This window comes from Alexandromys fortis, unplaced genomic scaffold, assembly GCF_014885135.2.
Source record: "Alexandromys fortis isolate MF-2015 unplaced genomic scaffold, M_Fortis_MF-2015_v1.1 scaffold_6, whole genome shotgun sequence".
NCBI lineage: Eukaryota > Metazoa > Chordata > Mammalia > Rodentia > Cricetidae > Alexandromys > Alexandromys fortis.
This window is the reverse complement of record NW_026067902.1, coordinates 24,520,956-24,665,134: the sequence shown is the minus strand read 5'-3', so window position 1 is coordinate 24,665,134 and position 144,179 is coordinate 24,520,956. Positions and strand designations below refer to the sequence as shown.

Below are 144,179 nucleotides of genomic sequence, written 5' to 3'. Positions count from 1 at the left end.
TCCTTCTGGGAAGGTGTCCTTCTTAGCTCAGATCTGGCTTGCTCCACATATTAGCAGTCAAGTCTATTTTTGGAATTTTGGCTTTTCAAGTGTTACCTGGAGCAAGCCTACTTTTCCTGGCTAGCCCAAACATGGCAATGTTCAAGCCTTGAAGCTTCACTGACTTTCTGTTGACAAAAGCAGTCATGGCCATGTATAGCAGGTGAGCTGTGGGCTGAGTTCCTGTTCACCTGCATGACGGAAAGTTCCTCTCTTTCCTGTCAAAGAAGATATACGTCAAACCCAAGACAGTGGTATACCAATAAGGCTAATCACAGAGTTTGTTGAGCACTTCTTAGGGGCTCTGTTTTGAGACTTTCTCTTTGTGTGCATTCAACTGGGTTAAGTTGCAGATGAAGCTCAACAGATTGCCAGTTGCCGGGCTCATTCCATAGGCCTGTTTTTCCTTCTTTCTTTTTTTCCTTCCTTCCTTCCTTCCTTCCTTCCTTCCTTCCTTCCTTCCTTCCTTCTTCCCTCCCTCCCTCCCTCCCTCCCTCCCTCCCTCCCTTCCTTCTTTCCTCCCTCCCCCCCTCCCTCCCTTCCTCCCTCCCTTCCTTCTTTTCTTCAGTAGAGAACTTCTCTTTCTTTTATTAGGAAATTTTTTTAATTAAAATTTCCCATTTAAGTCATTGTGTGTGGCATCTGCTCACGAATGCCTACTATAGTGTAAATATAGAAGTCAGGGGCCCTTTGTAGGTGACAGTTCCCCCATCTCATCATCTGGATTCTGGGGATCAAAGTCAAATTGTAAGGCTTGGTGGTAAGCACTCCATCCATAATTCAGCTTGATGTCACATAGACCTGCTTTTTGATATGATGTCATGAGTATATTGAGGGACTGAGTAAGAAATAGGCCATTCCCTATTGTAAAGACATCGGGATGGATGTTCACCTCAGGGACATGATCTTCTCTACAAACCTTTAGGGGGAATTTCCTGTCCAGCTCTAAGAACAAGAATCATACCACTTAGCAAGCAAAGGAGCTCGCATTGAGTTTATGGCTCCTGAAATAACAGGTGTGGTTCATCTGGTAACACAAACCAGGATAGCTGTGGTCTATTGCACGCAGCCATCCCTGGTGTTCTCTCTTCTTTCTCTTCCACTTTTTACTTCACTGTATTCTCATCTATCTTTGGAAGTTACTATAGATCTTTCCGTGGGGCAAAAAAAAAAAAAAAAGCAGAAATAGATGGGCTAGAAAAGAATGACTTAATGAATACAGTGATGGAAATACTTGAAAATGGAACTAGGCTGCTCATTTAACAAGTCGTCGCAACCGAGCAGATGGCACCTAGTGAAAAGACCCACTGCCCACACACCGCAGTATCTTTTCTTTTCCTCTTTTAACATTCAATACACAAAATAATGGGTTTCGTTGTGGCATTTTCATACACGGTTGGTTTTCCTCTCAATATGGTAAGTATAAAGCTGCTGGTCTAGATTAACCTTCCTCCCATTATAGAAATATTTGCTTATTGCAGCGGATGAGGAAGATTAAAAAGAACAAAATCAAATGACAGTTCTGGGACAATTGTAAAGATCTGTCTTACAACTTCCGTAGAATGAAACGAAGGCTGACATAGAAGCCATTTGGCCTTGCCTTTTGTATCTACGCACAGCTGCTGGGCTGAGAGAGACAGGCAGCCTCCTAGCCTGGTGACTTGGAGAATGCCCACTTGTTCTTCAAAGGGAGATGTGCAATGCCAGGAATGTGCATTAAACGCATTGCTTGCTCCTGCCATTAAAATCTAAATCATCTCTAGCTAACAGCTGAAACCAAAGAATGCAGAAGAGGGAGCAGCGTCTGCCCTTTGGGATTATACCATTTGTATCTCCTTTGTATATTTCAGCTCAGCTGTTGAACTTTTTCAAAATGGCAGTCTGAAAACAATCAATGCTCACAGACAAAACTAAGCTATATATATATATATATGTATATATATATATATATATATGTTCCCAAAGGCTTTGTCTTCCTATGAGGATTCAGAAAGCTGCTATTTTACAGATATTTAAAGACCTGTATTTCTAAACTCTTGGTTAAGAATTTAAATGGCATTTATTTTTATTTATCTCTCTTTCTTTTGCATCTATATTATGTTTTTATTGCAGTTGTTTGTTTCAATATAGGGTCTCACTATGAACCTCTTGTTGAACTGAAACTCACTGTTTAGACCTGGCTGGGAGCTCACAGGGATCTGCTGCTTTTGTCTCCAAAGTGCTAGGATCAAACATGTGCCACTAGGCCCCTGACTTTTACTTACATAATATGACTTCTGGTTTTATGTTTTTATGGCTTTCAGAGTCTCCATTGAGAAGATGGGTCTGCCTTTATATGTTACTTGGCCTTTTTCCTTTGCAGCTCTTAATATTCTTTCCTTATTCTTTAAATTTTGTGTTTTGATTATTATGTGGCAATGGAACTTATTTGGGGTCCAGTCTATTTGGTGTTCTGTAAGCTTCTTGTATCTTCATAGGCATTTCCTTCTTTAGGTTGAGAAGGTTTTCTTCTATATTTTGTTGAATATATTTTATGTGCCTTTAAGCTGTTATTCTTCTCCTCCTTCTATCCCTATTATTCTTAGGTTTGGTCTACTCATGGTGTCCCAGATTTCCTGGACATTATGTGTTATAACTTTGTTGACTTTAATATTTTCAGAGCTAAACAGATAATATCATCAGAAGACTCTCAAATGGCCAAAAGACATTTAAGGAACTGCTCTACATTCTTAATCATCAGGGAAATGTAAATCAAAATGACTCTAAGATATCATCTTATACCTGTCAGAATGACTAATATCAAAAATACTGAGGACAGCTTATGTTGAAGAGGATGTGGAGTCAGGAGAACATTCTTCCATTGCTGGTGGGAGTGCAAACTGTACAGACACTGTGGAGATCAGTATGGCAGTTTCTCAGAAAATTGGGAATCAATCTACCTCAAGACCCAAAGATATCACTCTTGGACATATACTCAAAGTATACTCAATCATGCCACAGCACACGTCCTTAACAATGTTAATAGCAGCATTATTTGTAATAGCTAGAACATGGAAACAAGCTAGATGCCCCTCAACTGAAGAATAGATAAAGAAAATGTGATACGTTTACACAATGGAGTATTATCCAACTGTAAGAAACAAAATGACATCATGAAATTTGCAGACAAATGGATGGAGCTAGAAAAAAACCATCCTGAATGAGGTAACTCAGACTCAGAAAGAAAAACATGGTATGTACTCACTCATACTAGATACAGATATTAGATGTAAAGCAAAGGATAAACAGACTACAATCCACAGCTCCAGAGAAGTCAGGTAACAAGGAGGACCCTAAGAGGGAAATGTGGATCACCCTGGGAAGGGGAATTAGATGAGATCTCCTAAGGTAAACTGGGGGCAAGAGGAGGTGGTAAAGGGGAGGGGGAGGGGGATAAGAATATGAGGGAACAGGATGGTTGAGGGGCTGAGGAATGGAATTGGGCATCAATGAAAGAGATATCTTGATAGAGAGAGCCAGGACGGGGTTAGGGAGAAACCTGGTGCTAGGGAAGTTCCCCAAAATCCACAAGGATGACCCCAGCTAAGGCTACTAACAATAGTGGAGAGGGTGTCTGAACTGGTCTTCCCTTGTAATCAAATTGGTGAATATCCCAACTATCATCATAGAGTCTTCATCCAATAACTAATGGAACCAGATGTAGAGGTCCACAACCAAGCACCAGGCTGAGCTCTGGGAACCCACTTAAAGAGAGGGAGGAAGGAATATATGAGCAAGGGAGTTCCAGATCATGATGGAAAAATCTACAAAGACAGCTGAACTAAGTTTGTAGAAAATCTTGAATCTAGACAGCTGTGGAGCCTCCATGGGACCAGACTAGGTTCTCCATATGTGGAAGACAATGGTGAAGCCTGGGCTATCTGAGGGGCCCCTGGCAGTAGGACCAGGATCTATCGCTGGTGCCTGAGCTAGCTTGTTGGACCTGACTTTGTTGGCTCCCCATGTGAGCCTTTACCTGCTGGGAAGAGTGGATGGGAGGTGGGCTGGTGGGGAGTCAGGGGGTTGGGAGGAAGAACTGTGTTTGGAATGCAAAATGAAATTTAAAAAAAAAAAATCTGATCCCCAAGCTGCTGGCCCACGCTGATAGATGGGGGTGAGGGGCGCTGGTGGAACGCAACAGGTTGTGAATCGAAAACTAAAAATTCTAAGCAAAGAACAAGCACATGCCTGGGATTCCAGCACTTGGAAGTCACCATCTCTGTCTCTTCCCCTAAACTAATGCAGATCACTGGCTTTGGAGGAAGCCTTCATTGTTTTAATGTCTACAATTAGAGGCTGAGCAAGGCATTATGGTGCAGGAGGATCAAGAACTTGAGGCTAGTCTAGACTACATAGGGAGACCCTGTCTTTAAACCAAGCCAAACAGCAAAAAAAAAAAAAAAAAAAAAAAAAAAATTTAAACCAAATATTCTGCGTCTGAAACATAGACAGGTGTTGCCCAAGGACTAGCCTTTGCTTTTATTTGGTAGAGGGGAGTCGTAGGCAAACTGCTCATGAGTAGTCTATGAGGAAGGGAGCCTTGCACCTTCCGGTAGCTCCTGTGTTCTGATACCTTCGAGAAACATCCATAACTAAGACCTAAATCTCAAACTCTGAAGCACTATTCTGTGGTTTATAAAGTCTATTCTCTGATCATTAGCCCTTATCTGACTAAATGTGAAAAGCTAAGCTTTAGGTCTGCCTGCTCTCTCTCAGGGAACGTACATACGTGAACGTGAGAAAATCAGTTGTGGTAAAAGAGCTGTTGGTTCTGCGTCCTACCTTGCCCCATGCATTGACGAGGGTACTCAGAGCCCCTGACTCAGACGCAGCTGCAGAGAAAAGTTTAAGGAACCTGAAGAAAGGCCTTGAATGAACAGAGGTTTCTTTCCAGAGATGTCTGTTTGTTAGGAGAGTCCTATTGTCAGGGCATGTGCTGTTTCAAGAAAGTAATTTTTTTTTTACAACCCTGATCACTTTGAATATTATTTAAATTCTCAGCATCAACTATGAAGATGTCTAAATCTCAGCAGCGAGTTGTAGACAGAGATCTTCAAGTATTTTCTCTGGTGGACTGAAGGATCAATAAAACTCCGTGTCCCAAACCTTCATTTTCTGTCAATAATTTGATAAAGTGTTTCAGATGAATAGAGCACATTTGTTTACATTTATTGGGAGTGCGCGTGTGTTCATGTGCTGCCATTCATGCGTGGCAGTCAGCGGATAGCTCTGTGCTGCCGCCCATGTGTAGCGGTCAAAGGAGAAGTTGAACAAGTTGGCTGTCTCCTTCTACCGTGTGGGTTCTAGGGAGCCAACTCAGGTTATCAGGCTTGGCCGCAAGTGTCTTCACCCAGAGTCCTGTTGCCTGACTAAAAGATGAATAAAGACCTTCACTTGAAAGAACATTCTCAGGACAATCAAAATACAGGTGCTTATCAAGCAAATGTAAACATGTGAACACGACTCAAATCCGATTCTGTGGTGAAGTGATGTACCTTTGAGATCCAGATGTAGTTTGTGCAGTCGATTGAAAGCCAGATGTGGTTAATGCAGTCCACTGACTGGACTGATTCTCAGCACATGGCTTGTCTAGACACAGCATTGCACCGGCTACGGAGGGGGCGCTGGATGAGTGAGACAGAGCATGAACACAGGACAATGCTCCACACAGACAGTACTTAACACGAATGTGTGCCGCACATGTAAAAGAAGCATTAAGCCAAGGGTAGGGGGCTGGGAGATGGGAAAGAGTTTTTCTCATTAGACATTCTAGGAAGGCTTCATAGTCTATATAATTCGAATTATGCCTCTAAAGGCTGGTTGAATAATAGTTCCTTCCCAATTCTAACCCACATCAACTTGGCATAATTTTCCATGGGAGTCAGAGGAGAGGACAAGAGTGCTAATGACCAGACGTTTCAAAGACAAAACACTAGGAGAAAGAATTACTGAGTAAGCTTTATCATGTTATACTGTGTTTATAAAATCATTTTCTACCATAATCGGTTTTTATTTAAAGAACACTAGTTTCTGTAATCAAACCCACAAGATAAGACCGTATTCAGGACAGTGCTTTACTCGTGTACGAATGGAAAAAAAAATTAAGTTTAACATTCCAAGACCAAGACAGCTGTTGATAACATCTACAATGTAGACTCAACCTGATAAATTGGAGAAGTGTTATGCAAAGTTGATAGTACAGCTAAAGTTTCCACAAATTCAAATTATATATGTATACAAACATATTTATATGCAAAAAACAGTATCAATATGTTATATATCATTGCAGCAACAGCTTTTCCAAAGTCCGTGGTCATCTGAACAAAATTGATAAATCATCCACTGCATTCTGATTGGAAAAACAATCAATCAATCATTCCAAAAACAGAAAGCAGCACAGTTCGGGTACTGCTATGGCGCGTTTTTGTGGTGTTCTATTTTGTTTTAATTAGCTTTTGGGGGCTGGAGTGGAATGGCATTTCATTTCATTTTAATAAATAAAGCTTGCCTGAAGATCAGAGAGTAAAACAGCCCCATGGTCAGCCTTACAGACCAGGCAGTGGTAACACACACCTTTAATCCCAGTAGACATACTGGTTGCCATAGAAACCAGGCAGTGCATGCCTTTAATCCCAGTTCTAGAGAGGAATACAAGATGCGAAGAGACAGTTCTCAGACACAGTCTCATTCTGCAAATCGCCATTTTTGCACTGAGGTCGAGGTAAGAGCCAGTGGCTGGCTGTTTTGCTTTTTGGATCTTCAGGTTGAACCCCAATTTCTGTCTCTGAATTTTTATTAACCGAGCTTCATTGGAGAGATGGCTCAGCAGTCAAGGGCAATAGCTGCTCTTCCAGGGACCCGGAATCAATTCCACGACCCATGGAGCAGCTCAACAGCAGTCGGGAGCTCCAGTTCCAGAGGACCCAGCACCCTCACACAGACATACATGTGGGAAAAACACCAACACACATAAAAATGAAAATAAAATTAACTTCCAGTCAGCATCTGGAAAGGAAATGTTCTCAGGTCAGATACAGTGTTGCCCACCACTATGCTTATACAAATAAGTATACGGTACCTTCTGTCCTGCATCTGCACTACAGGGCACGACTGCAAGGCAGTACTTGAGATTTGACTCCACATCTCCAGCAGAGGCTCCCAGGATGCTGGGACAATGCAGGAAGGATTGTGTAGGGCTTCTCCCGAGTAGTGTGGTACTGTGACCACTTTCCATGAACACTAGCTAAAAGCTGTTATTTTTTTAATTCCCTTAACATGAAAGTCTGAGACCACTAGATTCATGCAAAGACCTTCCAGGGGGAGGCAAACAGGACGCAGCTCTGCTAACTCTCCACTAAACCTGACACCATTGACTGGTGAGTGTTCAAGGAAGGAAGCCGGTATCGAGCAATGCTGCAGAGTCTTGGACCAGAGTCAAAATACAGCATCACGAGCAAAGCAGAAGCGTATATGCTACTGTGTCTTAAAGAGATTTGCTTTTTCAGCGGATGCTGGTTGACCAGTGAGACCACATCCCATTCTTCTGAGACGACAGCTCTGAGGCTCCTTGTAGAGTTCAACCTAAGTGTTACTGATAGCTCCACCAAGTGACCCTTACAAATGGAGAGTGTGTGTTTGTATGAGTACATGTGTGCTTATGTGTCTGTATGTGTGTGTTTGTGTGTGTATGTGTGTGCCTGTATGGGTGTGTATGTATATGTGTGTGTATATGTGTATCTGTATATGTGTGTATGTATATGTGTGTATGTATATGTGTGTGTGTCTGTATGTGTGTGTGTATGTGTGTGTATGTGTGTTTGTCTGTATGTGTGTGTATGTATATGTGTGTATGTGTCTGTATGTGTGTCTGTATGTGTGTCTGTATGTGTGTGTAGTGTTTTAGAAGACAGTTGCATCTTATTTTTTACAAATTTCAAAGCCAAACTGAACCTGATCGGAAGTCCTTCCCTACTAACCTGAGTCGTCTGCCATGGCTGATGGAAATTTTCTAGGAAGATTTCAGTATCATGAGTCCATAGAAATCTTTGTCTGCTGGCAGCTGCCTCTGAACTCCAATATGAATAGTTGGTATGGAGGGAAAAGGAGGAAATGACTTTATTTTTCATCTTTTACTGAGACACTGTTTGAATATATTTGCAGGGATGTGTATTCATCTCAGGAACCGAAGAAGGGAGGAAAGCAGTCTGACTTAGGCTCCTCTTGCTGAATGTCAAGCCTTATTTTTGTCTTCTTTACCCAATGTGAAGCCTGCACAAAAACCTCCATGTACTTGAAAAAAGACATCGCCATTCTGAGTGTTGGTTCACATCGTTTCCACCAGTATGGTTATTTTTAAACCTGTTTTCAACTTTCCTCTGTAATTGAACTCCTCTTCAGTTTTTCATGTGCAATAAAATGTCTTTTAGTCAAATCGATTGAATGCTATGTTTCCGGTCAACTGAAAGCTACGTTGGCGGGAGGCTTGAGCCCATCTAGATACTCCCACACAAAACTGCAGAGATAGTTGCATTTGTGCTGCTACTTCAGAAGTTCATTCCAGAATGTTCTGATTTGGAAAAGTGACTCTTGTGATGTGTCAAAGTGTAGATGACAGATTTAGATACTGGGCTGAACACTCTCAGGACAATCAAAATACAGGATTCTACCTGAAACATGATTTATATGAATTCATTGTTGGTATTCACTGGACACCTGCTCTCTGGATGTTTCCCTTTAAGGTTGAGTATAGATCAAAGTTCTGGTTCCAGCCCAGATGGGAGCATCCTCGTCCTCCCAGTGCCGGACCCCAGGGAACAAACACAGGGAGGAATGAAGAAGGTGAACTGTGTAGGAACCTGGGGCTTGGGAACCAACATGCCAGTGAGTTCTGGGGTTGCCTCATATGTCTTGAATTAGCAGCAGGTACAGACAAAATCAGCTCTAAGAGAAGTCAGTTCTCTTAATAAAAAGATCAAGCAAAGGTTGACCCAATGGTGGAAAAGACATTTTGGCAACAGCTGCCCTCTCGTGACAATGCAATGGGAAAACTATGTCTCCATCCATTGCTTCAGTGAGTGTGGGTGTGGGCTCTTCCCGTTTTCTATCTGGAGGCATCGGGTTTTGGTGCTCAGATATCTCTGCCATACCTTGTGGCAGGGGTATTTCATCAGATGCTGATCTCCACTTAAGACAGCATTACTCTTCTCCCACAGAAAAGTGTCAACAGCCTCCAGTCTGAAGCTTCATGCCCTTCTACCATTCACAAGATGCAAATTGCAGGCGGTACTCCACATATATGGGGTCAGCAAGGTCCAAAGGGGTGCTGAGCTTCCGTCAACAAAGAGATACAACAGGAACGAAGCCAAGGGGAACTCTTGACTCCCTATAGCCCTTACCCAGCTTTAGAAAACAGGAGTGTGAAGTGCAGAAACCAGCTGATCCTCTTCTCTCCCCCTGTCTGATTTCAGTAGTGGGGATCTGACCTCATGCCCTCACCTGGAAGCAGCAGAGCCTTATGGGTCAGTCTTCTGTTCCCTGCCTCCCTGTAGACAATGGAGTTAGTTCCCATCAGGGAGCTAAATTTTATCCCCTTTTGAAGAAAATGGGATGGCAGGAGTCAGGACCTAACTTTCCTCGGGCAGGTGTCAGTGAGGTCAAGGGGAGCTGAACTTTCTCCCACCCATTCTCTGCAATGAGATAGTGTGGTTAGGCACTCTACTCCGGCCAAGATAGAGTCAGAAATCTAGACATGAACACTGACCCTTCTCTCTGTAACTCAACTGGAGAATTTCCTGCTAATAAAATAAGGGTGTCATGACGCAATGTCAAGACTGTCAGGATATAATTTTAAAATTCAGCCTAGGATTGGGGATATAGCTCTGTGGTAGAGTGTGTCCATACCATGTATAGACCCTGGATCCAGCCCCTAGCACTACAGTGAAAAATAAAATATAAAGAGAAAAGACAAACAATAGGCAGCCAGCATCAATACAAATCTGATGCTGTAAGTATCAAACAAGAATTTTAAAGATGCTACTTTTTAAAAATATTTCAAAAAGCAATTATAAATTATTTTGAAATAAATTAAATCAATAGAAAATTATAGCAAAGAAATAGCAGCTAAATAGATAAGAGATAGATAGATAGATAGATAGATAGATAGATAGATAGATAGATAGATAGATTTATATGACTATATGTAACAAAATAAAACAGGAGCTAGCTTGGTCAGTGACATGCTTGTAGCACAAACAGGAGGCCCTGAACTTGAGGTCCAAAACCCACAGCAAAAGAAAGCCAAGTATGGTGGCCGTGCCTGTAAAGTCAGTACCAAGACTGCAGGAGTAGGAGGATCCCTGGGGTTTGCTGTCTTGGTGTCCTAGTGCAGAGAGCACCAGGGATCTAGTGAGAGATCTTGTCTCAAAACCTAAAGTGGACATCTCCTAAGGAACATCCGTTGCTAACCTCTGGTCTACACAAGCATGTGCATGGTCTACACATGTGTGCATAGTCTCTACACACATGTGCATGAGCACACATTTGCCAAGAACATGCACATCTACACCCCAACTGGACAGAAACAAACAAACCAGTACCTAAGCATGATCACTCACAATTCTAATCTCAGCAGTCAAGAGGTTGAGGCAGGAGGATTGCCATCATTTCAAGACAGCCTGGACCATGGGATGAGTTTCAGGCTAGTTTAAAGGTTTTATCTCAAATGAACAAACTAATTAAACTATGTGAAAATGAAAAATAGAATCAGTACAATGAAGCACAGATCAGTAGGACTCATGCAATATGAACAGAAAAAAATGCACTAAAAATATAAACAATCCTAGGAACTGTGGCTCAACAAAAAAGCTAACACTTGTCATTATGGCTGAAATTTTCTTACAACCCCGTAAACACAAAGGAACTCTCCTTAAGGCACACCATCATTAAACTTACATCCAAGTGACCTGGAGAACAACAGAGTGAGATCAGCCCTGCAGTTTCTGGCTGGGCATGTCTGGAATAGAAGCATGAGGTGCCCATTTCCCAGAAACTCCCAGACGATTATGGACACTCTGACTCATTTGAAGGCACATGTTTATCGAGATATCATTTCTACCTCCTCTTTTCCCCAGCCACTGTGGCTGATGCAAACATCTGGACAGAGAAAAAGTACAAACCAATGAACAAACTCACGGAGGCCTAAATCTCCTTGTTGCCTCTGTCACTTAGCAACCATATGATTGTAACTAACTCTCACTAAACTTGAATTTCTCCATGAGCAAAAGAAGAAAAACTGCTTTATTTACTAAGAAGGCTGCTGCTATGCCCAATTTTCAAAGTTTATCAGCAATAAATGCATTATCTATATGACGTTAATTTAACCCCAAGTCCCTCTTGTGAAGGATTAGTTCTCCCATTTATAAATGAGAAAGCTGGGGTTCAGACATGTGACTTACCTTTACTTGAAATTGAAACCTGTTAGAGCAGGCTTAGAATTTAGACGCAGTCATCCTGACTCCAAAAGTCACACTGTTAACTACAAAATAATACTAGTACAACAATGAGTAGCTATTTATGGTAACAATCATATTAGGGATTAGAAATGCCCAGGATTCCAAAAATTTCAGAGAGTTTCTTATTTTCAGCATGTCTATGACATAGGATGTCTATCACATGACAAACTGGCAGTTGTGGTCAATGTAAGCTCATCCTCCTAGACCAGATTTCCCCTTGTGTGCTTCCAGCATCCTGAAGTGGGGCCATTCATAACATCTTTACCTCGGCCACAAACCCACAATTTCTTGGAGGACAAAGATCCAAAACCTGAGCTTTTTTTTTTTTTTTTTTTTTTTTGGTTTTTCGAGACAGGGTGAGCCTGTCCTGGAACTAGCTCTGTAGACCAGGCTGGTCTCGAACTCACAGAGATCCGCCTGCCTCTGCCTCCCGAGTACTGGGATTAAAGGCGTGCGCCACCACCGCCCGGCCAAAACCTGAGCTTTGTCTTCTATGATGCTCATGAAATAAGAAAAGCAAGGGCTGCTGCAAGCCAGGTTTCCATAACTCAGGAGGAGAAACTTTGGACCTGCGCAGACACATACAGTTTCCTCCAAGCCTGCAGCTCAGGTCCTTGTTTTGCAGATTTGAAGAATGAAATTCACAGACAGCTGGAAGGCTGTGCTCAATAGGGAGTTTTTTTAAGGTGATAGATGACTCAGTGGGGGCTTACTGCCAAGACCTGGATTTGATCCTCAGTGCCGAGAGGGTAAAGAGAAGTAATTACTATATGCTATTATTCTCTGACCTCCATACAAGTGCAGTGGCATGCACGCATGTGCATGCACACACACGTACACACACGTACACACACACACACACACAGACGCACAGACAAATGTAAACAAAATCAGCAAGAGATTTCCTATTGAGAGAAAGCTAAAAGAAGAAACTTTGAAGATCTATTGCAGAAGGCAGCATTCTGCAAATCAAGCAGAGAGACTGGGGAGGGGACGTAAGAGATGGTGACCATAAAGGTTAGATCACCTCCCATATGGGAAGGGGCCCTGGGCAAGGGAAAACCTACGGAGCCATGCTATTAAAGCTTTTTCCCAAATTTATGGCCAAACCCAGACAAAGACTGAGATAATTTCTATTGAGATTAGTTCATTATCTGAGCTATTGCAAGGTGAGCCACATGAGAGTCCATGCTATCTACCCTTGTCTCCCTGGGCCACGCGGGGAGATGATCATGTACCATTCATGAGCTGCTTGCTTAATTAAGGAAGCTAGGAGAACGGCTGAAAGTTCTCTCTGTCCACCTCTGGCTTCTACTTTGTTAGCTGCTGCCCTTAGCTGTCTGCTGGTCATTAGCGCTGGCCGGTGTTGCTATCTGCTGACTTTGAAGGTGTTACTGGTCACAGAACTAGGCAGGATTGTGTAGCTGTTAATTGGACTCTGCTCTCTTTCTTCTCCTCTCTATGCTTGTAGTTTTACTACGACAGGGTGCTAACACCTTTCACGACTACCAGGACATAGCTGCAGTTTGTCTTGGTAGCTCCTATCTGGCTTCCTGTCTATGGAAGTAGTTTCCTTCCTGGGATAGGTAGATGTCAATTATCCTGTATCTAGATGGGTGGGGGTACCATCAGCTGCTACCCTTAAGTGAGTCACTATTGTCGGTATATGGCTCTGGGGAAAAGAACATCAGTTTTCTTGATGGGTAATGTCTGGTAGGGTGACTGCGCTTCAGTGGATGGCCCCATGCCCGTGAGTTCATGGGCAGTACAAAATGGACTCAGTGGGTTATCAAAATGATCCAAAGTTAAAAGGAGATGTGCAAGGGAGGTCGGATCTGGGAGGCAGTATTGGAGTGAGGGCAAATAGTATTTAAACACATTGTATGCATCTATAAAACTCTCAAAGAACTAGTAAAAATATGATGTTTTAAAATGTTTCAGTTCATATAATTAACTGCAGAGAAAGGCAAGAGCAGGTGAAAGGACAACCATGGTCTGTGACCACTCCACAGGGGGACACTGGCACCTTCTGGTCTGCCAGTACTGGAGATATTCCCATTCCCAATGTCTCCCCTCTTGTGCAGACAGCTTGACTATCTCCTACCCAGCTGCAGGCTCCTTTCCTTGCCATTGCTAGTGTACCTGACCTCATCATAGTAACGTTACCATTCCTTCTAGCTCTACCTGCTTTGACCGTAACCAACATCTTTTGCTATTGCTCTTCCTCTGCTTCTTGTGCTGACCCAGTGCTCCTCTTGTTATCTTTTAGTGAGCTTGTGACCAATTATGTCTAGTGCACCAAGTAAAATTACCTGTGATTTGTAAAGATAGAATTTACCACTTATGTTATTGTAATCATATGAATAAAATAATGTATGGGATATCTGGCTTAAAATGCCTATCATCACAGCCTACGTAGCCTCAAGGACCCAACATGACAAACAAAGTTTCATTTAGAGAAAAACAAAGTTATACATCTGATCTCTTTGTTGTATTCTCTTCCATTAAAAGCCAAACAACTGCAACTTTCTACCACAGATTTTTATTGGCAGAACACAGGTTCATGTAATGAAACTTCATGAAATACTTTTGATTGTATGGCCATTTTCTTGGGATCCCAAGAAAACTAGCAGAAAACAATGTGGCAAAAACCAAACTATAAATAAAACAAAAGATTAAGAATTACCCCCAAATGAAAAAAGATACTCAACCTGGTGGCCAAATTCTACGAACTTAAATGGAGCAAATGCATAGAAAACCAGATGAAACGCATTCTTTGAAGCAGCTGGAAGCGAGAGGAACTCCTAAATGTAGCCAAAGAAAAGGGCATGTCAGCCTCAAGCAGAAAAGGAGCAAATGTCAAAGCCACAGGGAGAAGGGTAACAAGTAGAAGGAAGATTTGGCTGAGTGGGAAGTAAGCTAATGAGTTCAAATGTTCTTGCATTGGCCGGGACATGTGAAAGAATGAACATGTGTTAGTCTATGACAAGTCAGAATAAAAGTTACATTACACTGGGAAGCCATAAGAGTATGAGTACACTTGTAATAAGTCAATAGAAGGGAAGAAATGAAATAATGAACCTACTACTGAATCAAAGATGAGGGTGGTGACTCACACCTACAATCCCAGCTACTCTGGAGACAAAAGCAGAGGGATGTAAATTCGAAGTCAGATTGGATAGACTAAGAAAACTATGTCAAGCCATGAGCCAATCAATAAATCAAAGAAAGTAAGTAAATAAATCTGTCATCTATAATCTAGAAAAGGCTAGACAAGGTTTAAGATGATAAATACATTACTAATACTTCTATGTTTCTTTCAAAAATGCTTAGGGAGAGAAGCATCTTAGGTTTGGATTTTGGGGAGATTGGGAATACTTGCATTCTCCGTATCATCAGTTGAGTACCGTTTAGTTTCAGTTGTACATCAGTACTCAAAATGTATCTCATTTAGCGGCATTTGTAGAATTGAGAGCTTGGGGTGAGGGAGACTCAAAAGCTGCATTATTATAAGTGAAGTAATAATCCAATTGAAAGAGAAAGATGGTCATACTAGATGTGGTGGTTAAAAAAAAATGGCCCCCAAGGGGAGTGGCACTCTTAGGAGGTGTGGCTTTGTTTCCTTGTTGGGGAAAGTGTGCCCCTGTGGGAGTGAGCTTTGGTCTCCTCTCCTGTTCTCGCCTACTCCCAGTGTCAGAGATCCTTTCTTGATGCCTTCTGATCAACATGGAGCCAGCGCCATGTCTGCTTGCACGCCACCATTTCCCACTATGGTGACAATGAACTGAACCTCTGAGTCTGTAAGCGAGCCACCACAATTAAGTGTTTGCCTTTATAAGAGTTGCCGCCGTCATGGTGTGCCTCAAATATCAAGGTACAGAAAATTTGAGAGGGAAATATAAAAAGAGTATGATGTCATAGCGTTATCATTCTGTAGCTGTGAAAGAGTACTGGAGATAAACACATGAGGAAGAGGATCGCTTGGGACCATGGTTTCTGGGACTTCTATTTTACCATTGTTTGGCTGAGTAGCTGTAATAAAGCAATAAGCCACAGTGGAGGAGCTCAGAGTAAAAGAAAGGTATTCACCTCACTACCACTAGAAACAAAAAGAAGCCAAGGGACATGGGTCCGGATATCGAGTTATTACTCTGTGTGCATGTGTGTGTTTGTGTGAATGCTGATTCTAAAATTTCATAGGATCCCAGAGGACTAAGGAAAGCAAAGATCACTTTAAATAATAACACAGTTGGAGTGACAGGTTATTGAAATTTATTATAAAGCTATAAAATGAGGAAAGAATATTGATGCCATATTATTAGACAAATAGAGAATCTAGACAATACTGTGTGTATGTGTGTATAAATATATGTATATATGCAAACATACTTGATCTGAAACACATGTCACCTCAAACAACACTGAGGAAATCATGGCCTTTTAAATAAATGGTTCTGATTCAATTGGATAGCTATTTGGGGGGAAATGAACATTACAGTATTATTATCTACATAAATCTGCTCTAAGTGAATTATAGATAATGACTAAGTTAAAGAGTTAAGCTCCCAGAACGTAACACAGACTAATATATTTAAGCACAGATTTCTTTAACAGAGAATACTCTCCTGACTCAAATGAAAATGACAAACAGAACAATGACACATTGATTCTGAGAGTCACCCAAGAGACCAAAAAGGTGAGTGACATCATGGGGGAGAGTAACTCACAGTGCTATCCATGTAGCAAAGGGACTCCAATCCAGGATAGACAGGGAATGCCTGTCAATCCTTAAGAAACACAGACAAGCCCGCATGAAGAGAGACTGAAGGATTAGGAGAGGCATGGCTCCAGAAACTGTTCACACAGCTGTGAAAAGGGGGTCCTTTCAGCCTTTCCCCCTAAAACACGGATGAAGGACTCTGGGAATGAATGTCCTTGGCTTCCTGCTTCAGGAGGCACCTTACAGAACTAACCCACTGAAATCATCTCTTTTCTTGGGAGAGTGTTAAGTTGAGCTGGGGGCAGAGCTCAATGGTAGAGACCTTGCCTAGAATACATCCTAGCCCAGGGTTTTATCCCTAGCACTACATGGTAAGGGGTAAAGTAAAAATAATAATTAATAATAATCTAACAATAATAATAATAAATTTTACTTAACAACTAAAGATAGAACTGCTAGCTATGACTTAGGATTATGTTTCCCAGTCATTGCCAACACTTGCCAACAGCTTTGCCAATCTCCTAAGGCCATCCCAAATGCCAGGGAACCTGTTGTCAAAATAACTTGCATAGATGAACTCTGTTCTAATCAAATCCCTCAGATTTCCTTTATTCTCCGGACATACCAGGAGCCATCCCAGCCTGTCCACTTGTCTCCTGGGTAGCAATTTTATTATCTGTTTACTACCAAATTAGAAGGTCCCCTGCTGGAGGTCTGTCTACACAGCCAAGGAACACATGAAAAGCTACTCAGTTTCAGAAAATAAGAAAAGTCAAACCTGGATTATAGTTACTATGGACCCGGTATAACGGCCAAAGATTTTAATAGCATTTCCTTCTTCCTTTTTTCCTCCTCCCCTGCATTCTACAGCCAGACCTTGGCTGCAAATATCATCTCTGATTTCCCTTGTCAAATCGTACTTCTCATTTCTTTTTTTTAGTGTCTGGTACTCCTTCCCTTTTAAAACATCTTTCTAACGTTAGACCAGTATGATTCCTTCCTGAGCCATCGTCCCTGGAAGTCACTGCCACCACCCGCTCTCATCTTCCAAGTTCACACACATTAATTACTTTTTCTCTGCACACAGGAGCCATGTGAGGCTCAATCAAGTGACAGTGACACTTTCTTCATGCTTTTACTTTCTCTTAAAATGTTTTTATTTTATTATTTTACATGTGTAGGTGTTTTATCTGCATGTGTGTCTGTTCATCACATGCCTGGCTAGTGACTTCAGCGGCCTGAAGAACGCATTGCAACCCCTGGAACTGGAGTTATAGATGGTCATGAGCCACCATGTTGGTGCTACAGATGGAACTCAGGTCCTCTGAAAGAGCAGCCAGTGCTCTTAACCACTGACTCATCTCCTCAGTCCCTTGCTTATCCTTTCTTGCTGATAGATTTTGAAGAAAGTGGGTTTTCAATGATGTGGGAGTCTCCTCTGTGTGCTATGATTACCATTAATGAATAAAGAAACTGCTTTGGACCTATAGAAAGGCAGAACTTAGGTAGGCAGGTAAAGTTAGGCTGAATGCTGGGAGGAAGAAGGGCAGAGTCAGGGAGACGCAATAGAGCCACCACCAGAGTCAGACATGCCAAAACTTTGCCAGTAAGCCACCGCCACGTGGCGACACACAGATTACTAGAAATGTGATAAATTAAGATGTATGAGTTAGCCAATAAGAAGCTAGAGCTAATGGCCAAGCAGTGATTTAATTAATACAGTTTCTGTGTGGTTATTTCATGGCTGGGCAGCCAGGAACGACCAAGCAGCCTCTATACTACATTTCAATAATTTTACTTTGCCTCTTTTGAAAGGACAGCCTAATCTATATTTTGATTAATAAGAGTGTTTGGCAGAGAAAAAAATATCACAAGTTCATTTGACTTTGCTATTTCTGATTTTGCATTTACAACACGGGCAGTCTTTATAGTCAACCCAAGGCCTAGAAGTATGAGCGGTGAAGCACAGATGCTTTGATGAGCATCTCCAGCTTCAGTTCAGTTACACTAAGAAAGAAGAGTGTAGGGGAAGAAGAGAGATGGCACAGCTTCTGCTGTGGGCTTCAGATGACTGATACACAATGGGAACTGTTTGAGCTCCAGGGGCGGGGGAAGGGGGTGGGAAACCCCAAGGGTATCAGAGACTAGGGTGTACCTGCCACTCTGCCTTGCCTTAGAAGTTAGGGACACACCCTTATCCTTTGATAATTTACGGATTTTTCTCTCGCAGAATCTGAGGTGTGAATATCACCTGCCAGCTGAGTTTTGAGACGTTGGATTTAGTCAATAGCATGGAAGAGAAACAAAAAGCAACCAAAGGTCTTCTCATTACAGTGTCAGCAAGTTCTCAAAGACCATGTCTCCAATTTCACAGAAATGAAAAGGAAAAATCAGATGCCACGATGCCAGAAGAGGAACAGCAGGTTTATAATTAGAAGTACTTCTGGAGATCTGGCCACAGCCATGCGTGACATGATACACTTTCAACACTGCATAATGCTCCAGGAGGCAAGACGTCCTCCTTGCAAGAAGGCCTGAGATCAGGGCATCCTGGGGTATTTAAATTAGGAGTTAGGAAGTCTGTCGGTTTAAAAACAATATTTTGATCAAAGTCAGTTGATCCCTTCTGCTGGCAAGGGCTGGCTGGCCAGTGCCACTACTATTGTTCCAGCATTTAGTTTCAGAAAGCAAAGAGAGAGCATATTGCTCGCTGGCACTGGAGAGCAGGTGACTCCTGGGGAACTTGACAGTGCAGAGATGGGTGAAGCAGAAAGCTGAACTGTGTTTACCAAGTTCCCTTCTGCAGGCCACTAACTGTCGGCTACCCTAGGTTTCTCTGCCGGGAATTCTTGCTCTGTGCAAGCACAGGCACAATTGCCCCAGGAATGTAGAACAGAAAAAGGGATTGTGACAAGCTGGAGAGGTCAGGGAAGGTTTCCCGCAGAGGGTAGTATCTGACCTTGAGGTCTGGGTGGAGTTGACTAGAGGGTAGGAAAGGACGCACCATCCCAAATAAAAAGTGCAGGAAAAGCAAAGCCATGGAGGTGAGGTTTTCACAGGAAACTGAGGAGGGTGCTGTGGCAGAAGCAGAGAATGTTAGACGTGTAGTTTGCGAAATGCATATTCCAGCTCGGCAAGAAGAGACAGGCAGGAGGAAAGGAAGGGGAGACACAGAGAGGCAGGGGAGTTTCTCATAACACACTCCTTTATTGAAAATATATTGAGATATTAAATTATATATAAATATACATAAAATATATAAATTAAATATATATTAAAGCTTTTTTATTATGTATACAGTGTTCTGTCTGCATGTATGCCTGCAGGCCAGAAGAGGGCACCAGATCTCATTACAGATGGTTGTGAGATACCATGTGGTTGCTGGGAATTGAACTCAGGATCTCTTCAAGAGTAACCAGGGCTTTTAATTGCCGAACCATCTCTCCAGCCCCCCAAATGTGTGTGTGTGTGTGTGTGTGTGTGTGTGTGTGTGTGTGTGTGTGTGTGTGTGTGTAGGGGCAGGGCTTGGGAGATGGCTCAGCTGTGAAGATCACTGGTTGCTTTTCCAGAGAACTCAGGTTCAATTCCCAGCCCCCACACGGCAACTCACAACTCTCCACAACTCCAGTTCCAGGGGATGTGTCACACTCTTCTAACTTCCACAGGTACTGCAAACACAGGATGCACAAACATACACGTGAAGAAAACAAGCATATGGCATAAAATAAAATTTTAAAAATGGGGTAGAGAGGGCTTGGTGAAGGCACCCACAGTCAACTTCTGACCTCCACATGCTTGTGAACACTTGTGACTGCACACACGTGTGCCTGTACACACACCTATGCATGAACACGCACACACATATGCATGCACATATACAAAGGAAAGAAGAGTAAGACACAGGAAGGCTTGGCTCGGCTCCAAATGTAACAATCACAGTATTAAACACAATACCCACATGGCTATCAGACCTCACCACCGTCTTCTTCAGTCCTTGGCCTTGGCTGCTGTGCTGAGTTTTCTGAGAACACTTTGTTTGTGGGGTTTATTGTCTCTGTGATATGAATATTTCCTCCGGGGCCAACTTCAAGTCATCACCCGCTTATAGTATTGAACAAACCGTGCCCTACGACCGGTTCCTTCTTTATTTTCCAGACAGTGCTTCTCATGAGTCCCTATTCTTTGGCCTTTGTAAATAAGGATTTGTGTTTCATTATAGGACTCAAGCCTTGAGAATAGGTTGGCAAAACAAAACAAACAAACAAACAAAAGCTAAATGACTCTTATTAGAACTGCAGGGTGCTCAACTGTGTATTTTATCATTTAATGCCTTGGTGCTTGAATTCCATTATCCATAAAGCCAAGTATTCTAGCAGTACTGGGTAACATTATAAACAAATGCGCCTGTCTGGCTCCTTAGAATCGCTTTTATATACTCTCTCTTAGAGACATACACATTTCCAAGCACTTTACACTAGTCCATTGATAAATTTAATATGTATATATAACTATTTGGGTATCCTAATTAGTGAGACAGATAGGGGAAAATGATGTCACGAGTTTGCCTTTTCAACAGGTTCCTAGATGATGATGGTGGTGGTGGTAGTAGTGGTGATGGTGTGTGTGTGTGTGTGTGTGTGTGTGCAATCGTCACACCGGATAATTAGAACAACACTGAGTGTAATCATCAGATTAGATGCTGGCTGGAGGTCATGGCTGCCCACCCCTTGCAGATTCTAAATTCTCTAGCTTTGCAAAAGGTTTGGCATTGCCACTCCAACATCTCTAGAAATTCTACAGAAGCCAGCCATCCAGCCCTTTACCTCTGACGCTATTGCCATAGCTTGGCTAAAATGCATGCCTGTGTCCATTCTGGCAAAGTTAACTTCCATGCTCCTCACCCGGGGCCATCAAAGCATTTCTCCTGCCCACACCTCATTTCCTACAAAACCCCTGTACTCCCCGCTCCTGCCCACCTCCTAGGCTGACTGCCCCTGGGTTCTCAAGCCAGTTTTCACAGTTCCCTTTGCATATCCGCATCTTTAATTGAGTCTATTTCTAGGGTGTCATTTTCCTACTTGTGTTCTCGTGCACATAATAGCTGCTTCCGTCTTTAAGTGTAGCAGTTGTGACTTTTCTCACTCTTTCCCCTGCTCTGAGCCAGGTGTGGAGCCGGCAGAAGTCACCTCAGAAAGACAGCACTCAGGGATCCCAACCCAACTCTTCTGGGTTCTGGCCTCTCTTCCTCTCTAAGTCCTTCCCTGACTGACCAGCCTCTCTCACGCTGCAACCTTTCCTTGTTTGCAGGGTGCCATTGGAGAAGTCAGCAGCTTTGGGTTTTGTAGAGAGAAGTTCAGCCTTGTTCACCATGTAAAGCCCAACAGTCTTAAGAGACCAGAGATGGCCCTCTGCCTCACTTTGAATATCATGCTCACTTACCAGATATGTGTTTTCAGGTAGGATATTTTGCCTTTTGGAAGTGATTTCTTGCTGCCAAACACCTGAAGCACTTTGTAAGATTCAATGAAGTAATTCATAGAAAAAAAACTAATAAGATTTCAATGGTGTCATGCTCAGAGCAAGGCTGTTCATATACAGCTTGAGAGTTGCAGAAGCTCCTCGTGGGTAAACTATGAACAATAGTACCAGGGTACCCACTGCACAGGGCATTTCTGACAACAAGGAGAAAGTGAACTACATACAGGTGTGTTTAAATGCTTGACCCATGGAAACATCTCTTCCCAAGTCTCTCGTCCTCCACTAGGTCAGGACTCCTGAGGTCACAAGAATGTCCCTTGCTCTGGACACTTTCACTTTGTCCACCATCCTCTGCTCCTGTTCCCGTAGGCTTTCTTCCCTTTCCCCCTTCTCCTGATACAGCTCCATTCACTCCATTGATAATGATAGCCTGGATTCTAATTGTTCTTAATAAGAACCTGGAGTCAGATATTAGGGGGTGAAAGCTCAGAGATCAGAGAAGCAAAGCAGCCAGTCACTAGAGAGACCTTTTAAAACCTCTACCAAATCCTCAGACCAAAAGGGCGATCCCGTCCTCAGACTACATGCTCGGATTGCATCCTCAGAATGCACTGTGTTTTTGTCTCTTCCTGTCTTATATTCCTCTCTCTGTACAGTCATATCCCTTCCTGTCTTCACCTCCTTAGTGCTGGGATTAAAGGTGTGTCACTCCCATGTACTGGGATTAAAAGTATAAACCAACAACACTTGGTTCTTTTTCTCTTTGAGACTGGATCAATCCAATGTAGCCCATAGTGGCCTTGAACTCACAGAGAAAGAAATCTCTGCCTCTGTCTCCTGAGTCCTGGTATTGGTTTTTTCATTTCCCATTTTTTACTGTTTTTTTAACTATATATTTTTCCCATTCCCCTCCACCTTCCCCTCTCCCCTACCCCCTATGCTCCCAATTTCCTCAAGAGATCTTGCCTTTTTCTCCTTCCTAAGTGGATCCATGTATGTCTCTCTTAGGGTGCTCTTTGTTATCTAGGTTCTCTGGGGTTGTGGACTGTGTAGGCTGGTTATCCTTTGCTTTATGTCTAATATCCACTTATGAGTGAATACATTTATATTTGTCTTTCTGGGTCTGGCTTACCTCGCTCAGTATGTTTTGTTTTTTGTTTATTAGAGCTAGATGAGGAGTCCTGGGATTAAAGGTCACCATTGCCTGACCTCTAGTGGCTTAGCTTTGTACCCTGATCTTCAGGCAAGTCTTATTTGTTAAAACACAAAGTATCAGTATAGACAATAAGAATGGAGTTTGGACTACCATTCAGCTCCTTTAAATCAGGGCGAAGGGAAAGACTCTGAGTTGACAGGTCTGTGCAGATAAACACACAGACTGATGACCACTTTTACATTAGCTCCTTACTGTTGTTGAAATTACCGTCCATGGAACATGTCAAATTAAAAGACATAGTCACTCTCTGTGCTCACAATCCCATAGTCGTGAAGCTGAAAAGCAAACAAATAGGATCACAAGTGTTTTCTATTTCCATCCATTTGCATGCAAAATTCAAGATGTCATTGTATTTAACAGCTGAGTAGTACTCTAATATGTATATATTCCACACTTTCTTCATCCATTCTTGCATTGAAGGGCATCTAGGTTGTTTCCAGGTTCTGGCTATTACAAATAATGCTGCTATGAACATAGTTGAACAAATGCTTTTGTAATATGATAGGGCATCTCAAAACATATAGTCATCCTCCTGGATATGGGAAGTAGACAAGATTGCCGTGCAAAAATTGGGAACTTGGGGGTGGAATGGGATGGGGGTAAGGGGAAACGGGGAGAGAAAAGTGCGTAGGGGAGGATGGGGGGGAGCTTGGGGGAATGGGATGGTTGGAATAAAGGAAGGGTGGATATGGGAGCAAGGAAGTATATATCCTAATTAAGGGAGCCATCTTAGGGTTGGCAGGAGACTTGACTCTAAAGGGGCTCGCAGGTGTCCAGGGAGATGTCCCCAGTTAGTTCCCCCCCTCTCTCCTCCCCCTCCCCCCACTCCTTTCCCCCTCCCACCAACTTATCAGTGCACCTGCACTCAAACATGTGCATGCATGCACATGCGTGTGTGTGTGTGTGCGCGCGCACACACACACACACACACACACACACACACACACACCACTATATGTGTAGATAGTCATTATGAAAGATGTAATTTTCCTACCCTTCCAGATTCTCAACCAAAATGTCAAATAAAATCACCTGGGAAGATTTTTTTAAAAAGAAAATCTTAACAAAATATAACATCCTCCTCGGTTCAATTAAATCTGCATTTCTGGGCATTCACATTTTTATATACTCCTCAAAGATTCTAAGATGAATTCTGAGTTCAGAGTTACCTGGTGGGAGCAGCAAACATCACCTGTTAGGTAGAAAGGAAGAGTCCAGCTCTGCCAGAGGCCATGTTCTCACTCTTTGTTCTTCTGCCAAGGTCTTCTTTAATTTCCCAACGCACCCTGCCCTCTCACTCCGGAGTCTCACAAAGGCCTTCTACCTAGAACCTCCACCCTCTTCTTTCCTCCATCCAGGTCTAGTTCATCCAAAACACAGTTCAAGGAAAACTCACATATGACTTTTGCTAGGATAATTATGGTGACTGTGCTATTTTAAGTAGATAATAGAATTGGTGTGTGATAATATAATAGTTGATTAGTTGCATAGTTCCATTTTACTTGGTGTCTTGCTAGAAGCAGGGGTTCTCAGTGTGATGCCAAGAACCATAGCAGAAGTATTAGCAGGGAACTTGTCAGTGATGGAAGTTCTTCATTTGCACTGAACAAGATCCTCTAGGGGTGGGCCAGGCATTTCAGGATTTAATCAGCTCTTAGGGCGATTCCAGCAAACACTGAAGTTTGAATGTACCTGTGATGGAGTCTCGGTTCCTAGATGAAAAAATGCCATGTCTTTTTTATTTCCACTGCTGCACGCCTCACGATCCTGTAAGGAATATATACTCTATAAATATTTATCAGATAAATGATAGCATGGTAAAAGAATCTGATCTGGAAAGGAATACGAGGGGCTTAGATGGGATTGTGGAAGGATGGAGGGGAGTACATGGGACATAGATGGGCTGGCAGAAGGAGATCTTATGGGATATTAAGGAGAGCTAGGGCTAAAGCAGAGGCATTAGTCAAACAGATACAATGTCTGGAGGAACAAAAGAACTATGGCATTCTCCTGGAGGCACAGGAAGACTCTGGGAAGGCACCAAAGGTGGTGGTGGTGGTGGTGATGGTGGTGGTGGTGGTGATGGTGATGGTGGTGGTGGTGGTGATGGTGGTGGTGGTGGTGGTGGTGTGTACAAAGGTGCATATGACAGCATTCCTGAGAGAACAATAGAATGGACAAGTACAGCACTGAGATTTGAATGAATGGTGGAGTTGTTTGGGAAGAGGTGTGACTTTGTTGGAGGAGATATGTCGCTGGTGTTGGGATTTGAGGTTTCAAAGGCCCACGCCATTTCCAGTTAGCTCTCTTGCCTCTTGCCTGTGGGTCAGATATAAGCTCTAAGCTACTGCTCCAGCGCCATTCCCGGCAGCCTTCTGCAATGCTTCCTGGTCATGTACTCTAACCCTCTGGAACTGAGAGCCCCCAGTTCAACATTTTCTTCTATAAGTTCTCTTGGTTGTGATGTTTGTCACTGCAATAGGAAAATAACAGAGACAGAAGCTCCTGAAGGAAAATGTACACTGGTCTTAATGAGGTTGTGGCTTATGGTGTTGACTGCTAAGTAGGCATGGACCTATTTAATTTCTCGTCATGAAGACCATTGACTTTCTGATTGTGGGGGCCGTTTTATTTCTAAATGTGAAGAATGAATTTTTACACTTATTCAGTATGTGTGTGTGTGTTTGCATTTGTGTGTGTGCACAAGTGTTTATGTGCCACTGCACACATGTGTAAGTCAGAAGACAACTTCTACCTTTACATAGATTTCTGGGATCCAACTCAGGCCATCAGGCTCAGCAGCAAGCATCCTTAGCCACCGAATCATCTCTGCAGTGCCTGTATGGAGAAGGGTTTATAATAGATAAGAAACAAATAAAACCTCATATCTTTTATCCTATCAATAGGGTATAGTGTCTTGATCTTGATTCTTGAAAGCATATAACCCATATCTGGTAATGGTTCTTATCATCCTAGGATTCTGGTTGGAATTGTATTCTTGACCTGCCACCTCAGGGCCTCCGTTCAATCATTTCCTCACTCTGTGTCTGACAGCAGTCTAGAAACTTGGTTTTACAACCTCTTCTTGGCTCCTATTCTCATACCAAAGTCCCCTTTTTTTGAAGCCAGATCTGCTTCTTGTTGACTGCCAAGGGAAAAACATTTCTTTCCACCTGCAAAGGAGGAGTCCTGCTTTTCTAGAAACGACAGTGTCAGAATGTCAACCCCCTCCATAGTTCAAGGTCACCAGGAGAGACAAGACTCACACAGGACGGATCAATGTTTCATTCGCATAAAGGAGTTACCCAACCAGCTCAGCTTCAGCAGTGGGAGCCCACCCCCACACCAGCAGCTGAGACAAGGTGCTGATCTGTCTGCTTGCACTCCTCCCACACCTCAGGTGAGGAACCCAGTTCCCTGCTGCCAAAAGCTGCTACACTAGTGGGGGTGCCCAAGTACCAATTAAGGTGTGGGCTAAATAGAGTAAAGGAGTATGTAATAAGGCAGAGAATAATGTTCTCACACAAGCCATGAGTCAAACATGTTTGAAAAACTCTTAACACTTGGTAAGAGGAAGTGTTCTGGATCCCAGGCTCATTCGTGTGTGATTACAAAGAGGCCTTGAGAAGTTTAGTGTTGAAGGAAGTCCTTGGGATCATTTTCATTTACTTTTTTTTACCTTTTACTTTAGATTTATTTATTTATCTATTTGTTATTTATCTTACATCCCCACCACAGTTTCTCCTCCCTCCCCTCCTTCCAGTCCTTGCCCCCTGTTCTGTCTATACCACCCCCATCCACTCCTTCTCCATTTCTGTTCAGGAAAGGGCAGGTCTCCCATAGATATCAATCAAACATGGCATATCAAGTTGCAGCAAGAATAAGCACCTTCCGTGTATTAAGATGGGGCAAGGAACCCATTATGAGGAGCAGGTTCCCAGAAGCCAGCAAAACAGTCAGAGTCAGAGCCTACGCACACTGTTAGGAGTCCCGCGAGAAGATCAAGTTATGTAACTTTCCCATACATGCAAAGGGCAATCACATGCAGGCTTCCTGGATGTTGGTTGAGGTTCTGTGAACTCCTATGAGCATCGATTAGCTGGTTCTGTGTGTTTTCTTGTAATGTCCTTGATCTCTCTGGCTCCAACAATCCTTCCTTCCTCTCTTCAACAGGATTTCCCAAGCTTGGTCTCATGTTTGGCCGAGGGTCTCTGCATCTATTTCTATCAGTTACTGGAAGAAGCTTCTCTGATGACAATTGGGCTAGGCACAAATCTATTAGTATAACAGAATATCGTTAGGCATCATTACATTGGCTTTATTTTAGTCGTGTTAGGCTCTATCCTAGATCTCTGGGCCACTCAGCCTCCGGGTTCTGGTGCTCCAGGTGGTGTCTGGAGAGGGCTTACTCTCATGGCATGGCTCTCAGGCTGAAACAGTCATTGGTTGGTCTCTCCTTAGTTGACTTCCCAGGGGAGGCCTTACCCTCTCTGAGGAGCAGATGAGGGGGTAGGGTGGGGGTAGGAGAAGGTGGGGGTTGGGAGGAAAGGAGGGTGGGGAAACTGAGATTGGTATGTAATATATATATATTTGGTTTTTCAAGACAGGGTTTCTCTGTAGCTTTGGTGCCTGTCCCGGAACTAGCTCTTGTAGACCAGGCTGGCCTCGAACTCCCAGAGATCCGCCTGCCTCTGCCTCCTGAGTGCTGGGATTAAAGGCATGCGCCACCACCGCCCGACTAAAAAATAAAATTTAAAAAACAGGTATGCTTAATAGATTATGGTTTTCAGACTCTTCAGAGATCTTCTGGACATGACATTTACAGTGTTTAATGGGAAAAAAAAAATTCTTGTGTTAGCCAGAAATGCCAGCAGGACAGACTGTAGGTTGAAGGTTATTTGGTTTGGTGGTCCAATCCATCTACTTTAAGTCTTGCTTGTTCATGGGAGATGACCAGTTCAGACTATATATGGGCTATTGCAACGAGTCTTAGCTGGGGTCATCCTTGTAGATTCCTGAGTTTCCCTTCCATTCCCTTCTTTCTTCACATCAGTTTGTTCTTTGTCTCATGTATATTTGGCTGAAGAGATCACAATTCATATGCTAACATCTCAGGGAATCCACCCAGTTTTCAGGCAACCCTACATCTGGTCTAAATGGAATTATTATTGCCATAGACTGGGTTTGGATTTGGTTTGTTCTTGTTTTTCTAAATTTTTGACTTGCATCATTAAGCCATACTTTGTACTCTCCTAATTTTTTAGATATATAAATAATCCTCATAGGAAAGCTTTCAGAGTGCCCCCAAGGTTTTATTGCGTTGTGTTTTCATTTTCATTGAGTTCCAGACATTTTATTTCCTCCTTGATTTCTTCTTTGACTCATTCCTTATTTAGCAATGAGATGAATTATTCAATCTCCATGAGTTCGTGTTATTTATTAGAGATTCATTTGCTGTCAATTTTAAGTTTTACTGTATTGTGGTCAGATAAGACACATTCAGTTAGTTTAATATCTCTGAACTTGTAACGATTAGTTTTGTGTTTAGGATGTGGTCTGTTTTAGAAAAACCTCTGTGTGATGCTGAGTAGAATGTGTTTTCTTTGTTGTTTAGGTGAGATAGTCTGTAGACATTGCTAAGTCCATTTGATGTGTGATGTCAATTCATTCTGATGTTTCCCTGTTTGTTTTTTGTCCTGATGACTGGTCTTTTAGAGAAGGGGGGCATTGAAATCACCAACTATGAATGAATTGATGCTAATCTGTGTCTTTAAGTCCAATAGTACAATTTTATGAAAGTGGGTATACTTGAGTTTTGTGTATTTATGCTTAGGATAGTAATGTCTTCTGGCTTAATTGTTCCCTCAATTAAAATTAGAATCCCTTCTCTATCTCTTATTATTTTTAGTTTTAAAGTCTGTTATGCCACATATTAAAATAGTGAGCCCAGCTTGCTTCCTGGCCCCATTGGATTGAAATAACTTTGTCCATCTTTTTATTCTAAGACTGTGCCAAGCTTTAAAGCTAAAATGTATTTCCTATAGACAACAGACAGATAATTTTTTTCCTCGACTCGTTCAGCCAGCCTGTGTCTTATGATTGGAGAATTGAAGTCCATTAATATTTAAAGTTATTATCTCAAACTTTGTGTGTTAGTTGAGGATATTGTACTGTTGGGTTTTGGTGGTTGTTTGTGTTTGTAATGGTACTTAATTATGGCTTTGTATTTCTTTCCAGAATCTCTCTGCTATGCTCATTCCTCTCTTCAGCACAAAATATTGCTTCCTGTATTTTCTTTGGGTTTAGTGTGGTGGATATAAAATTTCCTAGGCTCTTTATATCAGAGAAAATTTTTCTTTTTCCTTTAATTATGGCAGACAGTTTTGTGGGGTAAATTAGATTATTCTTCCTATCCTGATCTTTTAGAACGTGGAATGTATTACTCCAGACTTCTCTTAACTTCCTTTCCATTTCCAAATCAGCTGTTATTCTGGGTTTTTCCTTATATACAGCTGGCATTTTTCTCTTGTAGTTTTATTTGTTATATACACACTTAATGTTTTAACTATGGTATGTCATGGGGAGTTTTTTTTTTCTGGTTTGTCAATTTGGTGTTCTGCATGCTCTTTGTATCTGTATGTCTATTTCTTTTCTAGTTTGGATAAGTTTTCTTCTATGTTCTTGTTGAAGAGTTGGTCTATGCCATTGACTTGGGATTTCTCATGGTATCCTACATTACTTTTATGTTGCTTTGCTGTGTTTTCTTTAATTTCTTTTTATTTCTTGCTTATTTGGTCTAGATCTTTTATATTATCTTCGAGTCCTGATACGCTATCTTCTACTTCACTTATTCTACTTGTCAGGTTTTTCCTTTGAGTTTTCTAGTTGAGTTATTGGATTTTTCAATTCTATTTTTTTTTCCAGCTTGAGTACTCATCGATGTTTCTTTCTCCATTCCTAAGTCTTCACTATTTGCATCAGCCTTTTGTCTGTGTTTTCTTGGGCATCAATCAGCTACTGATTTCCCTCAAATTCTTTCTCTTTTATTTAAATGAGCTATTTCTTTATGTTCTCCTTAAACTCCTTGAATTCTTTGATGAAGTTTATGATTGTTCTTTTAAATTCTGTGCCATGGGATTCATCTAGGTAATTCCCATTGACAAACATTTCTACAGGACTGATAGGTTTTGAAGAAAAGATACTGGTTTGACTTTGATGTTATTTTTACTTTTGCAATGAGATCTGGACATGTGGACTTCTTTTGTTAGCATGAAGTTTGTATGGATAGAGCAGGTTGGGGCAGCAGAGAGGGGCCTAGAGGTTGGAAATAGCTTAGGTAGAGTGAAGTCAGGTGGACAAAGGGTACTGGGCTGATGTCCAGGATGTGCCTCCTGGTCCAAGTCTGGAGTGTGGGAGTAGATCTTGCTGAGTAGAAAAGATGGATGCAGCATGGAAGGGACCTGTGGCTTAGGGAATAGGCAGGGTAGGTTCTCTGAAGCCTAGAAATTGGTTGCAGTGTAGCTAGACTAGAATAATTTGGATTTGGGATCTGGGTTAGATCTTGTGGATTGTGAAGGGTTTGTGGATGAGGAAGGTTAGGGAGACTCACCAGGCTTGATCCTGGAGGAGAGTGTGTGGGAGATCTGGCTTGCTAGAAAGGTTGGGTGCATATTAGAAGGGCCCTGTGTAGGGCAGGTCCTGGTGAACTCCTAGAGGTTATAATGAAATATTCAAGACATTGAAGAAATAAATTGATGAAGACATGAGAAAATGCAAAGAGCTGCATTTTTAAAAACACTGTTTAACCCGAATGGAATCTATGTCAGTATATATCTATTCAGTGGAGAGCATTTGGTAAGGCATAAAGCTATACATCACCTCTTTGTTAGAAGGTTTTGAAAATATGGGATGGATTGAATGGTTTGACTTAGATTACACTGAAGAATACACACTGTCTTAATTCTACTACTATGACCAAGGTCATATAAAACACCATGACCAAGGTGACTTAGAAGAGAAAGAGTTTACTGGGGTTTATAGTTTCCGAGGGATAGAGTTCCTAACCACTATGGCAAAGAGCATGGAAGCAGGCAGACAGGACGGCACTGGAGTAGTAACTGAGAGCTCATATTTTGGATAATCATGAGGGAGGGAGGGAGGGAGGGAGGGAGGGAGGGAGGGAGGGAGAGAGAGAGAGAGAGAGAGAGAGAGAGAGAGAGAGAGAGAGAGAGAATGGTACAGGTCTTTTGAGACCCCAGTGACATACCTCCTCCACAAAGACTTTGCCTCCTAATTGTTCCCAAATAGTTCCACCATAGAGACCAAGTATCCAAACACCTGAGTCTATGAGAGTCTTCTCATTCAAACCACCACACCCAGCTTTGCAAACAAGAAACGGTGGATGTGGGCAAATTGTTTCTGATTCTTCTAACAGTCCTTTGGCTCTTCGGAGGGAATTTCACATCTCGCTTTTCTTCTATTTACTATTATGATAAAAATCTCCCCCATTTAGGTATAAAATAGTTTGAAGTTAAGTTGTTTTGCCATATGATCTTATTTCTGGCATGCTAATTTTGGTAGATATTTTTGGGCTTTTAGTGCTAAAACCTGAAATAATAAAAGCCACCGCCTACACTCTACTACAGTTATAATTTTTAACTTAATGTTGATGCTTTAAGTTGACTCGACATTATTTTAGCAAAATTTTATTTCCTCTTGTCCTATTTATTTTCTCTTCATTGAATCAGATTCTGAAGTTAGTATTAAAAATCAATGCATGAATAGTGAATTCAGAAGCAGAGCAATCAGCCTGTTTTAACAAGAGGGGGAAAATGAACACCGAGACAGGAACTCAAAGCTCATGTTTTGCAAATGTATCTTTCAGCATGCATGCATTCCAAAATGTTCAACTATGCCTTCCTACTAGTGTCATGGTCATTGGTGCGAAGAGAAGATTAAAAAAAAAAGTTACAGTTTATATGCATAGTAGACCACTATGTTAACCACTACAGAGTGAATTTTTTTTTTTTTTTTGCATTGAAAATTTTCTCTCCTTTTGACAGGGAAACTGAGTTCACTAAAAAAATTAAAATCATTATGGGCTGGAGAGATGGCTCAGAGGTTAAAAGCATATAATGCTCCTTCAGAAGACACAAATTCAATTCCCAGCACCCACGGCAGACATTTTAGCACTACCTGTGCCTCTAGCTCCAGGGGAATCCAATGCCTCTGGCCTCTGCAGACACCTGCACTTGCATGCGTTCCTTAGACACGGATACTCACCATACACTTTCTTAAAACCAATAAGAATAAAGAGAAATTAAATAAGTATCTGAATATGATGTAAGAAATTGGGCTTGTGTTCTCAGTAGTCCTCATTGTCCGCTATGTTCAGTGAGTCCGGGTTTATCCCAGGCTTTTTCAGACCTAGGCCTTGGTGAGATCCCAATAGAACATCCCCATTGTCTCAGTGTGTGGGTGCACTGATCCTACTGCACGTACTGGCTTTGTGGGAGCCTAGGTAGTTTGGATGCTCACCTTACTAGACTTGGATGGATGTGGGTGGTCCTTGGACTTCCCACAGGGCAGGGAACCCTGATTGCTCTTTGGGCTGAGGAGGGAGGGGGATTTGATTGGGAGAGGGGGAGGGAAATGGGAGGCAGTGGCGGGGAAGAGACAGAAATCTTTAATAAAAAAAAAAAAAAAAAAAAAGAAATTGGGCTTGCTCATACCAAGCAAGCTGAACTGAAGTTAGGTTTGCTTTCTAAGTCACCTGCATTTTAAAAATGTGTTTTTCATTTCTATTTTTTTCTACTTTGTAGGAAAACATTTTGGTGTTTGTAGTTAAGCCTAGGACCTCAGACATACTCACAAACACAATCTCCGGCACTCACTTTTGCCTTTCATTGATTCCCCAAGACATTCAGCCTTTTTGTCTTAGGATTCTATGAGATGGTTAGATTTTTTTTTTTTTGATTACTTAGCACAACTTCTTTGACTCTTTTAGACTATCCAATCCAATTACAAGTGAGGTATTTTAAAAATTAAACTTAGTTTTTCTCATTTTTTTTCATTTGGGGAGGGATGCCTTATGTTATCCAAAAAGCGCATTTGAAATAAACAAAACAAAAAATAGTAACTAATTGGTTTGTGAATCATTTCTACTTCTTTCAAGGTGTAGTCATCTGGGTGTCTAATACAATGCCCACTAGTGTGCTACCTTTCCTCTCCATCATCTTCCCAACATGCATTGCACATGAAACGTTTTTAATCAGAAGGATTTCAACTGTAGAATACACTATGGACCTGATAAAAGGTATTGGGGGGACCACCACTATGGAATGTGTTTTGTAGGGTTAGAGGATACGTCAGCAGTTGACAGAACTTCATGCTCTTCTAAAGGACCTACGTCTGCTTCTCAGCTGTTTCTGTTCTCCTTGGGAATCTGCACTCGCCTACACATATCCACATGTGACACATAATCAAGAGTAAAATGAACTTTGGGGCTAATGAGATGAGTCTATGATTAAGGACAACTGTTGCAAAAGACCCAGATTCCATTCCAAGAACCCATATGGCAGCTAACTCCAATTATTTGTGACTTCAATTCCAGAGGATATAATCTTCTGGTCTCTGCCAATACTGCATGCTTGTGGTATACAGATATACATTCAGGCAATATACATTCACACCCATAAAAATAAATAAATAAACCTTTGAAAGTGTATGGTGAGATATGTATTGTTGTGGGACAATTGTTTTACCCTGTAAAGACTTTTTTCTTACACTTGCTTAATAAAATGTTGATTGGCTAGTAGTCAGGCAGAAAGTATAGGTGGGGCAACTAGGCAGGAAGTAGAGACAGGACAAGGAGGAATTCTGGGAAGAGAAAAGAGTCAGTCTGCCACCGTCACCCAGACACAGAGGAAGCAAGATGTGACTGCCTCGCCAAAAAAGGTACCAAGCCATGTGGCTAACACAGAGAAGAATTATGGGCCAGTATAAGTTATAAGAGTTAATAAGAAGCCTGAGCTAATAGACCAATCAATTTATAATTAATGTAGACCTCGTGTATTTCTTTGGGATTGAGCGGCTGCAGGACCTGATGGGACAGAAACCTCAGTCAACAATGTATTAGAGAAGTTATGTATGTTATGTATTATACATTATAAAAGTTACATATTAGAGTGTAAATGGAGACTGTGCCTTCACTTTCTGGCTGCCCAGACTCAAATAATACACAGAAACTATATTAATTACAAAACTGCTTGGCCAATGGCTTAGGCATATTCCTACCTAGCTCTTATTTCTTAAATACACCCATTTTGATTATTTTATATTTTACCATGAGGCTCATGGTTTACTGGTAAAGTTCTGGTGCCTTTCTCCCTTGGCAGCTACATGGCATGTCCCTGACTCTGCCTTCTTTCTCCCTGCATTCAGTTTAGTTTTCCCCACCTAGTTCTATTTTGCTCTGCCATAGGCCAAAGCAGCTTCTTTATTAACCAATGATAATAAAACATATTCACAGCATACAGAGGGGAATCCCACATCATTAGAGAATCTAGGATGATGTAGGTGGGTCTTCTTTCTATGTGTTGCTTTCATTGGTTAATTATTAAAGAAACTGCTTGGCCTGATAGGTCAGAACATAGGTGAGTGGAAAAGACAGAAAAGAATTCTGGGAGAAAGAAAGCTGAGTCAAGCAGATTGCTATAGCTCTCCTCTCCAAGATGGATGCAGGCTAAGATCCTTCCTGGTAAGCCACCACCTCGTGGTACTACACTGATTACTAAATAAGGGTTAAAGTAAAATGTGAGAATTAGCCAGTAAGAGGCTACAGATAATGGGCCAGACAGTATTTAAAAGAATACAGTTTCCATGTAATTATTTTGGGTAAAGCTAGCCGTGCTAAAGCCAGGTGGCGGGAAGCGGCCTGCAGCTCCTCACAACACTAGGAAATACATTTTTTTCTCATAAAATACAGAGACATTGTGCAGAATAGTTTTTGTCAACTTGACACAAGTGAAAGTCATCTGAAGTCAATTAAGAAAATGCCTCTGTAAGACTGGTTTGTAGGAAAGACTGTAGGACATTTTCCTAATTATTGATTCATGGGCGAGGGCCCTGCCCACCTGTAGGTAATACTTCCCTGAGCTGGTGGTCCTAAGATCTATAAGAAATCAGGCTAAGCAAGTCATAGTGAGCATCCTTCCATGGTCTCTGCAACAGCTCCTGCCTCCAGGTTACACTATGTTTGAGTTCCTGTCCTGGCCTCTTTGAGTGATGGACTACAATATAGAAATGCAAGCCAAATAAACCCTTTCCTCCCCAAGTTGCTCTTGATCACGGTGTTTCACCACAGCAACAGTAACCCTAAGACAGATATATACAGCATAATTTCTCATCAGCATTCTGACATATACTTCAGTGTGCTTCCCCTCTGACATCTGTGTGGGGAAACCTCTATTACAGTACGGGTATTGCAGCCTCGCATCCCGATTAACACATGCCATCGGCAAAAGCACACCTTTCACATAAGTGATGCGGCTTTCACAGCTTGGGTGCCATTTTCCCTTCTTTAAATACGTATGTGCAAATGAGAAGGTTAGTGTGATGATACCATGGAAAGTTTAAATTTACAGGAAATTCCCAAAGTCGAGAAAGAGCTTCTAAACATCACATGTGCATAAGGTCACTAAGTATAAATAGTAGTTGATTATAACTCGGTTTTCCTTGTCTTCAAAGGCATTTTAGTCATCTCGTAAATTAAACTGGGTCCTTTTTGTGTTGGCTCTTCTAATTTTAATTATTTAGGACCAAAGCTTTCCAAAATGCAATAAACAGGGTAAATATAACATTTTGAGAAGAATTCAACATAGATCCTAACCACAAGAGAAAAATATAAGGCAGAAGATAAAGGATAAACAGGATTAGAAGATGGCATAGCCATCTGTCAGCCTCCCAGAGGACATGTTGGTTTTCACATCAGTGTTTGCTTTCTTTTTCAATGCTTTGCTGGGCAGCATGTTGCTCGGTTAGCATAATTCAGGTCCAGGAATAGGATGTCAACTGATAATAGTTATGCACCTTTAGATATCTCTTTTCTATAGCTTGGCCTATCTACTAACAGGTTTGGGACAATGGGTTTCAAAGAAAGGGTGTTACAATGGGAATCGCAATATAATTAAAAAAAAATAAACGTTTTCCTTTTATAATGTTTATTGTTCAGAAGCAAGGTAAAAGCTTCTGTAGATGAAGTCCCTAGAGGAAATAAAGAGTCTAGTCTAGCAAGCAATATACAGGATGACTTTCAACTTGTCCTTGGTGAAGTACCAGGAAATCCACATCACATAGAGTAATCCACACTCTTTAATATAGTTGATGGCAGTGTCTTCAAGGGACAGCAACCCACAGGTGCTGGAACTAAAGAACAAACTGAGAACCTGCAAAATGTGGGCTACTGATATTTGAGGGCCCAGTCCACAGGACAGTGTCAACCCTGTGCAGGTGATCATGGGTTGTATAAGAAAGCAGACTGAGAAAGTCATGGGGAGCAAGCCAATAAGCTGTGTACCTTTATCATCTCTGTTTTAGTTTTTGCCTTGGCTTCCTCTGCAATTGGTCTGTAGCCTGTAAGTCAAGTAAACTCATTCCTCTGTATGTTGCTTTTGGTCATTTTTTTTTTATCGCAGCCCAAGAAACCTAAGACAGATGGTCTATATCTAGTTAGACAATTTAAGAAAATAGATGGAATAATTTGTAAATAATAGAAGCTTAATTCTCACAGTCCTGGAGAAATGCAAGATCAAACTTGGACCTTGTAGCCTCAATGTCTAGAGAGGTATCAGTCTCTGCTCCATAAACAATGTCCTTTTTTTGCACCCTTTGGGCTAGGATGCTCATTCTCAGTCTTAAAAAAATCAACACAAGTATGAGGGTGGGACCCTTATAACAATGGGATACCTCCCACTGGCCCTCCTCTATACTACTTCACTGGGCATTAAGTTTCGGTATAATTACTTTGGAGGCACACCATTATTCTGACTATAGCAGAGAAGGAAGGGTTTCGCATCCACCTTCAATTAGGCCTAAAAGCATTTCTTATTTCTGGGGGTATTTAAAGATAACAGTGAAGGAATGTTTCTGAAAATGAGAACCCATCTTTCAACTTTAAAGGCAATCAAGGAAAATTTGGTACCAGCCTCACACTCTGCTTCATTACAAAACCATTAGCAACCGATCATTTGTTGAGGGAACGACAGCAGCTACACTGGCTTCATCTTCATGGTGCCGATCACCACTGCCTTTTGTGCCTAGGTTTGGTTGCCTTTTGTCTCTAGGCATCGTATTTTCAAGATTCGCTCTCTTGGTATGTATTCACTTAAATGCTATCTTCGAGCATCACAGCACATTTTACTTGCTGGTAACTCCCTGTCTCCAACAGGTACCTCGCTCTCCTCTTTCTTTGTAGCTGGGAATGTCACATACTTCATTCCATTCTCCAGAGACAAAGAGATGAAAAGGCTTTAACGTCTATTTTCTTTGTAAAATTCTCTCTGTTTGACGAAACTTCTATGTAATACCTTGCTGTTTCCTTAACAATTTCTTTTTAATTGATTTCCTTCCAAAACTGTGGGTTATTACAGATGGTTGGAACCAGTGGAATGCTATGAAGGAAACAGGAGTTTTTCTCTTCCCTTTTTAAAGGTGATTATATTCTAGAAATGGCATCTCTTTTACTTTCCAGATATGAGAAGGAAGGAGAGAGAGAGAGAGAGAGAGAGAGAGAGAGAGAGAAGAAAGAACAGATGAAAACAAACCAACTACTCAAGAGAAGCTAGGGTACCCAAGTATCCTTTTCCCATCTTCAAGAGTTTGATGTGTGTGAGCATTTGGGGATCAGTAGATGATACAGTTGTCACTGAAACTCATGTTGAGCTTGCATCTCTGCTGTGAAGCATCAAGGATTAGGTGTATTGGGGACTGAAGTCATGGCAATATACACACCAGGCAAGGGGTCTACCACTGAGTGACACTCCCAGTCAGCCTCAAGTCTGGCATTTCAAAGGTGATTAATTAGTGTTCTCTTCTTGTCTGGCTTCATCTCTTTGTGGGATGATGGATTAGTCAATTAAGGGGTAAATGAGCTATTATAAGATTGAGATTACTATAAAATCCAGTTTGTATCTGTTTCTTGTATGTGATGCCTCTTTCTACTTTCAGAATCGACAGTGTCCTAACTAGCAAGAAGACCCTCACCAGATGCCTCTGAAAAGTGATTCAGAAAACAGTCCAAGACATTAGGCACCAACTGTCAACTCTGAGCAACACTGAAAAGCTGGAGAACAACATCTGGCAAGTGTCCCCAAATAGGAATATGATGGCTTCTGGTTATGTTAATGGCCCCTGGGGCGATGTTAACTGGGGTCTTGTTTAGGTTCTAAGACTTGCAGAAAAGAAAAGCAGGTGAGAAGGATGAGAGCTGGGAGACGGAAAAGATGCAGAGCATCAGGGCACTGGCACTTCTCCAGTTCTGATCTGCTCCTGTAGGAGGGCTCTAATCAGGCCTGTGTCTGCCTCCCTCCCGAGATGTCCAGAGGCCCATCTCAACAGCCTTCCTGCAGCAGCTCTCTCCCCTCTCCAGGCTGGAGTTCCAGACCAGTGCTCTCTCCTGGGAGATTGCTGGGCCCTCCACAGTTGGTGTAGCTGGATCAGGGGCTGGCATCTGAACAGTGTTTTGGTAACTTGATTATTGGCTATGCCAGGAACTCATCTCTCAAGCAGCAGCTCTTCTCCTATGCCATTCTGGGCTTTGCCCTGTCTGAAGCCATGGGACTGTTCTGTTTTATGAATGCTCTCCTCATCCTCTTCACTGTGAGGCACTGTGGGGTAACCCAGATGTCCCTGCTGCTTTGACTCCATGCCATTCTTAGTGCTGGAGTGTGCTAAGCTTTGCCATTAAATGTATTTTTCTAAAAACAAAACAAACCAACCAAAACAAAACCAACCAAAATGAGAGGGGGGGGGGGAGGAAGGAAGGTGAAAATGAAAAGGCCTTGGGAAGAAGGTCACCATACCAAGCAAATGACCTTGGCTTTTGCGCATTCTATCAGTTCTCTCCACATTTGAGTATCTTTTCCATATGGGTACAGCATGTTTTTCTCTTGGTGGTCAAATGTTGGTTGTATAAGTTATCTTCCAAGAGCTCCAGGCAGAGTTAATCATAGTTGCTCAGGACTAAAAGAGTCCTGAACAGTTTGTCTTGAAGCTGGGTATATTAGTGCATATCCTTAAAGCCAGCAATTGTCAGGGGCAGGTGGGTCTGTGTGTAAGTTCCAGGCCAGTCAGGGCTACACAGGGAGCAGTCAGGGCCTCAGAGACAGTGTTTTTACAACAACCCCCCCCCCCCCGCCCCAAAGTTATGGTTCAGGTCAAGACTGCTGGGATTGACACTCTCCTTGCTCTAAAGCTCCATTGGCCACCTTTTCTGTAACACACCTGAAAGAGCAAACCATTTCAACTGGGAGGGAGAAGAGATGAGAAATGGCAGGTTAGCCCACTCAGGGATAGATGAGCACACAGCTTCATGACGGAGAAAAAGGCCGTTGAAGACAAGGAGGGGCTTGGGACAGGTCCAGGGTGGGCAATAAGAGGCTGAAAACCTCTATGCTCAGGGTGTACACTGAGGACTGGTGATGACTGGCAGAATGGAACCCCCCAAAAGAGGCTGGGTCACAAACCAATAGCAGGAGAGGCGTTTGAGCCATGGGAACCCAGCAACTACCTTCTTAATAGGAGGCAGCCACTGTGCAGATGCCTGCTGTGCCTCCCTCTTGGCTGGTGGCAGTCACAGCTGATTGGCGAGTCATCAGTGCTGGGCAGCCATTCATCCTTTTCTGATGCCAAGTCCCTAGTCATTTTCATAAGAAAACAAAAGCAAAACAAAACCAAAAACAGCCCAAGGAGAAAGTGAGCTTTCTGTCCCTTCAGGACTCACGTGGTGGGTGAAGCCATTGTTTGTTTTACTAATGAAGTGGCCATAGATTCAGTGCATTGTGGGCTGGATGTGCTCAGTTACTGAACAACTGTTGGCCCTCATTGCTGCTGTCACCGGTGATGTCAAAGGGCCACTATGGTTCGCCTGGTGGGAATGGGCAAGACTTTGTCAGCATCCTTTGTTCGCTGAAAATTCGTTCCCAGAAGCCAAATGAGCACTTACACTCATGTAAGAGGCCAGAGTAAGCCAGCTCACCCATAAAAACATGTCTGTGCCTGATGGATTCCCCTCTGTATGCTGTGAATACCATTGGTTAATAAAGAAACTGGCTTGGCCTGGTAGGGTAAAGTAGAGACATGCAGAGAAGACTAAACTGAATGCAGAAATGACTCCAAGATAGCAGGATGTCTCAAATCTCATCCCAGCATGAGTGGAGAATGTAAGCCCTGGACATCTGAACAGCCTCTAAGCAGTTCAACAGGTTCCAGAAAGTCCTTCCTGGAAACTGAGACTGCCGCTCTGTAGTCCTTACTACCTATAAGGCCTAGTGAATATGCTCAGTTTCAGGTACTTTCTGAAACTCTTGAGTTGTTTGTTTGCTGACTTAGCTACCTTCCCTAAAGGTACTGTCCCTTAGAACACTGGTTCTCAACCTGTGGGTCATGACCCCTCTGAGGACTGAACCACCCTTTCATGGGGGGGTCACAGAAAACCATCAGAAAACAGATATTTACGTATGATTCCTCACAGTAGCAAAATAAAGTTATGAAGTGGCAATTAAAATATCTGTATGGCTGGGGGAGTCGGCACGACATGAGGAACTGTAGTAATGGGTTGGGTAACAGAATTAGGAAGGTTGAGATCCACTGCCTTAGAAAACCTTGTGTCTTAACAAGCTTCACTTTAAAGTGGAAGGTTTTATTCTGGAGGAAAGAGCAACACAACAGGGGTCCATGAAAAGCACTGTGAAGCAGGGACGGGTTTAGGAGGCCAGATGTGACAGCAGTCTCACAGAGATGATGCTGACCTTGTAAGCTGAGGAACTTGTCAGGCCAGTGGGAACATATTTTTAGCAAGCCACATGCTAACACATCACCACTTGTACTTGGAGAACAGGGATGTGCTGGCTCATGATGGGCACTCTGAACCATTAAGGTGGGCTAGCACTATTCAGCTGTGCTCCTATGTCACATGTCCTAGCACTTGGTTCATAGCCCTTGGTGTGTATGACACTGCCTTCCCCTCCCTGACCCCATGTTCTATCTGGTTTTGCTCTGACACAATGCCATTTTGCACTGCCTACTAGGATCAACTTGGTACTTTTCCTGGTCCTTCCCTGATGCCTCCACAGTCTGATTCTGTACCTAGGAATAACTAGCTCATCTAACCTTGCTTGAGGTGCAGGACATTGTCTATGTGGTAATGGGTGTTGGTCTCTAGATCGTGGGTCCTTGGCAAAGAAAACAAGAATGGATTGATCTCACTGAACCACTGAACTTCAGCACTCTTATGGAACTATCATTTCAGAATTTGTAAAATGAAATGAATCTTTCATTATATATTCTTTACAAAGGAATTAGGGCTGTCCTGAAATGTTGAAAACACTAGGAATGGGGTGTTGTCTAACTGCGTATGTAACACTCGCTACATGCAGCTATTTTAATGATCTAAAGTTAAGTTCAGATTTGCTCTGACAGTCTCGCCAGCCACATTTGTTACATGTGTGGACATGGGGCAGCACACGCAGAACATTGCCGTCATTGCCGGGTTTTCCCCAGTACGCATACTGCACAGGGAAAGTCATTGAGCATGCTACAGAGAAGAATGGTACCGTCAGGTCTGTGACGTGAATGGCTGACTCCTTTCAAAGCAGAGGATGGTGTTGGGGAGGGAAACATTGGGTCAGCTGACCTTTGCGGAATACTGAAGACGTCACAAGTCTCATTAGCAACTTGGAACATTCAGAGAAAGACTAGATAGACTATGGGATAGATAGGAAAAAGAACACCCCACCAGTTTACATATTTGTCCAGTTCTTTGGCCTTCTCTCTGGCTCTGTCCCCTTGAATACCCTGGGCCAGGACCTCAATGCTGCTTTCCCCTCTTCCGTATTCCGGTTTCTCTCCTTCAAGCGCTCGCTCACCAGAGCCTTCCCTCACCAGCACAGGTGGTTAGGAGGTGGGGGCCAGTGGCTGTCAGAGACGCCAGTCTCCAGGACATGCTTGCACTGGTTAGCTTTTGTCAACTAGATATAAACTAGACCTAGGAAGAAGGAATCTCAGTTGTGCAATTGCTTCCAGTTAGATTGAACTGTGGGCATATTCATTGGGACGTTCTCTTGATTGCCAGTTGATGGAGAAGGTAGTGGAGACGCAGTCGGTAGTGCCACTTCTAGGCAGTTGGGCTAGAGCTGCATGATACAGAGACCTGAATGTGAGCCTGGAGGTCAGTCAGTGAGTACCATTCCCCTGTGGTCTCTGTCTCAGGTCCTGCCTCCTGGTTCCTGTCTTGAGTTCCTGCCTCAGCTTCCCTTCACAGTGGACCAATATATCAAACAAACCCTTTCCTTTCCAAGTTCCTTTTCACCAATGTTTTATCACAGAAATAGAGAAATAAACAAAGGTGATGCCATAGACCCATAGGCAGAATCTGTAGTGATAAGTTTTTACATTATTTTTTTTATGAATTGAGAAAGCTGCCATACTGCTCCAGCCCCCAATAACTAAAAACATTAGGAGGTGACAAAAATGATTTCTGAAATGCATCCAGTAAAGGGGTGACCAGAAAAATTCTTGGTGACTAAGTTACTCAGAAAGTTGAGTAGTTCAAATGTCTCTCCCTCCGCCCTCCGAGTCTGGTGGGAATCGTAATGCTACTGTATAATGTGAAAATTTTCAAATAGAACTAAACCCAGGTCTATAAATACACATGATTAAGGCTTCAAATATAGCACTGCTTTCTTTTCATGGGGGCTATTTCTGTGTGGTGATTGCCTGGCTGATATGCAATTTCAGAATACAAATGGCTTTTCTCCATAACTAATGGGGAAGTTGGCCGGGTGCTGCACACCCAGGTCCTCTCTGAGAAAAAGTCTGTTCAACCGTGCCAAGTGCTCTTCTGGATTATGTAAGCAGAGTGGACAAGAAGCAGTGGTGTGACTACACATCCCATTAGGATGAAATAGTCTCTGTTTGGTTTGTTTCTGGTTCTAGAATACTGGCCCTTCTGGTCATAAATCATACAATGGTCAGCCACAAACAGGAGCCCAGGGCCTATTGCATGCTAAATTGAATAGACTGTAGTGTAAATCAGGCATAAATGCCAACAGGGCTTTTTCTGAGACTAGATTCACAAGCACTTAAAAAAAGATTAAATAAGAATGATGTAAATTCATTTATAAGCAGAGTGATTAAAACAAAAAAGAAGCGGCTTCAATGGAACCACCGACTTTTACGAGCAAAGATGGTCCAAGGAGTTGGTCATCTCATCCCATCCTATACAAAGGGAGGACTGAGGACCATGTGGACCCTCAGTGTCATGGAGCCACCTCTCTAAGGTCATCACAGCCAACAGAACCCCATTCTCGTTCAGTGCTCAGGCCACATTTTATCAGTAGGATGAAATTGTGATGTTGGGTGTGCTTTAGACAGGGGTGGATTCGGTGTCAACGTGCAAATACTAGTTCCCTGTCTCGTTCTGTGACTTTGGCAAATAGCATTTAGAGAAGTTGAGCTTTGAAAAATGCCAACATCCTAGGGTAATTGGAGATAAAGCACTTGAAAGCCCGGCGTCTGATATATAGTACATATTAAATACCAAGTGGGCAGGAGACATTTTCATTTGACTAGAAAGTCGTTCTTCAGTCTCAGTGATATCTGACCTTTCTGGTCTGGCTTCTGAATGCTCTTTTGGGGAGCATTTGGATGGTCTTTCCTGACGGCCCATGTTAGGCTAGAGTTAGACCAGGTGTAGAGAAGCCAGGCAGCAGGGTTGGAACACAACCAGGTGGTGAGACTTTGTGTGAAAGAAACAGATCCGGAGCAGTCGCTCGGTAAGATAAAGAGATAGGTGGGGAAAGAGACAGGAACCAAAAGCACCGCACAAGCCCAAGCCCAGGAAGAGCTGGACAAGCCAATAAAAGTGAAACTTGAAGTCTCTGCTCTAACACAGTCTCCAATTTTATATTAATATTTTTAAATTCTTCCTCTTAAGCATGGTCCCTAAAGTCATGAGCTCTAGACCCTGCCTGGGCTAAGCTGCAGACTGCAAGAGGAACTTGGAGCCCAAGGCCACCCTGGGATTCCACTCCCACCATCTCCCAGTATCTGCCAGGAGCAGCAGACACTACGGAGAAGGATCTGTTTGCAGATGTCTGTAATGGTATTTCATTTGTATTTTAATAAATAAAGCTTGCCTGAAGATCAGAGAGGTAAAGCAGCCTCACTGGTCAGCCTTACAGATGAGGCAGTGGTCACACACACCTTTAATACCAGTAGCCACATTAGTTTGCAAAGAAAATGGACAGTGGTGATACACACCTTTAATCCCAGCCCTAGAGAGAAATATAAAATGGGAGGAGACAACAGCTCTCAGATACAATCTCATTCTGAGATTCCTGGAGGCAGGATCATCATTTCAGACTGAGGTAGAGGTAAGAGCCTGTAGCTGCCTGTTTTACTTTTTTGACCTTCAGGTTGAACCCCAATTTCTGTCTCTGGGTTTTTATTAATTATGCTACAGGTGTTTCTTGTGATAGAGGAGCCAAGCACTTGTAGTAAATGAAGCAGGAAGGTGGGCATAGTGTCTTTCCTGAAATTCCAGCACCCAGGGTGCCAAGGCAGTATAATCCTGAGTTCAAGGCCAGTTTGGTGTACAATTCTGTCTGGGTGTTCACAGGCTGTGTAGCGAGACCCTGTCTTAAACACCAACAAAAGTCCCATCTCTGCATGTTCCTTTACCTCTAACAGCTGTTGGCAAATCCTAGCGCACAACAGCTGACCTCAGAAGCTTTTTGGGACTGTATGGGTTACAAAGATAAAAGCTATGGGTTGTTTTTTTAATAATTCATTTTATATGTTAGATTCCCTTGAGCGGGAGTTAAAGGTGGCTGTGAGCTTACTGACTTGGGTCCTCTGGAAGAGCAGTCCTCTTAACCTCTGAGCCATCTCTCATGCCCCCAGATTTATTTATTTTTTAAACCAATATGCTATTACTTTGTATTTATTTGAGTGTAGAGGTAAGAGAACTTTTGGGATCTGGTTCTTTCCTTCTCCCTTATGGGTCTTGGGGATTAAGACGACGTGGTCAGGCTTGGCAGCAAGTGCCTTTACCCTCTGAGCCATCTCACTGGCCCTCAAAGTTGTTTGAAGTTGTCCTGGTTATTAGGACTGTGGAACTGAGATGTTAGAGTGTATAAGGATGTGAACCTATAAGCCCAGCATCGGAAATGTTTTCTTCTAGTTATTACTGATTAGATTATCTGATACACCATCTTAGAAGCTCAGCAGACCGCAGTAAAAGGGGAAGTAAGTCTCTGGCAGTCACAATGTGACAAAGACAGCTGCGTTCAGAATTTTCCTGGTGGGGGGGGGTCTGGAACCTCCAAATATTCCAAGCCTTAATCTGAGGCTTGGAGGGAGCTGCAGCTCAGGAAGGGGGTACCACTAGGACTAAGGTGGCTCTCTCCAGGACAGTGAGCCAGCCTGGGCAGCTGACAAAAGAGACAGTCCTGTGCAACATTTTGAATACAATGCCAGGCGCCTGTGTTTGTACAGACTGAAAAGAATAGAAGGGACAGAATAGAAACAGTCGGAAGCATCCAGGTACTAGAAATGCCAAAATACCTGGAGGACATAGAAGACAGAATAAGAGTTTCATCCAAGGATTAGAGTTTGCTAACACACACACACACACACACACACACACACACGTATATAGAGAGAACTAGAGTTTTCTTATATATCTATATCAATATGTGTATATATGTATAAATATATTAAAATAAAAATGCAAGCAAGCAAACAAACAAAAAACCAGAATGGTAATTATGGAGAATGAAGTAGTGGAGCTAAAATCAAAACCCTGAAGATGGTTTAACATCATGTAGGACAGAGCTAAAGGAGGGCATCGGTGTGGGTAAGAGAAGCGAGTAAAACACTGAGCAGCCCATTAAAAACAGACAGCATCTTTAAGGAGCAATGAGAGACAGAGGTAAGGGATAAGATATTAAATGGTGTTTCTCAGCACTCAAAGATAATACCCCACCACAAAGAATTCTAGACATAGTAAAGACACCTTTCAGATTCAAAGGTGAAATAAAGACATCTCCAGAAAAAAACAAAACAAACAAACAAAAACTGGACAGTGTCAGGGGTACGTATACTTGTACTGGAAAAAAAAATGAGGGGATGCAATTCCTTCTAGAGAAAGAAAATGATCTCAGAAGCACAGAAACGGTAGGAAGAACAAGGAGCAGGCCAAATACATGAAAGTACATGGTAGGTAAACACATGCCAACTCAGGAAACAATGCTAATAGCTACATTTTAATTGCAAGATGGACAATATCTACAGAAGTTTTTGTTGAGATGTATGAATAGTAAGGGAGGCCGGGCCAGTACAGTCAGCGTTCCAAAGACTTAGCATTAACCCGGAAGTGAAATGGGGCTAATTCTTCAGAAGCCAGAGTAAGTAAAAAATGCCCTCGTGATCTTTGGGATAACTAGAATATAGTAAAAGTGAGGTAAGGAAATGGAGAAATGAAAAGGTACTTTATATATGCAACAGGAACAAGGAAAGAGAGCAATTAGGGAACACTGAAATAGCCAAAACATCTAGATATAGAAAATTATTTACAGTTAAATGACCTAATCTATTTGAAATACAAACATCGTCTGATTGCACAGGCTGCTTGCAGAAGAGAAATTTTAACTATAAGAACACAGAACGATCCAAAGAGATGAGCAGAGCTGCGCCGGGAGGAATCTAAGCGAGAGAAAACTAAATTGGTATAGTTAGATTGTCATTAGAGTAAAGTACAGTTTGAGGCCAGAAACACTGCAAGAGTTAAGTCTATTTCCTGATTATAAAAGCATTTCTAACTGGGAAGGAATTATAATTCAAAATCTGTACATATACATAATAATATACCCTCAAAATAGGGACAGCAAAAAAAAAAATCACGAAGAGAAGTGTGTGTACTCATGACCACAGAGGACTTTCGTGTGCTCGCACTCCCACCCTCCCGCTGTGTGTGCGTGCACGTGTGTGTCTATTTGTGTGTTTGTGTGTGCATGCGTGTGTGCATGTTTGTCCCTCTGAGTGTCTAACAGAAGGCTGCTCTCCACCCAGGCGTTTCTCACGAGGGTTGCCTTTGCATCAGGAAACCTTGAGGGAGGAGGAAATGCCTCCCACTGCGACAGAGAGCAAACTTGTTTGCTGTGCTGAAAGGGCTGAGGGATCCCCTGCTTCTCACAAACCGCTCTCCTTATTCCTGTGGGATCTGGGGAGGGAGAGAAAGTGACTCAAGCACTGATGCTCACGCTGCTATGAATGACAGCCCCCTTGACCGGGCACAGCCCCTTTGACCGGGCACAGCCCCATTGACCGGGCACAGCCCCCTTGACTGGGCACAGCTCCCTTGACCGGGCACAGCCCCCTTGACCGGGCACAGCCCCCTTGACCGGGCACTCGGGAATCTTCTGTCAGAAATGCACAATTTATTCGCTTAAGAAGGATAAAAGAAATCATACTCCAAGCCAACAGTATGCTGCACACAATAAAATAGGCCCCAATAAAAAGGCATGGGAAAGGTAATCAAGAGAGCAGGGAAAAATATATACGGTATAGGTTTATGAACATATGATTTTAATTTACAGGCAAGAACTGAATTTAAAATAAAGGGAGAATACTAAATAGCAAAGGAAGCCTATCCATTAGGAAGATATAGTAATTTTATAGTTCTTTGCTTTCAATAACAGCTTTAAAATGCTCAACACAAAATCTGGTAGGACTAGAATCATTGATGAATAAATCTGTAATCATCCTGAGATTTAAAATATATATATATATATATATATATATATATGGGGCAGGAGAATGGCTCAGTTGGTAAAGAACTTTTCCTACAGCATGAGGAACTGAGTTCAGATGCCCCAAACCTATGGCTTCTTAAAAACTGAGGTTGGCAGAACATCCCTGTAACCCCAGCATTAGAGATTGGACAGGAGGGTCCTGGCAGCTTGCTCAGCAGCAATCTTCAGGTAACATAAAAAAAAAATCATTATCTATTTCAAAGGATTACCACTCTTCAGAACGTGCCCTCTGTTACAAAATGAAGGCAGAAATGTGTAATAAAACGGCAAGACACTTACAAATTGAATAACAGCCTTCTTAAAAAGTGAGACGTTTGAAGGAAAATCCACACAATACAAAAGTAACCATTTGAAAATGAGTTGTGCACAGTTGACTTTGGGGCCAAAGGGAGCTTGCCTGTTAAAAATACATGCTGGGCGGTGGCGGTGCACACCTTTTATCCCAGCACTCGGGACAGAGGCAGGCGGATCTCTGTGAGTTTAAGGTCAGCCTGACCTACAAAGCCAAGGCTATACAGAGAAACCTGCCTTAAAAAAACAGTACCAAAAAACAACCAACCAACCAACCAGACAGACAGACAGACAGGGGGCTGGGGAGACAACACAGTTGGTGAAATGCTTTCTGCAGAAGCTTGAGAAACTGAATTTGATCCATAGCATCAAAAGCCAGAGGTGGTGGCAGAAGCCTGTCATTCTAGCACTGGGAGGTGGAGACAGGAGGATGCCTGAGAGCTAGCTGGTCAGCTAATCTAGTTGAATTGGGGACTCCCCCACATTCAGAAAAAAAAAAAAACACCTGTCTAAAAAAATAAAAGTGGGGAGTGGTAGACGAAGATATCAAATACCAGTCTCCTGGCCCTGTCTTCGTTACTTTCCTATCGCTGTGAAGAAATACGGCGACCAAGGCAACTTCCAGAATAGTTTATTGGGGCTTATAGTTTCAGGTTAGTTTGTGATCGTTGGGGAGAACATGGCAGCAGGCAGGAAAATAAGGCACTGGAGCAGGAGCTGAGAGCTTGTATGTTGTGAAAATCAATAACCATGAGGCAGAGAGAACGTACTGGGAATTGTGTGGGCTTTTGGAACCTCAAAGTTCACCGCCACTGCCACTTCCTCTATCAGGGCTGCAGACCCCTAAGCCTTCCCAAATGGTTCCACAAACTGGGGTCAAAGTATTCAAATATATGAGCTAATGGGGCATCCTCACTCAAACCACCTTTCCTCTACAGACACACAGGAGGACCGTCTGTGGCAGTTTAGATGTAATTGGCTCTCATAATCTCAGGAGCCGCACTAGTAGGAGGTGTGGCTTTGCTGGAGTGGGTATGGCCTTGTTAGAGGAAGTGCATCATTGTGGGGGGGTGGGCTTTGACATTTCCTATGCTCAGAATACCTCCCAATGTCTCAGTTGACTTCTTGTTGCCTGCAAGATGTAGCACTCTCGACTCCACATCTGCCTGCACGCTGCCATGCTCCCTGTCATGATGATAATGGACTGAACCTCTGAAATTGTAAGCAAGCCACGCCAATTAAATATTTTCTTCATAAGAGTTGTTGTGGTCATGGTGTCTCTTCACAGCAATAGAAATCCTAAGACTTATTCTTACTTATGAATACCCAGCCTTAGCTGGGCTGGTTTCTAGCCAGCTTTTCTGACTTAAATTAAACTGTTTGTCTTCTTCTATATTTTGCCTCTTAGCTTTTGACTTTCCTTTATTCTGTATGTCTTTCTTCCCTTCTTACTCCATGGCTGGTTGTGTGGCTGGTCCCTGGCATTCTCTACTCCTCCTTTTCTCACTCCTCTCTCTTCTTCTCCCTAGATTTCTCCTTCTATTTATTCTCTCTGCACGCCAGCTCCATCTATTCTTTCTCCTCTCTAGTATTGACTATTCAGATCTTTATTCGACCAATCAGCTGTTTTAGGCAAGCAAAGTAACACAGCTTTATAGAGTTTAACAAATGCAACATAAAAGAATGTAACACATCTTTGTATCATTAAACAAATATTCCACAGCATTAAAAAAAGTAACACACCTTAAACTAATATTCCACAACACATACACAGGTGCATATCTTAAAGGGCTGCCCATAAATACTTTGGCTTAATTATTGGGAGTGATAATATAGGAGTTTCATGTCTTCCCTTTTTCTTATATGCATAGTGATATATGAAAATCATTATAGTGAAATGTGAAGGAAAGTTCCTAGAATTTAAACAATACACATTATTATTATTGTTTTTTTGAGATAGGGTTTCAATATGTATTATTTGTATTTATGTGTGTGTGCCTGTATGATTTCATGTGCATCATGTGCATGCAGGAGCCCCTGGAGTCCAGAAGGGGGCATCAGGGACCTTCAGATACCCTGGAGCTGGAGTTCCAGGAAGTTGTGAGCTGCATATGATCTTCTACAAGAACAGGAAGCATTCTTTACTGCTGAGCCATCTCTTCAGCCCATGAATTCTCTTTAAACAAGTTCATTTTGGTCATCTATTTTTATCACTCAAAGTCAGTATTTGATCCTTTTCCTTTGGGAAACAATCCAAAAAACTCCAGAGAAACCAGAAGATGAAAATGCAAATGCCAGTTTCAGCAAAACCAGAAAAGAGCTAACATCTGTATACTCCAAAATAGGCAAGAAGAGCTGTCAGAAGCTGGAATCCAGCACAGGGTGGCAGGACCATGGCTGAGAAGTCAGGAGATGGGGTTGAGACCCAGACAGGATGGTAAGAGGGAGGTTCGTGGCCTTGGATATCAGCAGATGTTCGCTTGCTGCAAGTGTGGGCTGCCCACCGGGTATCAAGTCACATCCCTATTCACAGTGGTTGGTCCAGAGAGGTCTCCTTAGCTCGGTTTGATTCTAAGCCACTGTGGAACACTGAATGGAGCTGCACACAAGTAAGCCATTTGTTCAGGAAATTGTGGTCACAGAGGCCTTTATCTGGTGTCTTCTATACTTACCCTAAAGGAACTATCTAGGAAGAGCCAATCTCTCCTGAAATTGAGTCAAGAAGCAGAGTGGGAAATGTATTGGCAACAGCAGCCCCAGAACTTATTTCTGTAGCTGAGAAAGAACATCTTGCTGTGGATTGTTTAACAAAGAGACTCAGGCACTTGGCGACTTTAAAGCCCATGGGTGCACTTTTCAACTCGCATGCACAGGTGCTGAGTTTGAGAGTGAATGCTGACTGGTGGCTGAGCCAGTAAATGGACAAGTAGTTTAAACCATAGATCTCCGTAGGTGCGATCTGCCTCCTTACTGAACTCATATTGTTTATAACCTGCTCTGCCACTGCTTAAATAGAACATGACTTTTAGATAATTATTTAGCACGGTGGTTTCTGTCCATTATGTGCTTCTCATGTCTTTTTCCAACCAAAATAAATAATTTGGCTTTCACGTATTAGTATAAACACTGTTAATATCAGACCATCTTTTCTACAGAAGTCTTATTTCCTTCTGGTCTTTGTAATCCAGGCTCCTCTGGTATGCTAACCATGACAGCAAATCTTTAGTAGGCTTGCCTACTTAGGTGCAAAGTTCGAGTGCTGCCTTTTCTACTTTGACCTGTCTCAAGAAGTGCATGATAGAGGGGTATTTGCCTAGGTCTCAGTTCAGTTAATTGTAGTGTCCTAAACAAACCACTGAAGATCTTGGTGTTATTATTCACAAACCACTGGAGTTGCATCTGGCTTTGTATATATTGTATATTGTATATAGTTTTGTATTAGGCTTAGAACTCTTATTTAGACAAAAGGGAGAGGTGTTGTGGGAACTCCTTCAGCCAATAGCCTTTAAGATACCGGCCCACTTTTGGTGTGGTCTCATGTGCTATAAATGCAGATGAAAAGTGTGTGCAGCCCCTTTTCTTCTGCTGGATTTGGTTCCAGTTCCCAGCGTACACAGAGGACTGTGGATCGCTATACCCTTACTGTGAGTTTATCCCCGAATAAACCAACCTTGGTTATATTCCATCTCGGGCTATTGTGGAGCTCTGTGGTATAACTATGTTGCCTGACACACACAGGTGACTCCCAGAGCCTTTACCAGCTTAGCTTAGACTGCAAGACAAAGGATGTATTGAACACATGTGAACATTAAGTCAGACTGAGAGGAAGAGAGGATCACGGCAGCAGTTATCAACCATGAGACTTCAATAAGTCTGCTAAGTTTAAATATCCTCATGGGAGGAGATTACATCCAGCTCCCCCAGTTTTCTTCTGGCTAACTCCTACTAGTTGAGAACAAGAGAAATGAAGAGTTGGACTATGTTGGAAACATGAGCTCTTCCTGTACAATGGGGATGAGGAAGGAAGGGTTGGTGTGAACATTTGGAGCCCTGCATTAACGTGTAAACAGACTGACTGCTCAGTGACCTTCTCTCGAAGACCCACGTGAAGGATGCCATGGCACCCTGGCCAAAGTATCACTAAATTTGCATACCAAGGATACTGCTAGTAATGCCACATGCCTCTCAATATAATACTAGAATATAATATTTTATACAAACCATTTCACCTCAAGTTTCCTCACTGAAAAACATAATTTGGGCTTTATTATCTCGTGGGGGAGTACACGTTCTTACTGATGTAAGATAATGGCTTCCAAGCCAAAGACTGAGGACATAGCTACATAAGGTGGCTTATTAAAAAACAAAAGCAAAAGTCCTTTGGTCTAACCCCAAGCTTGAGAAATGCTAGACTGGAAGAAGTTAAATATTATTCTTTACAGCAGGTCTTTTTTCTGAACCTGTAATTAGCTGTTAATGCATTGTGATTCTGTAAAAGGGGAATAATTAATTTTGATGCCTGTGTGCTTGACCATGGAACATTTTGTTCATAATATTTTGTAATGGTAGCATTGTCTGTAATATATACTTGAGAAATAGTGGGATCAGATAACATTGCATATATGGGCAAAAATTTAACCTGTTACCATGGTATGATCTGAGGGATGTTCCAGGGGACTGAGCTAGGGTTTGTTCCGAGGAAGGAAAACTAGAGCATCCACAGCTCCTAGATCCCATTTAATTAAAATCCCTTGGGATGCTAACAAGCACCAGTGGATGAAAAGTCTCACGTGTCTTCATTTCCATCCTCGGCTCAGCACAGCTCCAGTTCCATTATCCTTAAACATCTATTAACATGATTGCTTCATAATTACCAAGGCTAACCGCCAAGCACTTTGCCAGGAAGCAAGACACTGCTTATCTTTAAATGCTCTTCTGGCTTGTGCAAAATGGTCAGTAGGTTTGTTTTTTTTTAAACCCTTTATATGCCTGCCCTTAATTGAAGAAACATCTCTAAAACTACTATCTGAATGACTACAAGATAAGAAAATAGCACATGGAAGACACAAATCAAAGCAGATGAACACAAATTCTGCTCTTAGAGTGGGACAATACCAGATTCAGCATCAACAGCAATTATCGGCTACAGACGCTCCATATAGGAGAAGCATGGTGGGACCTATCGACTTCCTTCCGGTCACACTGTGCCGCTCGAATTTTAATTTCAGAACAGCCTATGCTGCATGTTGCCATGGACTCACACAGTAGTAATAGTCAATAGACTTATCTCTGAGGAGTCCCAAAGGTCAACTGCCTCCACGTGTCTGCTTCATCGCTTATCCTTTGTGCTGCTCCATGGACAGGAGTCCAGCTAAGTGCTGAAGTCACAGCCTAACTGGCAATATCCCACACTGTCACAATGCTTTGGGAGAACTGGGAGAGCGAGTGGCATTTACCAAGAATGTAGGTTATTAGGTATTTTCATACTCAGCACACGAAAACAAACGAACGCCTGAATTTTTCATGGTCTTATAGATAAAATCAGGGCTCAGAGAGATTATGTTTGCCTAAGGTCAAGCCAATGCCTAATAAATGACTAGGTAAAACCTGAGTCTGCTCTCAGTGAGTCCCAAGTCTGTTTTATACTACCCATGCTTGCTCTACCACAAACAACCTGCTTTTTATAGATCACAAATGAGCCATTTATATAGTTTCAATATGAAGCAAAACATCTTTTTAAAAAAAAAACTGGGAGGGAATTCCAGTGAATACTGAAATTTGCTTGCAATTAATTTTCCATACACTTTTATACCCCAATACAACAGGGGGAGAAGGCAAAAGACTGCTGTAACATGATACAAAGGACAACTAGAACAGTTACTGGCTTCCATACTTGAGACATCAAATCATTATTTCTTGAGGAAAGCTTTCTGTTGTTTAGGCAGTGAACCCACCCTAGGCCAAGCATCCTGAAGGCAGCCACCCCCTAGATCAAAACTCCTAATTCAAAAGAAGAAGCAGAAGTATGCTAGAATTCTCTGACTTTTGGTCAGAGTGGAGTGGATCTACCTGTGTGAGCCTTCTTAATGTCCAAAACACCAAGTAACCACACCCTAGGTCAGGGTGTGTAGCCACACTTGTGGACAACTTTGAACAAATTAAAACTCTCTGACCTTCAGAGAAGGTGGAAACAGGCTCACAGTTTTGGGCCTCCACGATCTTTCCATTCTGTAACTGACTCTCCTCTTCCATCAAGCAATTCCTATAAAAAAAAAAAATCCCCATTTTCAGCACTTAGGATAGTTTGTGTTCTTGATGGGACTCTGACTGGTTCATAAAATGTTTAAGTGCAACAAAATTGGTTTGCATGAAGTTTAAAATGTTAGTCTTCTATCGATCCTGTCTCCTGGGAGGCTAAGTATCGGCTACAACAAAGCAAACAAAGTCACAGAACCAATAGGCTGAGAAAGACCTTAAGATGTCTTCATGCTTAATAACTGCCCAATGCTGAAATCCCGTGCAATGTCTGACAAGATGGTTGTAAGCTTCAGTGGATATCTTCAGTGCTGGTGTATTTGTTAGTTATAGTAGCAATACTGCTGTGTAACAAACCACCCCAAAACTTGGTGGCTTAAAATAACAGGCATTTTCTTTCTTTGTGCTCATGGGCTTGGTTAGCACTACTTTGAATATAAGTTGCCAAATTCTGGCACCATCTGGGTTCAAGGCTGTTCTATGCATCTACTGTATTTACTCTTTAGTCTAGACACCACCTGAATGCTTTTTTTTTTTTTAAAAAATATTTTTACTGAGCTCTATACTTTTCTCTGCTCCCCTCCCCTTCAACTCTTTCCCAAGGTCCCCATGCTCCCAACTCACTCAGGAGATCTTATCTTTTTCTAGTTCCCAGAGCAAAACATCTTAACTTTTATCATCACACTGACTTTAAAGTCTTAATAATGTCTAGACCTTTCTAGCCATTTGGCTGCATCAATGGAGGTCTTTACTCTCTACTGTTGTAAAGAACGTTCATAACTCAGTGTTTGGGGAAGAAAAAAGCCTCACTACGTTGACTGCCACATTTCATCTTCATTCCTGGGACACACATACCTTTCTGTCTCTTTGAAAAACAGGTTTCCAAGCTATGACATATTCAAATATGAAAAAGTTTGGAGAGCTAGGGAAACACTGGTCACATGATTTCAGTACCCATCTGATGCAACTCCAGACTAAATGGGGAACTCCAGAGTCCCTGCAGCAATCACTCAAGTGTTGTCCTTTTAGACTGTGAGCCAGGCACATTCTCAGGACTCTGAAGTTTGATTCTACTGTTTCCTTATTATTAAAGAGGCAGGAGAGAGAGAGTGGGGGGGGGGAGGGAGGGAGGGAGAGGGAGGAAGACAAGACAGACAGACAGCAAATCTCTCTTCCAATTGCTATAAAAATTCACGGGTTCTGTATCAACTGCATCTCACTGGCCTTCAGAGTGAATAAACAATTTAAAATTGAAACCCCAGTGTCATTACCATCTTTTAGTTCCTTTGACTAAATACTTGGCCAGGGTCCACCACGATTTAGTTTTACTGTGACAGAAAGAGCCAGTAGAAAAACAAACAATAAACTATAGTCATCTAGGCAGACAGTGATCCATGCCCAGACTTGGGCTTGTTTTGGTTGCTAGTATTTAATTCATACCTACTAACAGGTGGAGGGAAACATCTTTTCCAGGAAACACCATAATACAGCAAAGCTGCTTTCCTTCCCGCACAGTCTGCTAGTGTCTATTCAAAATGAAAATAATTCCATGAGTGCTGTTCCCCATATACAGGCCCACGGCACCTGTTTTCAAAGTCTTGTATCGGAGAAATTATGTAACCGGCTATCTGGCTTGATCCTTACTCTGAGAAAATAGGCCAGGGTTTTTTGCTAGGTATTTCCAGCCCTTCATCCTCTCCTCACAGACTTACACTAGTGTTATGGTGCAAAATAGCACACCGTAAGCCGAGAATGTGGCTCCTGCCTGGTAGCTGAACTAACTTTGTCACTTAAAATGTAAGTGACTTGACTTTCTGAGTTTTACTTCTTTATGTGTTAATCATTTCTTTGCACTATCAGGATCAGAGGGATCGCAGTATGGTTCTTTCTTTAAAGGTTCCTTGGATACGGTCAAATCTATGGGCACTAGAGGGGAGACTTGTGTAAATGTTCCCTTGGCAACTCTAGCAGATCAAAGTGGAGAAAAGAGAACTAAGGGTCAATTCCTGCGTCCCACGTCCACAGTGCAGGCTGCCTTCTGCTCCTGCCGCCATGCCCAGGGTCCTTATCGGAAGAGGTCACTTGTCAGAAACCATCAGTTCCACTCACTGTTAGTTCCAGCAGTACAGTCTCACTCACAAGGGCAGCAGTGATCTGTGCAGAGGCTTCTCGAGCCACAGAGGGCATGGTTACCAGGGGACCTGGCTGGAATACAGATTTCGGTAAACAGAGAACTTCTACATCTCTAAGCAACTTCAGTATACCACCAATGCTGCTGGCTGGAAGACCACACTTCTGTAACGAGGTCCTAAGACATTGGCCTCTTCACATTTGACCAAGAGAGTTCAAAAGGGCACAAACACAGAGCTGCCGCGGCAGGCGGCCTCCATACTGTAGGCGGTTTCCGCACTGCACACAGGAGTTAAGTTCTCACTCCTACTGCCCAGACTTGGGTCCTGCCGACAGTCCTGGTCTACTACTGAACGATAAATCCTGGTTCTGTTGCTCCAGCCTTATCTGGTGCCACAGTGTTGTGGAGAACCTATCCCGTGTCCAAGGATCCAATTACTTGGGTCTAAAGTGGGCCCTACCAATAAATAAGACTCCAATGGACAATCAGGCATGTCCAACTTTTTGACATTGTACCAGAGTTCATGCTTAAGAGCAACACAATTGGGCTGGAGAGATGGCTCAGGGGTTAAGAGTACTGGTGACCGGGGTTCAATTTCCAGCACCACACCTGTAACTCCAGTCCCAGGGAATCCGTTATCTTCTGACTTCCATGCATGTGGTGCATAGACATACATGCAAGCAAAATACCTACGTACACACAAAATGAAAATAAGCAAATCTTAAAAAGAACTATGCAATTTAAAAAAAACTGCAAAACACGTGAAAAATTTTAAGTAAGCTTCTGATTCTGAATTGGGCTGCATAATAGCTGCCCTTGGCTGCATGGTGCCCATGGGCCACACACACCTGGGTGACTAAACCATTTCCAGGTCCAAGGAAGAAAATTTGTTCATGTTCTTTGGCAGACTGCAAAGACCTTTACCCCATGGCTATTTATGTCCTTACGGGAAGACAGGTGGGAGCAAGGCTCCAGGCTCGAGCGCCTGACAGTGCGCAGCCTGCCCACCTGGGACCCGGTTCACAGGTCGCTGAACAATACTCCAGTATTGTCTGGCCTTTTTTCTAGAGACACTTACTAAATGTGTGAGTTATGCGCTGGGCTGAGGTTTAGCTGGCAGTATGCATGCTGTCTAGCATCTACAGGCCCCAGGTTTGATCCCACGCAGGACATGAGAGAAGTTTAGCAGAGTGCAAGCAACCCCAGTACTAGGGAGGTGGGCGCAGAAGATCGCGAGTTCTTTAGCTGCACAGGGAGCTCACTCAGGAGAACCTGAAGAGAAAAGGGCAAGTACGCCTTTCACATTCTATAGAAAATGATTTTAATGCAGGTATCATTACAGATACCTTTAGCAATCAAAATTATTTTCTCTTCTGAATGAACAAACAAACCTAAAGTTTATATATTTACAAATTTAAAAATATACAAAATAAGGAAACCAGCTAATAAAAACAAGGACAGAACATCAGTTGGTGTCATTAAAGTCATATAGTGAGTGTGAAAATAATAGTTTATAAATGGAATGTCCCAGGAAAGGCTTCCGTTAGCTATTTGGTCTCTGCGGGGACAGAAGCAGCATCTTCTGCTGCTGCTGCAGACACAGGCTCGGCGGCAGGAGCAGTGGCACACAGGGCAGAGACGTCTTCCATCTCACTGGAGGCTGTCTCGGTCTGACTGGAGCACTCAGGCTGAGAGGCTGGGGTCTCCTGACTCAAGCTAGCGTCTGTTGGGCTGGGTATGAGGTTAGCTTGAGCAGCCATGGTTTCTTCTTCTGCTTCCATTTCTGTTTCTTGATTCTGAACTTCCTCACCTTCTTCCACCATTGCAGGTGGTAGCTGTAAGAAAGTCTAAGAACAAAATAGCATATGAATGTGAGTGTCAAGAACACTGGCTTAGAAAGCTGAGCAAAGCTCACATATTACATCACTTTCTTAATACACAGTTCTGCTACATGCTAGCCATTCGATGTGACAAATTCGACACTTTTGAACAATGACCTTCATTCTGCTAGTGGCAAAGAATATATCTCTGTGTCACATGTAAGTAAAAGCCAACATGAAAAATCCTGAGAGTTTTAGTAAGAGGAGTGTTTGACAACGCTTCTGAGAAAGCACAGTGGTTGGTTAGCATTACCCGCCACATCAGCTCGGGGTTCAGCTTCACTGAAGGTGTCCGTGAGGACAGCCAATTTTAAGAGTAGGACATGGTGGGGAGTGAAGGGCGGGCAGGGCTCAAGCCTCCAGCTCATTCATCTGGAGCAGCACAGCCATCCATGTCTAGCTTTTCCTCAACACCTTGGCAGCTGGAGCCAAGCAACAGCTTCTTTCCTCCTAGATTTTGTTTAGCTAGTCAGAAATTTGAAAACATTTTAAAAGTGCCACTCAACAGCAATGGGCACTCAGCGCAGAGCTAAGAGATGGAGATATACAGACTTGAAATTGGGAAGGTACTAATTTCCTCAAATTGACCACATACAATTTCACTCCTGGAGACAGAGTCTCAATTACAGTGGGCTTTTAAAGGGCTAGAAACTGGCTGGCTGTGTCTAGGTAGAATGGATCATTTTTGAAAAAGAATGGAATTAAAATATTCATTTTGCCCCATTTTAAGATCTGCTTATTCTAACTGACTGTAACCCAGGCAGCACGGTGATGGTGAAGGGGTGGACAGATACACCGAACCGTGGAATACAGTGGAGCACAGAAAGAACACTCGATATTTTGGGTTTACTTATTATCATTTTTTTGGACTAAGGTGACAAGTAGTAGTTCAAAAGAGAATAAAATAGTCTACTGAGGAAATGGCATTATACGATACAATATCCACATATGGATGAATAATACAATACATGGAACCTTGCCAGAATGAACTCAAAATCTAGCCCACTTGTAAACACCACAACCCAAACTATAATTGGCAGAGGGTAGTCTTTGTCAACTGGGGCTAAAGTATATATTTTTAGGACATGAAGAATGAATTATAGGAAAGTAATTTTACATATTAAATATCAAAATTCAAAAGTCTACTAAAAGCTTCTTTAAAAAAATTATAAAAATGTGTTTGATAAGGATCCTGTAGCTGGAAGACTGAAAACTTCCAAGAGGTCATTACAATAATAATGTAAACAGACTCACCCCAAAGAGGATATTTAGGGGGCAAATAACAACACAAAATGATGCTTAAATGAAGAAAATGAAACACCCCACCCCCTCAAAAAACTCAAGCTGCAGTGGGCTCACTACATCAAGTGTGGGTGAGGACGCAGAATGAGCACATTCACATGCTTCTGGATACAACAGCAAGCTCTATTTCAAAAACTGCATGCACCAGATCAGCCAGCAACTCTCCGTGGAGGTAGAAGTACAAAGTTTTACACAACAATTACTTTGTAACAACTCACAATAGAAACAATAAAGTGATAAAATGCCTACCAATAGCTGAAAGGAAGGGACCATTCTGTGAAAGCAACAACTGGAATGGTCAAAAACAAAACAAAACAAAAAACAAACCACGGAGAAACAGCAGACCAAAAAAGTATGAGTGCATATCGGGTGCTTGCATTGGTGTGACTATCTAGAAAGCAGAAACCACACCCCTGTGGGTTTAGAGGACAGAAGCACAGAGTGACATGGGAAAAGTGGGGACTACATTATGCTCAGTATCTAGATTAAGGTGATAGTTTTAGGAGGACACACATACATGATAAATACAGAATGTATCAAATTGCACACTTTGAGCAACTGTACTTGATGCCAATTTATTACTACAGAAAGGTATTAAAATATGAGTGCTACTTGAGTAACAATATCTGACTGTGCATTCTCCATAACAAATTAGTAGTACAATCCAGTCTGCAGTTAGAGAAAAGAGAGTCAACTCTGAGCACGCTCACCTGATGATAATGATGGGTTGTCTGTATCAAATGCATGTACATGTTGTACACGAAGTTCGCCATCTGGGGCATATTCTTTATTACCTGCACTTCATGAGGTGGTCTCTCTCCATTCTGTAAGGAAGCAAAGAGGGAGTGAAGTAGCTGGGGAAGAAAACCCAGCACCTATCATTCCAACGCAAGCCCATCTCAGAATCTATAGATAGCATTAGGGTATGGAGGATATGAAATCCCAAAGTCAGATCCGGAAAGTACTTAATGAAAATTCATGAAAGAATGTAAGACAACAGAGTTGAGTCATTATGTTTTAAGACAACTTTGGGCTGGTAAGTAACATAAGAATTTCTGTATGTGAATTAATATCAAAGAATCATTATACCTCATAAATAGAGGAAATAAATCAACATAGTCTAAAACAGTGAATCTCAACCTTCATTCCCCAATCATAAAATTATTTTTATTGTCACTTCATAACTGTAATTTTACTACTGTTATGAGTTGTAATGTAAATATTTGATAAGCAGGATATCTGATATGTAACCATCAAAAGGGTCGTGACTCAAAGGTTGACAAACACTGGTCTAAAAAGCAACAATTTCCGTTACTGTCAGGAATCCAGAGAGAATCTACAATTATTTCAGACTGAAAATATTAGAACTATTTTTCTATTGATGTTTTTCTGAAGCATTAAATGTTAACACTTATTGTCAATATGTAGCCTGTCAGCCAGGGAAGTGGTGTTCAAATCCCTGTTTTAAGCCTCGCAGCATCTGTCAGGCTCTACTGCGACACTGTCCCTGCGCACAGCCCTTACCCACAGCACCCTGCAAGCTCGATTCTGCGGGTCTGCAGTGCATGAGGGGACTTTGATGGAGCAGTTTGGAGAAAGCTGACAGTGAAGCAGAGTCAGTGCAACAGAGACGTGCATGTAGACCTGCCCTTCTCCTTCAGCCACCTCCGAAGACGGGCGGCTCTCCTACACGCCGTCACTCCTATCATTTCCTACTGTGGGGATGGATCTTGTGGAAATCTAAGACTGTGAAAACAAGTTTTCCAGGACAAAGAACGCTACCTTACAGTAGCAAGCACATAATAGTGAGGCTATAAGAGTCAAGTGTAGAGCTGCAGGGCTTTTGTGACGCCACCCCACAAGCCCCACCCCATTTCCCTCAATTTTCTCATAGCAGCATTTTTTTTTTTTAAAACAAAACAAATAAAAAAGCAAATAGAAATGTCTTTAAAAAGAAGTGGTTAACATTACCACAAAACAAAACAAACACATGAAACTTATTTTGTTTGTTTTAGAAAACTGAAAAATAAAAAGTTCACTGAATATATTTAAAACAATTTCATTTAAAATTTAATTGACCTCTGGGACATTTCAATAAGTGGAAAAAAACAAAACAATAAAACCCAAACTCTGTAGCATGCTCTAAGAAAAGAGAGTAACAGTAATCGTGCGTCTGCACCTTTGTGTGCAAGTATGTAAAAATGAACTCCATTTTACTCTATCCTAGAGGAAGAGTAGTGAGAAAGAGGAGAAGGGAAGGGGAGAGGAGAGGGTTAAGCTGCATGTGTTTTCCTGCCCCACCACCCAGAATGCAAGCTTTGTAAGAAGAACTAAACTAGATGACTGTTAACTGACAACTGATGGACGAGAGGAGGTGTTATGAGGTGATTACAACACGAATTCTTGAGTCACACTGCCTGCTTAGAAATTTTGGCTCCTCCGCCTACCCGATGCATGGTAAACTGTTTAACTTCTCTCATTCTCATCTTCTGCACACGTACAGTTAGGATATCAGAAGCTCCTGGGCGGCTGTGCTACTGGGACCAATGAGATGATGAATGTGTGGAGTTCATTCCTGAGATGCAGTACGTTTCAGTAAGTGTTGGCATATATTAGTTTTATAGTTCTTTGATGTAAGGAGCATTTCATATTCGTGACAGGGTATTCTCGAAAAAGTGGCCAACTATAAGAGAACTCCACAGTGATGAAAGGCCTACCTTTCTGGAGGTTGGGAAAGGTTCTGTTGGAATGATATGCAAATGCAGCGGGCGAGCGGTGAGCTGGCTGAAAGCAGGAGTCAGTTCAAAACAATTTTGGAAGAGGGACACTCTAGCGAAGATATACAGCCCAAGTCTGGCTCTTGACATGGCTACCACCAAACGACGGACATCCCTTTAGGAAACAAAAGAATTTGCATAGTTTGAAATTAATAATGTATCTATGCAGCCTTTTCCTTCTTTTACATAATCCACTAAATAGTCTCATTATAAGTTACTGCAATAAAAACATTAAGGACTTAATAGGCCTAAAGTAAATTAATGTATGTGATCAATAAACCAAGCAAGTGAATGAATGCTTCGATGATACCATCTTTAGTGTGTTTGTGCATGTGTGAGACAGACAACCAACGCACTGGTCTGAAAGGAGCCCTACCCAGAATCATAGCGGTTCAGGTGACAGTCACCAATTACCGCATCACCATCACTATGACAATCACCTTCTTCCACTTTTTTGCCTAGCAAATTCCCAGGTTCTATCAAATATAATTTTCCTTCCTAGAAAATTGACCAGTTTTACTTTAGAAAAGTAATTCCTCTCCCTTCTCTTTACATTCCTAAAGCAGAGTTACACAGAGGTCCCAACACTGGTAAGTGCTAGAACTCCTTAGTAGGAGTTCTCTCACAGAAACAGAAAGGAAAATGTAAAAATGCCGTCTAGGAAGAAATGGAGTGTTGGAGGAAGGAAGCAGTTTATACTATTACTGTGCTGGGTTTCCGTGGCACGTCCAGGAGGCTCTAGCTCTGCATATAAGCAGACACACAGCACTGCACGTCCTTCTGTGAGAACACTGACTGCAGTCTTTGGCTAAGAGGCTTTGTAAGTGTCAGCTCCACAGAACATGAGAAGAATGCAACTGAGATTTTGGGCACATTCAAGTAAAGGAGTCTTCCCAATTATTTGAATGTGTCCCACACTGGGCTCCAAACTGCTCACAGGTAGAGATCATAAAAGCTAAATTTATTTCTATATATCCAGAAGCAAGAACATTGCCAAATTACAGATGGTTAAAGGTGTTTCTAATCAAAAATCCAGACATGCACAGCAATGCTGAAAACCCCTTCTTTCTAAATCTCCCATTCATAAGTGTTTTTAGTTTTCAGAAAATCACGCAGTGGTCACTATAGAACTCAAGTTAATGAATTAAAAAAAAGGGTTTATTTTTATTGCACATGACTGGGTGTTTTGTCTGTAGGACTGGTACCCAGAGGAAGAAGAGGACAGAGAATTCACATATTTACACTTCAAACTCAGAGGTCAACAAAGATGGCCATTCAGACAGCAGCTATGTCAGCTAGGAAAAGAAACTGTTTCAGGAAAAACCTAACTCTATGCTTGATATTTCAATAAGCAAAAATAAGCTAACTTTAACGCTATCACTTTGTAACAATTTCTTAAAACATTATTGTCTTTGCTTACTCTTCCATAAAGGTTATCAGTCTAATAGAATCTGACCTGAGGCCCAAAGAGATCTGGACTTAATGACAATTTATGAGAGCTTGGAGAACCTTCTCTTTATATTCATCTAATAAATTAAGACAGTGAACTCTAGCTCTCCTGAGTTTTGCTAGTAAGTCACATGAGAAGAAGATTTATATAAAACCAAATGGCTGCTTTGTAATAAGAAGATATTACTCCCATAAATCTCTAATACATAAATACATCACAGAAATGATAAAAATAGGCTATTGTTTGTTTGGACCATTCTTAATCCTGGGAGAACAAATGGCTCCTTTATCCTCTCATGAAGCTGAAAGATGGTAGGGAGAGAAAAACCAAAGCCTTATTCACTGAAAAAATGCTCCTGAAGAGGCCCCTTCTACCTTAGCTTCTTTGGTTCCTGACACTGTTCCTACCAGATCCAAGACTATTGAGATCCTACGGCAACACCTTCTCTCTGCACGTAAAGAAATGGTGAAGAAGCTGCAATTACTACAGTCATGAGGAGACACTTGGTAGGAACAGCCCTGATAAACTACACGAGGGGAGATGTTATTACCACAGAGACTACTACAAGCAGCAATAACCATTACTTATAGAAAGCAGCTGACAAATTTAGAACGATGCTGTCCCTGACTCTCCAAAGTGAAACAGACGATAACTTTTAGGAAGAGTATAGCGTCTGAATGTCACGCACCTCAGATGGCCCACAGCCCTGGTCCGCACTAGAGAAAGGAGGATGTAATCGTTCTGCTGACCTTGGAATCTATCGACAGTTGTCACCTAGGAAGAAAAGGTGGGGAATGAGCATATTTTCAAAAGTACAGCAAGGCATTACCTAAACAAAATGCTGGAAGCAAGCATCTTATTTTTAAAATTACCTCAGAAAAAACCTACCCGCATCAGTTCTTGCTTGGAATTAGAGCAGAAGCCAGTGAAGCCACTAAAGCACAGGGAGCACCCTGGGTCACGCCCTCCTGTCACTCACACTCTCGTCTGCTGCACTTGTCTATCACTGCTGACAATTAAAGACCTGTTCTTGTTTTCCGTCGTTAGGCTGCCAAGCTCCAGAAGGCAGGCCATGTTCAGCTGATTAAGTGGCCCCCCAAACACTCAACAACAGAGCTAAGCACACTCACTTATTATTCCATGTGTGCCCCCAGTATTTGTTCATAGTATTCTTGTCAAAGTGAAAAGAAAATCTTCACAGTACTTTTTATTCAGCTGGAAAGCATCCATATGAATAGGGAGAGAGGCTCATCAAGATTCTAGCCACCAATTCTAACTCTTAGGCCTTCATCCCTGCTCTATGAATTCAACAAAGAGTACTGATTCCCCTACATGAATTACCAGTACGGTTCCTCTCATTTTAGGAAGTCTATAAAGCATTTCTTTGGCCTTCACAGAGACACAAATTACATACAACGAGTTCTGACATACTACCACCACAATGCCCACCACCCCGGGCTCTGCTATATAACAAGCAGGCAACTTCCCAGCTCCAGGCAGTCCCTGATCTACTTACTTCATTTTCGGCTGGCTCTGAGCAAGCACAGGAGGGGAGCCCAATAGCATAGGCTTCTGTGTTGTACATAGAGATGTTCACTCTGTCCTGCTGCTGAGCAGCCTGGCTCCCGTTAATGAACGTGCTTGTTAACGGACACTAGAGTTCTTTTTACTTTACGGATACTTAGAACAAAGCTACACTGAGTATTCAATTTGTTTTTGTGGACATGGTTTCATTGCACAAAGTGGAACTGTAAGGCTATGTTAAGTGTATGCTTAACTCGCTAAACTGTCAACCTATTTCTTAAAGTTTCTGAACCCATTTATACACTCACTAGCGATGACCCAGTGCCCAAGTTCCAGCTGCTCCACTGGCCAACACTATCAGCTTTTATAATTTTAACCATTCTGAGGATGTGTCGAATCATCATATTGTATTTATAAAAAATTTAATTTAATTGTATTCAGAGACTCATGCAGCCAAAGCTACAAATATGATAAGAACTGGGGATGGCCTTGAAGTTCTGATCTTCTTGCCTCCACCTCACCAGGGTCAGGATTCCAGGCATGCGCCACAGTGCTGTGTTCATGTGGTGCTGAGTATGGAAGCCAGGGCTTCACGAATGCTAAGCCAGCACTCTGCAGACTGAACTGCTTCATTTACGTCTTCCTGACAGTTAATGACGATAGTGACAACTAGTTACAGGGCAGGGATGCTTTAGTGGTTATCTGTAATCTTCCATGAAATATGTCCTGTTCACTAGACCATTTTATAGTAGTCTGTCTTATTCAAAATGACTCTTATTAGAACTGACCATTTTGAAGCAAGTCTTATGTGTAGACACTATATATGAAAATTCTGTTGCCATCCTGACCTTCTAGAAAGCTAGCTTGTGAGACAAAGTGGAGCAATATAAACAACTTATAAATAAATGCAAACCTTGCCCAAAAGGTGAATATGAAACATAATACACCCATAAACTACCTTGTTTGGCCTTCCGATCAATGGATTATTCCCGCATCGCCTATTGATGATGTCCCGAATCAGGTGCTTTTGTCCATTGTACGTTGTCAGAATACTGATCTTGTCTGCAGGGTAACCAAGCAAGCACATGTACATGAAGAGTGCCACTACATACTCTGCTTCTCCGAGGTTCTGTAACGCAAACACAGCCACACTGGACATTAAGTTCCCTATTTTCTACTTCATAACAGCTGCAAGAGGCTTGCCTATCTATCACCTACTTATTTTCAGCACATCTGAAGTGAAAAGTTAATAACCTGGATAGACAACCGAAAATTTTTGATAAGTTGAAGGATAGCCTTGTTCTAGGTTAATATTGATAAAACCCTGATGTCTGTAATATATTTGTGGCAGAGGATATAGAGGTAAATATGCCTGGGGCCACAAGAATCATGATATATAGTCTGTATAACATACTATAACTGCAGATGTGGAAACAAATATTAATATTAAGGGGTGAGTTAGCTAGGAGCCCATACAATGTCCAGTCTAACCGGATGTCCAAGTAGCAATATTACAACTGACTACACTGTGCAGAGCTTTTCCAGCCTCTTCTGCCTCCTGATGACTCCTGTGAGCTTAGCCCTGCTGTCTCCCTTTACCACCTGAACTGGACTCATCAGGTGAGATGTGCTCTCAAGCTGGCAGTCTGGCTTATGGCTAAGTTCAAGCTTCTGGGTAAAGATGGGTGACATGGAGCTTAAAAGCAAGGGCTTTACTGAACTTCAAAGTGAGAAATCTGACCCAGAGCTACTTAATCCAGCTCAGCAGTGACCAAGTTCAAGCATCAGACGAGAAAGTAAAACAAGAACACAAGCACATCGTGAAAAGAAAGCACAAAGATAAGAAGCTGGATTCTAGGCAGAGGCAAGAGGAAAATTACTGGATGAACTTCAGAGACACCATTTATATTCAGGTTCCTGGTGACAGACAGCCTCAATTATCTTTCATTTAAATTCTCTAGTTCTTTGGAAGACAGGAGACAAAAGAAGCCACGTGACTGTAAATCTCCATTTTCTATATTGGTAGCAAAACACATTTATCTAAGGATCAGCTCCAATATAGATAAAAGAGCAAACCAGGGACCATGGAAATGACCTTATGTGATAAATGTTAAGACTGAATAAAATTCAGTTTTGATTCAGGTATTTTTGGCAAGATCAGTGCACTGAGTTCTCAGCAAATAGAAGGCAATTCTTTATTTATGTGAGCAATGAAGATCGCTTAGTTCAGCACACTGCTTGAGTCAGATGTGAAGTTTAACAGACAAACAAGTATACTTAATGAACATTTTAGAAGCTGGGCCAAGTAAGTCAAGGTTGCTTCAACTTAGGGAGTTTTATTAATTTTTCATTTATTCTCTCAGACACTGATTATTGGGGAAGGTAAGGATTTCAATACTTCAGAAATACATTTAACCAATAGCAATCATCATTTGAGAATACCCGTATTTCTTGATATACTGAAAACTCACCCAGAGATAGAATTAACAAGTAAGGAAACAGATGAGTAACTTGGATACCATTTCAGATCAATACCATTTGGTGGCTTAGGCAAGGACTCAGAACCACTTTATAATGAAGCTATAAGGAGACACCAATCAACTCCGGAACTCCTTCAAAGGTAGGTATCAGAAAACATGTTTCTACTTTGAATAAGGCTCTAAATGTGTTAGCATTTAAAGGTCACATGTGTTTTAAGTATATGAGAGAGTAACATCAGTATTTCTCATGTGTAGAACAGGAAAAATCTGATAACTGATTTAAATTACTTATTTTCAAACTAATTTGTAGTGAAAATATTTCAGTATTTTATACGCATCCAACTTCTGGTTAAAAATTATTAAGGAGTGAGAACAGTGTTTTTTTCTACATATGACAACTTACGCATCCAATTATTTTCCTACTAGAATTGCAAGATCAAGTACTGTCTGACTTTGTGATTAACTACTAGTAGGGATTTACTTATTCCTTTCTAGGTGAAGTGTTTCTCTTTTCTGTTGGTGTAATATTTTTAAAGGTTTATTTTTATTTTATGTATGTTATATATGCTCGTGTGTGTGTATACACACACGTGAGCACATGCTACCCAAGAAGCCAGAAGAGGGCACCAAATACCCTGGAACTAAAGTTATGGATCACTATTAATCTGCCCTATGGATGCTGGGAGATGAACCCTGGTCCTCTACAAGATCAGCTTAGCTGCTTAGTCATCTCTCTAGCTCCAAGAGTATTGTTTTTTTTAAAGCAACTGAGCTCTAACAAATTTTAGTTAGAAACTTCAATATATTGTTTTAATTTACATTTATTTTTTCAAATCAATTAAGGGTTTTATTATTTTTAATTTATTAACAAGAAGGCCCTTTCTTACCACATCACTACATACTTGTCAATATTTGCTTTTAGTACTTTCTACTGAGTTTTTAGTTATTCTTTGTGCATCTTTGACCCTTCTGAAACTGACTGCATTTGTGTGGTAAGGTGAGGTTGTAACCTTTCTTTTCCTCAATGGCTGCCTACATGACTCAGTGTTGCTGAATTCCAGGTACTTCAGCCAGGCAAATGCAAGACAAACTCCAGTGTCACGAGGTGTTACCTGATAGAAGTAAGGGTTAGGCTCCGATTCTCCCACTCCCTGGAAGTCTTCCACATTGATGAGCTGGAAGTCATAGAGCAGGCCAGCATTGGCTGTGCTGAACTCTGGCAGAAGCTGCACATGTGGTAAGTTGCCTAAGTTCTTGTAGCGCCAGTTGTAGAGGTTACACAAGCTGTCCCAAGACAAAGAGCCCCCGAACACAGAAGATTAGCAAGGTGGGACCTTTCAGGATACAAAAGGATATTTTAAGGAGCCACAAATTTTAGTTGCCAAGTTTGTTATCTTTTTTAGCAACACTACTTTGGCAACTTTAGGCTACTTGTGGAATGAAGATCTTCCAAAAAGGATGGCTCTCCTGTGCTCCTGTGTGAGCACTGCTGCTACGTCATAACCCGCAAAGCCTCTGAGTGGGGACACTGGAGGACCTGGGTGGTGGCTGGCATTCCTTATGGAGTTAAACCACAGTTTTACTCTTGTTTACTTTTGCTTTAGGTTTTATAATTACATTAAGGCCATATCTTTTGGAGAGGATGGAGTGAAGCCCCTTTAATCCTTAATATCAATTAATGAAGAAAACAACTGATTTGGTCAATATATACTTTATATAATAGGCAATAAACACGGTTTCAGATTTGTAGTAGGTAGATTTATAAATCTTAGAAGAGGCTAAATTTTATGTAAAAGATTTTCAGGGAACCTATATTAATTAGTAGTGAATCTTCACCTTGCCCTGGCTCTCCCTTGAGCATCGAGGTCCACAGTGGGGACTCCAACCCGCACAAAGCGAGTGAAAAGAGACTGTTCCATATTTGAGTACTTCTGAAAGGCCATGTTCTTAATGACTGGAGGTAACTGGTGGTGATCACCGATCATAATCCATCGTTTCAATCGGCTGAATCCATCTTGAGGATTCTAGAAATGAAAATTAAAGAAACACCAAAATACTGTAATTAATACATTACTAACAGGGCTCTAGCTTACCAAACACAAGACTTATTAGTCATCACACGACTTCATTAATTTACAAATTCTCAGCCCTCACCAGCTCCATGAAGGAGCCTATCACATGCACAAGATGAGTTAGTTGGCAAAGGAGCAAGGGTGACTGGTGCTATTGACTGACAGCAAGAGTGGGTGAAGGTCTGAGAAGGCCTTCAACAGGGTAATCAGAAGACACCTTGAAGGTTAAGGTCAGCATTATGCAAAACATAAATAAGGAGAAACGTGCCCAGAAACAGAAGTGGAAAGATGTCAAAGTGAATACCTGGTATCAAAAGTATGACGAGAAGTTTTAAAGATCTTGAGAGTAAAAACCATACCACTAATAGTTTTGTATACTATTAACTTCATTTTCTTATTCTACATGCCCCCCTGTTCCTGGAAATATATCCTGCATCAGATATAATAAGCATTAAATTTTATATGATAATTTATAGAAGCAATTTGACAGCTAAATTTATATGTAAATTAAGTACTATCTAGTATTTTTTTGGTAATTACACATTTTGTTTTAATACTTCAATAATAAAGAACATCATATAACAAGAAACATTCTGAAAATACTACTACTTGGTTTTAATTTTAGGCATACAATTAAGAAAAGCAATTTCTCCAGAGAACACTAGAAACAACCATAGAAACATCTCTAACAAAAACAAAAAACCAAAAAACAAACAAAAAAACCCCACAGGTAATTTATCTTCCCTCCAAATAACATAATAATGTAATTTTCTTGATTAAAACTCATCTTTTAAGCCGGGCAGTGGTGGCACACTCCTTTAACCCCAGCACTTGGGAGGCAAGAGGCAGGCACATCTCTTTGAGTTCAAGGTCAGCCTGGTCTACAAGAGCTAGTTCCAGGAAAGGCTCTAAAGCTACAGAGAAAGCCTGTCTCAAAACAAAAACAAAAAACAAAAAAAACAAAAACAAAAACAAAAAACAAAAAGAAAACTCAACTCATCCTTTAAAAACCGTATAAACTGTGTATATAAAACTGTGTGTATATATAAACCATGACTATTTTTTATTTCTATTATTTTTTGAGACAAGGACTCATTATATAGCTCTAGCTGTTTTGAACTCACTATGTAGACCAGGTTGGTCTCAAACTCAGTCTGCTTCTGCCTCCCAAATGCTGAGGTTAAAGGTGTGTACCACCATGCTTGGCTTAAAACACAGATTTTAAAACATCTCTCAAAGGGAATACAAAGCCATGAGTAGATCAGAGAAAGAGTTTACAAGCTGAAAAAATGGGACAACAAAGTGAACTCAGGGAGAGCACGAATCGCAATAACCAGCATCCTAAGTACAGCTTAGAATGCTGATGCCCAAGATTCTCAAAAATCTGTCTCTGACCTTTATTTCTTACCTGTAGAAGAAGAGGTATGAAGGTTTCTATCTCCAGAATCTGAGCAGCCTCTTCCATTAAAATGTTGTCATACTAAAAAAGAAAATCTTGTCAAGCTGAAAACCCAAGTAGTTACCACCTTAGGCCTAAAACTGGTCAAAAGCCTTAATAATTTCATAGTAAAAGAACAATGTATAATCTATGCAATCTAGCTCACATTCTGACAATTCTTCATCGTCCTTAACCTCAGAAGGTGAATGTTTACAGATCTGAAAAGTGAGGGTTTTGGTGATTACTGCTAGCAGTGACAAAGACTCTGAAAATTCAAATTTGTGATTCAATTATTATGTTCCACTTTAACTGAGTTGTAACCTCTCCATTTGTCATACAATAAGTTATTTTAATATCTATAGTGATATTTTATTTATGTTTTATATTAATAAAGCTTGCCTAGAGGCCAGGCAGTGGTGTCACACACCTTTAGCCCCAGGATTTGGGAGACAGAGGCAGATGGATCTCTGTGAATTCAAGACCACCCTGGGCTACAGAAGATTAATGCAGAAAGAGATCCAAGTGATGATGGCTCACACCTCTAATCCCAGTTCTAGGGAGTCACACGCCTTTAATCCCAGCACTGGAGAAGAATGTAAGGCGGGTGAGACAGGAACTCGTGCTCTTTCAGTCTAAGGATTTCTTAGAGTGAAGAGCTGGATATTTTGCTTTTCTAATCTTCAGGTTGAACCCCGATATCTGTGTCTGGGTTTTTATCATCTGTGCTACAATATCTCATCTGACGACACAAAGCCATTGTACTGAACAGACAGTGGGGTTGGATGCACGCTTACTATGTGAGTAGTGTTTGTAGATACATGTCTTGGGGAAGGATTCTGAAATACTACTTTCATAGCTTTTAGATCTGTTTAAACATTTATTTTAAATAAGTGATACCCAGAAAACCTGAAACCTGAACTATGATGATCTAGTTAGACAATTAAATGATAGATGCTAATTGGAAGACATATTACTCAAAAATTAGATTTAGCTTCATTAATCATTTGAATATTACATTATCACAAACTTCTCAAAAAAAAAAAAAAGAGCTTTATAAGTGAACGAATCCCCAAGAAAGAAGTCTAGATCATCACAAAAGAAAAGAGTGAGGAAATGAAGACCCAATGAGACGATGCCTTAAGATGGAAGTCTTTACCTTGAAACCCAACTTCACCAAATCATGTCGCTTCAAGGCAGCATGAGTACAGGTCATAGCAATGATTTTGGCTTCTTTTACCAACAGGTATTTAGATCTATCCAGTCCACTGCGAAGCAGTTCCGAGGCTCTGAATTCCTATGGAGTAAACACCAGCAAGAGACAATGTTAGACTAACAGTTCATGTGTACACAACCACAAGCCACCTAATCAGACAGTTCTTGAGATATTGTTAATACAATAAATGTAAACCAAGCCTAATAAACCATAACAAAATAAGCTAAGCCTAATGAGTTATAATTCCTTTTGTTATTTGGTTGCCAGTTGAGTTCAAATAAGAGCTTATATTCAAGCTATAATTTGGATCTTTTTGCTTATAAAGTATTGTATTTACATTATAAAAAAGCGCTGAGTAAATATCAATTATCAACATACCTGCATTATTCAAAGTCCCTCTGAGAAAAGAAAAACTATTTAATATATTCCTACCAAACAGCAAACAACTGGTTATACAAATAACAAAAGACTAAAAAGCCAGCTAAGAGGATGAATTAATCTAGAGATTGGCAACAGCAAGGAAGTCACTGTTACTACTAGAGTAGGAAGGATAAAAAGGAGAAGGGGGTGTCATCATAGCTACCCCACCAGCTGGAACTATAGTAGGCTAACCTAAAAGCAGAGGGAACTGAAGCTGGAAATTCTGAACTATCTCTTTCCACCTCCTACAGCACCTCTCAGGACAAGGCTGGATCTAGCGAAAAGGCTGATCATGAAGGCAGGGCCATTACATCTGCAAGGATTGGAGTGAAGCTCAGCTGTGGCAGAGGAGGGTCAGGTACAACAGTATCAGGGCACCAGACCTGAACATTACACACACCTACTTTAATTTTCTTCCTTAACATTTTGTTTCTCAAATAACTTAGGCATTACTGATTCAGGTGAGGTGCTCTGAATACCCCTCCCTGCACTCTGCAAGAAGGCAGGCAGCTGCTACTATGTACTGAATACATTTTTATCCTATGATGTTTATGTAATAGCACTATAATTTTCAGGTGTAAATCCACCTACCTACTTTTAAGTATTAGTATTTACTAAATACCAACTATGTGCCACATACTAGGAAATGGGATGGAAGCATATTTAGAAAATAAAAGAGATATAAAGTCCCTCTTCTTTGAACCTGGAGAGACAGCCTCTACATGTTCTTACTAAGAAACAAACTCAAAGATGACTGTTCAAAAAACTGCTACAAGGAGTGTTTGTCATGGGGTCCCCAAAAAGGGTATACAACTGGCTCTCAGTCTTCTCTATCTCCTGTAATCATGGTCCCTGCTTCACTTCCATATCAGGATAAAGCATCCTGGCTAATACAAGAACTTTATTTTGTCTGTTGATCACGAGGAACTAAGAAATGGCATGTCTCAAATTCCCATTCAAAGAACTACAGTAGTTTCCTGAGAGGCTGTGATATCAACAGCTCCATTGGCAGAGTGCTTGCCGACTGTGTACACAGCGTGGGGTTCAGCCTCATCGCTGTATGGATTAGCCGTGACGGTACACATCTGCAATTCCACTGCTCAAGAGGTACAGGAGAATCAGAAACATAAGGTAATTTGCAGCTCCACAGAGAATTTGAGATGAAAAAGAAAACCAAATTCTAATGGAAATATTGCTTTTTTAAATAAAAAAGACATAACTCATTTTAATTCTTGCTTATTTCTTAACTAAAACTACCTGGCTGAGTGTGGGAAGGCAGAGGCAGAAAGATTTCTGTGAGTTTAGGCTAACCTGTTTATTTATGTAGAAAGTTTCATGCCAGTCAGGGCCTACAAAGGAAAATCTCTCTCTCTCTCTCTCTCTCTCTCTCTCTCTCTCTCTCTCTCCCTCCCCCCCTCCCCCCCCCCCCCCCCCCCTCCCCCCCCCCCCCCCCTCTCTCTCATACACACACACAGTAAATATTTTCAAAACCTTTTCTTAATCTAACAATTTGGTTTGCAATATCTGACTATTTAATTTGCCTCACTAAAAAGATAAACCACAAACATTTAAAGAAACATTAAAACAAGTTGAGAAGCCTTACTTCAAGCTGAGTGAAGATTTTCTTAATATGCCTGAAGCACCCTTCAGCAATTTCCATATCTTCTTCATAAGATCGCCCTTTAAAGATGGGTTGAGGAGCATTGGCAAAATACTCGTGGAATGGGAAGAATGTGGCGACCTCTGCGGCGTCTAGCGAGGTGCTCCCTGTGTTTTTCACTCTGCTTATGTATTCTTCCCAACGTGACATTACCTGTAGGAAAACTCGAGCTGTACTTTGCTGGCTGGGTTATGAAGCTAGTGAAAACAAACTAAACAGTCTGACTCTAAAGCAGACTACTTTGCAAGGCAGTGTAAGTTTTTGTTTGTTTCACAAAACCCATAAAATCTCATTTTGAATGTGCTCAAGTGGTTTGGGCAAGTTGACCATTCTCTCCTATTTATAAAAATTTTCAGTTATAACATTTCTACAATACACAAACCACACGACTACAATGAGAACAAGTAACATAAAATCAGCACTAGTCTACGATTATATCTTAATTCACTTGGAGTTCTTAGTAATGCAAATGACTTACTGTTTATTCATTTATGTGGTTTCTTATTTCTCAATGGTTTTCATGCTCAGAAAATTATCTTAACAAAATCAGCCTTTTGAAATCAGTAAGTTCTAAGTGATACTTTATTTCTATGTGTTAAAAAGAACAACATGCTTTCCCTTGTTAGTTAATAATAAAATTATGTCTTTTATACTTTGCTATGCCTGGGTAGGTAGGATATTTAGTTACATTATTTAGTGAGGCAGCGCAAGAATGAGAATAGCAAAAAAGAAAGAAAATGATTTCAAATGTAGTAATATAAGCTTTAATTCAGAGTTACTTATAAAGAAAATTGAACCATAAAATATGAAAACACAGGGCCTGGTGAGATGGTTCAGGATAAAGGTGCTTGCTACCAAGCCTTAGCTTGACCTCTGGAGTCCACAATGTGAAAGGAGAGAACCAACCCACAAAGCCATCCCCACACAGACAAAATAAATAAGTAAATGCTAAAACAAAAACAAAACAAAAATCCCCAAACAAGTTGAAGTAATAATATGAACACAGAATGTTCCTAATCGTTTTGGAAATGTCATATATTATAAAACAACAGCAGTAACATTTCAAAAGAAGTCTCCAGAAATCAGGTCACTTTCCACTTGAGATGATTACTATCAAGTCTACCCCTTAAGTCCTACCTGGTACAGGAAGAAATAGCCTGCAGTTTCACAGGTATATGAGGCATCTCCTGGAACCCCCAGACTCTTCTGTAATCGCTTGACTTCTTCTAAAAGTTCTATTCTTCGAGCCAGGACATAATTAACTCTTCCATACCTAGAATTATCAAACAAGGAAGAAGGAAAAGCTGTAATGAAGAAACTGATGAAATCTACCAACAGATTTCAAGAAACATCACAGAAACTATAAATGATTAGAGAGAAAGAAAAAGAAAGCCCAGTTTAACTTATTTAATTATGAATGGTGGATAAGTTAAACTATAAGTGTTATATCTTGGGCCACACTACAGGGAGGTTATTTAAAGTATAACTGAAGATCTGGTACTTACGTTAACAGTCTGAGCAGAGAGAAAAATCAATCAAGCAAGCTATCAATTTTTTTGTAGCTATATCAAAACTTCCATATATGTTATAGTGCATCCTGGAGCAGACCACTAGGCTAGGAACACAGAGTGGACAGACTGGGTACTTTGAACAGCACTGCTCTGCTTAACTATTCTAAAAGCAGAATATTTCAGATGCTTTGAAAAGTAATTTAAAAATGCATTCTGTGTTATCTGTATTTTCTAGTGGACAGTCTGGCACTCAAACCTAGTTGAGTGAGTGAGAGTTTGGGAGTTCCTTGTCCAAAGATACAAGGCAATAAACCTAGTAGAAACAGAATTAGGCCGAGTCTCTACACACTCTTTTCACAACACCTCAGTGTCTGAGGGACGAGTAAGTAGTCTGATCGTGTGACAGCCCTGACAAAGGAGGAGTCCTGTCTCTGAGTTTCTAGGTCTTACAGTGTGCAGAGGCTCACCTGGACCAGCAAGGAACAGGCGCTGCTATATACTTATATTTCCCTTTCCTTCCCTCCTTCCCCATAGTGTTTTAACCCAGGCGGGCAGAAATCTAGTCTCCTCTTTCTATGCCTCCCCAATCACGGGGTCACACGCTACCATCATTACACTAAGGTGCTCTGAAGAATGAAAGGTTGAAAAAAACTCAAGTTGTATGTGGATATGTAACTTTTTTCTGTTTGCTTATCCATAAAATTTTTCTACAGTAGACACTTTGGTCATAGCCCCCCCCCCCAAATAAATAAATAAGTAAATAAGTAAATAAATAAAATAAAAAGGAAAAGAAAATCAAGGAATGATTTTAAAACTAAGTTCCACTGGACTGCAATTTTAAGCATTCTCTTAGTGTTATGTTCACTGAATTCTGAACAATATGTAGTGCGTAAATCATTTTAGTTTTTAAACTTATATAATTAGTACTTTGTGCATGCATGGGTGTAAGGCAAAGGGCGGCTGTGTGGAGTCGGTTCTCCTCCCACCACATGGGCATAGGCATTTGACCAGGCTGGCAGGCTGGCATCTTCAGGTGGGAATCACCTCACACATCATCTGAACTACTCTACTGTACAAATGGCCTTGACGTGAGGAAACACCTATGGGAAGATTTCACAGGGATCACCAAGTGATCCAACCCAAGAATCTAGTGCCTCGTTGACTTACACTGTGTTGTTCTCTCTGTGCAACACTAACATTTTATAAGCTAAGTATTTGGTGAACTCTGAATAGACATAACACAGAGATATAACATGCTTTTGATGTCTATTATCACTTTAGGTCAATGGTCATATTCATCAAACAAAAGATACACTACACCTATTAATTGTGCTTTTTATCTGAATTTCTATATAACTGCAATGAGTTGTTATAATTTCTATATAAGTGAAACAAACAATTACTTGTAGAAAAAGTTAGATTTGCACAATTTTATTCCACTTACAATGAGTAATATTAAATTATTAAATACAGGGATAACCACGAAGCTAAAGTGCACCCTGCCTATACTTTTGGGTCAACCAACATACAGATTAAATAAGTAGGTGACACTAGAATCTTAGGAATCAAGTTTGGATATCCACATATCTTTTCTTGGTATTTTTTTAAGGGAGGAAAATGTTAAAAGTACTTTTGTGTATGTTTCAACGTTCACCTCCATTCTCTTACCTGCTAAAATCTTTCTCTGTCTCCAGCTCTTCTTCTCCATGACCCAGACGCAGGAGGTGCCTCTCATCTATGTCTAAAGCCATGATTTTCTCAAACAGCTGGTTCAGAGCCTGGTCAGTAGGGCAATGGATGACAGTGAGTTTAAACAGAACAAAGACTAGTCTCTAGAAGGGTACGGTAATGTTCAGTTACATTAAGAATCAAAATTCAAACTGAACAAAGCAGGTTTAATATGAGGCCATGTAAAAACTTTTAACAAGATTACATTTAATAATGAATCTTGTATTTGCATTATGTACACTTGGTCAAATGAATAACTTGAAATTATAAAAAACTTTACATCTCTATGTCTAATTTATAAAAAGAGAATATAAGGCACTAGTTAAGGGCTAGTTTCTCCCAGTGGTGACAGTTCTTAAAATAAACAGTGCTGAGTTTCATTTCAATACCAACAGTATTACAAGTGTTGGTGAGGATGGAAAATAACTCAGCAACGCAGAGAAAGGGCAGTGAGACGGCAGGGCATGAGGCGTGCAAGGGCAGATTCGCTATGTGGGCCAGAGAAAGAGCAAGTAAATGTTCAGCTCTCTCAATACAGTGACCAGAGAGCGCTTTCTGCTATAAACTGCTCTGATGAAAACCATTTAGAACCCACTTCTCTCTTCCTCTGAAAAGTTTATGTTAAGGGTTCTCTCAAATCCTAAGACTTTTCTCCAACCTCTGTGGGTAGGGAAAAGTTTTGAATAAAGGCAAAAAAAATTTCAGCAAGGTAAAAGTCTGGTAATTTGGGAAGATACACTAAGTAAAGGCATCATTTACAGCATTAGCCACTGGTCAGCTTCCATCCTCAGTTATCACTAGTCCAACTCAGCCCCTCCAGCTAACATACATATTCAGGCTCCAGAATGTTACATGTAGCCTTTGCTGCCAAAACTGTAGCAGATTCAAGAATGGAAGGCATTACAATTTTTTTTTAATTTAAAATTCCCACTATCTGGCTTTTCATACTGTTCAAATCTCAGAACCCAATCAATTGGACTGAACTCAATCAATTGTACTGAACCCAATCAATTTGACTACATGCTATTTTTTGTTATCCATACTAAGAACTGAGGCAGAAAAATTATATACTGTAAATTCAGAAAAACTTCAAGATTTCCTTTTGAGATAGTAAGTATTGGAGAAGTGCTTAGATGAGGCAGCCAAGTGAAGACCCAGTATACAAAACAGTTAAGTCAAATGAAAAGCCCTCTCTGACAGACACCAAGGTGACTGAATTCCAAAGGACATCAGCCTTAGCAACAAGGGCGTCTTTGGTGTTTCTGCCACAGACCTTCTCCAGCACTGCTATCCAGGCCCATCCTAAGTAGCCCGCACAGTAACAGGTCCTAACAAGGCACAAGACAAAGCTTAGTCAGAAATGCTGTGAGATAAGGCATGACTCACTGTTTGTGCACCTTAAGAGCTTTCTACACTAAACTTTATTAAATAGAAAGAAGAAAAAAGCCCTAGAACTTATTTTATTGCATTTATTCAGGTGGGGAACAAATTAACTCTTTCTTCCCAAATCAATAAGTAAAAAAATTCGGCATACTGTACAAACTACCACTATGTAAAAATTTCAGAACTACTGTAAGTATGCCAGATGAATGAACTATAGTATTACTAAAAGTAAATAAAAATGCAAATCAAACAAACAACAGAATGAATGACAATCCAGAAACTGTAGTTCACTGTAAACCAAAATCTCTAAAGATGCACCAACTGCAGTCACTGGCAGTTAGCTCCCCCAGGTTTAGAGGAAGCAGTTTCACCATGGGTGGGAATCCTCTGTGAGCTGCTGGTCAAAGTTATGCCCCAGCCAATGAAGAATACTATTCTTCACTGTCCTGACCCCTTCAGAAGGATTAACAGAGCACACAACGATCTTTTGTGTAACAGAATCACATGTACCTACTAAGGTATTTAAACAGTCTGGTACTCACACACTTTAGATCTCTGAATCTGAGGAATACTCATTCTATTAAACAAAGAGAAATACTAGCAACAGGGTAATTAATGCTTTCAATCTCAAAATGAAAAGTCCTGAGTATGGGCATGTGCATGCACACATACGCTGAACAGACATACAAACAGACAGACACAGACACAGACACATGGAAAGTCAATTACCTGATTAGAATGAGTGACAATTAAAGTTCTCTGTTCTGGAAAATTGTGGTAAATGTTGGATATGATCTGGACTGCAACATCTGTTTTTCCTGTACCAGGTGGGCCCACAACCTAAGAAAAAAATGATGAACTCATATCAAAGACTAAGTTACTACATTATTAGAAAATAGAAATAAAAACTTGGAAAAAAAAAGAAAAAGAAACTTCACGGGGTGGACTCAGTAATGTAAAAACAGAACAGAGGAACACAACCTTAGAAATGCATACATCTATGGAAGAACACCAAAAAGTATAAATTTTATATCACTGGTCTCTAAGGAGAGAAAAATATATACAGAAAAAAGTGTTTGATTAATGGTTAAAACTGTTAAGTCCCCAAAATCCTGTTCAGAAAAAAAATTCACTTTAAACAAACAAAACAAAAACCAAAAACCAAAACAAACTTAAATAAAATGATGAGAAAGAAGTATCACATTCTTGCAAACTCTCGGACTGTATCAGATTCAGACTAAAAGGCAACAACTGAAACCTAAAAGAAAAAGTTGCACATACTTGGATATTAAACACACTCAATGCAGACCTTTCTCTGTAAAGGGCCAGAGAACAAATACCATTAAAGACTATGCTGGCCAAAAACTGTTGCAAATACTTCTGTGGTTACAGGAGGATAATTGATTTAATTAGATGGCCATATTCTAATATGTGCATCTATCAACACCAAGCTGAGCAGCAACATCTCACGTATACAATGCTGCAATTACTTAAAAACACTCAAAACTCAGCCAGCTTTGCTTACCATTGTCAGTCCAGGCTGCATCCCAGCCCGGATGGCCTCTATCTGTGTATGAGTGAACTGGATTGTATTTCTGCAAAGAGGAGTAAATAAAAGTTTGTTAGATATGTAACAACATTTAGTGAAAACTCAGACAACCATGAGCAGAGAAGCTCAAACAACTACTTGTTCTTATTCCCTGACCCCCAGAGAATAATTTTTACGAACTGCAGTTGTTTCCAACACACTAAGCTTATTGTAGGCCTCATCTGGCCAGCAAAAGTTCTAGCTCCCAAATGAACCGCCCTTGCAGTCCCAGCACCGACCCCGAAGACCATTACACAGGAACTCCATGCTCACATGCCAGTGGTTGTGTAATGCTGACTGTTAAGGTGCCAGAGAACGTTTCTTTTTGAAATGTGACTACAGAATTATCTAGAATTTTTCAGCTACTCAGATAATTGACAGAACTGAAAGAAAAAAGCCCCAACGTTTGAAACAAAAGTATCCCACCCAAAAGAGAATTTAAAAGCAGTTTGTAACTAGGCTAGGTAGTCAAATTACCGTTTGGGCTGGTTGTAAGGATAAGGGCCTCTATTAGGAATAACATGAGGTTCTACAATTAAGGTCTTTGCTTCTTCGGTGTCCTCTTCTTCCCCGTCTGCGTCTTTCCTTTTCTTCCCTTTTCCGCTTCTCACCGGGAAAGTTATTCTACAAGAGCAAAGCCCCCATTCATCTTTAAAATAAGAAATGGTCCAAGCTGAAAAGGGGAGTGGGCATGACCCCCATCCTTAATCAGAAGCTATCAGCCACTTGAATAGGAAATATTAGTTTTTGCCAATGGAGTCTCACTGGGTTTACAAACCTCACTTTAGGGTAGACCCATGCCCAGCAGTAGATGGCGCCCACAAAATGAATTCAATGGTATATCTGGAGTTTTTTTTTTTTTTTTTAACATTTTAAATCTTACTGGTCTTTTGCTCATATATTATGGTTCCAATTTTGTGTTTATATGGTGTGTCTGCACATGTTTTTCATGCTTTTCTTCTTCTTTTTAATATCTGTTTGTTTTATCCCCTACCCTCCTTGGCTGGTTTGCTTTCTATAGAGAAAGAAGGCATTGGGTTGGAGGGGGAGGAGATGGAGAGGTTCTGGGAGTAGATGGAAGAACGGAACTGTGATCAGAATACAGTGTACGAAAAAATTTATTTTCAATAAAAAAGAAATAACTACTATCTTGTGCATGACATTGTATGGAGAATAAAAAGATGTATAAGAAAAATTTGTGATTTACTTCTACATAAACTATAATAAAATAAAGGCAGATTTATAATTATTAAAATTGGAGTTAAGCCTTCTGTTTGGGGAAAAAGTCATCCAATAATGGACAAATCAAAGAAACACTAAATACTTGTCATATGCACTGTAAAGTGCATTGGTGTTCACGTATTCTAAAGACTTAAGAAGACTGGTTTAAAGAACAGAGACTCTCAGAGATTCACAGCCAGAAAGAAAAGACTTCCCAGAAAACAGAAGTAACAGCAAAGGCCAAATACAAACGGCCAAGCACTGCCAGAGCACAGAATACAACACAAAAAAGGAAGGACAGATAGACTGGAGTCTTGTTATAGCGGCTCTGAAACACCAGGCTTAAGACCAGAGGTTCTTAGTCTGGAGTCAGAGGCCAAAGCTTTCAGTGAATTTCCTAAATTAAACCAAAAAAAAAAAAAAAAAAAAGAAGAAAAGAAAAAGAAAATTCCTCTATGTGTACTTTTCCCGTTCTTGCAGTACAGACAGAGGCAAAGGTTGCTGAGAACTAAAGCGGAGAAGGAGTCACCTTACGAGTAAGCAGCAGACTCACTTCTCCAGTGAGGGAGTGAACGGCTCTATGTAGGAAAAGGCATCGGAGATTTCAAGGGCAGAGGCAGGAAATACAGCACCAGCAAGACTGAAGGGCCTAGAGAAGCAGTCATCAAGAGGGACACAGTGTTCCTAACAGAATCTATTATATACAGCAAGAGTTATGAGCATAAACAGATAAAAAAATAAAAATGGGAGACAAGAGAAATGTTTCTGTAATTAACAGAAGTGAGGGATGAAAAGAGGAAAACGAGGTATGGGTATTATGAAAACTATGTTGTAAGTATGTTGAATTATTATTTGTATTTAATAGGTATGTGGAAGTTGTGTGCTCTGGTTCCCAGCTAATGAAGCAGGATCTGAACTGAAAATGCAGGTATCATTGTGTAGTCTCTGATGTTTACGAACATGCTCCGGCAGCTGCCAATGGCTCCAAGCAGCTCACTCGATTTCTACTCAACAGCTACAGCCCTATTTGACATTAATATAACTCTAGTTTGAATACATATTGAAAATCTCTCATTTAAAAACATAAAATTGAAAATGTTTCAAAATCTTAAACATTTGGGATACTCGGACAATCCTCCAAAGTTTCGAATTCCGGAACATTCTGACTTTTAGACTTTCAGATTAGGAATGTTCAATTGGTGATGTCTATGGAAATATTTCAAAATCTGAAAAAGCTCCAAACATAAAATATTTCCTGCCTCAAACATTTTAAATAAAGGATATTCAATCTGTATTTAAAATCTGCAAAAGGCAGGCAGAGTTAAAAGAAAAGTTTGGCTTCTTAGAATCAAAATAAAGCTCAACATCACATGCCTGTATGGTAGCAGTTAAGACACACACTAGCCTATGTGTGAGATGTACAGACATGTGTCTTTAGTCAGCTACTATATTTATATAGTTCTTTCCAAATCAAAGACATTGATTTCTTTTGAGACATGAAGCTACTTTTAATGTGGTCTTAAAATAGCTTCTGTACTGAGTCAGGAATAGATTCAAATATAATAGTCTTATCCCAGTGATTATTACAGCAAATGTAAGGACTGCCAAAATGAAATCCAGACACAATGCTCCAAACTCACTGAGTCAACAGTGCTGATGCTAGCACAGATGGACCAGAGAATGGCTGCCAAAGCATACCCATACCTGAAAGGGGGTGTTTGTAGAGCTGGGTCGTTCACAGTCACTTTGACATTATGACCAGGAAAGCTCGCTTTTAAATGTTCAATGGAGAGAAAGGTATCATTGAAATCCAAGGTAGCAATCTGATTGGGCATTTTTGAATAATGGGCACTACTTGGGTCCCCATAACCTAAAATGATGTCATGCAGCCAGTCCGGTACCACGCAGTCGGTATTCATCAGATTCCGAATAGTCTCCAACACAGCCTGCCAGTAGGAGGACAGAAAGCTTCGTGTCAGTTGACATCTCAAACATTTGCACTCCCCTGGAATGCAGAGCTGACGGCACCAATCCGGAATGCCCATGTGTTTCAAGGCAAGCAGCTATTTTCTGCTGACAGGTGCTTGGCAAGACTGAACCAACAGCTATATTTTCAGCTGATACCATACACTGAGTTAAACAAAAGAACTAAGTTAGCAAGAACAGTTTATCCACTAAGAATTCGTTTAGATAGAATGACATAAATGGGTTTGCCACTTGACTCTTCTTGAGCATGATGAAAATAAGATTTATGTCAACCCAATACAAGAAAAAAAAAAAAAGAAAGAAAATTACAGAAGAGGGCCTTAAAAGCAAATGATTCCTAATAAATTTGAGGTTTTCCCTCTCAATAGTATATATCTCTTCCACTGGTGAAATGCAGAAATACTTATAAAATCAGCATGGAGAGAAATAAAAAAACTGGCAATAATAAAAATGACAAATAAATTGAAGAATTAAAGAACTGGTACTAAGCTAAGCAGTGGTGGTGCAAGTCTTTAATCCTGGCACTAGGGAGGCAGAGACCTGTCTCAAAAAACAAAACAAACACAAACAAGAACCGGGACTACAATTAAAGGGTACTACAGGAGTTAGCATATACACTGTCAAAACAAATTAACAGAGCCAAGAACATTTTTTTAGACTATCCAAAAACCATTCTGATAAACATGGAAATTAGGAGGCGAGGCCTAATTTCAAAGTACATAGTAACCAAATAAAGTTTTTTTTAAAACTCAGGGACCTGGCACAGTTTAAATATGGCATGGGTGAGTAATGGACAGACAGATCATTGAGTACATTCATACAACACTGATGAATGAGATGATAACTCTGCCATCTAAGAAAATTGTAAATGCAGTAGAGATGAAGGAAGACATGGACTACGACAAGTAGCAGAATGTGACAACAGTAAAGAATCCTACACACTACAAAGGAAATATACTACAGATGAGAGATGGATGCTGGGGAGATGGGCTTGATACCAGGAAAAGCTTCAAGAAAAAAGTACCATTTTAATTTAGTGCAACAGATCATTTCTGATTGACTTCATCATTAATGGAAAGTTACAGAAATGTTTTAAGCAGCAGGATATAAAGTATCAGTGTTCTAGAGAATTAGGAAATACACATAACAGAATTATGAAGGGACTAGGGCACGGTGGCCATTCCAATGGTCCAGGTAAGAAGTGGAAGACCCAGATTAGAACAGGCTGCACTCACTGGAAAGCAAATAAAGCAAAGAACCAAATGAGGGATTCTATGCCAGTACACATACAGTAAACATACCACAAAGGCAGGTCATGGTCCCCTTGTTTACATCAGGACCTGAATGCTTCTTTTAACCTCCTTTTAGGAAAATCACGCTGGATTCCCATCAGCAATGGATGAGTGTTCCCCTTACTCCAAATCCTCTCCAGCAAAGGCTATCATTGGTGTTTTTGATCTTAGCCATTCTGAGAAGTATAAGATGGTACCTCAGAGCTGTTTTGATTTTCATGTCCCTGATGGCTAAGGATGTTGAACATTTCCTTAAGTATCATTTGGCCATTTGAGATTCTTCTGTTGAGAATTCTCTGTTTAGTTCTGTACCCCATTTTTTAATTGGGTTATTTAGAATTTTAATGTCTAATTTCTTGAGTTCTTTATATATTTTGGAGATCAGTCCTTTGATTTGGGATTGGTGAAGATCTTTTCCTATTCAATAGGCTGTATTTTTGTCTTACTGACTGTATCCTTTGCTTTATAGAAGCTTCTCAGTTTCAGGAGGTCCCATTTATTTATTGTTGCTCTCAGTGTCTGTGCTACTGGGGTTATATTTAGAAAGTAGTCTCCTGTGCCCATGCATTGAAGACTACTTCCTAGTTTCTCTTCTATCAGGTTCAGTGTGGTCGGATTTATACTGAGGTTTTTAATCCATTTGGACTTGAGGTTTGTGCATGGCGATAGATATGAATCTATCTAGTGGGAATGCAAACTTGTACAACCACTTTGGAAATCAGTATGGTGGTTTCTCAGAAAATTGGGAATCAACCTACCTCAGGATCCAGCAATACCATTCTTGGGCACATACTCAAAAGATGCTCAATCATACTACAAAAGCATTTGTTCAACTACGTTCATAACAACATTATTTGTAATAGCCAAAACCTTGACACAACCTAGATACCCCTCAACTGAAGAATGAATAAAGAAATGTGGCACATTTACACATTAGAGAGTACTACTCAGCGGTAAAAAACAATGACATCTTGAATTTGCATGCAAATGAATGGAATTAGAAAACCCTATCCTGAGTGAAGTAATGCAGACCTAAAAAGATGAATATGGTATATACTCACTCATAAATGAATACTAGCTATAAACAAAGGACATTGAGCCTATAGTTCAAGATCCTAGAGAAGCTAAATAATAAGATGAACCCAAAGAAAAACATATATCCACCTAGAAATTGGAAACAGACAAGATGGCCTGACAAAATTGGGAGCATGGGGGTGGGGGAGAAGTGAGGGTGAAAGGGGAAGAGGGGGGAAGAAGGGGAGTGTTGAGGAGAACTTAAGGGAATGGGATAGTCGAGATGGAGGAAGGACAGAGATGAGAGCAAGGAAAGAGATATCTTGATTGAGGGAACCATTATACGGTTAGCAGAAGCCTGGCTCTAAAGAAATTCCCAGGAATCCACAAGGATGACCCCAGCAATAGGGGAGAGGGTGCCAGATCTTGATTTGCCCTGTAGTCAGACTGATGAATATCTTAAATATCATCATAGAAACTTCATCCAGCAATTGATGAAAACAGAGGCAGAGACCTGCATTGGAGCACTGAACTGAGCTCCCAAAGTCCAGTTGAAGAGTGGGAGAAATGAGAATATGAACAAAGAGATAAAGACCATGATGGGTTCACCCACTGAAACAGTCTACCTGAGCTAATGGGAGCTTACCAACTCTAGCTGGACAGGGAAGGAACAAGCATAGGACCAAACTAGTCCCTCTGAATGTGGCTGACAGCTGCACTGCTGGGGCAGACTGAGGGGCCACTGGCAGAGGCACAAGGATTTATCCCTACTGCATGTACTGGCTTTTTGGGAACTTCTTCTTTTTGGATGGATACCTTGCTCAGCTTAGATATAGTAGGGAAGGCCTTGGACCTTCTACAAAACAATGTGCCTTACCCTCTCTGAGGAGTGGATGGGGCTGGGGTGGGAGGGTATGTGGAGGAAATGGGAGGAGGGGAGAGAGTGGGAACTTGGATTGGTATTTTTTAAAAAAATCTAATAAATTAAAAAAAATCATGTTGGGCACCTGCTAAACTTTCATTGTAATTACTTATATTTCTTACTTTCTTGATTGGTAGTTAAGGTCTCAACCATTTTTTATTTTATTTTATTTTTTTTTTTGGTTTGAGACAGGGTTTCTTTGTGGCTTTGGAGCCTGTCCTGGCACTAGCTCTGTAGACCAGGCTGGTCTCGAACTCACAGAGATCCGCCTGCCTCTGCCTCCCAAGTGCTGGGATTAAAGGCGTGCGCCACCATCGCCCGGCATTCAACCATGTTTATTCATCTCTACAACTCCCATATAACTAATCACAACCTCAGACACACAAAAGACATTAAAAAGAATGGCAAATAAAAACTATTTTGTAGATTTCAGTCATGTGACTGAGCTTCCCTTACTGAAAAGTGAGACTGTCCTAGGTACTGTACAACCTGGAAAGAAACCTCTCAAGAGATACTTAACTGAGTTGCTTGTGTGGAGATGAATTATGTTTATAATTTTATAAATATACCTAAGGAAAATCATCTACTGTGAAACCATGTAAAGTCATGGGTTATTTAAAGAACAGGGTGTGTGATTAGTGTGGCTACAGTAAAGTAAGTAAGGAGATGGAGACATGGTAGGGGAAGTCATGGGCAAATGATGATGTAACAACAGTGTCTTGGATTATTAAAAACTCTTCAATGTGATGAGAAACCATTAAAGAATGTAAAACAGGGGCACCAAAATATAACTGACATTTGGAAAGAAGGGCAGAGAGTCTATGGAGAGAGAGTAGAGGGGAAGAGAAGCAGGGATGTGGAATGAGGGTGTCTACATACGGCATCGCCAGAGGTGGGAAGCCACTCAGCACTGAAGGATTGTTTGTGGAGCAGGAGGAAAGGAAGCGAGGGAATCCCACTGCATTTGTCTTCAGAGAAAGAAGAATGGAGGATAAATTTCTGCGTTTGAGAGCTCATGTATTTTCTTATACACAGCGACAGTGTGGGAATGCAAGAGAGTGACAGGACTGTGTCAGCAATGAGGCTTGGGGAAAAGAGGAAGGAAAGTCACTCTGCAAAAACTGGAAGTTACCAATATTAACACAACTTTAAAGAACAGTGTTGCTTACAGTCCCTCCTAGAGACTTACACATGAGCACAGAAAAAGTATTTTCAGATCTTCCTTTACTAAAATTCTCCATCTAAACCATGAAAGCAAAAATTAGGAACCCCCAGGTCTTCCTGTTCCTAGTGTCAAAACACTGTATCAGAGCATCATTCATCACTTTTGTCCGCATCTGTATTCTAAAGACACCTGGGAGTACACCTACTTTGGATCCACTAAATGAATGAACAGTCTTCCTCCTCATTCTGGGCCTAAACTGAGCACCTAATATAAAAAAGCAAGAAAGGAACTGACTTTCAGGAGAAAACCTGACTTCATTTATAAATTTCCAATTTCCTTAAAGCCAAAGCAGATTTAGCAAATGGATTTCCTTAAATGTCACATCTAATCAATATGCTATGAATTTAAGAATGCTCACAAAATTAAACAGTTAATGTTGTCTTTAAACTCCCTTACCCAGTATGCATGTTTCTATTTTAGGATTTCATTATTAGGATATAAGGGCATTTAGGTACAGAATCAAACTTACCTTAAAGTTATTCTCTTTCGGTTTCCTCCTCATTATGACATTGAAAGTGTCATACACATCTTCGGCTCCATTTTGTATAGTATTGGTCATATCCTGTTGATACTGGTTGGGATCCAAAAACACTCGAAATGTCCTTGACTCACCTCTAAGATTGGGTCTGGGTTCAGGTCCTAGATATTGTTAAAGACTTTGTTAAATGAAATATGTATTTTTCAACTATCAAAGAAAGTTAAAAGTATTTCTCTTATAGAAATGATAAGCCATTAAACTTATCTCCAGTATCCCCCCACGACTAAATTTCCCTCTACTTAGACAATTTAGATTCAAAATTAAAAGCATATTCTCCTTTTTCTAAATTTTTATCATTTCTTACAACTCATGTTGTCCAGAGGTCAGAGGGATTACAATTGTGTGCTACCATGCCTGGCCTACTTAGAAATATTAAAAACCGTATACTTTCTTCCGTATACTTTCTTTCCATTATCTAATATAGAAACTTAAAAAGGCAACTCAGTTGCACATACTACTTGTGCACATTTATAAAGTACAATGGAAAATTCAATACATTTAACACAGTTTTTTGTTTGCCCTTTTTTTTTTTTTCCCCCCACGCTGGGGACTGAACCTAGGGAATACACAGCACCTGTTAGGCAAGAGCCCCATCACCCATTACCTACTCTACAACTATGAAGTAGGCACTTCAATACAATCTTTTGTGTTTACTACATAAAGCAACTAAAAGTTTACTAAGAAAGACAGCACAGAAGTGTATCACTCTAGACATTCTCTCGAATGAAATAGATCACTGTACCATCTTCGATGACTCGCCCTTTGTCATCCAGCATGCCCTGGATTTCACAGCCTCTGACGTATACCAAGCCAACCTGCTCAATAAAAGGTCTCCTCCTGTCAAACTTAGTACCATAGGGCTTTGTGGGACGCACAGTGATTAAAAAGCATACGTCGTGTTTGCGGAGACCTAGTGAAACACAAAGGCATTTTGGCATATTAGAATTACATTGCTTCTGATCTTTCATTGGCAAATTCTTAACCTTTTTGAAGGAGAGAAAAAACATTAAAGAAGTGACCAATAAAGGCATTTTTGGATTATAATATGATTATGTGTTTCCTACAGTTTTTAATATTAAATATTTCATAGCAGTAATTAAAAGGAAGATCTTTTTATATTAAAATTAGAAACTTCTGTGTCATGAATTAATTACTGAGTAAGACTTCCAAGTCATGTTACAGATCCAAAATTGGATGTTCATCATCATCCTTATTTTTAATTCTTATTAAGTAACCAAAAATATGGCTGGAATATAATTCATCTGTATCATAGTCATTAAATTTCTACCATCAGTTTCAGCTATCCATCATTGTCATTCCAAACAGCCTAAGTGCACTATCCTAAAACAGGTTAACTCAAGAATAACGCATCCAAGCACAGGAGTGCTTTAATCCACAGATATCACACACAGAAGATGGCTCAACACACAGTTTCAGAGAGCAAACAGAATCTTTCTAAGTGAATGTCAAGAGAGGAGAGATTGGGGTCAAAGTCCGGGGTCTCCACTGGCTTCCCAGCTCCACCAATAACACTGACACAGGAAGAAAAGGGGCATCAAAGTGTTACAGCTCACAACATGGAATGCCACATCACTTCATCTTTGTTTCTTTTCTGACCTATTATTTTTAGCCATTGAATGACAAAAATGAAAATGTACATAGTCAGTCTACTTATAATCTTGGGAAAAAGATATACAACTAGATTAAGACATCAATGTGAATTAATGGCTAATAGGATTGGAAGCATCATGGCTTCTTTTTGTAGAGTTTGGGTGTAAGCAAAGCTAAAAATAAATCTCTAAGGGCAAATAGACGCAAAGGGATTGAGGAGGCAATGAGAACTACAAGGAAGTGTTCTGCTGAGTTATGCGGCTACATTACCTCGAGTCTGTACAACTCAAACATCTAGGTTTTAGAGACAAAGAAGAGGCCCTGGGAAGCCCCATCAAAGTAGGAGTCACTTTCTGACATCAACAGCGATGGTTGACTGAGTATCCCTCCAAAATCAGAACATTACAGCAGCAGACACCTTAAATTTACACTTAAAAAGTCTGTACTACCATGAGCTCACCTTTCTTCTCAAGCATTTGTAACCATCCTACCTGTTTGTTTTTAGAAGCAAAATCTAATATCCAGTTTCTATATGGGGTAATAATGAAGATAAGGTTCCAAACTTCAAATCTTGAGGGAAGGGAGTTCTAATTTTTTGTGGAAACATTTCAAACCTATTCTGTATGTAAGACAATATTCAAGACAGTCCTCCCCTCATTTTGTGCTCGCATGTTGGACCAATATAAGGGCTGAATGTGGGCCCAGCCTTACAGAAGAGTACTGCTCTTCCCACTACGTGCCAGAGTGTGGTTCATGCATCCCTAAATACTCCACAGCACCCTGCCTTGTCCACCAATATCCAACCATTCTATTTCTCAGTCTACCACAGGTCTATGGTAAAGGAGGGTGTGAGGGGAAGAAAAAGCAAAGTCACGGGCTGGGGACTAAGTGAGTGAAAGCAAATAAGAAAGACATTTTTCTTTTTAAGTTTTCTTCAGGTACTCCAGGTAGTAGTCCTCAGAACAAAGGAGAAAGGGCTTTGTCGGGAGAGCATTTTTACTTCCCCAACTTTTTACAAGGCCGACCTGTCATTTCTCATCTGTAAACTCCTGTAATGGGTCTTTAAAAATTCCCAGCCATTACTATTTCTGAGAGTGCCAATAAGTCACTTATTTTATTGCCCAATGTGTAAAATAGTGTGAGATACTTAGCACCTTAAGCTTCAGTGGGTAATAACTGCAAGACCCTGTCCAGAAACTAATGAATTCTCAAGGTACAGTAACCATAAAGGTGCACCATGTTCTAGATATATAATGGAACAGACTGGAACTCACAGAAAGATACAGGACTCAAAAAAATCTGTCACAAATGATACCCAGTAAAGCAGCCATTTGTCAAACATTTGGCCAACTGCATTGCTAGACTCCTTCAGAAGAATCCCCTTATAAGTCTAACATATGCTCCCCGTGGTTAGCGCCATGCTGGGAGCTATAATTTCTGGAAACTGATCCATTATGGCACTATCCCTTTCCTTCTGGCATCTGAAGAAGGTAGCAGGAGATTAAACCTACTGGCTGCTATTTCTTACCACAGCACAGCAAGTGGGAGCCCTCAGACAGCTGGGGTTGGGCAGGCAGGGAGGGGGTGGGGGGATGATACAAAAGGGCCCACCACCTGGCGGTTCAGGGGCCGCTTCTTACACAGGTGTTAGCAAAGTTTTAACACTTTTTCACTTAATATTTTTGAACATAGCTTCCCCCAAAGCTAATTATGGAACACAACTTCCATTGCCAAAACTTTATATACTTTAAAAAAAATTAGGAACATAAATAGTTTACTTTCTTGTCAATTATCACACAATCTCAAGTAACTCTAGTTTCACTGAGTCTTTATCCATCTTTCTTCTTCTGGTAAAATAGTTTCCTTAGGATCCTCACTCCATGTCTCCTCAGCAGATCCCTCCTCCGACCTGCAGTCTCCATGAGGTGTCTGCTTTCATCTTTTCAAAGTATCACTGTCTCTACTTATTCTACAAATGTGTGTGAGTTATATCTGAGTCTCCTTTAGGACACATTAATGCTTTTATATTGACTCTAAAAATCCAGAAAACATTATACTAAATTTATAATTTCCTCTCAGTTTGCTTTGCAAACTGCAATCTTTAGAACCCTTTGACAGTTATGATTTTGTTATTTAAACATTTATATACTTAAAATACTCTTATATGATTCTTAGTATTTTTACTAATTACAAAGATAACTAGAGTACTTTATAATAAATTTTATGAGCAAAGTTGAATAAAATTTTAAAAGGACAACATTTAGTAATAGTCTGCAATGCTTCTAAATCAGGGGTTCTCAACATGTGGGCCAGGACCCCTTTTTTGGGGTCACATATAAGATATTTACATGACAATTCATAACAGTAGAAAAACTACGGTTATGAAGTAGTAACAAAGTAATTTTATGGTTGGGGGTCAGCACAACATGAGGAACTACTAAAGGGTCACAGCTTTAGGAAGATCGCAAGTCCCTGTTCTAAACGGGAAACTGGAAAGGAAAGAGGTGAGAGGTACCAAATTACCTTCCCATTCATCCTTGATGTGATCTCTGACATTCAGATTGATGGTGACATCTGCACGGACTCGGGTCGGCCAGTTTTCACCAATGTTGGGTTTGGCAACCTCAACGACAGTAAAAGCCACAATGGGCTGAGCCATTCGTGCCCAACCACCAAATACTACACCACCATACTCAGACTGCCTGAAAAGCCAAAGCAGTGGATGATTACACAAACAGGAACTTTACAACCTGATACAAGTAAAACTTGGGGGATACATGCTCAGCTCACGGTCAAGTGCTAGCTAGCACTGGTTCCCCAGGGTAGGGGCTCTTTCTTCTTAGAGAATGAACAGTATTCTATACTTCTGTACTGTATATATAGCCACACACTTCCTTTACTCCTTCATCTCCACATAGACACAGACTGTTTCCCTATCTTGCTGTTGACAATAGTGCTGCTAAGCGCATGAAGAACATGCATTTCTTCAAGACGGTGATTTTATTTTCTATTACTGGGGAATGTCCATACAGAATTCTATAATGACTGTATCATTATAGTCCCAAGAACATTACATAAGCTTTCATTTTCTTAATCTTGCCAATAGCTATCTTCCTTCTTAACAAGGATGAGTGCCTGGAAGTCCATTTCCTGCAGAGTAGAGGCCTGAGTGCTGCTGGTTTATAGCCGTTGACCACCTTTATATCTTTATTACAATCATCCACTTAGGATGTCTGCCAATTTTTCAACTTAAATTTTTTGTGTGTCTATGTTCTTATACTTCTGATATAAATCCTTAATTAGATATGAGTTGCAGGTATTTCTTCACACATCATAGATTTCCTTCTCATTTTCCTTTTTTTTTTTTTTTTGGACAGAGACTTGTTACTTTAATGCTTTTCTACTCACTATTGCTATATCTTTGTGTTTGCTTCCTCTGTTTTGGATGTTATAATCCAAGCCAAAAAACAAAAGCAAAAGTAAAAATATTAAGAGCAATGTTATGGAAATCATTTGTTTTCTTCCAGATATTTCGTGGTCTCAAGAGTTAGGCTTAATTTGTTTGAGTTCATGTTAATGAGGCAATGATCTGATTTCTTCTGGGTTCTGCATGCAGATCTAGCTTTCCTCTATTGAAGACACTCTTCCTCCTTGACTGTATATTCTCAGCACAAGTGTCACATATGCAGAGTTTTATTCTTGGCTTTCCACTGTTATCTATTTGTATATGATCCTATTTTTTGGTGTTATTTGTTTGTTTTCTTTTATTTTTTTGAGACAGGTTTTCCCTGCATAACAGCTCTGGTTGCTCTGGAACTCAATCTATAGATCAGGATGGTCTTGAACTCAAGATCCATTTGCCTCTGTCTCCAAGGGCTGGGCTTAAACGTGTGGGCCACAACTGGACTATGTCCCCACCCCTTTTTAGGTCTACTGCGCACTATTTTGATCACAGAAGTTTCGTAATATATTTGAAATCAGGAAATGCAATGCCTCTGCTTTCACTGTTCTGGATAGAAACTGCTTCAGCTACTCTGTCTTTTTTCCCTATTGGAAATCTCTTAAGGCTTTTGTTCGTCTGGTGTCTCTTTCATTTCTAAAGGACAGTTCTTCTTAGGTTTACTTGATCCTTTCCTCTCTTCAAATAATTTCAACTATTAACATTTTATCTTTTGTTCTTTACATTCTTATATAATGCCTAAAATATATTTATTTATTTTAATTTCATTTTACATTCCAAACACAGTTTTTTTTCCCATCCCTCATCCTACCCTTCCCCCTTACCTCCAGGAAACTATTATTTAAAAACTTAAAAATGTGGAAGAATCTTCACTGGGATATACTACTTTATGTCACTTAGAAGTATCTATCTACTCACTTAAAAAAGATCAGAGGGGAAGTTGAGTTAATTGCTAACAACCAGCAGCAATTCCCAAATACTCATTCCTATCTCTGTTACTTTAAAGTGCATTCAGAACTAACTTTACATTAGATGGTGCATTTGGAACATAAACTAAGGCAGCATTTTAAAACATACATTTAATATTAATTATAAAAATGATATTAAATTACATCTACTATGAAGATTATGTGCTGTAACTAAACCTATACTTTATTTTTTACTATACAACTTTATAACATTAGAGAAAAATCTAAGAATAAAAGTTGTGCAATGGCCAGCACTGAGACAGCTCTTGAAGGCATGACAGTGTACTTAAAACCTTATAAAAGAGTCTCTGCCACTTTTTACCCCATGACACTTAATACTGCCTTGTGGAACTCATTTACTGTAAATGTACAAATAAGAGTTTTAGTAAATGTACACGATGTGCATCTACCATCACAATCCAACTTTAGAACATTTGTATCGCCCCTGAATGCTTTTGTCCAACAGCAGTTAGTCTCTGTACACCCCAGGCAACCACTAATCCGGGTCCTTATTTCTTACAGAACTGAAACTTGAAGCATAAAAAGGACAGACTTCTGCCACTTGGAAGCACATTACCTTTTACTGCTGTCCACATGGAAACGTGACCTAACACGTGTACTGTGTAATAGTGCCTGGGTTTCTCTCCCCCACCCTCACAGTGTGACCGGCCCTTGCAGCTATTTCTTCATGGGCACCACTGACAAAACTTTAGAACGATTTATTATTTCAAATGGGAACAAACTAACTCCAAAAGCAACATTTTCTTTCTTATATCAAAAGATGAGTAATTTTAAAAGATCCTCTATTATTAGAGAATAAAAACCATGAGTAATTGTTTGTTTTCTTTGTGCATTTGATATTTAAATTAAATGTGCAAGTGAATTCTATTTACTTAAATGCTAGTTAATAAATCCCTATTTTGCAAAATGGCCAAAATTAGGCTCCGAATCTAGGCATATAAATGCAAGGTAACCATAAATTGTAAAGGAATTTCTGCATCAAGTGTCCCCACAGGGTCTGAACAATGGGCAATAATTTCAGCAAAGCTGTGGGCAGGGAAGAGCAGCCAGTGGATATACAAATTTCATAATCCTAGCCTACTTACTGACTCAACTGATTATTAAGTCAAAAATACTTGTGTTAGGTTTTATAGTCTTATCCAGAATAACTTCTCACATAATAATTAAAAAACTAGAACTGTGTATAAAATAAAATATGGATGTGAAAAAATAGATCATAATCACAGTGCCTGTGGCCACTTTCTATGGTGAGGAAAAGGGAGAAGGCTGGAAGATACCTAAGGAGGTTCACAGTCCAGCAACCATTAAGTTTTCCACACAAAGTCAGCAACACTGCATGTGTGTACCTACTGTGCCTGAAAGGTAATGAAGATTCACTTCATGACTCAATTTTATTAATAAGCAAAAACATACTTTTAATATATGTGATTTATAACCATTGACTATAAACAGTGAAGGAATACCCCAAATCTCTAGGGTAAAATTCCAAAACTAACCTTCACCAATCTCATAATGCAATGCAACGCTGTCTACCACGGCTGGAACAAAGGCTTTTCTTAAAGAAACTCTCCAGATAAAGTCAAAGATAGAAACAGAAGAAATCCCCGTGTAAATAGACCTGTGGGTGAACCCTACCAGGTTAATTCCAACGTGCTTCTCAGAATGTTCTCAAACACTTCCTCTGGGCACCGACTCACACTTCCCACTACAGTCTGGGAGCAACTGTGGAAGAGGAAATCTCCTTTCCTGTAAACTCCACCCAAGACTAAGAGTGTCTCTGCCCTGTACAGGACTGCTGGCCAGTACACACCCTCCCCTCTTTACCCTGCTACTACCCATCTAAGCGAATCTTGTCTACACTCCTCCCCCTCCCTAACTAAAATGACCTCTCCTCCCTTCTCCCCAGTTCTCCAGCCATACCTCCAGGTGCTTAGACACATAGTTCACATTTTAATACCTCAGAAGTAAATTCACATTTTAAAAATTCTCAATTCGTGATTATCTTTGACAGGTAACTTCATATTACTAAACGCACTGATTTTCTTAACACGGCGTATCATTTTGCTGTAGACATTTCTTCATTATAAATGGCATCAATTTACTGACCATGGCTTCATTCTGCTGACACTGTCCTCGATGTCTTGTCTAATTTCGTAAGTCGACTCCAAGCGGAAGAGATTAAAGTTCCTCAGGAGGTAGTCATGTAGAGTTAGAAACTGCAAATTCAATTTGGGGAGAGCAAGACAGCCTGAAAAAGAAAACATCATTGGTGATCATTATTCTTTGAATCAGCCATCTGATCTAAACACAAAAACCATACCAGCTACTAGGGAAGCAGCTGCTGATGACGTGAAACACAGGCATGTCCTCACACTTCCATCTGCGCAGACACTAAGGCTAGACTAGCACAGGCTGCCTTTTGAAAACTGAAGGCACAGGTACAACTATTCATAAGAGTAATCTACATCAGTATTTCACACACAAACTGTGCTTCTTAAATGTTCGCTGAGACACAACACTAGAAAGCTCCTTCCCCTTCAAGTCCTGAAGTGTGTAACATTAGCATAAACTCACAATGTGATAGGTTACTATGCAAATTTAATTATGATGATGTCACTTTGCCTAAAGAGAACCCCGAGCATTCCTTTGGGTAGACTTTAAGGGTCAAGGCGCTGTCTATGTGTTATTCCATCCCTTCTCTTCTCTGTCAGTGAATGAAGTCTTACCCTTATTTAGAGATCAAGTACTCCACAGCATTATCAAAGTAATCCTTAAAGCCACAATACATTTAACATACAAATCACGTTTTTGAAATCATTATTTACAGTACAAACAGTAATAAAAGAACTGAAAGAAATGATGTGCAAAATACTCATATCGTTTTTATTAGTAGATACTGACTTGCAATCTGACTCAGCATCTCTCTCTTAGGCACAGGTTGAAAGAAAGGTGTCTCATTTAAAACAAAACAAAAACAAAAGTTAACACCTTGTAACCTCCATTGAATTAAAAATGGCTACACAGAAGGGAATAGGTTCCTTTGAGCATCCTTGTCTATATGTGTGGCACCTTGCTCTCATCTGGTCTCCTGGCTCTGTCCCCCTAGTAGCCCTTCCCTAATTAGTCCAGCCTCTACTTTATTATTAAATGGATTCCTGTTTTAGAGTATTTGTATACTGTGTGAAGGTGCTTTTCTGTGATTAATATAATAAAAAGCCAATAGGTAGCCAGGAGGTATAGGCAGGATTTCTGGAGAAAAAAATGGAGGAGAATATGGGTGTGTAAGAGATGCCAGGAGACACAGAGAGGAAATAGGAGGTGCAAGATGGAAGAGAAGTAACACCACATGATGGAACACAGATTAATATAAAAGGGTTAATTTAAGTTATAAGAGCTAGTTAGGAACAAACCTAAGCTACAGGTTGAACTTTCATATTAAGTCTCCATGTCATTGTTTGGAAGCTGGCCTGTTACATATGGTGTCCAATGTGAAGGCATGTATTTCCAAATAGGACCTGAGAATGCTTAAAAAGTTCCCAACACACAAACAAGGAACCAGATAAGGATTCCTAGTCCCAGTCTCTCAGGCTACTTGCAATACATAGAGACACGGCTCTCCACTTCTGCCTATGGGTTGGAGTCAGCCCCCAGAGCAATGTGCTAAGCTGAGCCATGTGGCAAGTGACATGACAGTTTAAGATTTGTCTCATGTGGTCAGAGAATGCTACAGATGCTTAGTAAAGCCAGGTCCAGACACAAAAAAAACCTCTATAAAAGTACAGTATGTTTAAACATGCTTAGAAGCTGAAGAAAGAAAATGGATATAGACAGTTATAGAAAAAAATAGTTCAAAAATAATAAAGTCTTTAAAGAGAGAGTAAAATAATGTATTTTAAAAAGCTACATAAAGATGGGAAATTGGGCATCTGGATCCTGTATGGTGTTTTGTTGACTGTGAATTTTTTGAATGTTAATGAACAGAGAACGACAGTTGCTGAGAGACATTAAATTGTGGAAAGGACTGCTAAATTAAACCAGCCTATATACTTTAGGGATGGCTTGGCTTCAAATTGGAAGTTAGACAATATGTTGCATTGGGGGAGGGGCTCTGCTTTTGTTTCCACAGGAAATGAAAAGCTATGAATTCATTTAAAGTTAATCAAGATCATATTTGACCAGGGGAGACCTCCTGAGGATCTTGGCTACAGACATGAGGGGAAAGTCAAAAAAGACTACAAGACAGGTAATGTAGAAGCTAATCCCTTGACATGGGAAGAGCCCTGAGACTGGATAAGACATGATAAATCTTGTTGGTGATAGAGCCCTTAGGACTTACACATGACATCCTTTCAGATGGGTGGACAGAAATTTATGTTACAGTTTGGTTATATAATCCAAGTGGACTTAAAAAAGTTGACAGATGCCTTTTATCTGCTCAACATAAAACAAAAAGCCATCTTTAGCTGACTTGTATAAATCACACATTCCATACTTTTGTGAATACAGACATGTATGTTACCTTTAAAAGTTTCTATGTTTTCAGAAAAAAAGGACCAGACACCAAAATAAGACAAGCAGCCCAGGTGATCCAGCTTCTAAGAAAGCCTGTTAGTTCCCCAAAATTTTGCATCCAGAGCAACTTCAAAGTTGCTAGCTGAGATGGCCCAGCCTCACAGACTATCCAGCTAGAACTTCAAATAAGTCTTAACACTTTCCCATCACAAGACTGGACAACAACTAGCTCTCTCACTTGACCATTATCCCAATAGTCTCAGGGTCACCCCCAGGCAGCAGGAAGCAGTCTACAGAACATGATGCCCACATTCCTAGGAGGTGGGATGGGTGGTTTTTGGTCATTCAGTGGGTTATGGATGTTTGTCACTGTTTAGGGGGGTTGGTTACAAGTTGTTATTGGTCAAGATCAAAAATAAAAAAAGCTGAAAAAAGGAGATTAAGTCAAAGACCTCAATCTGAAGGGGAAAAGTGGGGATACAGTATAGAAATGATGGGATAAAGGGGTGGATTATTGAATCTACTTTTGAATAACTATGAGTCCCAAATATTTTATGCTGGTATCAATTTTTGTATACTGATTCAAATTTAAGGTTATTCTGCATATATGTTTCCATTTTTGTTTAAGGTATTGTACCTATGCAGATCATTTAAAAACATGTGAAGTTTTAACCCTTGCAAGCTATTTAGGATAATAAAAAAAGACAGGTTAGTAGTCATCTACAATGATTAAACTTATAGTCATGTTAGGTATGTTTTCAAGGCCAACAGAGATGTACTTTAAATTGATAGATGGCTTTCAAACACTTCAGAGACCTATAGAATATGGCATTTAAAAGTTTAATAACATAAGGCTTTTCATTACAATGGGACATGTCTATTCCTGACAGCACCAATTTACTTCAAAAAAGATGATGGGGAGCAAAGAAGTTCTATAATGTAGTTTGCTTTTCTTGTGGCAGAGCTAGCCATTTGGGCAAGAAACTGCTCTTGCCTCAACTGCTGACAGTATGCTCTTTAAACTGGACAAGCAGGACACAAAAGAAAGCAAGAAAGCAATTGCCAAACTTTGCCAAGACAAGGTAGGTCAGTCCTTCAAAATTCCTGCTTCAAAGAAAAATCTCTAAGATATTCCAGACTTATGGGCCAAAGATGGATGCTCAATATTTCAGAGGAACCTTGGGTGACAGTTTCTGTCATTTCTAAGGTTTTGGAAGTTGTCTGCTCTGCACTTCCTGTTTACTTAAGTAATATAGCCTTCTCAGTCTTTGATGGGGTGGAAGACCAGATGGGTTATAGTTACCATTTTCCTTGTTATCAAATTCAAAAAAGAAACTTACATAAGACATAGCTTCACTATATGAGAGTTAAAAGCTTTCCTTTTTATTTAGACAAAAAGGGGGAAATGTTGTGGGATACTTGTATACTGTGTGAAGATGTACTGCTGTGATTGGTATAATAAAAAGCTGAATGGCTAATAGCTAGGCAGGAAGTATAGGTAGGCTTTCCAGTGAGAAAAAGGGAGAGGAGGAAAATCTAGGCACACAAGAGACACCAGGAGACACAAATGGGAAACAGGAGATGCAATATGGAAGACAATACACATGATTAAATGTAGATTTATATAAATGGGCTAAATTAAGTTATGAGCTAGTTAGGAAGAAGACTAAGCTATAGGCTGAGATTTCATAATTAATAGGAAGTCTTCATGTTATTATTTGGGAGCTGGCTGGCGGGACAGTGAAAGATTCCTTACAGATTCCATTATTCTACTTCCCACTTTCCTTAATATCTCTTCTTCCTGTCTCATGATCCCTGCTCTAGTGTCTTGTCCTACACACACACATACACACACACACACACACACACACACCTACATATAATGTAATTTCTATGTTCTCTATATAGAAAAGAACAAGCTGTGCTTGTCTTTCTGATTGTGGCTTATGTTTTTTTTTGGGGGGAGGACAGGGGTTCGAGACAGGGTCTCTCTGTGTAGCTCTGGCTATTCTAGAACAAACTCACCTTGAACTCAGAGATCCACTTGTCTCTGCCTCCCTGAGTGCTGAGATTAAAGGTGTGCACTGCCACTACCACCTGGCACTGGCTTATATTGTTTAATATAATTATTTCTAATTGCACACACTTTCTGAGGGTAGATTTCAGAAATTTCAGGAAATCTTTGGAATAGCAGCCACTGAAATAATTGTGACTACTTTAGGGTCATCACTAGTATAATATCACTAGTACATTTAGGCCATATTCTCTGCTTTAGTATATTAACGGGAAGTTTTGAAACAAAACTACAGGCTCAAAAGGTAGTATATACACTTGGGAGATTAAAGAGACAGAAGTTCAAGACCAGCTTTAAGGCATATTTCAGGTTAGTTTGCATAGTGTGATACCTTGGCTCAAAATATTAAGAACAAAAATAAAAATTAAGAACCCCAAACATTTGTTACCAACTGCTGTTATGTAGTTTATTGACAGTCATTACAAGCCTTCACAAAGAACTTTAAAAATCCTCTACGAGAGCGTTTGAAAGGCAAGTCTACTAAACAGTGACACAGTGAAAACTGTACTTTCTGCATTCTTAAGCCTCCTTAAAAACAGCCTTGTGGTTTAATAACCATATTTTATATAGGGTAACATATCTTAGGGCCTAGTTACATTGAATACAAATCCTTATCCTAAGCATTCAAAGTTCTCATTCTTTCTAGCTTCTAATATTAACTTCAGAACACAGAAAAGTAGCCCATGTACAGAGGAGTTGGCGTGCATTTCAGCCATAGATGAAGAAATTAAGTTCACGTCACATCTGACGCTCTGTATCCTTCACTTGCGTTCCTTTACCTACCTTCCCCAGAATAGTACTCAGTTGGGACAATGTTTTCATCCCATATAATCTTCTCGGTTGGGTACAAAGGCATCTGATTCAGCTGCTGAATCTGAGAGATACGGCGTTCATGGCGAGACACCTGCAGGAAGGAACAGTTTGTGCAGAACATGAGCGACACCAGGGTTTACCCAGAGCAACCGGGACAGGCGCGCCGTATGCACGGGTGGAGAAACTCCTGCCTTTCTCTCACTGAGACACTTCAACGAGACTTCATTTTTCTCTCCCTGTTTTCCCCCATAAATCACAGAATAAGGAGGCGTCAATCAAATGCACTAGCGCCAATCTCAGCTCCTCCACTTATAAGGAAGTTACTATAAGCTTCTTAATCTTAGCTGTTTCTTAGTAAAACAAATGAAGCGTCATGGTCTATCAGGGGTCTATGCAAATGAAATGGAATACTATAAACCATATCAAACTCGGTGGTACATGCCAAGAGTTTCAGAACTGTAGCATATATAAAAACCAAACAAACATCCCAAACAAAAATTCTGAATCCTGGATTTAATTTTCATGTTTCTACTAAGAATCTCATATAACCTGAGAAATTTTATAAATCCCCTAGTCTGAATCTTCTCACTGTAAAACGATAGGGTAAGCTGCACCTCCCCTTCAGTAGTGATCTCTACATATGCTTAATACCATAGCTGTGCTTCTCACACACAAACATGCCTGCTTTCTAATTAACAATGCCAAAATGACACTCAGTTTTCTATGAGAAAGATCCCTGGGAAGGGTCTGTATTTCTTTTGTTCATAAAAACTTTTAGTATTGGTACCAACAGCCTGACTCAAAAGAGATTTTACATCATCAGGAAAGAGCTCAGGGAATTTTTAGGAAGCATTTGCAGTTACAGACAGTGACAAGTGACTTGTAGGAGGACAGACAGAGATAGCAATCTAAGACACACTTCACAGAGTAAACATGCAAGATAAAAGGCATCTTCCATACTAGAACTAATTTAAAATGCTCCCCGAGGCTTTGTCCCTAAATGACACTCAAACACCTGTCACCAAGCTTTAAACACCTGTTAACAAATAGTTTCTGGTCTCTACTCCCCAATTCATCTTTCAACAGTGGAGGGTTATGTTCTAGCTCATGTATTAAAAATATAAGCTTGGAAAATAAATCACAGAGTGGTACATCTAGTATGGTTCAATATGTGTAAGAAAAATCAAAAATACATGCATATTTATTTATTTATTGCTTAGACACAAATGTCCGAAATAGATGAAAAGCCAATCAATCTTAAAATAGTAAAGAAAAAATACAAACAAAACAAAACCTAAAACAACCATTTTAAATCCTCCCCTTTCCACCCTAGAAAAAATAAGAAAACTGGTCAGATCAAGGCTGGTAAGAAGGAGGTAGACACGCTCATCGGACTGTGAGTGGCAATCTACACATTTTGGAGGATAACCAGGCAGCCTCTTTCTCAATGTAGATAAACACATCAGATTACCAGCTTCTGGTTCTGATTAAATGTCCACATATGGGTGTACACACACTCTGCAGCAGTATCTGTAAAGGTGAAAACTGTCAACAACTTAAAGAGCCAGTAGCTGCAACATTGCTAAATAGTCATCTGTTCCAGAAAATGCTGTACTGAAGGGAAAAGGTATCCATACACTGCAAAGTGAACTAAATTCCCAAAGAAAGTGAAATGAAAATCATATTTTTTTTTTAAATCCTGGAAGTACTTGAATCTTTGCTCCTTTGGTACTGGAGACCAATGTATATATAGCATTGAAAATATTGTATAAGCACTTTATCATTGAGCTACATGCTTGACTTGCATTTTGACTTACAGAAGTTCTAAATTGTAGCAATAAAATGTAGTCCACTGTTACTCAGATAATTAAGCCATATATATACACATACACATATGTATATATATGTATATATAAAAACATACAAACACACACATATATGAATACTTTAGAAGGGTGTAAGTGCAGAATTCTGAGTAATAGGGGAAGGCCAAGCAGATAAGTTCTTCACTCCTTAACTTTAACCACTGTGGAATTGTACATTTATGAAGTTAAACAATACAAACTCAAAAAAAAAAAAAAACCAGCAACAATAGCATATTAGTCCCTGCTCCAACAAAAACTATGTTTCTATAACGCAACACAAAACTAGAAAAAAATGTAAGTTTAAAAATTAAAGCCCCTCATCACCAAAACTAACTGAAAAATGCTCATAATTCTTAAGTTACTTAGGGATAATTAACTATACTTCTAAATTATTAAGTTTATATTATCAACATTACCTAATATTTGAATACATTACGTTTGAATAATCACCTTTTCAATAACCACATGAGCATAGTCATCCACAAGCCCTGTGTTTAGCCATGGTCTCTTAACTCTGTACCCCCAGAGTATCAGTCCAGTAACACAGAGGCTCATCTGTGATATAATGAATTTCTGCCATAAGGGAGCTTGAAGGCATGAAAAATGAAATTAAAGAAATGAAAAACAAGTCTGACCAAAATAGGTAGATAGGTATGTAGGTAGGTAGGTAGGTAGAGAGATAAATAAAGATAGACAGATAAATCAAATAATTCAAGTAAGTTAAGGTCAAGGTAAATTACTGAATCTGTATGCAGACGTCAATACTGTTTATATTTCTATGAGGGATTCAAAAAGGCAGTAAAAGCCATGGGAGAAATACTGAGAACATTAATATTTACCAGCAATTCTAGAAGAAATTCTTTTTCAAAAGTTGTGTCTTCATTTTTAGGAAGCGTTGGCAAGAGGCAGAGGTATGATGCCACCTGGTGGAGTGTGTTTGAACTGCAGAATGGAGAATAGTTTATTCAGATCAATTAACTTTACTTTGGAAACAGTTTTTCTTTTCTTTTCTTTTTCTTCCTTTCCTTTTCTTTCCTTTTTCTCTTCCTTTCCCCTTCCTTCCTTCCTTCCTTCCTTCCTTCCTTCCTTCCTTCCTTCCTTCCTTCTTCTTCCCTCCCTCCCTCCCTCCCTCCCTCCCTCCCTCCCTCCCTCCCTCCCTCTCTCCCTCACACCCTTCCTTTTTTTTTTTTGGTTTTCCAAGACAGGGTTTCTCTGTAGTTTCAGAGCCTGTTCTGAAACTAGCTCTTATAGACCAGGACGGTCTCAAACTCCACCTGCCTCTGCCACAGGGATTAAACACCACCATCCCTCCCATTTTCCTGCTCTTATCTTAAAAAGTAAACATAACCCCAGGCCATAGGCATGAAAAAAGACAAACAAAAACAAACAACAACGACAAAAACTAAAAAACAGGAGTTAAAACTTCTGAAGTATTTTCTGGGGACCTGAAAACCACTGAAGGACTCTGCAAGGACACCACTTTTTGCTTGGGCCAGAGTCCAGCTAGCTCTTGGATGTAGTGCCTCCTTGCTCCCACGGGGACTATCTAAAGTCAGTTACACTTAAGAACGACCTTGACGAAATAGAAAACATTTCTACTGAAAAAGTTACCAACACTGGACTCTTAGACATTTTAAAGAAGTATGTGACAAAATTCAAAGTATGTATTTTACATGTAATTTTTTTTACGTGAAAAAAGATAAATTATCCTTATTTGTCTTTTATTAACAGCATTTTTCTTTTATCAACCCAAAATTTTTTCTTATGTCTTTTATATCAAGCCTCTCTTTTTCATTCCAAACCCCCTTAAACTGCTAATCTATTTTCATTTTTGTTTTCCAGGTCAAATAAATGGTCTAGCTTTTTACATTGGCTAGGTAATGTACTGATATTCAACAGCAAAGCAACCAAGAAGTAGTACAATGGGGAACACTACTAGCATGCCTGAAATACCTACAAGATCCCTGACTGTTTTAAATATACAGGAAATAAGAAGTAAATAAGCTAGTAACTATTATCTTCCAAAAAATAGAGTAGTGGATATGTGCTAGATAGTATTATTGATGTTACATATCTTAAAACCACAAGATTTTCCTACGTCATACCGTTAATATCAAACATGAAGCTTTACTGGTTTCTGTTATATTCTGTTTATAGCTAGCCAGCTTAATGCTCTGCTCAAAGAACAATGGCCTAAGTTATTAAAAATATTTTCACCCCTTCCCAAGGAAAAGATGGTTAGTTATGTTTAAATGACTCTTTCCTAACAGCTAGAGGTAAGTAAGCAACAGTTGTGAGGTTAACCAGGGGCCACCACACAGCCTAAGGCAGTAGAAAAGGAATAAAAGCAACAGGGAAAAGAAAATCCCAACAGCCATGTTCTAAGGAAGAATGCTGTTCTTTTCATGTCGTCTTACCTGAGAGGCCCAAAGAACTTGACCAAGGAATCCCGGGCATCTACTTCTGCCACATTGGAAAGGGCGAAGTCATAGAGTTCGGGGAAGTGCGCAAAAGCAGCTCTCTAGAAAAGCCAACCGTCAACAGTCAACGCCTGTGCATCAACACAACCACCTGGGATTCCTAGGCCATATGGGGGATTGCATGTTGTTCAAACTCCATGGGTTTGTGTACTTTCATTTCTCTTGCTGTTGATATCCCCTTATGGTTAGATAAAACACATGTGTTATTTCATTCTCTTGTATTTGTTGAGGCTTGCTTTTTGTCTTAGTATGTGAAATATTTTGGAAAAATGTATGACTTTAGTGTTTATGAATACTATGGAGATATCTATTACATTCACTTGATTTGTGATTTCGGTAAGTAATAAATACTCACTACATCTTATGTTTATCTTCTATGTGATCCCTGCCTCATTAAACAATAGGGAAAGCATCAATTGTTCTAGCAGGAAAACAACAGTATCTGAGGTTTGTGCTCCCTCTCCACCACTGCAGGGAGTGCATGCCAAGGAAGCACTCCACCACAGTGACACCCCTAGCTTTCTGTGACCCCACCACAGTTGACATGAAAATGGCATGCATGTTAGCTTCCTTTGCAGTGAACTCTAATATTTTATGACCAAGAACTAGCCCTAAAAACAAGCCCTAGGGATACTGTACTGGAGATTAACCCAAGGAGAAGTGGAAAATACAGCATGCTTGACTGATTGATCTCTGGGAAGATAAGACCTGGCAAGGGGCATCCAGACCAATCTGGAGTAAAGGACAAGGCAGGCACACTGTGAGGATCTGACAGACTGAAGTAACAGTCTTTCTCTTAGATCATGCCTCTGTGTTATAGAAAAGAACTAGAAGTCCTTCTATCAGGGTGGATGGCACAGAAGGCCACCAAAGGTAGAGGTAGGCTTGCCATGAAATTGCTAGACAACTGCAAAGTGACCCAAATCAAGCCTGAGAGGAAGGGGCCTACACCAAGAAAAGCATGAGTCAGACATTTACACAGCGGCTTCAGTCACTCAAAGCGCAGAGGAAAGAGGACAAAAGCACTATTGCTCTGCAGAAGGCGGAAAGAGATGCCTGCGCTCACTCTTTTTCCAAAAAGACGTGGCACCTTAGTGCTCCATGTCACCCACCCAGTGTTTAGGAAAGGTCCATAGCCGGTGAGAGGTTAGGACTGACTATGAAAGAGAGTGTGAATTAGGCATGACACTGTTATTCTTCAGAGACACACTCTAAATTGACAGGCCAGGCGTGAGGATTAATCTAGAATGTCAACTTGGTGGGGTCCGAAATGATCAGGGAAATAAATTCTGGATGTGTCTATGAGAGACTGTCCAGATTACTTTAGCAGAGGTGGGGAGACCACAAATATGCAGCACCATCCCACGGGCTGGGGTCCTGGACTGCATAAAAAGGAGAAAATGAGCCTGGCAGTGGTAGTGCACGCCTTGTCTCTAATCCCAGCACTCAGGAGGCAGATCTCTGTGAGTTCGAAGGCAGCCTGGGCTACAAGAGCGAATTTCAGGACCAGCTCCAAAGCTACAGAAAAACCCTGTCTTCAAAACCAAAACCAAAACCAATAAAAACAAAAGGGGGGCGGTGGGGATCAGCCATCACCTCTGCTTTCTCACTGCAGATGCAATGTGATTCCTGCCTCACACTCCTGACACTGAGTGAGCCTCCCCTGTCCTGATGAGCTGTCCCTTCTTTCTTTAAGTTGCTGTAGACGGCCGACCCAGAGCAGCATGACAAGTAACTGGTGTGCTGGTGTGGTGCAGTCCCAGCACTCAGAGGCTAAGGTAAGAGGATTCAAAGTTCAGGCCAGACTGGACTACATAACATGACTACTTCTCAGAAATAATAATCGGTGAACAAATGAATAAATAGAGTGACAGAAAACAGAGGGACTTTTGGGACCTATTCGAGCTATACTGATAAATTTCACTCCTATGACATGTATTTATTGTAAAAATATTTATAAAGCATAAGTATATAAATAAGATATATGAAAATGATATCTAAAAGTAAAAATATGTATAATAATTTACCTTGGTTTTTTTTTTTTAGATTTCATTATTTATTTATTTTTGTTTTTTTGGGGGGGACAGGGTTTCTCCGTGGAACAGCCCTAGCTATCCTGAAACTAGCTCTGTAGACCAGGCTGGCCTTGAACTCACAGAGATCCGGCTGCCTCTGCCTCCCAAGTGCTGAAATTAAAGTTGTGTGCCACCACTGCCCAACTATAATTCACCTTGCTATATGTGCGGGTGTGTGTGTCTCCCTGCAAGCATCATGGCAGGCAGGGAAACAAACCTCGAAGAGACGAGAATAAAAACTTGGTTCAACCTGACTTAGTCAGTTTGGACCAAACTTGTAGAAAGTGTAACCCCAGGAGGTTTATTGTAAGCATATTTAAACACAGTAGAATTTGCGGGGAGGGGAGAGGCAAGGAGAGAAGCAGAGAAAAATGTAGAGCTCTATAAAAATCAATTAAAAAATAAAAGAGAGAAAGAAAAGGTATACTGCATTTTATTTACCTGAAGAGATGTAATTCTGTCATAGTGAATTGTGGTCATCTCATTCTCTGTCAGAGCATTTCCAGTCTGGTCATTAATTTCAAAGCCAGTATAGAACTTCAGCATCTCTAAAAGCTGGAAGAATTCATTTAAATTAATACATTATTTATTAAAAGTAATAAAAAATTATGTCTTTCAGAGGTTGAAAATTTCAGAAGGTAGCATTACACAACAAATACTTGAGAACATACCCAAACATATTTAACTTATGTGAAAATAAAATGTGTTTTATGAATAAATTAAGCCTACTTCATACACATAGTCCACTCCTACTGAGAAATTCAACTGCAATCCCAATACACCAGAAGAATTTTGCATATTAGATCATCCTGTGACAAGGCCTGTGAGGGACTGCCTTAACTGATAATCAATGTGGGGCGGCCCGGACAACTGTGGGTGACACCATCTCTAGGCAGATGGGTCTGAGTTGTTTAAGAAAGCTACTTAACCATGAGCCAAAAAGCAAGCCACCAAGTAGCATGCCCCCATAGTTCTGCTTTGGTTCCCTGCTTACACTATTGCCCTAATTTTAAGGATGGGCTGTGACTTGGAAGTTTAAGGCAAACCAACACTTTCCACTCCAAGCTGCTTTCCAACAGTGTTCATTGCCAACACAGTAAAGCAAACTGTAGCAGTATATCACTCATGCCTCCCATGAGTCTCCACGGCCATCACACCTCTTCAGCTTAGCTCATGATGAAGAGGCCTTGCTTTCTGCACATGGAAGCACATCCAAGGCACATTCTGGCTGCATCCACTTAAAGATTTACTATTTTTAGTCCTAACCTGTGACACATTATAGTCAATTACTAAGAGTTTATATGGCAAATCATTGAACAAAATTTTTGTTGAATGAAAAAGAAATAGAAGTGCTTAGAAAGATAAGAGATAAAGAGTATGTAACACACATAGAACCTGTATCTTAAATTTACTCTCACCAGAAAAACATAATTACAAATTAGTTAGATGTTTTCTTTCGTTTGACATGACAGGAAATCCAAAGTACCAACACACTGCCTTCCTACCTAAAGCAATAAGCTGAAATGCATTTGCCTTCCTACTCAATGAAGCAGACTAGGTGCAGTACTTTCCTATGCCATCAACTGCCTGTCACTGTTGTCACAGGCAAGAGCAACCATGAACTTGCAGTTAATACCTTTTACCTGTTAGATCCCACAGTGGCTTTTCACATAAAATTAAAATATATGAACACATGAGACTACATTTCCAAAGCCATAATTTAGTTCAATAATAAAAGAATGTAGAGTTAACACAAGTTAGATAATTACTAGGGTTGTATAGGTGCATTTCAGTATGTATACAACATTCAAGTCAATATTCTAGAATTTTGCTTGGGCTCACGCATGGTATTTCCAGCTGCATAGTAAAGCAAAGATCAACTTAAGAGATCATAACATTCAAAGTGTCAGATCCACGAGAACTCACCTGGGAAAACAGATGGCCATCCCCTTCTCTGTGAACAAGACTGGAAAGGTAACAGTGAACCAAAAGGTGGGAGTCATCCAGGATGGTATTAAACCAGCGCCTCGTGGGGAGCAGAGCCTGGAAAAGATAAACAGCATAGCATTCATTTTGCCTGATTCTCTGCAGCTAGAGATAAAATCTACTAGTATTTCATACCAAGTGGACATCACAAATACCTTCCTGCATGTCCAAAGACACCTGGTATACAAAACAAAGGGCCTCATCAATGCTATAAAGCAAAACTAAAACAAAAAACACTCAATGCTTTTCCTTCTAAAAACAATGGGGGCACAACTTAGAAGATAAAAATAAGAGCGGACACAGGAAGAATCTAACAGATCATCTATCTTGTCTAAGTTTTTAAGCAAGATCTACGTGAAATTCTAGTGTGCATTGCATATAACTGTAAAAGCAAAGCTCTTTTCCATTTCCTGTCCTTGCTTCCCTTATGACAGTAAGAGAGACAGTGATGAGAAACTGAGATGGACAGTCTGACAAGTTGTGAAGAACATCACTGAAGAGATAAAGTTACTCTGATGTGACACAGTGAGAGAGTGTACATTAGTCACTGGTAGAGTTAGCAGAAGATAAAATCCTCAAGAATGGTTGTTAGTCTAATAGTTTTAACGCTCATTTCAAACCAGGGGACAAATTGTATTTCAATTTCCTACATTAGAGAAGAAAAGAAAATGGATTACTCTGAATTACATCAACTTATATCTGAACTTTCTGAAAGAATCCCATGCTTAACAATATGAAATCTTTAAAAATCTAAATTTTAAAAGGCAAAGGAACCCATGCTAATAGGACAGTTAGCACAAAACCTCAAGGAATCAAACCCTGAGACTTCCTTGTCTACATGAAACCTTTAAATAAAAACAGACCAAGGGTCATTTTAAGTATTTCAGATGTACCTATAGCTTGATCTTCAACCTTTAAAGAATATATAGCATGTTGATATATNTCTTACCTCTAGATCAATCATAAGTTCGATGAATCTTTCACAGTAATGAACTTTGTCCATAGTGACAGGCTCTAAACATGAGAGAAACATGTTAGAATTTTACCCAGCCATTTTGTGTGCTATTTCTTAAAACTGGCAGCTGATAAATAATTTAAACAAACTCATTTATCTTATTCTATGCAACTCAACTATGATTCAGAATAAGAATCTCACTTATTTTTTTTCAAGGCAGGCAATCATTATTTAATTCTACTAATATGAGAAAATGAAGAAATCTAGATTGGGTCTGAAGTGTATTTTAATAATCTGATGTGTAAATTATTTATAGCTTTAAATTAATTTTATGTGTATGAGTGCCTACAGGTATGTTTGTGCACCATGGTCTGTAGAGGACAGAAGGCATCAGATCATCTAGAACTAGAGTTATATATGGTGTTCTGTCACATACATGCTGGGAGCTACACCTAGGTCCTTTGCCAAGAGCAGCAATGAGCCCTCTTTCCAGTCTTAATAACTATAATGTTTTTAGAAATCAAATCGAAGGTAGTTTTCTTTTTAATAGAAGGCAGTTTTATATCTGGTTTGTTCCACTTTCCTCAGTATCATTATATATCAAACTTGTAAGAATTCTCAGGAATAAACATAGACACATCATATATATATATACACACACATATATAGTATATACACATATAATATACATTATAAAATATGCATATAATATGTACATACCCACATATGGTGTATATAGCCAACTTTGAAGTGGAAAATATATATAGCAAAGAAAAAGTATTTCTTTTCACTGTCCATGTATGTCTTTTCATAATCTTAAAAGGTGATTATATATTATATTGGCTTAGAAAGAGCATTAACTTTGACATGAAAATGTCAATGACATTCAGTAGGCTGCCTCTGGTGAACCTTAAGAAAAACATACATAGATCTACCTGGAAAGTCGAAATAGACAAGATTGCTTGACAAAATTGGGAGCATGGGGGTGGAAGAGGGATAAGGGGAGGAGGAGAACTTGAGGGAGCGGGATAGTCGAGATGGAGGAAGGACAGAGATGAGAGGAAGGAAACAGGTATCTTGATTGAGGGAGACATCATGGGGCTAGCAAGAAACCTGACACTAGAGAAATTCCCAGGAATCCACAAGGATGACCTCAGCTAAGACCTTAAGCAGTAGAGGAGAGGGTGCCCAAACTGGCCTTGCCCTGTAGTCAGACTGATGAATATCTTAAATATCACCATAGAACCTTCATCCAGCAACTGATGGAAACAGAGGCAGAGACCTGCATCAAAGCACTGGACTGAGGTCCCAAAGTCCAGTTGAAGAGTGGGAGGAGTGAGAATATGAGCAAAGAGATCAGGACCATGATGGGGCACCAATTCCAGCTGGACAGGGAAGGAACAAGCATAGGACCAAACTAGTCCCTCTGAATGTGGCTGACAGTTGCATGGCTGAGGGGCCACTGGCAGTGGCACCAGGATTTATCCCTACTGCATGTACTGGCTTTTTGGGAACCTATTCTCTTTGGAGGGATACTTTGCTCAGGTAGGGAGGGCCTTGGACCTTCCACAAAGAATGTGTTTACCCTCTCTGTGGAGGGAGGGGTGAGTGGAGGGAATGGGAAGAGGGGAGGGCGTGGGAACTTGGATTGGTATATATAATGAAAAAAGATGATAGCTTGTTTTCTTTAAAAAAATAAAAAGAAAAGAAGAGAATGTCAATGTACACATAAAGAACTAAAAAAATTAAAAAATTAAAATTTAAAAAAAATTTAAAAATACTGATTGATGATATTCATGAACATGATGTACTATTGTTTTTGAAAAATTCATTTTTAATAATAACAGCCTTGGGAAATAAAATACTTCCTGGATGTAAGTTTTGTTTTTTCTTAATACCAGGAAATGATCTATCACTTACCCTCTAGACCATGGTGTCAACACTGCTCCTAGTGACACACTTTATTTAACCATTGCTTAGCTAAGACTCTAAGCAGTGACTAATCACACACAGCATCCATAAATACCAGTCCATAAACACTTAAAAATGCATTTATTCATTTGTCATATGCAGGAAAATGGAAGGCTAAATGCTGTAGAAATTTATATTAGTTTCCACCTACTGTATGAAAATGCTAATGGCAATTTTCTCCCCTGAACTTCTTCTCCAGTTACTACCCATTGCCCAGATGCCAAATCAATAGATTATAATATCTGGAGAGACAGTAAATATCTATTCTAGATAGTTATTTTCCATGTAATAAACTGAGGACAAGATAAAGCAAGCTGATGAAGATGGACACTAGATCCTGATTTTTTGACTTCATCCTTGGCCACAGGGCTCTTACGAATAAAGCCAGGTAATCAGCTCATACAATCTTAGCACTCTGGATGACATAGCAAGAGGAGCAGAGGCTCAGGACTAGCCTGGATACCCAGTGAGCTTCAGGCCATTATGTTCTATAGAGAAGACCTAACCAAAAAACAAACAAAAAAGAACTCCCCCAAAAAACAAAACAACAAAAAACTTCAAAGTAACCAATAAACTTAGCAGCCAAAACTCACAAATAATATAGAACGTATAAGGTCCTATGATCAATAAATGAAGGAATTTAAGAGGCTATGTTTAAATTAAATGCTTTCAAACTAGTACTTGGATGCTGTGCAAGAATTTTTTTGTTGTTCTAAAACTAAAAATTAAAACAAAACAAAAATAAATTCGGTACTCTCCTTCTGTATAGCTTGAAAAAATTGACAAAGGTCATGTTAAAATTAGAATACAAAGCTTGGTGCATAAGCTCTGCTCCGGCAGACAGAGGTGCATCAGTAAAACCCTTTCCCATAGTGCACTTGGCAGTCTAGTCTCTATACTTGCATGTATTATATGCACACAAACCCTTCTCCAGTGATGCACCTCCCTATTTGGCATGCAGCATGAAATCTGAAGGGAAGACATTTTAGGGGAAGGAGATAGATCAGCAAGACAGGGAGGGACAGGAAGAATGAGGGAGGGCAGTGAGAAAGGGAAATGAATGAGAATAAAGTATATATGAAATTCCATGATGAGACCCATTACATTGTACACTAATTTAAAAATATTAAAGAAATATGGATAAAGACAGGCTTGAGCCATCTCATTTTGTAGTTTCTTATCTCAGAAACACCACCCCCCCCTGAAAACTCTATTCAGCACTGTACTATAAAACAGCAAGTGAGGGCTATAAACACCTTATTCACTATTGTCCCCAGCATCCTGCAGAGAACTTGGACCTGGTAAGCAAATGCAAAATGTTTACTAACTAAATGAACATTTCAATAACCATGCCGGTGCCTCAATAACCCTCTAAGGTAAACCCAATGCTCAGACTGGCAATATACAGGAAATGGAAACGGCACACATTTGCCATTACATCTTTAAATCACTAGGAGCAGCGTTTGGAGCAGAAGTGAGTAAATTCCAGGAGGGCAACTACACACTAATGTACAGTGAGCTGGATAAAGGTGGCCACTTACCAGAAAGTGGGATGGACTTCAGCACGGAAATAAACTTCTGGATGAGCTGGGAAAGAAACCTTCTTTCTTGGTATGCCCTAAAAAAATCAAACAGTAACCCAATTATTTCTGAGTTATTAAAAAGCAAATTCAAACACTGAGCTGTCTAAATGTTCTGTCTCTCTGATATTGGGCACATAGTATCTCTTTGTAAACACACAGGAAGAAAGGAACAGCCTCATTACTAACCTGATTTGCCTACTAAGCACCTCCTCCAGTTATTTTAAGCTTCCATTTAAATTCAGGGCCAAGACTGCATAGAATGGTTCAAAATTGCATCTATGCTGTCTTAAAAGTCTAACATTTAGGGGCTGGAGAGACGGCTTAGCTGTTAAGAACACTTGCTGCTCTTCCAGCTGAACTGGGGTTCAGTTCCTGGCACCTACATGATAGTTCACAACCACTTGTAACTCCAGTTCCAGATCTGATGCACTCTTCTGGCCTCCAATAGCAATGAATGCATGTGCTGCACTTACATAGATGCAGGCAACACATACTCTCTCTCTCTCTCACACACACACACACACACCACTTTTAAAAATCTCATATTTAACCAGGCATTAATCTCTGTACTCAGGAAGCAGAAGTAGGAGAATTTCTGTGAATTCAAGGCCAGCTTGGTCTACTCTGACCAAGTGAAACTCTGTCAAAAAATAATAACAAAAACAAACAAACAAAAACTAATGTAGTTAAATTGACAGAAGCAATTTTATATCTTAATATGTTTACAGTACCAAATACAGTGAGAGTATTACAATGTTTAATTACTAATTAAACATTAGTCTAAAAGTCCAATTCCTATTGCTTTCTGAATTGACCATCAACTGACAAACACATCAGGTATTGGATAGTTGCAAATGCTCCTACCAGAAATGCAAAGTAAGGGGAGTGATAACAGTCTACTTAGGAAGGGGGAGATGGATCAATCAGTAAAGTAGTACTTTTACAACAACCTTGAAGACCTGAGCTTGGGTCCCTAGCACCCATGGAAAAAGCCTTGCATGAGGCTATGCATCTGTAATACCAGTGTTGAGAGGTAGAGACATGAGGATTCAGGGAGGTGGCTATACATTCAGTGACAGACCTTACTCAAAAAAATGAGGCAGAGAGCAATAGAGAAAAATACCTAACATCAGTCTCTGGCCTCTAAGCACACACATGTACACATTGCAGATCTCTGTAAAAATACTCATAATAATCTAAATGAAAGCATTTATTAACAATTTATAATAGCATTACAAGAAGAAAGCAGGCAATAAACTAGGCAGTGTTGTGACCCAATGCCTAATGGGGAAGAAAGTTTTGCCCACATACTGCTCTCTTGCTTCTGGGTCCATCTTTTCATCATTCTTTTTAATCAAGTTCCAGAATTTTCTTAGCTTTGGTGTCTTTTTTAATTCTAATTCCAATCGTGCCTAAAAGAGAAATATGATATATACAACAATCAGTAACACTAATATTTATGATGATACTTAGATTGACCATTAGCTAGTCTCTTAATTTATGATGATATGGGATCACCTGAAAATAATAAATTGAAGTGTGAAAACAAAGGAATGAATTGTATTCAATTATTATTCAATTCTGTATTTTAATAAAAATAAGATAGAAGAAACTACCTTTAATAATCATTATTATAAGTTCAATAATTTATTTCTAAAATTAAGAATTTAAGGCTGAAAAATATAAGCACGAAAGCTTATAAGCATTATCACTGAAATAAAATCTAAGTCTCCAACGATGAACACAAAAATAACTGTCAAGGTTGGATATGTATCTTGGTGATAGATATATGCTTTGCTTAGGATGACAAATCTCTGGGTTCAACTCCCAGTGCTGGGGTCAGGGCAGAGGACAGGCCCTGCCAAATGGAAATAAGTATTAGATGGTTGAGCAAGGCTGAGCATGGTATACCAATATGCTCAGCACTGATTTAAAAAAAAAAAAAAAAAAAAAAAGCAAGGTCCAGGTAAAGATCCCATCTCATCAACGAAACAAAAGAGACAGAGTGCCCACATCAGCACACTTTCTCTTGTGGTACTTACCACTTGTCAAATTAGTTCTGTTTATATGTGTCTCACTCTATCAACTGGTACTACAGTATTATTTTTATCTGTCTCAGTCAACCGGTACAGACGATTGGTCTGCATATCTGGGTGTGTACAGAAACTCAAGCAGGAAATAGAATGTTGCATAAAGCTTTACACTTAAACCTGGTAACTTTCAGTTGATACAGAAGATATGTTAATCTATTACATACACATCATTTAATAAAAAGTTAATGGAAAGGCAGAGGTAGCTAATATTAAACATGATCCAGACCTTCTATAGCTGTATACACATCCTAAGCCTGGAAATAAATAAAATTCAAGTTTATATTTAGCCTCGTCCAAATACATACGGAAGGATAACAATCACACTTTACTAAATTATCCTCTTTCTCTTCAAGTTCAATAAATGGCCCCTCATTTCACTTTATTAAAGTGGAGCATACATTAGGATGCATGCAACATTCCTTAAAACTGTAAAAGCTACATTTACAATACGTTAATACACAATAAAATCCTAAGAAGGAAAGTAGATTTCAGCTGACACAGTTTTGTGTTCATGTTAAAGCCACTCAGTCTGAAACCACATGACATGTGACAGACACATGGAGAGCATTCTGGAATAGGTACTTACAGGCTGCAAGCCCATCCACATAGGGAGGGAGATAAGCTGCTGTACTTGACTCCTTATCAAGTCTACTTCCTGTTCAAAGCATGAAGAAAACAAGTTTATATATATGTATATAATACATATATTCCAGTATTTTTACCTAAGTTCTTATATATAGTTTATTTCCTTTTAAAGTCCTGGAAGAAAAACATGTCATCAATACTTTAAAATTGGTGATATTTTACTACTTAGAAGTTCAACAAGGGACTAGAGATGGTTAAGAGCAATTGCTGCTTTTAGAGAGGACCAGGGTTTGGCTTCCAGCATGCATCTTGAGAGGATCACAACAGTGTGTAACTCCAACTCCAGGATATCTGCCATCCTTTTCTGGCCTCTGTTGGTACCCACATACACATGGCACACACACATATACAAAATCAATCTTTAAAAAAAAAAATCAATATTTAAAATGGCAGTTTCCATTATTTGCAGATTTCATGTAAAGAACTCATTTATTAACAAAAATGTATTTGAAACCCCCAGATTAATACTTCCTGCAGTAATCACAAAGAACACAAAACAGCAGCAAGTTTAAGTTTCCCCAGGTCCCTGACTCCCCTGAGGCTGTTACCTCTCTGCTTCAGTTCCAGTTATCATACACTAGCATGTCTTTTCTGAGGTGTAGTGTTACATTTTTATTATTGTATCTTGTTTGTGATTTCATCCTTTTATTATGGATCCCCAAAACAAGGCTGAAGTACTATCTGAAGCTCATAGTTATAATATACTCAATACACTGTCCTGTCTTCTTTTAGATTTATTATTTGTGTGTGTGTGCACCTGAGAATGCCAGAAGAGGCCCCAAATCCCCTGGAGTTATAGACAATTAATTATAAGTAGCCCTACATGTAGTAATGGGAAGAGAACTCGGGTCCTCTGGAAGAACACCAAAGGCTCTTAACCATGCATCTCTCCAGCCCTTAATGTGTGTCGTCGTGTATTGTCCCCCCCCCAACCCCTCCCCCCAGACAGGGTTTCTCTGTAACTTTGGAGCCTGTCCTGGAACTAGCTCTTGTAGACCAGGCTGGCTTCGAACTTACAGAGATCTGCCTGCTCCAGACTCCCGAGTGCTGGGATTAAAGGCGTGTGCCACCACTGACCAGCCCTGCCAGGTGTCTTACATAGAAAATATGTGTGTTAGATAAATTGCATTTAATAACAGTGCTGATGATGGAGAGCTTATAGATAATCAAAATAATATATTAAGTAGGATTTCTTTAAACAGAAACAAGCATATAGGTTTGACCCAAGTCAGGTGTCATCTAAACTTACTCTAGAAGAATAAGGAAAGTTGCAGAACTGAATGAAAAGTAAATTTACCAAGCTATTGAAGCAATGATCCAGGAAGAGCAGGAGGACGGTCTGTTCATGGAGGGAGAACTCGCCATCAGTCTCAGCCAATGCTGCTTTCAAGATGCACTTAAAAAAGAACGGGAAGTGGTCTGGCTTCTTCTTAAAGGTCTGAAAGAATAAAAGTTCACTTTGAGCTGGGGTGGAGGGTGGGATGGTGCACACTTTAATCCCAGCACTTGGAAGGCAGAGGCAAGTGGGTCTCTGAGTTTCAGGTCAGCCTGGTCTAAAGAGTGAGTTCCAAAACAGTCAGAGCTACACAGAGAAACCCTGTCTCAAAAAAACTAACAAACAAAAAACTAACAAATAATTCACTTAGAGCTCTTGTTTGCATTTTTCTTTCTTAAAGAAGTGCTGGTGGGGGTTTTAGAAATATATTAACAAAATTAAACCAGCTGGGCAGTGGTGGTGACGCCTTTAATCCCAGCACTCGGGAGGCAGAGGCAAGCAGATCTTTGTGAGTTTGAGGCCAGCCTGGAAGAGCTAGTTCCAGGACAGGCTCCAAAGCTACAGAGAAACCCTGCCTCAAAAAAGAAAAAAAAAAAAAATCAAACAAACAAAATTAAATCATTACATGTTTATTGTATATGTGACTAGAGAAGTAATGCATATGATAGTAAGTCAAATAGAACTTTTTTGACAGGGCTATGAGAGACCTAAAGCTAACAGAATAATGACTTCAATTCTCTTACTTATGTACTTAGATAAAGGTTTATTCTCTTATTAAGATTTTGGAATATTTTCATTCCTTTAATTTGAACAAAACAACTACATCTTTGAGAAAACCTATAGTTTTCATGCTGTAATTAATCTCTGTTTCTCCTGCTCTATACCAGTTCTTGACACTTAGAATGCAAATAACATAAATATATTCAAGGCCCTGCTACTTACTGCCACACATAAGTGAAAGAGATGTGTGGCAATTCTAGTTGTTTCCGTTTGCTTCTCTAAACCAACCTCTACCAACAGTTCCCATGATACTAATGGCAGTTAAGTCCAAATGAGCCTTATCCTCGGTTTCTTTCTCCTTCCAGGACTTTGCATGCTAAGAAAGTGCTCTACCACTGAACTACATCCTAGCTCCTGAGCTGCTTGTTACTGTAGTTAACTTCCTGTCACTTTAACAGAAGTTTATACCTCAAGTTCTGGTCCATTGTTCTTCTCCAAATCACATTATCCTATGCTCATGATTCTAAAGATCTTCAGGGGGCTGGAGAGATGGCTCAGGGGTTAAGAGCACTGACTGCTCTTCCAGAGGACCTGGGATCTATTCCCAGCACCTACATGGCAGCTCACACCTGTGTGTAACTGCAGTTCCAGGGAATCTGACACCTTCACACCAGTGCACATAAAATAAAGGTTTTTTGTTTTGTTTTGTTTTTGAAAAGGTACATCTTCATTCCTGATCTCCTTATCACCTAATCCTTACATTTATCTGTTTTACTACCAGATCAAAAAGGTAATTTAAACTCTAATACTTAAACTAAAAAAGCTTCCACAGTTTCTTCAATTCCTCTATTCCTTTACAGTAAATGGTACCATCACTTATTTTCAGTTGCCTAAGTTTGATAAGTTATTGAAAATTAGTACACTTCCTTAATGCTAGTTCAATTATCAAACCCAATCAGTTTATTATTTTTAAATTTTGTATGTCCTCTGAATCTATGACAGTAGCATTTTATCCATATTGTTTTTCTGCGATTTCAGTTACCTGTACCGTCTACACTCTAAAATTATTAAAGGGAAAATTCTAGAAAAAAATATTTATTTTTAACAATACACTGTCCTAAGGAATATGATGAACCAGTGCTCCTGTGGCCTGGACTGACCACACCCTGGCCCTCAGTCTACATAAGCTATGTGCCCACTAGACACTCTGCCTTCTCAGTGAGCAGACTGATTTCACTTAACCCTTATTTTCTGTAATAATCACTACACATTACAAAAGTGATCCTGAAAATTTAAGACAAACATAAAATAATTCTATTTTATTAGTCACTGTTGAACTCTCACACTGCCCAATTTATAGATGGAACTTTAACCTAATTACTCCATAGGAAAGTGTGTGTGTGTAGAGAAATAATGTGTGTGTATATATGTATGTATGTATGTGTATATATATATAAAGAGATATGTGTACATAAACATACACATAAATTTATATACTACTCTATAGGAATGTGTGTGTGTAGAGAAAGAATGTGTGTGTATATATGTATATATATAGAAAGAGATGTGTGATATATATACATATATATTTATATGCTACTCCATAGAAAAGTATGTGTGTGTGTAAAGAAAGTGTGTGTGTGTATAGAGAGAGGGAGAGAGATATGGGTGCATATATATAGATACATATCTATTTATATGCTACTCCATAGTTAAGTGTGTGTGCGTATGTATTTATAGGTACTGTCATCTGAAGTGATATCTACTAGGGTCCTAGAATGCATCTTTATGCAAAACAGAGGAATTCCTGCCCTGTTATTCCTTTATTTCAAACTCTAATCACTAAAGTGGTCTCTATATTTTATCAATTGGCAAAATTACTATCTGGCTTAAAAAAATTCTCTCTTCCTTTCTATAATCATTTGAAGCAATTTCCTGAGATCCCTAGGATATCTTGTAACACCTTAGGTTAACCTGTAAGCCCTACCTGCCCAAGAACCAGGTAACTTCCTGCGATTCTGGGAGATGTAGTTCTTAGAAAACAACAGCAAAAGCCTTAGGGGGAAGTATGGCAACTGTATGGGTTGTCATTAAGTAGCTCTGCAACATGTGTCTAGGGGCCAAGCAGATGGAAGTCCCAGCAAATGGTCCTGACCAAAGTCTATCTTGGTCAGTATTTAATATTTAAATAAAGCTTGTTTCCAACTTGGCTCAAAATGATTAAACTGGTTTTTTTCTGGCAAATCTCAGGAGCCATAGTTTAACCTGAGCTCAAATGTGCCCTGGGATACAGTCAGTATTTGAGAGAAATGTCCATGTTTTAATCTTAACAATTCTAACTAAGTTAATCTTAAACAATTTCTCACTTTGGAAACCACTTCATCGAAATAGATGACAACTACTATGTTTTTTCTTCATTAAAAAAGAAAATCTACATTCCGAGTTATACTCTGTTGAGCCGTAAAAGAAACGGTTAGCTCATTAGTAATTTCCACATAGCAAAAGAAGTCCCAGGCTGGAAAGAAGGTAAGGAGACTAAACTGAAAATACAGCGCAGCACACATCAGCTTCCACACATCATCTCCTAGAGCTCCCAATACAACCTGTGCTTTGCCAGCTCCCAATGTCATTCCCTGTTTCAATCACACCGAAAAACAACACTACATTCTTATTATCTAAGTCCTAGAAAACCAGCTGCAAGTACTACAATCAGAAGAAAACTAAGAGGACCTCTCAAACATCCATTCTTTGTCTCCTAGCGCTTTACTATTGGGTGATCTCCCACCCTAAGCTTAGGGATAGCTGCTATCAGGAAGATTCTGCTGCTCTGTAATGCTTAAGGGGGCCAGAGTGAGAGCTGTGAAATAACTCAATTTTGTGTTTACCTCCCAGGCTGGGACATTTTCTCTGAACTTCTCATTCACCATACAGCAGATGGACATTAAATAGGCCTTGCTGGAAACTTCTGGAGAATAATTCATCCAGAGGTAATTTTCCAGATATTGACTGTAAAGAGATAAAAAGTAGCACAGAATATCTCATTAGTTATCACAGGCATTGTACTGCATAAGGCCCCTGAAAAGAGGATTATTTCTACATCTTTCACAGGTTCCCTGTACTCCGCACCAGTGCTTCTTCTGTAACCTTACATCTAGAAACCGTGGCTCTACAAATGACAGGCTGCACTCCTAAGCAAGAAGATGTCAACGGATGGTTATGTTCAAATCTTTATTGGTAACTTGAGTAAATTTAGAATCACCTAGGAGACATACGTCTCGGTGTGTCTGTGAGAATGTTCACAGAGATATTAAATGAGGAATGCAGACATCTTGGACTGAATGAAAAAAGAAAAAGTACAAAGTGTGCTGAGCACCAGTCCTCACATCCCCGTTTCCTGACAGTGGAGGCAATGGTGACCAGAACTACAGCTGCTTTTACCTCCATGCCTCCTCTACCAAGAGTGAACAACTGTACCTTCATCCGTGAGTAAACCAAACCCTTCCTGTCTTAAATGGCATGACAAGTACTGTGTCATGTGAAAGAGAATCCACTCATGCACTCATCAACCAACTCTGAATACTCCCTAACTTGAAGGCTCACACAAGTGAAAGTAAAACGACTCCACAAATATTAACTATAAACTAAAATGATTCTCAGAAAAAATGACTTATAACACATTATCAAAAAGAGGCTTCATAAAGCATAATTTAAAAGGTAATTCGCTGGGCGGTGGTGATACACACCTTTAATCCCAGCACTCAGGAGAGGCAGGCAGATCTCTGTGAGTTCAAGGCCAGCCTGGTTTAAAAGAGCTAGTTACAGGACAGGCTCCAAAGCTATAGAGAAGCCATGTCTTGAAAAACAAAACAACAAACAAACAAAACAAAAAGGTAATTCAGTTTTCAAGTTAATTGACATTTTCCCCTCTGGGTACCAAAATTCTTACCTTAGTCTTATGGATAGATGAGTTAGTATTTCTGACTTTCCAAACATAAAGTTAGTGCTTTGAGATGGATAGATGAGTAAAGTATTTCTGACTTTCCAAACATAAGTTAGTGCTTTGAGCTTTGGATCAGACACAGATATCCCACCTCTACCAACAACTTAATTGCATCATTTTGAAAACACCTGTGACCTCTGTTTGTCCAGCAATTAGAGGATAATGCCTCAATTTCAGAGTGACTATGAGTGATGTGTACATAAAACATTTAGCACTGTTCGGCTTAAGACATGTTCACAAGCATGCTGAACAGTACTTCTGTTTTCATTTTTACATGCTAGCCAAACCTAGATGTAAGCTATCTTCTTCCACCTTCATAATCAAAAGTTGTATGTAAGCAAGGCATGGTGGCGCACACGTTTAATCTTAGCACTCAGGAACATAGGTAAGCTTGGTCTATGAAGTGAGTTCCAGGACAGCCAAAAGTACATAGAGAGACATAGAGAGATTCTCTCTCTGTCTTTCTGTCTGTCTCTCTAAGACAGGGTTTCTCTGTATAGCTTTGACTGTTTTGGAACTCACTCTGTAGATCAGGCTGTCTTGAACTCAGAGGTCCACCCAGCCTCTGCTTCCAAAGTGCTGGGATTAAAGGCATTAAAGACACCACAGCTTGGAGAGAGCTTTTCTCAAAAAAACAAACAAAAAACCCCAAACTGTTCTTGGGCTAGGGATATGGGTCAGAGATATGGCACGTTTAGCAATCTGGAAAAAGGTAACATTTACATAGCAGTAGGTAGGCTTGAACAATGGTGTCTTACTTATTCACAAAATTTCAGCTGAGAAGGAAGTTCCAGAGTAAATCCTGATTTATTCCCACAGACCACGTGTAACTAATGAAGACCATCTCAAAATAAAAGTTACCTTGATAATAGGGTTATCTCTCAAAACAAAGGAAAAATAAAATTAGACCATCACAAAAATATAAATAGTCATGAATTTAGATTTTATTTCCTATTGGGAATCAAACCACGGCCTTGTATGTGCTAAATGCAACCTGAATCCATAAGCTCTTCCTAAAGGCTACAGAAGTATTTTCGTTGCTGCAAAGGGAGCCTTTACTCACAGGCCATCCTCCATGCAATGCCTTTTCACTCACCTAAATTCCAACAGCATTATTTTCCTGATGGCAAACCTAAAAACATAAAAAGAACCAACTTTGAAATTGAAAACAGAAACATTTCAGAGATCCCAATCCTCATTCATTTGGAATCTTTTGTAATCAAATTAAATGATGCATCAGATTTTATAACATCAGATCACAAAGGCCAAAAGTGCACAGGTCAACTTCACAAGCACTAATACTCTCATCTCACAGATATAGCTACCAATGTCCCAGATGCGGAAATCAGATGTCCCACACACTTCTGAGTCTTCACTGTGGGGAATACTAGGTATCTGTCTATATTATACTCTTCTTTATAATAGAAGCATGTGGCTTTACATGGATAAATGAAACTTTACAAACAAAATACTGCTCCAGAGGCTGATTTTGTTTTAATTATTTTCTAATATTGGGAATAAAGTACCAATACCAGAACACTGCCACTAGGTGGTAGTTTTCAGATTTGAAAATTAAATTTATAACTCCCTAGGAGACCCTTACCCTGCCAAAATCCTATTCTACTGTATTCTGATCGCTTAAACACAGGCGGATCTCTGGGAGTTCGAGGCTGTACAAGGGCTAGTTCCGGGACAGGCACCAAAGCTACAGAGAAACCCTGTCTCGAAAAACCAAAAAAAAAAAAAAAAAAAAAAAAAAAAGCAAGGATGAAATGAATGCTTTTACTGTACAAAGGCAAAAAGCTGGAGGAACAATGAGAAAGCATTAGCTTCTACAGTTCGGGAAGGCTACAGAGCAGATGTGACACCTTAAGAGACATACTCCGGAGAGGCAGCTTAACTAAAGGTGTATGTGTAAGAGAGGAAAACCACCCTAAGCAATAGACACCAGATCGGAAGAGTTTTGGGGATAGAAAAAGCTACAAATAATAATCACAAATATAAATACCAAGAAGGGTTTGTATTTTTCTATGTTACCAATATGGACCGACAACATACAGTAAACATGACACTGTGCTCAAAACACAACACACATTTCATATGTTCAGTCACAGTTGGACAATTGTGTATAACAAACTAGGTCCATTGATGCCATCGGCGATCACATGTAGCTGATAAAGAAACAGTAGGCAGACAGGGAAATTGTTTTATTACCGTACATCCTTCCAGGATGTAGTTGTACTAAAACATGGAGTTTGGAGTTGTACAGCACCCTCACAACCACATCTGAAAACTATATAAAGAAAAAAATGTATTTTCAAATGCTAAAAAGGGCTCTGTCATATGAATGTGTGGGCACACATACAGTGTACGTGGAGGTCAGGAGACAACTTTATGGAGTTGGTTCCAGGGATTGAACTTAAGCCTCCAGGTCTGCGTGGCAAGTGTTTTACCTGGTGAGGCATCAGCCTGGCCCAAGTCTGTTGATTTAAAGTTAAAAAAATAAAAAAGCAAGACTATAGCAATTATTTTTCACTTATGAATTAAGATGTTAGAGGAAGAAATAAACAGTGTCTTCTAGAGTACTGACAAAATTCAAGTTTTCTTTGTGGAAATATTATAATCTAAAGGGTATACTATACCCTGTCAGTGTCACGATTCAAAATAAAAGTTTGTACGTTTCAAATAAAGATAAATACAAAGTGGCAAAATAAAGTATTTGTTATTTTTATTTTTCCACCACAAAACCTACCTGGTGGATTCCTAACAGGATTAAGAATAATGCCAAAGGGTATAAATGAATAGATCTAGAAGAAAATGGATGCTGTTCCTATTAAAGAACAAAGTACTGGATAAGAGCCAAGGAAATAGGTCAGTGCCTCAGCTACTAGGCACTACCTAAGCAAGCTCCTCAAGCACACGCAGGAATTGCAGGAATGGTACCTCAAAGTTTGGGGTGGGGGAGATGCACTCTGTATGCAACACACTTAGAGCAAAGCAAGCACACAGCAAACACTCAAGCAGTAATGATTCCTGCTTTAAACAGAAGTTGCATAAAAATATAGTAAGAGAAGCTTTCCAATCTGACACTGAAGAAAGAGCAAAAACGAATGAATTGTGCAATAAACCATGCAGACCATGTGACTAGGCAAAGGGCTTTTAAGATTAATTTTGAGATCTCAGAAAAATCTATTTTTAGATAAGAATATTAAGATCTGAATAACTTATGAGTACTATGATATTCAAAGGTTCTTATGACTATAAGCAGTCTATTTTGGCAGTGCATTATAACCATTAATAAAATTACATTACATCGAGCATTCCCTAGATATTGAAGATGACACATTGCTCAGCAAAATAATGTCTTCAGGCACTAATCTAAAACACTGTTCATTTAAAGATTTAAATATATTTTGTGATTTATGTCATAAAAAATTCTAAACAGGCTCACAAACAATCCATTAAAACCACTGCCCTACTTTGACACTGCCTTATTTTTGCTTTCAAATTATTTAGTGAAATTTACTTTTTTAAAGACTTAAACACATAAAAAAAATAAAAAACAAGCAAAAAATTCTACAAAATTTGAGCATGCATGGTGGCACACAAATGTAATCCCAACACTTAGGAGCCAAGACAGCAGGATCAGTAAGTTCAAGGCCAGCCTTGTGCTCTATGAGACTTTATCTAAAAACCAATTATAAAATTACAACATTTAGACAACTATCTTTTAACAATAATAACTGAGGCTGGGCGGTTGGTAGCACAAGCCTTTAATCCCAACATTCAAGTGGCAGAAGCAGGTAGATCCCTGTAAATTCGAGGCTAGCCTGGTCTATAGAGCGAATTCCAGAACAGGCTCTAAAGCTACAGAAAAACCCTGTCTTAATAAACAAAAACAAACAAAAAAATTAACAGGGCATACATATCTACAAGTAAACATGTGGAAAGATGACCAATCTACATGGTTAATTTCTTTTAAAGCCTCCCATGAGCAAATGCAGTGTCTAAACACTTCTGTGTGAGGTGGGGCAGGGAAGATAGAAACCCCACACAAAGCTGAAGACACTGTGAATAGGAACAGGAAAGAAAAGCTTAATCACTCCTTTATATATATAATTAAAAATAACTAATTATGCCTTGGTTTTATGCAGTGTATATATAATAATTATTTTGAATTTACATCTTAGTTTTATAATTTTAAGAGTGTTTTTCAGAAGATTTATTAGAAATAATAAGAAAATTATTAGTGAACTTGAAATAAATCTATGCTCGCTCTATCTATCTATCTATCTATCTATCTATCTATCTATCTATCTATCTATCTTGGTCCTTCAAAAACCAAATTAACTGTGTGGGGTTTAATCCCTCTGATTGAACCCTGAACAAGAAGACACAGAGGTAATAGATGACTCATAAATACCAGAATAGAAACATTCTTGCCGTCAACACCCCAATGAGCAGTACAGAAAATAAAAAGATACTTTGCAAGCTAAGAGCAGAACCAGACACTCAGACACATTCCACATGGTCTACATAATCCCAAGGTACCACAATTACTCATTCCTACCTTGATTTGACGATCTCTTTTTCATATATCTCTTCAATTACCTGTTCCAAAAGTATAAAAATGTTTAATGTATCAAGCGCCTTGCTTTTCAATCTAAACTGACAGCTTTCAATTACTGACTCAATTATTTATTATAAAATAATTTGCTTTAAGAAAGATCAAATATTTAAATAATTAGAGACATTTTAGCAATGACATTATTTCTCAAATATAAAGTAACAGACAGTAAACTAGAGAAATAATAAAATCCATCCACATAAATACACAGCTCTAAAATACTCTTTAAACAGGATGCGTTTATAACATTTCTAGACAAACAAACCTCACAGAGTCATGTTTTCGAAACTTAATTTTAAATGATTTTAGATGCTATTAGACTCTAAAAGTCATAACAGCTTCCCTGAAATCAGCTGGAAAGTAAGTTAAAAGTGTGAAGGCAATATAGAAACAAATGGTAACTGCTACATCCTACTATCCAAATGATACGATAACATCACGAGTTCTAGTCAGCTGAGCCAGGGTACATAGAAGTCAGGCTCTGGAGTTCTACGTTCTGCCTCAAACCATCACTATTGGAGGCTGTGACCCTACCACAAGTGCCTGACCTGTCTAATGTCAGTTTCTTCATCTGATAAAAGGACCAGAAATAATGACTTCTATAAAAGGTTGCATGAATAAGACAGGGCATGCAAATGTCTGCTACAACTTTGAAATGTGGTCAACTTTGAGCTACAGTCACCATAGAAACACAGTACAGTTGTTAAGGGTAGTAAAGAGCGTTTTGATGCCGGTGTACTGCTGTGTTACTGTTAATGTTTCTTATATGCTCAAAGTGTAGTATATATCAAATGTTTATGGGCAGAGGATGAGAGGCGATGGGGTAAGTCTAGTCTGAACTAGATAGAATTCTCTATCACTATTTTTTATGAAAATTAAATTATGAGTTTTAAATATAAACAAACAGTAAAATTATTCTGAATGGGCATATATAATTTCACCTAGAACTATCTAACATAAAGTAAAATGACTGAGATATAAATTTGAATCTCAAGAAAAGCTTAATGTAACTAGATCCAATTCAATCAATCTGGTAGTAAGGGCATGGTATTTGTTATTAATGGAAAATTACTCTAAAGACTCCTGATCCTAACACACAAAAGTAAAAATAAACAAACACCATGTATTGAGATCAGGTTACTCTGTCGATGATTAAAATTAAATCATGTGCTCTGTACCCATGAATATCTTCCTGAGTAAAATATGACTACTAGTAAAACAAAAATACACTTACAAGTAAAATGTTGAACCTCAAATGATGCAGTATGATTTTATGTTAAGTGTGGCTTTAACAAAGCCACCTAAAGCATCACAACTCAACCCACACAGTCAGAGATTAAGGCCTGAGTCGTCATCACTTGTTTTGTGCTTTGCAGTGTCAGCATACACTCCACGGCAGGCTGGCATTTTAGGACACTTCCAGGAAGAACCCTCCAGTTAGCTGGCATGTAGCTCATTTTTTTTTTTTTTTTGACAATTGCTTTGATGACACTGTAAGTCCCCTGAACGGTCCTGTCCATAGTCATCTACTCTAGACAGGACAGTGTCCACTCTCTCCTTCCTTAAGACTCCTTTGCCTCAGTCTAGCAACCTGAACTCATCGGGAAACTAAAGATTCTATTTTTAATGAACAGCCAAAACTTTCATATAAATTTTTCCATATATTTACAAAAATATTTGTTGCATGCTCATCTGTAATAATAAAATATTTAAAATAATCTAAGAATCCAGAGTGGGGAAATCATTATACAGACACATTTCTGGAAAGGATTAAAGGAAATGAAAGAAAGTGATAATACTAATTATCTCTAGATAATGAATTTTATGTTATTATGCATAACTTCTAAAGACTCTAAAATTTCTAACATAAGCAATTATTGGTTTGATAATGAAAAACAGTATTTTCAACTTCAAAAAATGTATTGAGGGGGGCTGGAGAGATGGCTCAGTGGTTAAGAGCACTGCCTGCTCTTCCAAAGGTTCTGAATTCAATTCCCAGCAACCACATGGTACCTCACAACCATCTGTAATGAGGTCTGGTGCCCTCTTCTGGCCTGCAGGCATACACAGACAGAATATTGTATACATAATAAATAAATAAATAAATAAATAAATAAATAAATAAATAAATATTTTAAAAAATGTATCGAAAGCTTTTGTTGAATTAATCCTTAAAAGGAAATACCAAAAGTATAACTGTGTGCAAGTATGTTGTAAGACAAAACTACTTACTTTTATATCAAAAGGTGATTTCTTCTTGATGTGAGGAGCCCAGTATTTACATGCTAACTGCAAAAAATTCAAACAAACAGTAGAAACATTAAATTCCAAATCCACACCACTGAACAACTTAGACAGGTCACTCAATGCAAAGCTGTTGTTTCTTAACAAAGCAGATGTAGGAATAGGGCACTGGGCAGTTTTAAAGGTACCCATATAAGCATACAATTTAGATATCATCCTTGGGCCCAACACAATAAATAACAGATTCCAACAGATTCATCTCTTTTCTGAAACCCCTGGCAAACGGTATGGTTTGTTTATAGTCAAAGTAAAAATGTTTTTGGATTACTCATAAAGAAATCCAAGGGCTCAAAAGATTTAGTTAGCTGCCTATGATTAGTTAGTCAACAGCTGGAAGCATTAAAAACCAGTTCCAAAATCTTCAGGAAAGTTGATATGTAAAGAAACAAACCTTTAAATGATTACTACATACCCAGACATAAGTAGACCAAATCTTTAAGAAACTACAGTATAAAGGCTAGTTATTCAGAGGATATAAAAGTTGGTGTTTTATATTTTAGTAGGTTAAATTTCACTTAGAAATTTGAACACAGATACATAATCTCTCCAGAAACTGAAGTGGACTGTACACCTGTCAAGAACTGTGGACTAGGAGTGGAGAAACGGCTCAGCAATTAAGAGCACTTGGTCCTTCAGAGGACCTGGGTTCCAACCCGATTAACATGCTGGGTGGCTTACAACTCCCTGCAACTCCCATTCTGGGGGATCTGAGGGCCTCTTCTGTTTTCCATAGGTCACCACACACATACATACACACACACACACACACACACACACACACACACGCACGCACGCACACACGCACATACCACTCTACTCAGCACATAAAAATACAAATTAAAAAAACTGAACACTTCATACTGATTTTTTTTAAAACCGAATAAAATCCTTTTAAAAAATGGAAATTCGTTAGGTGGTGGTGGTGCAAGCCTTTAATCCCAGACTAGGGAGGCAGAGGCAGGTGGATCTCTGTGAGTTCGAGGTCAATCTGGCCCACAGAGCAAGTTCCAGGGCAACTAGCGCTGTTACACAGAGAAACCCTGCCTCACAAAACACAAACAAACAAAGAAGAAACTCTAGCAAGCACAAAGATTCAATAGATTTATGAGGAGGTAACTGCATTGTCTTGCATACTGGTGGTACTTAAATGTCTGCTATATAGATAGACAAATACACATATGAAAAGATACATGAACAGGTGCTGGAGAGATGGCTCAGAGGTTAAGAGCACTCACTGGCTGCTCTTCCAGAGGTCCTGAGTTCAATTCCCAGCAACCACATGGTGGCTCACAGCCATCTATAATGAGATCAGGTGCTCTCTTCTGGTGTGCAGGCATACATGGAGGCAGAATGTTGTGTACATAATAAATAATAATAAAAAAAGATAAAGGAACAAATGAAGCCAAGGTTGAACTCTCCACTCTCAACTTAGTACAACCAGGACAGCACAAACTGCTCAGGAGAAACGTCACAGGAAGATATAAGGGAAAGTAAAAAGAGAAAAGAATAATAACAATAATAATAATAAAGCACGGTCACAGAGTCAGAACTTAGCTATGCTTTAACTTCTTGATCATTTGTTTAATACACAAGACAGAACCCTTCCTGGGCAGGTATCAGAGGCTCAGAAATCAACTCACATCTAACACCAACACATCACTTACCCATGACGGATTTCCACACTTTGAGGTCACCCCTTTGGCAACACCCTTAGACAAATACAAGCAATTTAAATTATGTCTTCAAATCACTTTCTTCACATTTCTACTCTGGCATTTTGCATATTAAACTTTCAGTTTCTCCAGATCTTCTTCCAAAGATCACAGACTCAGTGAATACAAGGATAACCTTTCTGCAGCTTAGACAAACAGCACATGGCAAGTCCCAGACATTAATTTTTGTTATCATTACCACTCAATCCTCCTTCTTCTCAATACTTCTCAATGACTACATCCATCTGTTCATGGACTGACTTGTCCACTCATTCCAAATACATACCAAACACACTCCACGTGTCTAATACAATGCAGGTGTCCAGGAGTACATGGAGAATAAACAACCGGTTTCTAGCTCAACTCTCACAACCTAACACATGACAGAATAATATGATGCTTATAAATAAATGATTTTCTCCAGACACCCCATTCCATCCTACAGTTTCAGTTTGGTATCTGAGTGAATATCAATATGCTTTATCCTCATATTCAAGAGCTCTTTCAATATATACAACTAAATGCATATCACAGTTAACATAGTCAAGACTGTACTTTTGATATGCCAAAGCAACCAACCTTTTCCATCTCAGTATATGCCAAAACATCCACGCAGCTGTTCAAGGCATTCTTAATTAATATCTTTCCTCCACAATCTATGACCAAGTCAATCTGTCTCAACTTGAGACCATAACCAGCCTTTTAACTTGAACAGCTGAGGCTCTCCAATCTCTCATATATACTGTATACTAACACTATCGCTATCCCTAGAACTACTTTTGTTCCCTTATCCCCACCTAATATCCATATTTTGGTAAGCTGATATTCTAACAATACTATTCACCAGGTTGCAATGCAAAGCCACTGGATTTAGAAGGAAATCCAAACCTATTTGTCCTAATTGTACACGAGCTAGTCCCTGTATATGGCTTCATACTCCTCTTCTACTCGTAATTCTCCGCCTTTTTTGGGGGTTGGTTTTGGCTGTTGATATTTGGGACAGGGTCTCACATACCCTAGGCTGGCCTTGAACTCCCATTCCTCTGGTCTTCACCTCTCACTTGTAGGGAATTAAAGGAACGTACTGTCACTCCTAATCCATTTTCCCTCTCAGTTCGTATATTCCAGCCACTGTAGCTCTCTTTACATTCAAACTTCACGACATCAGCACTTGACATTGCCCGCACTGTTTCCTTGTTCTCCCTCAAGTTGGCTGCTTATTTGCACTGAACTTTAATGGAGTTTAAGAAGTCAGGAATAGGCCAGGCGGTGGTGGCGCACGCCTTTAATCCCAGCACTCGGGAGGCAGAGGCAGGCGGATCTCTGTGAGTTTGAGACCAGCCTGGTCTACAGAGCTAGTTCCAGGACAGGCTCCAAAGCCACAGAGAAACCCTGTCTCGAAAAACCAAAAAGAAAAAAAGAAAAAAAAAAAGAAGTCAGGAATAGCCTCTCTAATGTGATGTAAAGAAAACAGGTTAAATCGGGATTCCGAAGAGCAGGAACAATGTCTAGAAAGTCAGCTAGAAATTACCGTGGCACATTTAAGTCACTGAAGCTTACAGTGGCGAAAGCTCAAAGTAAGAACGGGAGAGGCGTGAGCAAGGACACTTTAAGTGAAAGCACAGCACTTTCAAAGCTTTCAGTCATTATCCCAGGGGCAATCAAAACAGTGGATGAGGCAGCTTGACCCCCAAGTGCACTCTGAAGCAACCTGAAGAACGGACTGCAGGAGAACAGGAGGAAATATGTCAGATCAGGAAGCCTTAGAGTGGAGGGGGACAAGTTAGCACGTCGTCATGCAAGGGCTAAGTGAATGAAACAGCTTCTAGGATTCTGCCCTGACAAATCCGCTGAGACAGGAGAGAAGCGGGTGGGCTTAAAAACTTCCGCATTTACTCTTGAACCTAAAGAATAATTTCTAAAGAACTAACACGAGCGGGAAAGATTGAAAGCCCAGGACTGGTTTTGCTGTCTCCAAATCAAAGCTGCAGAAATAATTAACGTTCATAGACGGATCTACTTGTAGAGGGGGTCTTGTCAAACTAACAAAATTCTGTTCAAACACAAGTTTTGCAGTCTCTTTTCTGTCACCGCGGAGCGGACTCTTTCTGCGTGGCATTTCCAATATTTAACTAGTAACGGGCACGTACACGGGATATCAAAGACAATCCCAGGACCTGGCCATGCTTCCTCCCCGCTCACACAGGCAGACCCGCCGGGGCTCACCTGGGTGACGAACTCCGCATTGATCTGGGACACCGTGGGGGCCACGATTTTCTTGGGCTGCGCAGGGGCCGCCATCGCACCAGTCGCCTGCGGCTCCCGTGCAGACCAGAGGCCCGCGCTCGCAGTGGGGACACCAGAAAACTTTCAAGCAGCCGTCGTGATGTCTAGCCCCGAGCTGCAGAAAGCACCCGGACACTCTGGGATCTCACAGTTCCGCTGGGAACTTGTGAGAGAATCCCGGCGTTCCCCCGGAAGTAGAACTAGTAGGCCCGGAAGTTAGGGCAAGCGTTAAGCCCTAGCTAGAAAGCCAACTGCTTTTACCTGTTTCTTTATCGCCCCCTTATGGAAACTGGAGATATAACACCCAGCGTGCGGAATTAAGGTAACAGGGACCAGCCTGATAAATGGTGTTGGACACGGTTAGTAAAGGTGGGAGTTGGAAGAATAGGATTTAGGGTTTCTTTGGATGCTAAAGAAAGACGTAGTATAAAAACCATACTCATTCAAGGCATTCTGCGGCCTTAATAGCTGTCTAGAAGTATTGATTGTCATTCAATAAATACAGTGTAAAACTTGATACATTTTGAAATGGTTGTGTATCTTTTAAAGCATCACCAAAATCGTGACGATGAAATTGTCCAATGCCCTCAAAAGTTACTATGTGCCATTGTGCTCTCAGCCTTACATCACGTCTCACTCAGCCTTCTGTCAATACTGATCCTCTGTGTCACTGTTCATTAGAGAATTTTATTTAAGCTTTATGTAAATGTTTTGAGAAAAAAGAGACTATTGTACATAAATTTTAGAATATGCCTTTTTCTTTGTTCACCCAAAATTATTTTGAGATGCATCTGTGTTGTTGCTTGTATCAGTCACTGATCCAATTTTATTGCTAAATAAATTAATTTTTTTTCAGACAGCACAGTTCATGAATTTAGTAATCTGTTGCTAGACGTTGAAATTGCTGTTAGTTCTAGACTGCTATAAACAAATCCTCTACAAGCGATTCTTAGCCATTATGGAGAGACACGTTTCCTCTGAAGTAATACACTAGATGGTTAAGTCCTGTGATAAGTGTGTTTGTTCATCTTTTAAAGAGGCTTTTGTCTTTCCAAAGTAGCTGTACCTCACTAACATTTGAGACTTGTGTTGTCTTCTTTTTCCCACCAACATTTAAAATGAATAGTGTTAAATTTTAGTTAGCCATTTAAATAGGTATGTGGTACATCACATTATGGTTTTAATTCATGTTTCTCTAACGACTAGTAATGTTGAGTACCCTTTTGTGTGTGTTGTGCATATATACTCACTAGAAAAATACCTGTTCTAAACTTTCATCTAGTTTTTATTCAGTCACTTATTGTATAATCCTCACATTTGCACACACCTACTATTTACGAATTCATACACACGTTAAATGGCTACCTCTAGTAAGTTCCCTCTGGAGAAATGTAGGCAGGAGACTAGCAACTCATTCTCTCTCTTTTAATTTTATGGTATGTAGTGCCCTACCCAAAATTAATAGTTTGAAAAACATTAGCTGTGGGTCTGGAGATTAAGTACATAAGGTAGTTTTTGCCACTCCATATTTTACTCTTTATTTCTAGAGGTATAGCTAAACATTTACAAGCTTAAAATTTTAAATGCAAAGGAATCTGGATGTAAAATAACCACTGACACCTTATCTCCAAATGTAGCACCTATAAAATTGTAGTGCAGGTTTTCTAACGGCTTTGATGATAAATCTTGATCATCTGAAACTGATCTCTATACTTCCCTGCAGCTACCACATCTCCTATAATATATTCTTAAATAATAATAATAATAAAAACACACCCTGGAGCCAGGAAAGGTCTTCAAAAGCAAGGATGCCATTGCTGTTAAGTACTTCATGTGATAAGAGGACGAGAATACCACAAAGACCAGGAATGGGGCAATTAAAAGACTTCTACTGACTGGCTTTAAAGTCAAGTCTGTTTATAGGAGTATCTAAAAGGACTAGTGCCAACGTAGGCATCAGGCAGGCATTTGTGAGGGCTCTGGTCCATTTCTCTGTGACTCTTAGGCTTTGACTCTTCCAATTCCGTTCTGACTTGATGATTAGGTCACAGCACTAATGCGGAGAATCTCTGCGTGTACCGTTTCCCTCTTCAATCTGAATTAAGTGCAATCATGCACTCTGGCCACCTCCTTAATTAAGTCAGTGCTTTCCCCAGAGCCAATCTGGGTGACTCAAATGAGAGATGGAATATGCTAACAGGTTTGGAGAGATCCAGCCTGACTGATGGGCAGCAACTAGACTCAGTCTGCCCCAAATCTAGTACCGGAGAGATGTCACTATAGCTAGCAACACTCATTCAGTAACTATCGGGAAGGCCAACTTCAAAATTATAGTGGGAAGTAGGGATACCAGACAATATATGACTAAGAACTGAATGAGTGAAGAGACAAAGGAGGCAGTAGGGATGTAATATATTCCACCAGTTCTGATAATAAAGTAAGAAGGGTGAACGATGACAGTAGTCAGAATAACAGTCTTCACAACCAGCCCCTGCATGCTTGCATGTGTTGTCTGTGTCCTGTGTATGTGAGGGTGCGTGCTGTGCCCATACAGGGGCATGTGAAGACCAGTGGTCTACCTATTCTTTGAGATAGTCTCTCTCATGGAATCTGGAGTTTGCATTTAAGCTACACTTGGCTGGCCAGTGAGTTAGCCCCCAGGACCTACCTCTCTCCACTCACACCCTATGAGTGTGCAGGAGCTACACAGATATATTCCCGGCTGTTGTGGGTGCTGGAAATCCTAACTCAAATCCTCATGCTTGCTCAGCAAATCTTTTTATACGATGAACTATATCCCCACTCCCAACCCTGTTTTTAAGGTAGGTACAAGGATGGTGTTCACTATCTTTTTATTTTTTTCTCCAAATATGCCCTCATATTTCATCAGTTTCCATATCATCTTCATATATGTAATGCTAGTACAGATGGACTCAATCTTACCTCCTCTGTCTATGTCTGCAGTTGGTTCACAAACATACCTTGGAAGGAGATGGCAGAGGTGAACTTTGCTGAGATTTTTGAGAAAGTTATACTCTGCTCTCGTGAGTAGGATCCCTCATTCATATGCCACCCTACTCCCCCTCCCATGAAGGAAGCTGAGGTACATTACAAAACATTAAAGAATCATATGGAAAATAGTCTGTCACCATGAAAGGCAGAGCAGATAGAAGGAAGCAGAATCGATTAAAGAACATGATTGGACAGCTTTACAGTAATCCAGCCAGTGGATTTCAAGTCATGGAAGGCAGTCTTATTGTTAAAGTGATTTGAGGCAGGTGACCCATTAGTTACAGTCAAAAGCATCTTATCATAGGAAAGCATTAGCTTTTAAAACGTGTTATTTAGAGGTAAAAGAATCAATGGGGAAGTAAAAAAACTAGACAATGTGGGATCTCCTCTGTATGTTATGAATATATATTTTTTATTATTGGCTGATAAAGAAACTACTTTGGCCTAAGGCAGGGAAGAATACAGGTAGGTGGGAAAACTAAACAGAATGCAGGGAGAAAGAACACAGAGTCCATGTAGCTTCTAAAGGAGAAAGATGCTTTATCGGTAAGCCACAGCCTCTCGTGGCAATATACAGATTAATAGAACTGGGTTCATTTAAGATATAAGAGCTAGCTAGGAATATGCCTGAGGCATTGGCCAAACGGCATTGCAATTAATAAAGTTTTTGTGGGATTATTTGGGTCTGGGTCATGGGGAAACAAAAGTACAGTCTCTGTTTACACTAGACATTAGGGAAAAGAGACAATTGGAAATTTCTAGTAGGGGGAAAGGAAGAAGGAAAGGAATATTCTAAGAAAGATGACGAGAAAGGACAGACATTTGTGAGTGGGGTTTGGAGTGCACTTGATTTGGCTTTGATCTCAACATAAATTAAAGCAAATTCATCCTCTGAAAGTATATGTGAGGATCTAAATGAGGTTACAGACAAAAAGTATACTGTTTGGCCCAACAAGTGCGGTCTCCTTAGCACATCCATATAAAGGCTCAGCATATGCCAAGGCAAAGTTTGCCCCAAGGGTGGTGCTCAGTGAGGTGGGTGGGCAACTGCCTCCATACTGTCACTGTGCCCTCCCTGTTCTCTCCAGTTGATGAGCACATCCCCTAGTTCTGTCCAAAGACTGCCAAACCATTTCCTAATCCAGGGAAGGGAACTGAGACTACAAGGGACCCGATGTCCTTCCAGTCCCCTCTTCAGTCTTCTCCACCACTGGCTTCCCAAGATGAACTCCGCAAGTCAACTCCTCCACCCATGCGCACATTCCTAGACTTTTTGCATGAGTATATAAAAATACAATATATGCAGACATTTTTCGTTTGAAATCATTTGACTTGCTTCAGGAATCTCTGTGCTGCCTGCACTGCATCTTATAGGCGTCTTCTCAGTAAAAAGAAAATAAAAATATCTGAATATTAAATGCTTGCAGTAAACTCTTCAATAACTTTTTTTCTTCTACACCAAGCTGCATCTGAGAATGTGTTTTCCAGATACTGTATTAAGTTGGAAAGAGATACATTCCATTTTAATTAACTTCTATATTTAAAAAAGTGTTTTCTCAAAACACTAACTTATGTAAATGTAATTGTGGGTTCAAATCTAATGAGTTACGAATCCTGTTGTGTAGTGCAGCCATCAATACTTCTAACAAAACCAATTAACACGAAAGCTTGATGACTGTGGTTACTACCAACAGTGACAATAGTATAGACCTGGAATATCCCCTAAGACTTAGTGTTAATAGCAGGTCCTCAAGCTCAGTGCTATTAGAAGGTGAGCGAACCTTCAAGAGGTGAGTCTAATCTTGAAATCTGCAGGCAAATGGATGGATCTAGAAAACATCATATTGAGTGATGTAACCCAGACCCAGAAAGACAAATATCATATGTACTTATTTTTATGGCTTTTAGACATAAAGCAAAGAAAACCAGCTTACAATTCACAATCCTGGAGAACCTAGACAACAAAAAGGATCCTAAGAGAGACAAACATGGATCTAATCTACATGGGAAGTAGAAAAAGACAAGGTCTCCTGAGTAAATTGGGAGCATGGGGACCATGGGAGAGAGTTGAAGGGGAGGGGAGAGGAAGGAAAGGGAGCAGAGAAAAATGTATTGCTCAATAAAATCAATAAAAAAATGTGAAAAAAAGAGGTGAGGGCTAGTGTGACATGTTTCAGAATTCTTTACACCATGAAAATATCTTTGCCAAGGTGCCTTCTGATTAGTTTAATGAAGATCTGAATGGCAAATAGCTAGGCAGGAAGATGTTAGGCGGGACTTCTGGGGACAGAGAGAACTCTAGAAGAAGAAAGTGAAGTTGCCAACCAGACTCAGAGGAAGTAGCATAGGCAATAAGGAGGGATGAGGTAACAAGTCATAAACAAAATGTAAACTAATGAGTTACTTTAAGTTATAAGAGCTGGTGGGACAAGCCTAAGCTAAGGCCAAGCTTTCATGCTTAGTAATAAGTCTCCAAACAGTTATTTGCGGGGTGGTGGTCCCTATAAAGAAAGCATGTTACAGTGACATATTACATTTCTGATTGAGTTGGGCCTTTGAACGGGATTGTAGGACACTGTCTCTTGCGCTCACTCTCTAGTCTGCAATGCCATAGGGTGAGAAGTTTGCTCAACCACAGACTTCCTGCCATGATGCACCACCTTCTAACAGGCCTAATGACACATAGCTAGCTGACCACGCGAACTACATGAATAAAACCTCCAAGACTCAGGGCCACAATAAACCTTCTTTTGACGGTGATGACTCCAGGCATTTATTAAGCCATAACAGAGAGTTAACAGGAGTTATAAGCAAAAGGCAGTTGAAGCCCAGGGAAGGAGATGGTTGGGTAAATCGAAAAGGCTACCAGAGGCACTAAGCTAAACTTTGAGACTCAACGAGAGCTTGCTAGTTTAGCTGAGAGATATGACACACTGTGTATCCCAGTTCATACCATTGCTCCTGTTCTTCACAATTGTTCCCTTGCTTTCTCTAGTGTTAACAGAATTCCACTTAGTGCTGAAATTCTAAGCTCTTCTAAGTGATGAGAAATCAAAAGATAGGGATTAACTGTCCTCTCTCTGAAGCTTCTAAAAGGCCAACACCACTCAACGTTATTACACAGATCTTGCAAATACTATCTCTAACAAAGGTAAGGTTCCTTGACTTCTAAGCCTGAAGCCTGTTGTTTATCTGCCCTAAATGATCTTTAGTTCTAATAGGTTGTTTTATATAATACATGATAGAATCTATATTTTCCTGCATCAATTTTAAAGGCTTTTCTCCCACAACTGTTAAGGAAATAGAAAGGAATAAAGCCTGATTCAGCTCTTTCATTGAAGGATGTGAATGTGTGTCGAATTTAAGCAAAAACTAGATAGACAATAAGATGCAGGAAGAATTATGGTAAAGTACTACTAGTACAAATCTGGAAAGTCAAAGGGAAGGGTAGATAAGTATGTTATATAAGTAGGTCATATGACAAGCAATGGAATTAGCATATTTTTCAAAAGTGATAAGGAAATATCACAAATAAATGATGTATGTGAGGCCAGAGATAGCAGAGCAGTTAAGACCATATACTACCTTTGTAGACAATCCAAGTTCTGTTCACAGGACCCACACAGAGCAGCCCACAACCACCTGGAAACCCAGTGCCAAGGGACCTGATGCCCTCTCTGGCTTCCATCTTTACCTGCTCCCTCCCCCCACACAACTGCATATAAATATACATGATTAAAAAGTTTTTTTTTTAAAGAGATGAAGTGCATGATTAAATAAGCATGTAACCTTAGGCAGAAAGTGGCACCTGTAGTTTATTTCAATATGCTGTGATTTTTTTCTTTAAAAAATGCAAACTGTGTAAGATGAAACTTTATTTTTAAATTATTCTGAAATTTGAGTTTTTCAAGACTGTTGACCATTATCTACTTTCCATCAACATATAATATATATATTAAAATCATAAACACTGTTGCAGTATGAAACATGGAGCAGTAATTGCCTTGCTCAGCTAATCAAACTCCTTCATCATGCTCAAGCCTTGAACCACCCAAACAAAAAAATTCTAGTTCTCTTAAAAGATATTTATAAAGTTTATTATTTCCAGAAAACCAAAATAACTGACTCAACAATAAGTAGAGTTCTAGCATGCAGCAAACCATCATTTACCATGTTTATCTTAACATAACTTCATACTTTATTTCTCTTCTACAGTTCCCATAAGAAGCTCGCAATGATAAGTATTTTGTTACAGGTACTTCAAATAGCACTACAGTACATCTCTTGACAAAATTTTTACGATATTCCAACTTTCAATATGAAACAGCTTTAAAGGGCATAAGCCAAAACACAAAACAAAAAAAACAAACCAAAACAAAAAAGTATCTTATAATTACTCAGGCAAAGATTCATATTCATACGAGCACAACATTCAACTCTCCCTGTTTAGGTGGGAAAGAAACATGTCAGGCATTTCCCTTTAAATAAAATTACATAAATAATTGGGGAAGTGCCTAAATCCATAATTTCATACATTAAATAATTCTTGAACTTTTACTCTTGGAAAACACAAACTATTTCTGCTTTGCTTTTATGCAACAGACATGTCCTTCAAGAGTTCTGTGCAAAGCCGATTCTGTGAACCACGTCTTGCTTGTACAGGAAAATACACCTCAAATCTCAAAGAAACAGAAAAGAGGTTATTCCTTGAAGCACGTGGCTCTCCTCTTGAGAGGAAGGCACATCTGTTTATCAGTTACTCACGCTATCACATTCCATCTCTGTAACTGAAACCCAAGTTTCTGGAGGATCACCTGGGCTGACAGCTTCCCCTCCTTCCCCTTCCCACAGTGCAGCTCTTAAACCATGGCCAAAACTTACACTTACTCCACTGCCCACACTTCCAACAGCGGGTTTTCCACCATATTTAAGTGTGCTAAATACCCACCCTAGAAAGAGAACAGCTACCCCTTTTTATTGCTGGAAGATGTTTGTCAATGATTGTACAAACTGCCACAAAAGTGAAGGTCAATCTGTGACTAAAATATTTCTCCCACAGAATAGGAGTAAACGAAATATTTTTGTAAAATTATGACAATACTGTTTAGAAAAAAAAATGATGCCCTGAACTCTTTCACCATCTTATTCCTATACAGGGACAATATCCTTACTAACTGAAGTGATAACGAAGATCAAAATAATACTACAGCGTTAGTATCTTTCACAAAGGAGCAAAAACTGAAACTACGAAGCTACTGCCATTTGATCAAATTTAGCAGATTAAACTTATTTAAGTCATAGGGCCACTCAAAGAGGTGTTAAAGCAAAGTTTTTGTCCCTGGCCACTGCTGTCAAGCACCAATGAGCAAACAGGTCCACTGCATTTAAGTGTCTAAAACAATACAACTGCAGACAAGTCAGAGAAGTTCATGACACCTGGGAAATACCCATATAAATGTAAACGATAGTGAATGGTAAATACTCCATGGGCTCAACCCACCTTCTTCCTACTTTTCAATTCCTTAGGGAAAAATAACAGCAGGGTTAGGAGGGGACTCATCTGTCTTAGAATGTAAAATTCAAATTCTCAACAAAATCACTGTGAAAAAGCTGTAATTTCTCCCACCCATTTGCACATCTGTTGTCCTCTTGTCCTTTAACTTTTAGGAAAAATGTTTTGCAATGGAGCTTAAGTGTACATGTAAAATAAAGTGTGGCAGGGTGATTTACTAGAGC

At 40.0% G+C, this 144,179-nt stretch overlaps 2 protein-coding genes across 3 annotated transcripts in view; both read right to left on the bottom strand.

Annotated features, from left to right (window-relative positions):
* Window positions 1–58,074: 58,074 nt before the first annotated feature.
* Aqr (aquarius intron-binding spliceosomal factor) lies at window positions 58,075–135,618 on the bottom strand. Of its 2 annotated transcripts, XM_050132668.1 has the most exons (35): window positions 135,372–135,618; window positions 131,362–131,418; window positions 129,073–129,113; window positions 125,599–125,634; window positions 123,388–123,508; window positions 119,804–119,944; window positions 118,448–118,516; window positions 117,080–117,180; window positions 115,727–115,803; window positions 112,209–112,273; window positions 111,200–111,316; window positions 109,715–109,828; window positions 107,136–107,239; window positions 105,558–105,660; window positions 102,824–102,944; window positions 97,561–97,702; window positions 93,529–93,707; window positions 90,137–90,304; window positions 89,326–89,495; window positions 84,122–84,363; window positions 81,674–81,820; window positions 81,134–81,203; window positions 80,338–80,448; window positions 78,166–78,275; window positions 76,124–76,259; window positions 74,930–75,139; window positions 72,850–72,987; window positions 71,664–71,735; window positions 70,020–70,207; window positions 69,296–69,467; window positions 66,662–66,832; window positions 64,868–64,953; window positions 62,670–62,844; window positions 60,663–60,776; window positions 58,075–58,617 (listed from the first exon to the last, which is right to left on the bottom strand). In XM_050132668.1, the coding sequence occupies exons 1-35, from the start codon at window positions 135,444–135,446 to the stop codon at window positions 58,318–58,320; spliced, it is 4,443 nt and encodes a 1,480-aa protein (XP_049988625.1). In that variant the 5' UTR covers window positions 135,447–135,618; the 3' UTR covers window positions 58,075–58,317. The 2 variants fall into 2 exon arrangements, with proteins under 2 accessions (XP_049988625.1, XP_049988629.1); XM_050132672.1 differs by lacking the exon at window positions 118,448–118,516.
* Window positions 135,619–142,262: 6,644 nt separating this feature from the next.
* The window catches only part of Znf770 (zinc finger protein 770), an 8,423-nt gene continuing 6,506 nt past the window's right edge, over window positions 142,263–144,179 (bottom strand). Inside the window, exon 2 of the mRNA XM_050134433.1 lies at window positions 142,263–144,179. This exon is cut by the window's right edge and continues 2,497 nt beyond it. The gene's annotated coding sequence lies outside the window, so the exon portion shown is untranslated.

Bases quoted from the DNA above. Each gene is read 5' to 3' on its own strand.
- Aqr (XM_050132668.1), bottom strand. From the start codon at position 135,446: ATGGCGGCCCCTGCGCAGCCCAAGAAAATCGTGGCCCCCACGGTGTCC. The intron at 75,140-76,123 runs GTAGGACTTAAG...GTTTTCCTACAG, and splicing joins GCTATTTCTTCCTGTACCAG to GTAATGTCACGTTGGGAAGA. The intron at 72,988-74,929 runs GTAAGGCTTCTC...TTTACTCCATAG, and splicing joins AAATCTTCACTCAGCTTGAA to GAATTCAGAGCCTCGGAACT.